The sequence below is a fragment of the Sturnira hondurensis genome, unplaced genomic scaffold (genome assembly GCF_014824575.4).
Source record: "Sturnira hondurensis isolate 20B ecotype Veracruz unplaced genomic scaffold, ASM1482457v3 Scaffold0022179, whole genome shotgun sequence".
NCBI classification, from domain to species: Eukaryota; Metazoa; Chordata; class Mammalia; order Chiroptera; family Phyllostomidae; genus Sturnira; species Sturnira hondurensis.
This window is the reverse complement of record NW_028094810.1, coordinates 2,210,644-2,351,222: the sequence shown is the minus strand read 5'-3', so window position 1 is coordinate 2,351,222 and position 140,579 is coordinate 2,210,644. Positions and strand designations below refer to the sequence as shown.

At 48.3% G+C, this 140,579-nt stretch overlaps 5 protein-coding genes and 1 pseudogene across 15 annotated transcripts; 3 read left to right on the top strand and 3 right to left on the bottom strand.

The window, feature by feature from the left end:
* LOC118978818 (obg-like ATPase 1) overlaps positions 1-479 on the bottom strand; it is a 1,601-nt pseudogene extending 1,122 nt beyond the window's left edge.
* A 40,964-nt stretch (positions 480-41,443) lies between these two features.
* Positions 41,444-91,489, top strand: ABCA3 (ATP binding cassette subfamily A member 3). Of its 3 annotated transcripts, none has more exons than XM_037034372.1 (33): positions 41,444-41,646; positions 49,652-49,859; positions 51,060-51,291; positions 52,209-52,288; positions 52,475-52,739; positions 53,681-53,808; positions 54,562-54,727; positions 57,925-58,184; positions 60,543-60,659; positions 60,945-61,065; positions 64,123-64,296; positions 67,100-67,281; positions 69,211-69,351; positions 69,872-70,001; positions 70,178-70,332; positions 70,616-70,771; positions 71,003-71,213; positions 72,169-72,319; positions 74,515-74,613; positions 75,516-75,702; positions 76,446-76,749; positions 77,992-78,265; positions 82,012-82,216; positions 82,583-82,802; positions 83,159-83,317; positions 84,515-84,687; positions 85,745-85,873; positions 85,976-86,170; positions 87,986-88,173; positions 88,596-88,766; positions 89,046-89,236; positions 89,392-89,465; positions 89,949-91,489. In XM_037034372.1, exons 4-33 carry the CDS (start codon positions 52,235-52,237, stop codon positions 90,078-90,080), a joined length of 5,112 nt encoding a protein of 1,703 aa, XP_036890267.1. In that variant the 5' UTR covers positions 41,444-41,646; positions 49,652-49,859; positions 51,060-51,291; positions 52,209-52,234; the 3' UTR covers positions 90,081-91,489. The 3 variants fall into 3 exon arrangements, with proteins under 3 accessions (XP_036890267.1, XP_036890266.1, XP_036890269.1); XM_037034371.1 differs by having other exon boundaries at positions 49,640-49,859; XM_037034374.1 differs by lacking the exon at positions 41,444-41,646 and adding an exon at positions 43,483-43,646.
* Positions 91,490-97,975: 6,486 nt separating this feature from the next.
* Positions 97,976-107,711, top strand: RNPS1 (RNA binding protein with serine rich domain 1). Of its 5 annotated transcripts, none has more exons than XM_037034437.1 (8): positions 98,017-98,122; positions 100,941-101,128; positions 101,376-101,531; positions 102,254-102,445; positions 102,742-102,844; positions 103,086-103,239; positions 106,264-106,405; positions 106,858-107,711. In XM_037034437.1, exons 2-8 carry the CDS (start codon positions 101,058-101,060, stop codon positions 106,955-106,957), a joined length of 918 nt encoding a protein of 305 aa, XP_036890332.1. In that variant the 5' UTR covers positions 98,017-98,122; positions 100,941-101,057; the 3' UTR covers positions 106,958-107,711. The 5 variants fall into 5 exon arrangements, with proteins under 5 accessions (XP_036890337.1, XP_036890332.1, XP_036890334.1 ...); XM_037034439.1 differs by lacking the exon at positions 98,017-98,122 and adding an exon at positions 98,129-98,218; XM_037034438.1 differs by lacking the exon at positions 98,017-98,122 and adding an exon at positions 98,369-98,514.
* A 1,325-nt stretch (positions 107,712-109,036) lies between these two features.
* On the top strand, positions 109,037-120,211 carry ECI1 (enoyl-CoA delta isomerase 1). 2 transcript variants are annotated; one of them, XM_037034434.1, is made up of 7 exons: positions 109,037-109,143; positions 109,230-109,343; positions 112,309-112,436; positions 117,574-117,720; positions 118,309-118,430; positions 118,529-118,707; positions 120,009-120,211. In XM_037034434.1, the coding sequence occupies exons 1-7, from the start codon at positions 109,092-109,094 to the stop codon at positions 120,173-120,175; spliced, it is 909 nt and encodes a 302-aa protein (XP_036890329.1). In that variant the 5' UTR covers positions 109,037-109,091; the 3' UTR covers positions 120,176-120,211. The 2 variants fall into 2 exon arrangements, with proteins under 2 accessions (XP_036890329.1, XP_036890331.1); XM_037034436.1 differs by lacking the exons at positions 109,037-109,143; positions 109,230-109,343 and adding an exon at positions 112,025-112,070.
* A 161-nt stretch (positions 120,212-120,372) lies between these two features.
* DNASE1L2 (deoxyribonuclease 1 like 2) lies at positions 120,373-124,315 on the bottom strand. 3 transcript variants are annotated; one of them, XM_037034433.1, is made up of 7 exons: positions 123,330-124,315; positions 123,151-123,239; positions 122,973-123,056; positions 122,799-122,899; positions 122,592-122,704; positions 122,226-122,477; positions 120,373-121,833 (listed from the first exon to the last, which is right to left on the bottom strand). In XM_037034433.1, the coding sequence occupies exons 1-7, from the start codon at positions 123,471-123,473 to the stop codon at positions 121,780-121,782; spliced, it is 837 nt and encodes a 278-aa protein (XP_036890328.1). In that variant the 5' UTR covers positions 123,474-124,315; the 3' UTR covers positions 120,373-121,779. The 3 variants fall into 3 exon arrangements, with proteins under 3 accessions (XP_036890328.1, XP_036890326.1, XP_036890327.1); XM_037034431.1 differs by having other exon boundaries at positions 122,226-122,707; positions 123,330-123,490; positions 123,751-124,315; XM_037034432.1 differs by having other exon boundaries at positions 122,226-122,704.
* Positions 124,316-125,338: 1,023 nt separating this feature from the next.
* On the bottom strand, positions 125,339-135,489 carry E4F1 (E4F transcription factor 1). Of its 2 annotated transcripts, none has more exons than XM_037034474.1 (14): positions 135,236-135,489; positions 132,639-132,790; positions 131,570-131,675; positions 128,745-128,938; positions 128,534-128,654; positions 128,281-128,433; positions 128,022-128,191; positions 127,478-127,687; positions 127,115-127,220; positions 126,755-126,972; positions 126,303-126,501; positions 126,078-126,220; positions 125,937-125,999; positions 125,339-125,864 (listed from the first exon to the last, which is right to left on the bottom strand). In XM_037034474.1, exons 1-14 carry the CDS (start codon positions 135,390-135,392, stop codon positions 125,508-125,510), a joined length of 2,349 nt encoding a protein of 782 aa, XP_036890369.1. In that variant the 5' UTR covers positions 135,393-135,489; the 3' UTR covers positions 125,339-125,507. The 2 variants fall into 2 exon arrangements, with proteins under 2 accessions (XP_036890369.1, XP_036890368.1); XM_037034473.1 differs by having other exon boundaries at positions 127,115-127,223; positions 135,236-135,488.
* Between the last annotated feature and the right edge of the window lie 5,090 nt (positions 135,490-140,579).

Below are 140,579 nucleotides of genomic sequence, written 5' to 3'. Positions count from 1 at the left end.
GCCAGTTCCCAGCAGGGGACTCAAGGGGAGGCAACCATACATTGATATTTCTCTCCTTCTCTCCTTCCTTTCCTCTCTAAAGATAAATAAATAAAATCTTTTTAAAAAATGTCCTTAGGTAAAGATTAAATATTTTTACCAAAAAATAAGAGGCATTTACTAGACATTGTCCATTGTATGCCCTTTTACCAAGACCAGCAATATTCACCACATTTAGAAGGGCAGGAACTTCCCTTGCTGGTTTGTGGTATTGGCAAAGAAAAGCAACCCTTTCTTTTGGCACAGGTACTCTGTTCTCATCAGGATCAGTAGTGCAGAATGGGAAGTTTTCTACTGAAGCCTGTCTATTGGCTGATACCCTGAAGAAGATAGACTTCCCAACATTTGGCAATCCAACAATAACAATTTTCAAGGAGGTTCCAAATCTTCCAATGATTGGGGAGTAGTTTAATTTCATCACCTCCTTTTTTGGGGTTCATGGTGTTGGGCCAGGTGATGGCACAGTGGCAGCAACAGACACATCCTACTCAGAGTGGGATACAGAGAGAAAGGAAGAGAGAGAGAGCAAGCCCAACATATTTCTTCTTACGACTTCCAGTACCTGTCTAGTGTCTTTTCATTTCAGCCTGAAGAGCTCCCTTTAGCATTTCTTGTAGGGCAGGCATACTGATAATAAACTCAGCTTTTATCCAAAAATGTCTTAATTTCTCCTTCACGTTTCAAAAATATTTTTTATTTGTTTTTAGAGAGAGGAGACAGGAAGGAAGAAGAGAGGGAGAGAAACATCCATGTGTGGTTGCCTCTCATACATCCTCCACTGGGGACCTGGCCTGCAACCCAGGCATGTGTCCTGACTGGGGATTGAACCAGCAACCCTTTGCTTCACAGGCCCATGCTCAATCCACTGAGCTACACCAGCCAGGGCTCTCCTTCATTTTTGAGGGATAGTTTTGCCAGATACGAAAATCAGTTCTTAATCTTACTGAAATCACATAAGGAGTCTCTTCTTTCTTGCTGCTTTCAAAATGCTCTCTGTCTTTGGATTATGACAATTTGTATAATCCTTACTATGGATCTCTTTAAGTTTATCCTTCTGAGCTTCTTGGGTTTATAAACTAATGTCTTTTATTAAATCTGAGGAGTTTTTAGCCATTCTTCAATTTTTTTAATGATTATTTTCTCTCTCTTCTCATTCTGGGCCTCCCATGATGTACATGTTATTACATTTGATGGTGTCTTACAGACCCCTCAGGTTCTGTTTCAACAAAGAAAAGCCCAGGGCTAGATGGCTTTACTGATGAATTTTATCCAACATTTAAAGAAGAATTAACACCAATCTGTCTCAAACTCTAGACATAAAGACCAATGTAATATAATAGAGATCCCAGAAATAAACCCTGATAAATGTGGTCAGTTAATTTTTAACAAGGGTGCCAAGGCTATTATTCAGTGGAGGTAAGGGTAATCTTTCAGCAAACAGTGCTGAGAAAACTGTATACGTGCATGCAAAAGAATGAAGTTGGACCCTTGTTTTACACCACATATAAAAATTGACTCAAAGTGGATCAAAGATCTAAATTGTAAGAGCTAAAACTATAAAACTCTTAGAAAAAAACTTGGGGGAAACTTTTCACAACCTTGGATTTGGTTAGGGTCTCTTAAGTACAACAACGAAAGTATAGACAACAAAAGAAAAAATAGATAAATTGGGCTTCAACAAAATTTAAAACTTTTATGCATCTTAAGGACACTATCAAGACAGTAAAAAGACAACCCACAGAACAGGAGGAAATATTTGCAAATCATATATTTGATATGGAATGAATAAACAAAATACAAACAGAATTCCTACAAACGTAACATCAACAAAACAAACAAGGCAACTAAAAAACAGGCAAAGGACTTCATAGACATCTCTTCAAATAAATTAGAACCCTGTAAGCCAATGATGAGAACATAAGATGATGCAACTGCTATGGAAAAAAATTTGCTGGTTCCTCAACATGTTGAATAGAACTGCCAGCAATTACACTCCTAGGTGTATACCCAAAGGAATCGAAAACAGGGACTGAAACAGATACCTGTACATGAATTTTCACAGTAACATTATTCACAATGGCCCAAAGTTGGAAACACCTCAGTGTTCATCAGTGGATGAATGGATAAACAAAATGTGTCATATCCATAAAATGGAATATTATTCAATCATTATAAAGGATAAAAAGAGATAGGAGTCCAAGTGGTTACCCAGCTGTCCCAGCACCTTTTGTTGAAGAATTATTCTTTCCCCCATGGAAAGAATGATCTTGGCACCCGTGTCAAAAATCAACTGGACATTACTTCTGGCCAAGATGGAGGCATAGGTAGATATACTTTGCCTCCTTGCACAACCAAAAGAAGTATAACAACAAATTTAAAAACAAAAAAAAACCAGAATTGCCAGAAAATCGAACTGAATGGAAGTCTGACAACCAAGGAGTTAAAGAAGAAACATTCACTTAGACTGGTAGGAGGGGAGGAGAGGACATGTGGCAAGGCAGTGGCTAGAGGACCTGGAGGGTGAAGTGGTGGCTGGTGGACTGGTGGTCCCGCATTTGTGTGCAGATAAACCAGAAGGAAAAACTGGGGAGCAAGAAAGACCTCGCAACCCAGAGTTCCAGTGAGGAGAAATAAAGCCTCATAACCTTTGGCTATAAAAACTGATGGGGGTTGTGTTTGCGGGAGAAATTCCCAGCCTCACAGGAGAGTTCGTTGAAGGACTCTAGATGTACACAAACCCACCACCCACGAGGTCCTAGATGTACACAAACCCACCACCCATGAATCAGAACCGTAAGGGACCAAATTGTTTGTGGGTAGTGGGGGAAGTGACTGAAAGCCTGCTGAGTGCTGAGCAAGTGGCATTGTTCCCTCTCAGACCCCTCCCCCACATACAGCACCACAGCATAGTAAAGTGGGTTGCCCCAACCTGGCGAATACCTAAGGCTGCCCACCCCCTTGAAACTTAACAGGTGTGCCAAGACAAAGAAATACGGCCCAAATGAAAGAACAGATCAAAACCCCTAAAACAGAACTAAGCAATGAAGAGATAGCCAACCTTTCACATGCAGAGTTCAAAATACTGATAATCAGAATGCTCACAGAATTGGTTGAGTATGGTCACAAAACAGAGGAAAAAGTGAAGGCTATTCAAAGTGAAATAAAGAAAAATATACAGGGAACCAACAATGATGGGAAGGAATACTCAGTTCCAGCAGGTCTGGGTTAGCTGTTACTGAAACTCCAGCAGGGGTCATATGTGTGTCCTGGGGAGAGGTGGCTAGTGGGGATAATGGAGACTGAGTAAGCTGGAAAGAGACCTACAAATGAGGGAGTAGTATTTATCTGGTTCAGGTGTGGTAGAGATAAGCCTTATGTTAAAATTATTCTTCTTTTGCGATGGCAAGTATAGTGTTAGTTCACTCATTTATTACATGCCTACTGTAAGGGAATGGCTCCTGTGGTCCTGGCTCCTGTGGTCCTCCATTCTGAGGACAGAATCTGACAGCTGTGGTCACACAAAACTTCCTATAATTCACTGACCATGCTGGACACACTATGTCTTTAAAACTTTTTTTTCTCACATGTGTTGTTCTGACTTATTTTTCTCTTGTCCTCTCTTTACCTAGCAATATCCTATTTCATTTTCAAAACCTAGTTCAAGAGTTACCTGCCTTGTTGGGCTTTCTCTGGTCAGCTTGCCCGTCCTCTACATAGCCATAACACTCACAAGTCACCTTAACATTTGGGGTTCTTTTTAACATCTGGCTTTATCACCATGAATTGCCTATGGGAAAGAACTAGAACTGTCTTTTTTATGTTTCTCTAATGCCTGTGTCCAGCAAATGTAAGCCACTCAATAAATGTTTGATCAATGAATAAATGCAAAGTACTGTGCTAGGTACCACACAGGAAGAGTGAAAAATGTAAAAGGCAGAACTACTGCTTTCCAAAATTTCAAAATCTAGCTCTGGAGATACAGCCATGATAATAACCCTGTGTGCTCCACACTCTAAGTACAGAAAAGATCTTTTTATCTTTTAATATTGGAACAAGTAGTGGGTCAATGACTCAGAAACAAGTTGGTTAAAACAGAAAATCATAAAAATGATACACACATAACTTCACATTTTATTTTCACTTATAGCATATAAATATATAATAAATACATAGTGCATAAAATGCACATAAATAAAATATATTGTATAATATATAAATAAATAGTATATAAAATATATAGCATATAAGTATATAATATAGTATTCTAAAATCAGAACACAAACTCTTCTTTTGAAACACAGGCCTGCTTATTGGAGCACTAACATAGCAACCCCATAAAGCTTACTCCGGGATCACAATCTTAAAAATAAACTAAGGACACGAATACAGGTGTGAAGCAACCTCATATAGACTCTGCCAAGGCTTTTATACTTTTCTCCCTCAAAATTTACTAATATGTTTTTAGAAAGCTATCTTATAGAATCTCTCCAAAACATTCAAATACATTTTATTTTTAAAAATTTTTATTGATTTTTAGAAAGGGAGAGGAGTAAAGAGAGAGCAAGAGAGAGAAACATAAATTTGTTTTCCACTAAGTTATGCATTCGTGGTTGTTTCTTGCATGTGCCCTGATGGGCTTCGAACCTGCAACATCACTATATCTGGGCAATGCTCTAACAAACTGAGCTACTTGGCCAGGGCTCAGCTAAACTTTCAAAGATAACTTCAATCCATTCCATCCCATTATATAATATTTTATTAAATCACAAATTACTAGAACAAGCAAAGTAGAAGAGATTTAGGAACAAGCCTTGATAAGCATATGACTCCGCAGGTGAGAGGTAATGAGCCCATGCGTACTAGGGAGAAGCATACCAGCTGCCATGAACTGGAGCTACAATCAGAAAGCTTTACTGAGGTGATGGAGTGTCAGTTAACGTGGAAACTGATTACGGACAGGAACCTGGCCCTGAGTGGACGTACCTCAGCTGGCTTGTAGCATGTGGGTTCCTGATTTCNCCTCTAAAGATAAATAAATAAATAAATAAAACTTAGATGAAGGCTCCAGAACAGTGGCCATCATCCCTTTAAAAAAAAAAAAAAGAAAGAAACACAGGCCTGCTTATTGGAGCACTAACATAGCAACCCCATAAAGCTCACTCCGGGATCACAATCTTAAAAATAAACTGAGGACACGAATACAGGTGTGAAGCAACCTCATACAGACTCTGCCAAGGCTTTTATACTTTTCTCCCTCAAAATTTACTAATATGTTTTTAGAAAGCTATCTTACAGAATCTTTCCAAAACATTCAAATACATTTTCTTTTTAAAATTTTTTATTGATTTTTAGAAAGAGAGAGGAGTAAAGAGAGAGCGAGAGAGAGAAACATAAATTTGTTTTTCACTAAGTTACGCATTCATGGTTGTTTCTTGCATGTGCCCTGATGGGTTTCGAACCTGCAACATCACTATATCTGGGCAATGCTCTAACAAACTGAGCTACTTGGCCAGGGCTCAGCTAAACTTTCAAAGATAACTTCAATCCATTCCATCCCACTATATAATATTTTATTAAATCACAAATTACTAGAACAAGCAAAGTAGAAGAGATTTAGGAACAAGCCTTGATAAGCATACGACTCCGCAGGTGAGAGGTAATGAGCCCATGCGTACTAGGGAGAAGCATACCAGCTGCCATGAACTGGAGCTACAATCAGAAAGCTTTACTGAGGTGATGGAGTGTCAGTTAACGTGGAAACTGATTACGGACAGGAACCTGGCCCTGAGTGGACGTACCTCAGCTGGCTTGTAGCATGTGGGTTCCTGATTTCATGTGGGAAAGGTTTCACAACACGGGTCCAGGTAATTTTAAGAGTACATTTATTAAAGCTGAGGACAGTAAAATAAGGAAGGACTTAGGGTAGCAGAAGCAACAGGACAGTGACTAGGTGGGGCTGCTTCGGATCACTGGGAGGTCAGGGAAAGCAGGGCCTTGGAGACAGGTTCAGTGCGGGGCAAGCTGATGCTGCCCATGGCTGCCCTGATTGCAAGTCCCATGGGGTCCCTTAGAGTTTAGGGATGCCAGCCAGAGAGGGAAGAAGAGGGCTAGGGGAAAGGTGCGGGTGTGCTCCCAGGAGGGAGAGCATGCGCAGGGAGGGTTTTTAAAGGCTGTGAGTTTAGGGTAGGTCTTGGGGGAGGATCTCAATGGAATATTTGTCAGTGTTATACTGATACACAAATTGAGAGTTACTCATTTAACTTCATCTGTCCTTGGGTGTGGCTGGCAAATGGCACTAATGGGATTTCTGCTGCCCATCACTCTGAGTGGGGTGAGTTCAGCTCTTTGCCCTTTGGTTGGGGAGAAGAAGGGTACACCATTTGGTTAAGGAACATAGGAGGATTTTGTGATTTACTAGATGGCTAAAACTGTGTGACCATGTAACGATCTGCCTCAGTTTCCCTAGTGCACTTGTCCTGGCTCACTAGCCTGTCTAATTTATGTGGCTATCCATTAAGAAAGCTCCATCTATGGTATAACGGAGGGAAACACCTTGGAAGAATGAAGTGAAAGACTGATGAAATTTAGAAAGGCTTCCTAAAGGAGACGGACTGCAATGTGAATTTGGAAGTAGGGCACTCCAACCAGAGGGCCCACCTGTGGTGGGAACAGCACAGCTGTCATCTATTTGAGGAAAGGAAAGGGACCTACTCAACTGAAGCAAATGGCTTATGCCAAGGTGGGACCTTGGGCCAGGTGGCTTCTAAGGAAAGACAATTCATTTTAATCTTCCTTAAGCCATTCACCTAGACCATTTTTAAAACTAGATCAACATGAGCTAGTCCACGAAGGTGCTAGCTGTCAGAATACTGGTTGTGTTCTGTGTTCAAAGAAGAAACCGACACCAGTTGCCCCCCCCCCCCNCCCCCCCCCCCCCCCCCCCCGTTCTCTCATGTTGGTCCCAGAGACAACACGGTCAGGGCAGTTGCCCTCAAGGAACAGATTCCGTATTAATGGCTTTTCCTGGAACATACTTACCAACTCCTGGGTTTTTACCAAAGAAGAGTGAAAAGGGTTTGGAATGAGCCTCAGGCTATCATCTGAATAGACAGGTGGTGCCAACCCCATCGATCCTATCCAGGCAGGAGCCAGCATGGGAAGAACTCAGAGACTGCAACACTGTCGCTGGCCAGCGTTTAGCACCCTGGTTGCCAGGAAACTCCTTTGACCAATTAGGTAGATTAAATAGTAAACTGAGGCGGGGAGGAGGAAGGAGACAAGTCTCACATGCTAACCCAGCAGTCCTGAGCTGGGTCTGATAATGTTGCCAGGTTTCCCAACATCACAAGAAACACCATGTTAGCAAGAAAGAAGGGAAGTCCTTGAAATTCTATGTAGCATTTCCACTGTCTGGGAAAGAAAGCCTTGAAACTGTGCTTTCAGCCCAAGGCCTGAGTGTGGGAGAGGGTCCTTGGTGCCCAAAGAGGAAGCCCATAAAACAACTTTGGTTAATTGCCTACCCCTGGTCACTACCTGTTTTACGGGGGAGTCCCTGATGTTTACAGAAAGAGCCCATAAATAACTTTAGAAAGTGCCCCAATTCTAATTAACTGCCTCCTGTCACATATTTGTTTTACAACAAGACGAACAAATGGGATCTGGAGCAAGATAAGGATTCGGGCTGACAGACCCCCACACATACCTATGTTTGGGTAGTCACCTTCCCCCAGGAAAGCTGGCATCACATTTACCCATTAATCAATATGTAACTTTTTTTCTCCTATCCCACCTACTACATAAGTCCTCAGAACAAAGGACACACTCTCTCTCTCTCTCTGCCAGGGTCTTGGGGCACGCTTGATGCTCCTGGCTGTAGGGCCACTGGGCCTCTGGCCACCCGGCTTCAGGTTGTCCAGGGGCTTGCCACCCTGGTTTTCAGCTGCTCTTACTTTTACTGCCCTGCTTTTCCCTGAAACTTTGTCTTTCACCCCCGACTCTACCCAGTCCTGTTCTCTTCCATGGGAACGGGCCACTAATAAACTGATTATATGCTAATAAATTTGCTGATCCATAATTCTTTCTTTTAAAATATATTTTATTGATTATGCCATTACAGTTGTCCTATTCCCCCTCTTCATTCCCCTCTACCCTGCACACCCCCTCCTTGGCCATCCCCTCCTTTTAGTTTATGTCCACATGTCTCACATTCTTTAGATTCTATATTTCCCATACTATTCTTGCCCTCCCCCCTATTTTCTACCTACCGTCTATGCTACTTATTCTCTGTACCTTTTCCCCTCTTCTCCTCCTCCCACTCCCCTGTTGCTAACCCTCCATGTGATCTCCATTTCTATGGTTCCGCTCCTGATCTAGCTGTCCTCTTGGTTTGCTTTTGTTTTAGGTGTGGTTGTTAATAACTGTGAGTCTGCTGTCCTTTCACTGTTCATATTTTTTATCTTCTTTTTCCTAGATAAGTCCCTTTAACATTTCCTATAATAAGGGCTTGGTGATGATGAACTCCTTGAATTTGACCTTATCTGAGAAGCACTTTATCTGTCCTTCCATTCTAAATGAAAGCTTTGCAGGATAGAGTAATCTTGGTGGTAGGTCTTTAGATTTCATGACTTGGAATACTTCTTTCCAGCCCCTTGTTGCCTGGAAGGTCTCTTTTGAGAAATCCACTGACAGTCTGATGGGCACTCCTTTGTAGGTGACTGTCCCCTTATCTCTTGCTGCTTCTAGGATTCTCTCCTTCATTTTAATCTTGGCTAATGTAATGATGATGTGCCTTGGTGTGTTCCTTCTTGGGTCCAACTTCTTTGGGACTCTCTGAGCTTCCTGGATTTCCTGGAAGTCTATTTCCTTTGCCAGGTTGGGGAAGTTCTCCTTTATTATTTGTTCAAATAAGTTTTCACTTGCTCTTTCTCTTCCCTTTCTGGTACCCCTATAATTCAGATGTTGGAGCGTTTAAAGATGCCCTGGAGGTTCCTAAGCCTCTCCTCATTTTTTTTGAATTCTTATTTCTTCATATTTTTCTGTTTGGTCATTTTTTTCTTCCTTCTGGTCCACTCCCTTGATTTGAGTCCCAGTTTCCTTTCCATCACTATTGGTTTTCTATGCATTTCCCTTTATTTCAATTAGTTTAGCCTTCATTTGTTCCTCTAATTTGGGACTAAAATCGACCAGTTCTGTGAGCATCCTGATCACCAGTATCTTGAACTGTGTATCTGATAGGTTGGCTATTTCTTGGTTGCTTAGAGTTATCGGCTCTGGGACTTTGAGTTCTTCTTGAGCCATGTTTTGGTCTGTTCGTACCTGTTACATATGAAGAGTGGAGCCCTAGGTGTTCACCAGGGCAGGGCAACTCAGTTGCTGGGTTGTGATGCTGTATGCGGGGGCGGGGTCAGAGAGGGGCAATGGCAGTTCCCTCTGCTGCTTCCCGCCACTGGGGTCTGCACAGTCTGTCTCACTGCTCGCTCCTTCGCTGGTTTATCGGTCAGGTTGAATGGTTTGTTGTTGTCGTCGGACTTCCGTATAGTTCAATTTTCTGTGTCTTGGCTGCGTTTTTGTTACTGAAACTTTGTTGACTTTAAACTTGTTTGTGATAGGAGGCACAGTGTTTCCACCTACGCCTCCATCTTGGCAGAAGTCCCCGTAATTCTTTATATGAGTCTGCAAGAAGAAGCAGGTCTCTCCCGTCAACACTATCAGCTTCCAAGGCCATAGGCCTTTATAGAACTCCTGAGTGGACAATCCTTGATAATAGAGGAAGTCAAGAGTCAAATATTTTAGTTTCAGTCACAGTGGGTAGACTTAGGGGTGTCAAACTCATTTTCACTGAGGGCCACATCAGCCTCACAGTTGCCTTCAAAGGGCCGAATGTAGTTTTAGGGCTGTATAAGTGTAACTACTGCCTAACTAGGGGCAAGGAGCTCGGTGCTGCTATCAGGTAGAAACAAGGTGTCGGGCTGATAAAACAAGGTGGAGGGCCGGATTCGGCCTGTGGGCCTTATGTTTCCCACCTGTGACTTAAGCGATTGACACATGTGGAAAACTGTTATTTTAAGCACTGGAATGCATGACCTACTTCAGGGGTCACCGCGATTGACACATGTGGAAAACTGTTATTTTAAGCACTGGAATGCATGACCTACTTCAGGGGTCACCAGCCCCTGGGCTATGGACTGGTACAATCCTTGGCCTGTTAGAAACCAGCCCCGAAAGAAGCTCGCCTGAGTTCCACCTCCTATCTCAACCCCATCCATAGCAGGTGAGTGAGGTTCACCTGAGCTCCACCTGCATCTCCCCCTTCATCTTCCATGAAACAGGTCCCTGGTGACAAAAAGGTTGGGGACTGCTGACCTATAGGACTTCACCAGGTTTACAAACAATTCAACCTTTGTGCCCCAGGGGGTCTGCAAACAATGGAGATGGTGCCTGAGCCCTGGTGTTTGAGGGAGTACATGTCAGTGACACAGATAAAGAATTATTGACCTATAGGTCAAGAAGTATAACAGGGTGAGCCAGGGGCCCCCCAAAGAAGGGTTTGTAATGCAATCCAGAACTCAGGGTATTGTCCAGGAAATATTAAAAATATAGGGTGTCCTCACCCCCCACTGGGGGATGGGACATACAGAGCAGGGTCATTGAGAGTTGTTTTGCATAGCAACAGTTTTGTAAATAAACTCCAGAATGGTCATTCAACGTATCTATAGCCTTTAACTGGCTTCATAGATATGTAAATAGCTATGGCCTCTCCTTGAGCCAAGGAGATGGGAATGACTTCCATCCAGGATGTAACTGGGAGGCAACGCCCTCTGGTTACAGAGCCTGCGTAAGAGCTTGGAGATGATTGGCTCCATGGCATGGGGCCACACCTTCCCAGAATTACCATGGCAGCCCAGAAAAGCTGGAAAAATATGGGAATGCTGGCAAGTATAGCCAATTGTGGGAGGAGTTGGAAATGGGGCTGCAGAGGAAGATTGGCACTGGGATTTAAACCCAGATGCGGCAGCTATGACAAGAAGGACCACAAAGCTTTGGAATAAGAGCAGAACCATGTGGCTTTGGGGCTCCCTTTGCTGCACAGCTTAGGAAGCTGGAAAGTAAGATGTAGCAGCGATGCAGAGCTCTCTCTTAGCCATTTGGAAGAATGCAGACCCCGGTGACGCGGCTGATGGTGCTAGGAACCAAGGGAGGCCTACCAGCTGATCGGATTACTGGGAAGAACCAGGAGCTACCTGAGCCACAGATTTCTATTTCTTATCCTGATACAGTACCTCGGATCAGGCAAAGGGGAGAAGGAAGGCCTGTGTGTGTTTGTGGGTGTTTTGAAGGAGTCTGGAATTTTAATGAAGACATTACATCATTACTCTTAAGTCTGTATAATTTTTGAATAAGTAATTCCTTTCATTTTAACCAATCTCTGACATCGAGAGCTATAATTACCTGGCAATGGGCACAGCAAGCCTAGTACAGGGGGACCCCAGGAGAAGGGGAGGGTCCATTTGGTAACATTGTGTGATCCCTTCTCCAATGGTCAATCAAGGAAAATCATGAGAGATCACATGCACAGTAGCTTTAAAGTAGTACAACTATTTGTATACATGCAACAGAAGCCCACCAAAATGAGCCAGGAAGGATCCACCCTATAAGAATAGAATCCCTCCAGCCCGTGAGGTCAATCTCTGCCTGGAGTTGGCCTGCTCCCATGTTCTCTGCTACATACTCTGTGTGTTTGGTTCAATTCTTTGTCCCGATCACCAAGAACCAGTTTACCTGTGCCCCCCTGTGACAGAAGTACTAAGGATATCTCTCTGGACTGCAGTTTAAATGTTAAGATGGGGTTTGACAAGCAAGCAAAATATGACTGAAGACACTGAAATACAGAATAGGCTGACAGGGACCAGAGGGGAGAGGGGAGAGAATTTCAGGGGAAAAGGGGAAAGATTCACAGGAACAAGTGTGAAGGACACAAGGACATATAGAAACATGGGCGGGGGGAAATGGGAGGGAGGTAGGGAGCACTGAGGGGGTGGGCTGGTATGGGAGTATAAGACAGAAAACTGTACTTGAACAATAATTAAATAAATTTTTAAAAAGCTGGGGTTTGAGGGTACATAACCCACCATCTTCTCAGATCACTGGCATCTAAGTAAAGCACCCATGAAGATTCAATCCTTTTCTCTACTTATTGGTTCTGGCAGCATGAGAGCCAATTTTTCTGGTTTAATATTCTGGCAATGATGGTAGGACACTTTTAAGACTCTCCAGTTAGTCTGGGTATTTGGTGGGAGTCCCATTGGCTGCCTAGACTGGGAGGTCCTGGAGGCCAGATTTGGAGGCTCCTGATCAGCTGCCGAGTGATTGCAGTTGAGGACTCTCTCCAATTCTCAGCACTCCCCATTGCCTTCACTTTCAATTGAATTGCTGTGCTTTCTGATAGAATTGCAGTCCCAAGTTAGGGCGTAGAATGGTCATCAAGAATTAAGGTGCCTTCATTTTAATTAAAGTTTATTTCATGTACAATTTTAGATATGAAGCCACAAAAATTTATAAAACATTTTTATATGCCAATGACCAATATGTGAGAAGTGGGAAAGAAAAAATTATAGATACATTTAAAAGCTAAATAAAAATATTTCATATAAAAAAGAATTAAGGTGCCTTTTGGTTTGTGTGATATTATAGAGCTCTGCCTGGTAGAATGGTGGGGAGGGAGCCATCAATTCAGGAAACAGTCCTTTGGGGTGAATTTCTTCTGGTTTGTGTGATGATTAACAGAAGAGTCAGACCAGACTATCTTGAGAAGGCAGGGGGCAGAGAGAAAACCCGAAGGCAGAAGAGAAGGTTAAGAGCTGCCGGCTCTCCCTGCAAGGGGAGGAGAGGCTGCCAGAGCAGGGAGGTTGCCTGAGGTAACTGCGCAGATCATGACTCAGCAAAAGGGAGCTTATACAGAGCACGTGTGGTTCAGACTTCCGTCCCCTGGAATGATTACCCTATAGTCACCTTGAGCCATCTGGTGTCTTGTGGCTATAAAGTAGCACACGGAAGGCATAGATTTGTCAACAAGCAGTAAAGTTTCTTAGGTTTGTGCTTGAATCTGGCAAAAGAAATCTTATTGTACTTGTCAAAGAAACTAAATCACACTGTCCAGGGTGGCCAGCTTGTTTGAGAGCCGTGGCAGCCACCTGTGAGTTTTTATAGGAAGCTGAAAAGTTTTCCTTGGGACAGCCTATTACCATTTATGCACCCTGTTAGGGTGGGCAGGGATAGGAGGAAGCTAAGGATGGACTTTGCCAAGATGGACATCCTCACAGTAACCTGAGTCCAAGCAAGAGACCACCAATGCTGTATTGCTTCTTTGTTCAGAGGGCACCAATCCCCAGCTCCCACGGGGAGCCAAAGAAAATAAAACCCCACTACATTCCCTGCTTGGGTGTGACTTCTCCTGGCCTCATCCTGCAGACGGGGAGAACTTCAACTTCACCCGGGTGCACAAACCCCAATAAAGCTCTTTATTGCCTATTTTATGGCTGATTGGCATTTCTTTCTCGGTGGAGCCTAAGAAAACCTCTCATTTGGTGCCAAAACCTGGGAGGGGTTGTTGTCTGCTGAAGACCACTCCTCTCCCTACTCCCCGAGAAAGCCTCATGGCCACTCCACCAGTCCGGAGTAAGAACCAGGGTAAGTGCTGCTGCTCTTAAGTTTCTGGTCCCCGAACACTGATTCCGCCCCCCCCCACACCCCCCACCCCCCCACCCCCGTCTGCTGGAGAGACTGCTCTCTACCAAATCGCAGCGCTGCCTCGGGGTGACCCTTCTGGGAGGGACTGCCCTCTGCTGAGAGGCTATAGGGACTGGAGGAGACGTCCCTGGGCCTAGATCCTCATTTTTACCGACCAGATCAGCAGATTGGGTTGAGGGACACTGATTCCCTTCTGCTGCTCCTCGTGGGACCAGGAATGGAGGGGCAGTAGTCCAAGCCAGATCCTAAATCACCTCTAGGGTGCCTTCTGAAAAATTTGAAAGTAATTGATCTTGGCCTCAAGCAAAAACGACTGATTTTTCTATCCACTACCGCCTGTACGTTTATCAGCTCAATAATCGTGAAATCTGGCCCTGTAAAGGCACTTTTAATTTCGTTACCCTTACTGACCTAAATAATTTTTGCAGATGGACTGGCAAATGGTCTGAGGTCCCCTACATTCAGAGCTTTTGGGTCTTGCGCTCCCACCCAGCTCCCTGGCAAGCTCTCCTTGCCCGAGGGAAACCTGACCCCGTCCAGCCTCCTAAGCCTGCTGCCCCAGAGCCTTCCTCCTCCTCCTTATCAGCTCTCTGCTAGCAGCCACTGCAGGCCCTGGCCCTCTCTTCTCAACCAGATTCTCCCCTCCCCCTGAAGAACCTGCTACCCCTCGTCCTCCTCCTCCTTATCAGCTCCCGCCAATGGGCTACTCCAGCCCTCCCCTCCCCTCTCAGCCGGATTCTCCCCCTCCCTCTGAAGACCTTTCTTTCCCGGTCAACTCACAAACTTGCTCTGACCTGAATCTAGAGCCCCTAGACTGCCGCATTTGCCCCCTCCAGGAAGTGACAGGAGCAGAAGGTGCAGTTTGGGTCCATGTTCCTTTTTCACTAGCTGACCTCTCTTCAATTGAAAAACGCCTAGGCTCATTCTCCACTAACCCTACCAATTTTATCAAGGAATTCCAATACCTAGTCCAGGCTTATGACCTCACATGGCATGACCTGCACATCATTTTAACTTCCACTATGACCCTGGAAGAGCGCAACTGCGTCCGGACTGCAGATAGGGCTCATGCAGACCAAACCCACACCACCAATCCTCTCATGCCAGTACAGGCTGAAGCCGTGCCAGAGGCAGAACCAGGCTGAGGCTACCACATAGGACAGGTGGGTTGGAGACGCTGCGACCAAATGGTCGAGTGCCTGATAGCAGGTATGTACCAATCTGCCCAGAAAGCAGTCAATTACGATAAGCTCAGAGAGGTCACACCCATGGCCCCTGAAAAATCCAGCACTGTTTCTCAACAGATTAAATGAGGCAATGGTGCTCCATACCTGCCTTGACCTGGCTTCTAATGTTGGGGCCACTGTCTTGGCTACTCACTTTATCTCCCAGTCCACCCCAGATATTAGAAGGAAACTGAAAAAGGCCGAGGATGGCCCCCAAACCCCCATCCGAGATCTGGTAAATATGGCATTTAAGGTTTTCAATAACCGGGAAGCAGAGGCTGAGGCTGCCCACCAGGCTCACCTACAGCAAAAAGGTAGCCCTACAAACCTAGGCCATACTAGCAGCCCTGTGGCCGGCGACAAACACCAGCGCAGGGATGAAGCCTAAGTCCCGGCCAAAGAACACCCCACTGGGGGGCCTGTTTCAAGTGTGGCAAAAAAGGGCACTGGGCTCACCAGTGTCCTCAACCACAGCCACCAAGGAAGCCTTGCCCCAATTGCAGCTTGGCCACTGGAGGGATGCCTGTCCCCTTAGAGGCTCGTCCCCAGTGTCTCCACACAGGGGACCAGCTGATCAAGGTGTGGACTCTTCCCTGGTCGCTCCGGGACTTCTCAGACTCCTAGGTGACTGAAGTGGCCCTGACTTGAAGACCCCTATCACCCTCGCTGAGCTCAGGGTAACGCTACAGGTAGCAGGTAAGTCCATCTCTTTGCTAGTAGACACTGGGGCTACCTTCTCTGTTTTACCATCTTTTTCAGGACCTCTTACTCCTTCCCAGATCTCGATTATGGGGGTTGACAGGACCCTGTCTAGCCCATGGTGAACCCCCCTACTTAGCTGCAGTCTGGACGGCTTTCTCTTTTCCCATTCATTCCTCGTCATACCCTCCTGCCCTATTCTGCTCCTAGGATGGGATGTTCTGCAATTATTAGGCACCACTCTTCAGATCATGCAAACCTAACCCCTATAATACTCTCTCTCACATTCCTCCTAATACAACCCACTTCTCAGTTCTAGATCTCAAAGACGCCTTCTTCACTATCCCACTACACCCAGAGTCCCAGTTTCTTTTCGCCTTCACATGGACAGACCCTGACACTGCTCTATCACAACAGCTCATGTGGACAGTCTTGCCACAAGGGTTTAGAGATAGCCCCCATTTATTTGGTCAGGCTTTAGATCCTGTGACCTAGGTTCCAGCAAAGTCCTCCAATGTGTAGATGACCTCCTTCTCTGCAGCCCCACTTTGCAAGATTCCAGACAACATACTGCAGATCTCCTTAACTTCCTTGCCCAAAAAGGATACCGAGTCTCCCCTGACAAGGCTCAGTTGTCAAGCCAACAAGTCACCTTCTTAGGTCTCACCCTTTCGCCTACCTCACGTAGTCTCACAGTGGACCACACTCAGGTCCTCCACAATCTCCAACCACCTACGACAGGAGATCAAATTCTATCTTTCTTGGGGCTAGTTGGATTTTTCAGACACTGGGTCCCCAACTTTGCCCTACTTGCCAAGCCACTGTATGAAGCAGCCAAAGACACTCCTACTGGCCCCCTCACATCCCCCAAGCTAGTGCAAAAAGCCTTTACTGTCCTGTGGGACACGCTGTTACAGGCCCCCTCTCTGAGTCTTCCCAATCCCTCCCATCCTTTCCATCTGTTTACAGACGAGAGACAGAGAATTGCGGTTAGAGTCTTAGCTCAATCAGCAGGCCCAATATACTGCCCAGTTGCCTACTTATCAAAACAGCTTGACCCTACCCTACGTGGATGGCAGCCGTGCCTCTGGGCATTAGGGATCATGGAAAGGAAGCCCTCAAACTCACTCTATGCCAACCTGTTACTGTATTTTCCTCTCATTGCCTTACAGACCTGCTATCCCACCAAGCTCTCTCTCTTTTGAGCCCTTCCCGTCTATAGGAATTCCACCTCCTGTTCGTTCAGGAGACAGCCCTGTCTCTCCAGCTCTCACCACACCTCAACCCAGCTATGCTCCTTCCAACCCCCACTACACGTTTTCAGGTTGGATTGAGGCCTAAGTACAAACTCTGGCCAGACACATATGGAGGCTGCCCCTTCCACTATTGCAGATACCATACATGGAATACTCTCCAGCCGTGGCGCTTTACCATTTATAATCCACCGGACTCCATATGGGAACAGGGAGTGAAGGGAAAACTATGCCACAGCCTCTCATATTTGTATCTCCAGAGTTCCATCAAAATATACCGAACTCTTGTTCCAGAACCACGGAATACAACCCTATTAACTGATACCATATTTAACACATGAACAATCTTTGCAAACACAGATCCAACAAAGTAAACAGAGTGCCCCTTTTTCTTGGCTAAGCCTCATACACCAAGGAATTCAGCTCTTTAATATCACTGACAGAGGAAACGTCACCGACTGTTTCCTATGTGCTTTTCTTGACCGCTCCCGTATTGCGGCAGTTCCCATTCCCTCTCCCCTCAAGGTCACAAACTCCCCAACACCTTTTTCCTAAAGGATGTACCTCTCTTTCAAAATATAATGAATGGTCCCAAAGTGTGTTACACTACTGCAGGCGCTTCCTCATGCAACCAGACCATGCAGATATCGGGAACCACTACCAGCCCCCCAGGTATGTTTTTCTGGTGCAATGGAACACTGCTGCGGACCATTAACTCCTCCTCAGCCTTCCCCTGCTTCCCGACTCTGCTGACTCCACAGCTTACGCCAAGACCCCACCACTCTTGAAATAACCCCGTGGTGATGTTCCCTATTTTTTAACACCCTGGCCCCAGTCCTGGAACCAGTCATAATAATCTGCATATTATTAATGCTTGGCCCCTGTTTCCTGAGATTCCTCCAGGAATTCTGGAGGCTTCCAGAATTACTTTTAACCAGATGTTGCTGCAGACATAAACCTACTTGTCCCTCCCTGGCGAACTAGAAACAGCTGACCTCTAGACCCTCCTGTCTACATCCATCTGACTGCAGGAAGTAGCCAGATGAACACAATGCCCCTTATCCTATCAAAGAGGTCAGAATGTTAGGGTGGGCAGGGATAGGAGGAAGCTCCAGATGGACTTCGCCAAGACGGACATCCTCACAGTAACCTGAGTCCAAGCAAGAGACCACCAATGCTGTATTGCTTCTTTGTTCAGAGGGCACCAATCCCCAGCTCCCACGGGGAGCCAAAGAAAATAAAACCCCACTATATTCCCTGCTTGGGTGTGACTTCTCCTGGCCTCATCCTGCAGAACGGGAGAACTTCACCCAGGTGCACAAACCCCAATAAAGCTCTTTATTGCCTGTTTTATGGCTGATTGGCATTTCTTTCTCGGTGGAGCCTAAGAAAACCTCTCACACCCCACCAACTATTAAGGCGGCTAAGCCAAAAAAAAAACAAACAAACTTTTTTTTGTGACTCACTGCTGGAAGAATGGGCAGGAACCAAGCAATTAAAAATTCTAAGTTAAATCCTGTTTCCCTTCTGGAGCCTGACTCAGCTGTGCTAATACATGGCTGTACTGAAATAATTGATGAAGTTTATTCTAGCAGAATGGATTTAAAAGAGAGTGAATGTGTATCTGCAAGGAAAGAGACCTCTTCAACTCCAATAAAAAGGAAATTAAGCACTCAACAGAAATTTTAAATTATTAGAAGCTGTTCAGGTACCTTCAGAGGTGGCAGTTATGCACCACCCCAGCCATCAGAAAGAAGACACTGAAGTTGCTAAAGGAAACAATCTGGCTGAGCAAGCAGCAAATGAAGCTGCTAAAGGAACGTTTGTAATACCTTTGGTACCTGTTCTGGATGTGTCGCCATTCGACCCTGAATATTCAACTACAGACTTAGAGAAAGCTAAGAGCTGAGGTTGTGGACCATCTGCATTAAACCATGGCTCACAGGTCTTGGAATGCCTAAAGCCATATATTCCAGAAGAACAGTTCTAAGACAGATCCCCAACAAAAAACAAAGGAAAACAATACCAAGGGCAGTATCTATTTGAGGACTGGCAAATAGACTTTANTCGGTGGAGCCTAAGAAAACCTCTCACACCCCACCAACTATTAAGGCGGCTAAGCCAAAAAACAAACAAACAAACTTTTTTTGTGACTCACTGCTGGAAGAATGGGCAAGAACCAAGCAATTAAAAATTCTAAGTTAAATCCTGTTTCCCTTCTGGAGCCTGACTCAGCTGTGCTAATACATGGCTGTACTGAAGTAATTGATGAAGTTTATTCTAGCAGAATGGATTTAAAAGAGTGAATGTGTATCTGCAAGGAAAGAGACCTCTTCAACTCCAATAAAAAGGAAATAAAGCACTCAACAGAAATTTTAAATTATTAGAAGCTGTTCAGGTCCCTTCATAGGTGGCAGTTATGCACCACCCCAGCCATCAGAAAGAAGACACTGAAGTTGCTAAAGGAAACAATCTGGCTGAGCAAGCAGCAAATGAAGCTGCTAAAGGAACGTTTGTAATACCTTTGGTACCTGTTCTGGATGTGTCGCCATTCGACCCTGAATATTCAACTACAGACTTAGAGAAAGCTAAGAGCTGAGGTTGTGGACCATCTGCATTAAACCATGGCTCACAGGTCTTGGAATGCCTAAAGCCATATATTCCAGAAGAACAGTTCTAAGACAGATCCCCAACAAAAAACAAAGGAAAACAATACCAAGGGCAGTATCTATTTGAGGACTGGCAAATAGACTTTACCCAGATGCTGCAGGCCCAAGGATGGATATATTTGTTAGTCTTGTTGAATTTTTAAGGATAGGTGGAGGCCTATTCTACTAGAAGTGAGAGATTCTCAGAAGTAGTGAAAGCTCCACTGAAGGAAATAATACCTCACTTTGGCCCACCCGACAGCATCCAGAACAATAATGGACATGCTTTTGTTTTAGAAATTACACAGAAGGTTAGTAAATTTTTAGGAATCAAGTGGAGACTCCACATAACATAGAAATCTCAGACTTTTTGGAAGGTAGAGAAAAGGAATCACACTTTGAAGAAAAATGTAGCCAAACTGCATCAAGTAATTTATCTCCTCTGGGATCAAGTTTTACTTATTGCCCTGCTCAGGATAATGATGGCTCCTTGAAATGGGATTCAATTGAGTCCTTATGAAATTGTGTACAGGCAACCATTTCAGGCTATGATTGAGGTGGGAGATAGGTATGTATATCAAGAAGTGAAGGTAAAGGACTTCTGGCCAAGATGGAGGCCTAGGTAGATAGACATTACTTACCACTTTCCATAATCAAGAGATGAACAACAACAAATTTAAAAACAAAAAATAACCAGAACTGCCAGAAAATCCAACAGTGTGGAAGTCCAACAACCAAGGAGTTTAAGAAGACAATTTCATTCGTACTGGTAGGAAGGTAGAGACAGGCAGCTGAGGCTGAGAGGATATGTGGCAAGGTAGCAGCTGGTAGATGGAGGTGGTTAAGGCAACTGCTAGAGAACCAGGGGTTCTCACATTTGTGTGCAGATAAACCAGGAGGATCCCCTGGGAGGCAACACAGACCATACTACCCAGGGTTCTAGCAAAGGGAAATAAAACCTCAAAACCTCTGGCTATAAAAACCTGTGGGGGTTATGCCAGTGGGAGACTCTCAGGCTCACAGGAGAGTTCACTGGAGAGAACCACCGGGTCCTAGAATGTACACAAACCCACCCATGGGAATCAGCACCAGAAGGTTCAATTTGTTTGTGGATAGCAGAGAGGTGAGCAAGCAGCATTGTTCCCTTTCTGACCCCTCCCCCACATACAAAGTCACAACACAGTGACGTGGGTTGCCCTGCTCTGGGGAATACCTAAGGCTCCATCCCTCACTATGTAACAGGCATGTCAAGACAAAAAAATATGGCCCAAATGAAAGAACAGATCAAAGCCCCCCAAATGGAACTAAACAATGAAGAGATAGCTAACCTATCACATGCAGAGTTCAAAACACTGGTAATGAGAATGCTCACAGAATTGGTTAAATTTGGTCGCAGATCAGATGAAAAAATGAGGGCTATGCTAAGGGAAATAAAGGAAAATGTACAGGGAACCAATAGTGATGGGAAGAAACTGGGACTCAAATCAATGGTGTGCACCAGAAGGAAGGAAAGAAGAAACATCCAATCAAAAAAGAATGAAGAAACAAGAATTTTAAAAAATGAGGAGAGGCTTAGGAACCTCCAGGACATCTTTAAACATTCCAACATCTGAATCATAGGGGTACCAGAAGGAGAGGAAGAGCAAGAAACTGAAAACTCTTTTCGAAAAAGTAACAAAGGAGAACTTCCCCAATCTGGGAAAGGAAATGGACTTCCAGGAAGTCCAGGAAGTTCAGAGAGTCTCAAAGAAGTGGGACCCAAGGAGGAACACAGCAAGGCACATCATCATTACATTATCCAAGATGAAAATTAAGGCGAGAATCCTAGAAGCAGCCAGAGGAAAGGAAAGAGTTATCTACAAAGAAGTTCCCTGATTTCAGGGACTGTCAGCTGATTTCTCAAAAGAGAACTTACAGGCAAGAAGAGGCTGGAAAGAAGTATTCCAAATCATGAAATCCAAAGACCTACATCCAAGAGTGCTCTATTCAGCAAAGCTTTCATTTGGAATGGAAGGGCAGATAAAATGCTTCTCAGATAAGGTCAAGTTAAAGGAGTTCATCATCACCAAGCTCTTATTATATGAAATGTTAAAGGGATTTATCTGAGAAAAAGAAGATAAAAAATATGAACAGTAAAATGACAGCAAACTCACAGTTATTAATAACCACACCTAAAACAAAAACAAACTAAGCAAACAACTAGAACAGGAACAGAATCACAGAAATGAAGATCACATGGAGGGTTATCAGCAGGGAGGGGGAAGGGGGAGAATGGGGGGAAAGTTACAGGGATTAAGAAGCATAAATGGTAGGTACAAAATAGACAAGGAGAGGTTAAGAATAGTATAGGAAATGGAGAAGCAAAAGGTGTATGTATGACCTGTGGACATAAACTAAAGGTTGGGGGGAATGCTGGAGGGAGGCAGGGTGCAGGGAAGAGGGGAATAAAGGGGAGAAAAAATGGGACAACTATAATAGCATAATCAATAAAATGTATTCTAAAAAAAAGAAGTGAAGGTAAAGAACTATGTAGAACATTTAAGTCAGACCTTAGCTGTGATTAATGAATTTAGCTGTATTAGAGATCTCTCCCTCATAGGTTTGCTATATTTCTTTGAGCCTGGAAATAAGGTGCAATGCAGGATATGGAAGACAGGATCCCCAGAAAGCCCACTAGGAGAAAAGTGGACTGGAACCTACATTGAACAAACTTTTATTTCATGTCTTATAGGCAATGTCTTGTACTCTCCTGGAAACATAATTGAGGACATATGATAACTCTAAAGGACAGAAACATTTTTCTTTAAAAAACTCTAATGTAGCCCTGGCTGGTGTGGTTCTGTGGATTGAACATTGGCCTGTGGAATGAAAGGTTGCTGGTTTGATTCCCAGTCAGGGCACATGCCTGGATTTCGGGCCAGGTCCCCACTGAGGGTGTGTGAGAGGCAACTGATCAATATTTCTCTCCCTCTCTTTCTCTCCCTCTTTAAAAACAAATAAAATCTTCCAAAAAAAGTTTAAAAGAAAACACCAAGTAGTCACAGTTGGAAAATGTGCAACTTTTGTCAATTGCACTAAAAACTGCTTTAGATGAACTGCAACACCAGCACTAATGTATCTTATGCATTTAGACACATCCAGTTGCCTGCAGGATGGTTTTTAATATGTGGAAGAACTATTGATTCAAACCAAATGATTTTTAAATAATCTTATGTGCTTTTATGTTGTTTTAGTTTGTATTTCTTTAATTAAACTGATCTTATTAAAATAAGATAAGTAAAAACTAGCAGAATAATAGGGAAACTCAAGAGTTAAAGATGTTCGCTTCAGTCATAGTTGGTTGGCTTAAGCAGTTAATGCACATGGAAAGCTGTTACTCTAGGAACTGAAATGCAGGACATATGCGACTTCAGACATAAACAAACATTTCAACCTTTCTGCCTCAGGGGGTCTACAAGCAATGGAGATGCTGTCTGAGCCCTGGTGATCCAGGAAGTGAATGTCAGTGATACAGGTAAAGAATTATTGATCCATAGGTAAAGAAGTACTAGGAAAATCACCTCTGGACCACAACTCTTATCTGATTAACCTTTTCTCCAACCCCCTTAAATACCCTTTATTCTCCTTATAAAAAGATTGACTTGAGATGAGATGTTAAGGTGGATTTTGAGGGTACATAACCCACCATCTTCTCAGACCACTGGTATCTGACTAAAGCACCTATAAAGATTCAATTCTGACTTCCGCCAAGATGGAGGCATAGGTAGAAATACTGTGCCTTCTCCCACAACCAAGTTTGAATACAACAAAGGTTTGGAGAACAAAGACACAGCCAAAGAACAGAAAATTGAACTATACGGAAGTCCGACAACAACAAACCGTTCAACCAGGACTGGTAAGAGGGGCGGAGCCCGCAGCAGAGCAGGGTTGGGCAGGAAAGATCCCCCAACCCAGGCACGCAGGCAGCTGGGGTAGCAGCGTGGACCCAGTGAGGGTTCAGGGTAGGCTGACCATGGTCACACATTCACGCACAGATAAACCAACAGAGTGAGCAATGAGATGGACTGTGCAGGCCCCAGTGGGCGAACCTAATGGTGGAGGGTTGACCACGGTCGCACATTTGCGTGCAGTGGGATGGAAGGCGCAGGCCCTGGCGATGGTGGCAATGGTGGTGGTGGAAGGTGGCAGACGGAACCACCATTGCTTTCCTTTGACCCTGCCCCCACATACAGCGTCGCAACCCAGCAACTGAGTTGCCCCGCCCTGGTGAACCCCTAGGGCTCCGCTTCTCCTACATAACAGGCACGAACAGTCCAAAATATGGCTCAAGAAGAACTCAAAGTCCCAGAGCCGATAACTCTAAGCGAAAAAGAAATAGCAAACCTCTCAGATGCACAGTTCAAAATACTGGTGATCGAGATGCTCACAGAACTGGTTGATTTTAGTCACAAATTAGAGAAACATATGAAGGCTAAACTAATTGAAATGAAGGGAAATGCACAGGAAACCAATAGTGATGGAAAGGAAACTGGGACTCAAATCAAGGGAGTGGACCAGAAGGAAGAAAAAAATGACCAAACAGAAAAATATGAAGAAACATGAATTCAAAAAAATGAGGAGAGACTTGGGAACCTCCAGGACATCTTTAAACGCTCCAACATCCGAATTATAGGGGTACCAGAAGGGGAAGAGGAACAGCTATGAGTGGAAACTTATTTGAACAAATAATAAAGGAGAACTTCCTCAGTCTGGCAAAGGAAATAGACTTCCAGGAAGTCCAGGAAGCTCAGAGGGTCCCAAAGAAGTTGGACCCAAGAAGAATACACCAAGGCACATCATCATTACATTAGCCAAGATTAAAATGAAGGAGAGAATCCTAGAAGCAGCAAGAGATAAGGGGACAGTCATCTACAAAGGAGTTCCCATCAGGTTGTCAGTGGATTTCTCAAAAGAGACCTTACAGGCAAGAAGGGGCTGGAAGGAAGTATTCCAAATACTTCCTTGGGGTGTGCAGGGTGGAGGGGAATGAATGGGGAATAGAACAACTGAAATGGTATAATCAATAAAATATATATTGAAATTAAAAAATAAATAAATAAAAGTCACTTTCTCAATAAGGTCTTCTTAATCAACTAACAAAATTTCAAAAACACTAAATAATTTGTATCAATCTTCCCTGTTTGTTTTTTCTTCTTAGCACTTTTAAATTATTTAGCATCCTGCTTATTTACTTATCTTATTTAATCTGATTTCCCTACTAGAATGTATGCTCCCTGAAGGAGGGGTTATTGGTCTGTTTTTATTTCACCACTGAATCCCCAAACACAAGAGCAGGGCCAGCACATGGTAGTCACTCAGTAGATTTTGGATGAATAAAATAATTAGAGGGTAAAAATATCTTGTTAGGTGTGGTTGGAGCAGACATTGTTGTGAGAAAAGAAAAATACTTTTGATAGCAGCAAGTTCCTTCTCTTTTCACTCTTTGTTTCTCAAGTGTAAAACATGCTTTAATTTTTAGATACTACTACAAAGAGATTTTAGTTTCCAGAAAAACATTTTCTTCTCAGGTCAAAGCATAGCTGACATTATACATAGAAACCAAGCACTGACCTGTGAACTGAAAGGTTACCAGTTCAATTTCTGGTGAGGGCACAGGCCTGGGTTGTGAACCACATCCCCAGTTGGGGGCAGTGTGGGAGGCAACCAACCGATGTTTTTCTCCTTCTCTTTTTCCCTCCCTTCTTCTCTCTCTAAAAATGAATAAAAAGAAAATATTTTAAAAAGAAAAGAGAAACCAAAGAAAAAGCATGTTGAATACATGAAATACCACTGAATTATACACTTTAAAATGGATAATTGTATGTTATGTGAATTTCCCTTCTTTCCTTATCTATGCTGCTGGCCTAGTCCAAGTCATGGAGTTAAATAGATATATCAGATAAGAATTCTTTCAAGTAACAGAAGTCCAACGCAACCTAGCTTAAGCCAAGAAATAAAATAAAGGAAGACTTTTTGCTCACATAACTGCAAATCCAATGTGGATTAAGCTACAGGAACAACTGTCCACAAGATCCAAGAGAGCAGAGGAGTTAATGGAGGCTACACTAACCCTCCAAGACCAATCTGGAATCACAACTAAATTGTGCAAAAATCATCCTGAATAACCCACTGAAAAGAAGACTTCTACTAGCTTGAAAGATGCCTTATACCCCGGGAAAGACAGAAGAAACCACTTCACCACAACAAGACTGGTGTGGAGTGCAAAGGAGGTACACGAGGGCTGGCTGTGTTCCCGTGGGGAGAAGCTGAAGTTCTGGAGGGATATGTCAGTGGCCAGGGGGTTCCCTCTGAAGTTTGAGGTCTAAACCCAAAGCTGGGTTCCCCAGCCTACAGCCCCAGAACCAGAAAGGAACCCAGATAACATCCAGCTGTGAAAACCAACAGGGTTTCTGTCTGCCAGGGAGAGACCACAGGAGATGCAGAGAGTCTTTCACAGGGCCAATGTACAAAAATTCATTTGCAGCCATGGACAATGGGCTCTGGTAGAAGAACAGAGTGGACTAGAAATGCTTGAGAAGCATCTAGGCTTGATGGCTCTGGGGAGACAACTAAAGGAACAGCTGCCTAGATCCCTGTGCTGAGTCATTTCCCATACTGCAAAGCACTCCCCCCCAAGTGGCACCAGCCTCAGGGGAAGCAGTAGCCCCTCCCTGCAGAAATTACTCTGCCTCACCTTGTGGAGCTTAAGCCAAGGGCTGCTCATTACAGTTCAATTAGCTTAACAGCTAAGGTGGAAAATACAAAGCAGCAGACAAAGTGAAAAGACAAAGAAACAGACCCCAAATGAAAGAACAAGATATTTCTTCAGAAGAACTAGATGAAATGGAGGCAAGTAATTTATCAGGTAGAGAGTTTAGAGTAATGATTATAAGGATACACACACAACAGCATGAAAAAAGCCACAGAAACCATAAAAAAGGACCAGTCAGAAATAAAGAATGCAATATCTAAAATAAATAATACACTGGAAGGAACAAACAATAGGTTAGATGAAGCAGAGGATCAAATTAGTGATTTGGAAGACAGGGTAGAAAAAACACCCAGGCAGTGCAGCAAAAATAAATTTTTTAAAGGTTTTATTTATTTATCTTTAGAGGGGAAGGGAAGGAGATAGGGAGAGAAATATCAATGTATGGGTGCCTCTCGTGGGTCCCCTGCTGGGAACTGGCCTGCAACCCAGGCATGTGCCCTAACTGGGAATTGAACTGCGATACTCTGGTTCACAGGCCTGCACTCAATTCACTGAGCTACACCGGCCAGGGCAGCAAAAACAATTTTACAAAAATGAGGAGAGTTTATGAAATGTTTTGGACAACACAAAGCATAACAACATCCATATCATGAGAATACCAGAAGGAGAAGAGAGCAAGCAAGAGATCAAGAACCTATTTGAAGAAATAATGACCACAAACTTCATTAATGTGGTGAAGGAAACAGACACACAAGTCCAGAAAACTCAGAGAATCCCAAACAAGTTGGACCCAAAGAGACCTACACTGAGACACGTTATAATTAAAGTGACAAGGCTTAAAGACAAGAAGAGAATCCTAAAAGCCTCAAGAGAAAGGCAGGTATTTACCTATAAGGGAGCACCAATTAAACTGTCATCTGATTACTCAACAGAAGCATTTTAGGCCAGAAGGGAGTGGCATGAAATACTCAAGGTGATGAAAAGCAAGGACTTACAACCAAGGCTACCTTACCGAGCAAGGTTATCATCCAAAATTGAAGGAGAAATAAGGAACTTCCCAGACAACAAGAAGAACAACAACAACAACAGAGGGAAACAGTCTAATAATAAAATGGCATTACACACGTATCTATCAATAATCACTTTAAATGTAAACAGCTTAAATGCTCCAACCATAAACCATAAGGCCTGAATGGATTTAAAAAAAAACAAAAAACAAGACCCATATATGTGCTGGCTCCAAAAGACATATCCCAGATCCAAAGATACACACAGACTAAAAGTAAAGGGATGGAAAAAGATGTTTCATGAAAATCAAAAAGGAAAAGCACAGTTGGGGTAGCAGTACTTATATCCAACAAAATAGACTTTAAAGCAAAGGCTATATATAGTAAGAGACAAAGAAGGGACACTACATAATGATAAAGGGAACAATCCAACAGGAGGCTATAATCCTAGTAAACACTGATACACCCAACATAGGAGTACCTAAATATGTGAGGCAAATCTTGATGGACATAAAGGGAGAGGTCAGCAAAAATACAGTCATAGTCGGTGATTTTAACATCCCATTGACTTCAATGGATAGCTCTTCCAGACAGAAAATCAACAAGGAGACAGTGGCCTTCAATGACGCATTAGGTCAAATGAATTTAATTGATATATTCAGAGTGTTTCACCCCCAAGCAGCAGAATATACATACTCTTCTAGTGCACATGGAATGTTTTCTAGGACAGATCACATGTTAGGACACAAAACAAGTCTCAATAAACTTAAGAAGATACCAAATCACATCAAACATCTTCTCTGACTTCAATGCTATGAAACTAGAAATCAATCACAAGAAAAACACTGAAAAACATGCAAACACATGGAAACTAAATAACATGTTATTAAACAACAAGGGGGTCAACAACAAGATCAAGGAAGAAATCAAAAGATACCTTGAAACGAATGAAAATGAGACCAAACAATCCAAAATCTGTGGGACACTGAGAATGCAATCCTAAGAGGGATATTTATAGTTTTACGGGCCTATCTCAGAAAAACAAGAAAAAGCTCAAATGAATCATTTAATTTTACATTTAAAGGAACTTGAACAAGAACAACATACAAAGTCTAAAGGAGTATAAGGGAGGAAATAATAAAGATCAGAGAAGAAATAAATGAAATGAGTCTAAAAAAGATACAAAAGAGTATGAGTCCAAGAGCTGATTCTTTGAAAAGATAAGCAAGATTGATAAAACTTTAACCAGACTCATTAAGAAAGGGAAAGGACCCAAATAAATAAAATCAGAAATGAAAGAGGAGAGTTCTAGCCAAGATTGGAGGCGTAGGTAGAAGAAACCCTTTGCTTCCTCGCACAACCAAAAGGAGGATAACAACCAATCTAAAAATCAATAAACAACCAAAGTGCCAGAAAATCAAACTGCATGGAGCTCCAACAACCAAGGAATTAAAGAAAAAATCAACTGAACAACCAAACCCGTAGGGCAATGGACCACACAGACCAACTCAGAAAAACTACACTGAGGCAGCAGACCAAGCAGGTGGGATAGGATGAAAGCAAAACTGAGTCTCAGAGTTGACTGTGGAATATGGCAGTTGCTGTGGTGGGAGAAACTCCCAGTCTCACACTAGAGTCTGTTGGAAAGTGTGCTTGAGACGAGCAGGTGAGCTGCACTGTTCCCTCTCTGGCCCCTGCCCCACAGGCATCCCCACAGCACAACAAAGAGGGTTGCCCTGACCTGGTGAATATCTAAGGCCCCACCCCCTTACAACTTATCAGGTGTACCAAGACAAAGAAATAGGGTCCAAATGAAAGAACACAGCAAAACTTCAGAAAGAGAACTAAGCAATGAGGAGATAGCCAACCTATCTGGTGGAGAATTTAAAACTCTGGTAATAAAAATACTCACAGAACTCACTGAACTTGGTTGAAAAATGAAAAAACAAATGAAGGATACCCAAAGTGAAATAAAGCAAAATATTCAGGGAACCAACAGTGACAGGAAGGAAACCAAGACTTAAAGCAACGATTTGGAACAAAATGAAAAAATAAACATCCAACCAGAACAAAATGAAGAAATAAGAATTAAAAAAAGTGAAGAGAGACTTACATACCTCTGGGACAATCTGAAATGTTCCAATAATCAAACCATAGGGGTGCCAGAAGGAGAAAAACAACAGCAAGAAATTGAAAACTTATTTGAATAAATAATGAAGGAAAACTTCCCCAATCTGGCAAAGGAAATAGACTTCCAAGAAGTCCAGGAAGCCCAGAGAGTCCCAAAGAAGTTGGACCCAAAGAGAAACACACCAAGGCACATCGTCATTAACTTACCCAAGATTAAAGATAAAGAGAGAATCTTAAAAGCAGTAAGAGGAAAGGAGACAGTTACCTACAAAGGAGTGCCCATAAGACTGTCAGCTGATTTCAAAAAAGAAACCTTACAGGCAAGAAGGTGCTGGAAAGAAGTATTCCAAGTCATGAAAGGTAAGGACCTACATCCAAGATTACTCTAACCAGCAAAGCTTTCACTTACAGTGGAAGGGCAGATAAAGTGCTTCGCAGACAAGATCAAGTTAAAGGAGTTCATCATCACCAAGCCATTATTATGTGAAATGTTAAAGGGACTTAGAAAAAAACTAAAAATATGAATATCAAAATGAAAACAAACTCACAACTATCAACAAATAAGCCTAAAAGAAAAGAAAAATAATGAAAACAAAAGCTAAGCAAACAACAAGAACAGGAACAAAATCAGAGAAATGAACATCACATGGAGGGATTTCAGAGAGGAGGGAGAAGGGAGGAAAAGGGAAGAAAAGGTACAGGCTGCGAACCAAACAACCATGGTTCGATTCCCAGTCAGGGCACATGCCCGGGTTGCAGGCCAGTTCCCAGCAGAGGAAGCACAAGAGGCAACCGTACATTGATATTTCTCTCCCTCTCTCCTTCCCTTTCCCTCTATAAATAAATAAATAAATAAATAAATAAATAAATAAATAAATGAGATCTTTTTAAAAAAGAGAAAAGGTACAGGGGAGAAGAAGCATAATTAGTAGGCATAAAATAGATGGGGAGAGATAAAAAATGGTATAGGAAACAGAGGACTCAAAGAACTTATATGTACAACCCATGGACATGAACTAAGGGGGGGATGCTGGAGGGTTGGGGGGCAGGGCAGAAGGGGGATATGGAGGGAAAATTGGGAAACTGTAATAGCATAATCAATAAAAATACTTAAAATTTTTTAAATAAAAAGAAATAAAAGAGGAGAAATAACAACTGACACCGAAGGATTGTAAGAAAATATTAAGAAGAATTATATGCCAACAAACTGGACCCCTGCACGTAATGGGTAAATTCCTAGAAACATACAATCTTCCAAAACTAAAATCAGGAAGAATCAGAGAATCTGAATACACAGATTACACCTAGTGAAATTAAAACAGTGATCAAAAACTCCCAACAAACAAAAGCCCTATATTGGATGGCTTCACAGGTGAATTTTACCAAAAATTCCAAGAACTAACATTGCTCCTTCTCAAACTTTTTCATAAAATTCAAGAGAATAGAAGGCTTCCTAACTCGTTTTATGAGGCCAGCATCATCCCAATTCCAAAACCAGATAAAGAAAGAAAAAAATACAAAGAAATAAAATAGAATACAAGAAAGAAATACAAATACAAAGAAAACTATAGGCCAATATCCCTGATGAATGTAAATATTAAAATCCTCAACAAAATATTAGCAAACCAAATACAGCAATGCATCAGAAAGATCATACACTATGATCAAGTGAGATTTATCCCAGGAATGCAAGGTGGGTACAACATTTGCAAATCAATAAATAAAATTCACCACATAAACAAAATGAAGGATAAAATCCATATGATTGTATTAATAGTTGCAGAAAAAGCATACAATAAAATCTAGCAATCATTTATGATAAAAACTCTCAGCAAAGTTGGATTAGAGGAAACATACCTAAACATAATAAAAGTCATATATGACAAGCCCATTGCCAACATCATATTCAATGATGTTGAATATGGCAAAAACTATAAGTGTTCCCATTAAGATCAGGAGCAAGGCAGGGATGTCCTCTTTCACCTCTCTTATTCATCATAGTACTGGAAGTCCTAGCCATCGGACAAGATCAGACAGCAGGCAGACAAGAAAAAGAAATAAAAGGCATCCAAATTGGAAAGGAATAAGTAAAACTGTCCTTATTTGGAGATGACATGATACTGTACATGGAAAACCCTAAAGACTCCACCAAGAAACTACATAAACTGACAAATAAATTCAGCAAAGTAGCAGGAAACAAAATTAATATCCAGAAATCAGTAGCATTTTATATGCCGATAACAAACTAACAGAAAGGAAAATTAAGAAAACCATTCCATTCACCATTGCTACAAAAAGCAAAAAATATCTAGGAATAAACCTAACCAAGGATGTAAAAGACCAGTACTTGGAAAATTATAAGACATAGAAGAAAGAAGTAGAAAATAAGAGTAAGTGGGAGCACATTCCATGTTCATGAATAGGAAGAATTAACATCATTAAAATGTCCATACTACCTAAATGGATTCAATGCAATTGCTATGAAGATTCAAATGATGTATTTCACAGAAATAGAACAAATGTTTCAAAAATTTATGTGGAGCTACAAAAGGCCCCACATAGCAACAGCGATCCTGAGAAAGAATAAAGTTGGAGGAATCATCCTACCTCATATGAAACTATACTATAAGGCTATGGTAACCAAAACAGCACGGTACCAGCATAAAAATAGGCACATTGCTCAATGGAATAAAATAGAGCCTAGAAATAAACCCACACCTTTATAGTCAAGTAATATTTGGCCCTGGCTGGTGTAGCTCAGTGGATTGAGCGTGGGCCTGTGAACCAGATGATCGTGGTTTGATTCCCAATCAGGGCACACGCCTGGGTTGCAGGCCAGTTCCCAGCAGGGGACACACCAGAGGCAACCATACATTGATATTTCTCTCCCTCTCTCCTTCCCTTTCCCTCTAAAAGATAAATAAATAAAATCTTAAAAAATTTTGACAGAGGAAGCAAGCACATATAATGGGCTAAAGATAGTTTATTCAATAAATGGTGTTGGGAAAACTGGACAGATACTTGCAGAAAAATGAAACTAGACTACCTTCTTACACACTCATAAGAATAAAGTCAAAATGGATCAAATATTTAAATGTTAGACCTGAAACCATAAAAATCATAGAAAAAATCATAGGCAGTAAAATATTGGACATTGCTCATAGCAATATTTTATCAAATATATCTCCCCAGGCAAGGGAAACAAAAGAAAAAATAATCAAATGGGACTATATCAGACTAAAAAGTTTTTGCATAGCAAAGGAATTCACCAACAAATAAAAAGATAATACACAGAATGGAAGAACATATTCGTGGCTACACCTGATAAAGGGTTAATATCCCAAATTTATAAAGAACTTACAAAACTCAACACCCCCAAATAACAATCCATTAAAAAATGAGCAAAGGACCTGAATAGACACTTCTCCAAAGAGGACAAACATATGGCCAATAGACATACATGAAAAGGTGCTCAACATCACTAATTATCAGAGCAATGCAAATTAAAACCAAAATGAAGTACACCTCACACCTGTTGGAATGGCTGTCATCAATAAATCAACAAACAATAAGTGCTGGTAAGGATGTGGAGAAAAGGATAACTCTTTTGTACTGTTGGTGGGAATGTAGATTGGTGTAGCCAGTGCAGAAAGCAGTATGGAAATACCTCAAAAAAATTAAAAATGGAATTGCCTTTTGACCCAGCAATCTCACTTCTAGGAATATGTCTGAAGGAGCCCAAAATACTAATTTGAAAATACATAAACACCCCTACATTCATTGCAGCATTATTTATAATTACCAAGATATAGAAGCAGCCCAAGTATCCATCAATAGATGAGTAGATAAAACAACTATGGGACATTTACACAATGGAATACTACTTGGCCATAAAATTTTTTTAACTCTTTGTGACAGTATGGATAGACCTGGAGAACATTATGCTAAGCAAAATAAGCCAGACAGAGAAAGACAAATACCATATGATTTCACTCATATGTAGAATGTAATGAACAAACTGAACTAACAAGGAAAATTGGAATAGATTCATAGATAGAGAGTAGGATGACAGCTAATTGGGTGGGGAGAAGAGAGGGGATTGAACAAAAAGGAAAAAGGACTCATGGACATGGACAACACTGTGGTGATTGCTGGGGGGAAGATGCATTGCTGTATTTGGTTTGCTAATATTTTGTTGAAGATTTTAATATCTACATTTGTCAGGGATATTGGCCTATAATTTTCTTTGTATTTGTATTTCTTTCTTTGTATTGTATTTTATTTCTTTGCATTTTCTTTCTTTCTTTATCTGGTTTTGGAATTGGGATGATGCTGGCCTCATAAAATGAGTTAGGAAGCCTTCTATCCTCTTAAATTTTATGAAAGAGTTTGACTAAGGTATAAGGGGACTAAATGGTAACGGAAAAAAATACAATAAAGATTACATTTAAAAAAAATAAACTCCACCCTGGCGGGTGTAGCTCAGTGGATTGAGCGCAGGCCTGCGAACCACACAATCGCGGTTTGATTCCCAGTCAGGGCACATGCCTGGGTTGCAGGCCAGTTCCCAGCAAGGGACTCATGAGAGACAATCATACATCGATATTTCTCTCCATCTCTCCTTCCCTTCCTCTATAAAGATAAATAAATAAAATCTTAAAAAAAAGAAATTCCATTAACATTTCTTATAATACTGGTTTAGTGATGATGAACTACAACTTTTTCTTGTCTGGGAAACTCTTTATCTCTCCTTTGATTCTAAATGATGTTCTTGTTGGGTAAAGTAATCTTCATTGTAGGTCTTTATTTTTCATCACATTAGATATTTCATGCCACTACCTTCTGGCCAGCAATGTTTCTGTTGAAAAATCATCTGATAGTGTTATGGGAACTCCCTTTTACATAACTACCTGCTTTTCTCTTCCTGCTTTTAAGAGTCTTTCTTTGTGTTGAACCTTTGGTAATTTAATTATGATGTGTCTTGGGATGGGCCTCTTTAGGTTCATTTTGTTTGGGACTCTCTGTGCTTCCTGAACTTGCATGTCTATTTCCTTGACCAGGTTAATGAATTTTTCAGTCATGATTTCTTCAAACATATTTTCAATCCCTTGCTCTCTCTGTTTTTCTGGTACTCCTATAATGTGAATGCTGGTCCACTCAGTGTTGTCCCAGAGGTCTCTTAAACTATCTTCATTTTTTCTACATTCTTTTTTCTTTTTGCTGTTCCCATTGGGTATTTTCTGCTACCTCGTTTTCCAGATTGCTGATCAAATCCTCTGCTTCATCTAGTCTGCTGTTGAATCCCTCTAATGTATTCTTTATTTCAGTCATTACATTCTTCATTTCTATTTTATGGTATCTATCTTTTTGATGAAGTTCTCACTGAGTTAATCCATTCCCTAAGTCCTTAGAGCATTATTACAACCAGTATTTTGAACTCTGTATGTAGCAGATCGTTTGTCTCCATTTTGTGTAGTCTTTTTTTCTGGAGTTTTGTCCTGTTTTCATTTGGGACATGTTTCTTTGTCTCATTTTATCTCAGTCCCTGTGTTTGTTTCTGTGTATTAGGTAGGACTGCTATGACTCCCAGTGTTGGCAGAGTGGCCTTATGTAGTAGAGAGGCCCATTGGTGCAGTCTCCTTGGTCACCTGAGCCAGGTGCTCCAGGGGTGTCCTTTGTGTGGGTCGTGTATTCTCTCCTATTGTAGTTGAGCCTTGATTGCTGTTGGCACATCAGTTGGTGGGACTGGCTGTGAGGCTGACTGTGAGGACTGGCCATAACTACAGTGGACAAATTATTGAACATAGGCTGACCCCATGGAGTAGGAGTCACTTTAGCAGGGCTTGAGTGCCAGACAAGTCTGCCCTTCAGGTATGTCATTTGTGGAGCTGGTTGGGTGGTACTTTGATGTGGACTGAATTCAGCCACCAGATGCATTGGTTCTGAAGCCTCTTGGGAAGCACTCTGGTAGAGACCAAGTTCAGTTGCCATTCGTGCCTGGCTTGGGGTGCGCTGGTAGGAGCTACAAAATTATCTGTGATTTGTTTCCACTTGTGCTGGGCTTGGAGGTGCTTGGGAGAAATTATGTGGTGAACTGAGCATAGCTGCCACTCCTAGTGCTTGGCTTGGAAACTTTTGGTGGTCACCATGATGTGAGCTGAGTCCAGATGCCACTTGTGCCAGGCTTGTGGTCATTTAGCTGTAGCTGTATGCCAAGCCAACCCTGGCTGGAGCTCATGCCAGGCTTGGGGCTACCTGGTGAAAATTACAATGCAGGTTGAGACCAGTTTTCACTTGTGCTGATATTGGGACTTCTTAGCAAGAGATAGAGGGCACAACAAGGCAGATGCTGCTTGTCTGGAGTTTGTGGACCTTTGAGAGATTTTGGGCAAGTCTGTAGCTCTGCAGCTTAAGCTGAGGCAGGCCACTTATATGGAAAAACCACTGGGAGAAGCTCAGGCAGGGCATATGAGTTGGGTGGGGGTAAGGTCTCAGAAACTCACCAGGGTGAGCCAAACAGTATTAGCGAGATTAATGGAGAACTCATATTTGATGTCTGCCTGCAGCTGTAAGCTGGGTGGGAAGAGGGCTCAACAAAGCAGCAATGGCATCTGCCAGGGCTTCCATCCCCTGAGAGAACTGTCCTGATCCCTGTCTTCCAGCCCTTGCCCTGAAGCTAATCAACTTAGTTTTCTACTGTTTATCTCTGACACTTTCAAGCTGCTACCCCTTCCCTGGAGCTTGGAGAGAGTAAGTTTGTGAGTGAGTGAGTCCCTGTGTGGACCTCAAGAGGAGTGCCTGGGACTCCAACAGCCCCCCCATATCACTCAGATGCAATTCCTGCACTTCTCCCAGCCAAATATTATGGGGGCTCCTCTTCCTGGCCCTACGGCCCTGGGGTAGGGAGCTGGGATCCCTCATTCCAGAGGTGTCGGGGGGACCTCTGCAGCCAAGATATTCCTCCTGATTCTTATTCACCAAACCTGCATGTGGGACCTGACTAATCTATGTCTCTGTCCCTCTTATCAGTCTCCTCACGGCTTCTTCTTTATATTCTTGGTTGTGGACTTCTGTTCGGCTACTCCTCAGGTGGTTCTCAATGATAGTTGCTCTACAATTTAGTTGTAACTTTGAGGTGATCGTGGGAGAAGGTGACCACAGCATTTACCTATCTTGCACCTTGACTGGTAGCTCTGCAGTATGTATCTTTTTTTCCTTCACCCAAGAACTTTTTTTTTCATTGCTTTGAAAGAGAGAGAGGGAAACATCAATTTGTTGCCTTCTTGTATGCATCCCAACCTGGAATTAAACCCTCAGCCTCTGCAGTCTCTTTTGTAAGTATCAACAAGCTGACACTAAAATCCATATGAAATGGCAAAGGAACTAGAATATTCTAAATTATTTGGAAAAGAAACAGAACTGGAGGACTCCTACCACCTTGTTTCAAGAGTTACTAAAGACACTAACCAAGACAAAATGGTATGGCTGAAGCATAAGCAGACAAGCTGGCTCATGTATCAAATTTACTACCCAATTTTCTATAGCCTTTAAACTAAGAATGGTTCTGACAAATCTTAACGGTTGAAAGAACTACCCATAACCACCATTACTGAATATTGAATAGCTTTTGAAGTTAGTTTTACAGTACTGATAAGTGAAACATACTGCGATGTAGTCATTTTGATGACAACCAGTGTTGTTTGAATCACAAGCAATGGCAAGCTGCTTTAAGCACTTCCCACATCGTCAGAAGATAAAACAAGGAATGAAATGTCCATCCCCACACAAACTTGCAGCAAAGATATATTCCAAGTTCAAACTATTGTTCCAGCAGCATTTTTTCAGATTGATTTAAGTGCAAAGAAAATTTTTACATTTCAAATTCCATTTAACTGTGTAATTGAGGAGCTTCCACATAACTTTCAACTGGATGTGATTAATTTGTAATGTAATGACCTGTTTCAAAGGCAGAAACCAGGAGAAGAATCTCATAGAATTCTGTCAATGCTTTTCAAGCCATAAATGCACTCAATCAATAGCATAGCTTCATGGTGAAATACACAAAATCTCATTACAGAGCAGCATTAACAGCTGAACATTTACAATCAATTTCGATGATAGGGAACACCTTGAACCCCAGCTAAGCAATATGCTATCCCATAAAAAAGAACTCAATTTCTCTCTTTAGTAAACATATATTACAGCCCTGGCTGGTGTGGCTCAGTGGATTGAGAGCTGGCCTGCTAACCAAAAGATTGCCAGTTCGATCCCTGGTCAGGGCACTAGCCTGGGTTATGGGCCTTATCCCCATTTGGGCATGTGATGTTTCTCTCACGCACTGAAGCTTCTTTCTCCCTCCCTTCCCCTCTTTTAAAAAATAAATCAATAAAATATTTTTTAAAAAAGAAAGCAACCCAATTTTGTTAATGCAAAAGACACCTGAAGATGCTTCACCAAAAAGGACATATGATTGGCAAATATGACTATGAAAACATGCTCAACATTGTTCATTATTAGGGAAATGCAAATTTAAACCACAATACAATACTACTACATAGCTAATAGAATGGCTAATTTTTTTAAGTATTGACAAAGATATACAGCAACTGGAATTGTTGTATATTGCCATTGACAATGCAAAATGGTACAGTCACTTGGGAAAATATTTTGTCAGTTTCTTCTACACCTAAACATACACTTCCATATGATCCAACAACCCCATTCCTAAGTGTTTACCCAAGAAAAATGAAAACTCTTATTTTCAAATGTAAAATTTTTATTTTTACTCAAGAACATATACACAAGTAGTTACAGAAGGCTTTAATTATAATCTCCCCAAAACTGGAAACTGGGCCCTTACTAAGTAACTGGGCCCTTTCTAAGTAATTTGTTCTGATGCATCAAATTCTCACAACAATCCTATGAACTGGTTACGATATGATCCACACTTTACACAAGAAAACGAAAGCACAGAATGGTTAAATAAAACATTAAGATCTGAGATTCAATTTGAGGCTGTGTGGTCAGATTCAATATCAGGCTTTAACCACTACAATATAATATCTCTCAATCACTGAATGAAGGGGTTAGTGTACAGTCATTGGTCTAGAATTTATCCCCAATTCTAACATTGTTCCTATGGAAACAGTCAGAGAAGTCCTATTTTAAAATTCTGCATTGAATACCAGCAACTTGGATACTGCTAAACAAACAACAACAACAACAAATATATATATGGATAGATAGGAAGAAAGAATTTGTGTTGGTTTCACTTTTAAAAGACATATGGTATAAGTGTGTATATATCTATATATGTCAGCCCACTATTGTAATGACTAGGTTTATGGCTTTTTGTAAATCCATAAGAATTTTTCGAGTGCCATCATCCACGTTAATTTCTGCCATCAATCTTGAGAAATGTCTTAGCCTTTGGTAACCCAAAGGAGTATGCTATGTAATTTCTCAGCACATATTCACAGTATATGAATGTAATCCCCATACCAGAATGTTAACGAGCCCAGGAATCTGAACATCTGGTTTCCAGTCTCAGCTCTAATGTATGACTTTGAACAAATTATGACCCTTATCTGGGCCTCCAGGTAAAGGGAATACACTAGATGGAGCAGCTAGGTTTGGCTTCTTTTTTCAATAGTGGCCCTGAGCAGAAATTTGATGAATTTTTCAGCAATTGCTCAGGAGCACCAGAAGTGTCTAGTACCTTGTAGGCAGTTCTTTTTGAGGAGTCCAAGAACATGACCTCTTAGCACATAATCTTCCTTTGCCAGTGACCTTCATACCCTCCTGATCATAATTACAACAATTATTTACAATAGCAGGCACCCTGACACGGTTAAGAACAAAGATTTACAATGACTACTCTTCGTGAGTGTGTCTTGATCTGTGCGGTCCTTATGCCTCCAGTACCTGAACCCTCGTCTTCCATCTGCAGGAAATCCTGAGTCAGCCAGCTCTGGATTGGGTTATGCAGACCCAGGATCAGATTTGGAAAGAGCTGGAAGATAAGTGCAATGTGTAACCAATCTAAGTTGGAAATAGCAAGGATTGGTTCTTGAAGGAAAAAATACTGAGTGAGGAAGAGGCAGAATGAAGAAAAGTACCAGTCGGCCAGGTTCATAGAGTTTTCTGTTAGACTATATGATTGGGAGAAAGGGATGCAGTCTGGGAGGACTCATGGGGGAAAGTAGTTTGTAAGATATTTGCAACACACATATAATCCACTCTCTATCCAACCTGTAATTGTATTCAACTACTTTTTTTCTTTTCTGTATATGCCTTAAAAGACCAGGCTATGTAAGTCTCCAGATGTGCTCACATTGTACCACCACTTACTTGGCACTTATGTGCCGGGCATTGTAATAAGCACTTATGCATTTTCTCATTTAACCCTAAAAATACCTTTTAGTTTGGTATTTAGTATTATTATTTTAATTTTTAGGGTTAGAAAATTGAGATTCAGAAAGATAAAATGATATACCTACTTGTTAAGGAGCCAGGTTAAGATTTAAAACCAAGTTTTGGTGACTTTTTCATTCAACAATATTTACCAAGTGCCTTCTCTGTGCTGGGCATTTTAGCACCCTGGGATGCAGTCATAAACTAAACAAAATGCATTTCCTGTCCATGGCCATACCACTCTGAACCCGCGGATCTCGTCTGATCTCAGAAGCTAAGCAGGGTTGGGCCTGGTTAGTACTTGGATGGGAGACAAATGCCTTTCCTCACTCAGACCACCTTGTGGTGAAGGAGACAGATTTTAGAAAGGCAAACAAATACGTGAATACAACTTCCGATAATAAAAGGTGCTATGAAGAAAATCAAATGGGACATTGAGAAGCCCCATCACTAATCAATATTCAGGTAGCAGGAGAATAAACCTCCTGATTTGGGTCATTACTTTACAATTCAATCAGTCGCATGCTAATCCCGGAGGCAGGAGCCAGGCTGGTCAGCAGGCGGCGCCACAGGTGCTGGCCCGCCTGCTGTGGCCCTGAAACCGCTGTTCCTGCCAGAAGCTGGCCGAGTGGCCCCCCTGCGGGTGTGCCTCTGGCCGCTGGGGGATCCTCAGTGTCCCTGAGTTTTTTGAGACAGAGAGTCTAGTGGTACAGGCTGAGATGACTGTTGGCCCTGTGCAGTCAACACTCTGGCCCAGGCTACCCTTACCCGACCCGACCCATGCCAAGAGACCCTCCTCCAGCCCCAGGTGTGCTCAACCAGGCCTCAGAACCCTCTCAGCGGCAGGTGACCTTGCCCCTGTCCTTCGACCCCTTCCCTCATAGGTGATCCCTGCCCCTCCCTTGGGACCCTGTCATTCCCAAGGGACACCGAGCTGACGTCGCCACCCTTCAGTCTAACCCAACTTGGACCTTCCTGCCCAAGGTGCCCCCAACTTGGCCTTGGAATCCTCTGGTCCGAGGTGGCCCCAGCCATAACCTGAGACTCTCCTGCCTGAAGTGACTTCCACCGGATCTCAGAACCGCCTGGCTTCCCCGCCCTTGTGAACTGCACCTGATTACCGTGGTCACGTCCTGGAATGCCCAGGCATACTGCCCACCCCTACAGCCGTTTCCAGACAGTTTCTCACCCTCCCAGGGTCAACACAAGAGACTGACTGCCCACCAGCGGTGAGGCCCGCCCCTTCTCTGTAAGGATACGGGGCCACCGTACCCAACAATTGACAGTGCTGAAAAGGAAATGGAAGGAGGCCTGAGAAGGTCCAGGTTCCGGGGAGGACTGCGGCAGTGGCTTCACAACACCTATTAAAAACACGATTATCCTGTGTCCCAACCCTCGATTGCCCCAGGTGTCCAGCGCCACCTGCAGCCTTGGCTCTTGTGCTGGGCATTGCGCAGGCGCGAGCGGGGTTGGGACGACCAGAGGATGGGTGGCACCCGCAGGGGCAGCCCACTACGCATGCGCAGTCGGACTGCTCGCCCCCTGCAGGATTCTGGAGCCGCCAGGTGTGTTCGCTTGTCACTGGTTGCAGGCGCCCCCTCCCCGCGGTGGCGGCGGCCTAGCATCTGTCAGCACAGGCGGCTTCCGTGAGGCGGGAGCTGATCCGGGAGCTGTAGGAGTGGACCCTGCGAGAAGGCAGCGCGCTATCCGCCCCTGCCCCGATGCCGAGGGTCGGTGAGTTCAGTCGGGACCCACCGCCTGCGGGTCGCGCAGCTGCGGGGCCGCTTCCCTGCTTCGGTGGCCCCCAGCCCAGCCAACTTGCCCCGGACCCCCGCCAACCAACACTGTCCCCCGCTTAGCCCGCGCCCATCCTTGGGGGCCCAGCAGGTGCATCGGGAGGGGCCTCCCTAAGGCTTCTCCATAGCTCCAACCTCTGGGCGTGTCCCCATCCCTGTAAGCAGGTCGCTGAAGCTGGCCACCCTCAGAGAAACGTAAACCTTCCCGGAGGTAGAATTACTATGGAATCCTTTGTGCAAAGCCAAGATAAGACCCGCCGGCATTCATCCAGCGGGCACTCTGAGCATCTTCTGAGTCCCAGGCTGGGCAGCCAAGGCAGGGCCCGGAAGAATGTTGCTGGCTCACTCGGTGCAGAGTCGCAGTGTGTGTGGGAACCCTTCCCCACACCAGAGTCCGCCTTGCTCCCACCTTCTCAGTCCCAGAATGAGGGCCCAGTGGGGGTCCAGGGGTGGGAGTAGTGTAGGGCATAGGAGGAAGAGAACTCCTGGTCTAGGCAGAGGGGCCTGCAACAACCCTATGTACAACCTCTGGTGTCCATGGTCACTCTGAATTTGGTATGAATTTGTGTTTACACGGATATCTGCCCTCACAGAGTACACTATACGCTATATGAGGGCAGGTGCTGTCTCCTGCAGGAGAGCTTAGGGCAAGTGTACATCTGGTGCATTTTTGGTTCATGAATGCATGCCCTCTCCTCACAGCCTTGGACCTGGTTTAATTAAAGCTGTTGCCTTATAGGATTATTTCTGTTTGTTTGCCCCTTTGCCTCCTGAATTGTGAGTTCCCTGAGGTACAGAGTGGATCTTGGCAGGGCTTGCACTCCCAGCACACAGCCAGTGCCTGCCAGTGACAGGCACTTAGAAAGAGTTGTTAAATGAGTAGCTGAGACCCTGTAACAGAGTGGAGACCCAGGCAAGGTGCAAGTGAAAGACTTGTGCTCTTTTCTCTGGAGCAGGTGTGTCATTTGATTCAGTACATTTTGAAGCCACCTTTTGTAAACTGGAAAAGATGAAAGCTGTTTTCCTTTAGGAAGTTTGCATCATGGGAAATGGGAGAGAAAGGGAAGATAGGTAAAAATGGATGCCCTGAGAATGTCTACCTGCCTTTTGCCTTTTTTAAACTTCTTAGAAAAAATTTTTTTAATTGAGCACTTACTATATTTGGCCATCAAGATGGCATCATTTGCTTTCTAAGGTCACCATGCTGACGAGAAAGCCATTTGGAACAAGAGAGGGTAGCTCAAGTTTTTGTTTTGTTTTTAATAAAGATGCGAGCTCTCCATGGTGCGAGTGCCAGGCAGTCTCATAGGAACCTGTTTTGACTTAGTATAAACTGGCAAGGCCCAGGTAATACTCCCTGGTTAATAGTTTCTTCTCCACACCAGCTTCCTGAGACAGCAGTAGACTCTCTGTTATTGAGTCTCTTGAGGGGAAAAATTCTAGAATTTGGGGGAGAATGATGGGCAAGGCTCTGTGAGTGTTTGAAAGACTTACTGGACATGGCTCCTGATCTTGGGGACCTTAGGGTGGAGTTAAAGAGGTGCTTTATTCACAAGTAACTGAGACATAACATAGACTAAGAAAAGCCACTGAAGGTGTCCAGAGGTGGAGGAGGGATGGTTTTCAACAGGAGGAGAAGGTCTCAACTCTGGCTTTACATTAGACTCACTTGGGAAAGAGTCTCATGCCCAGAGCAGAGCCCAGAACCCCAGAGATGGGCCCCAAAGGTCAGCTTCTGCCTTAAAGCACCCCCAGAATATTCTGCTGTGCAGCCAGGAGGAAGAATCTCTCAACCAGCATTATCAGTGGCTGCTTCACAGAGGTGCTGGGACTGGGCTGAGAAAGTGTGGGATTTCAGAAGGTGAAGACAGATATGGTGGCTGATATTCCAAACCAGCAAACCCACAGAAGGCCCCGACACCCGTGGAAAAGTATAAGGTGTGTCACTCCCATTCTGGGGGGACTTGGGGGCAGTGTATGAATGATACAGAGTTATTTGCACATTTGAAGAGATTTGGAGTCAACAGGCAGGTAGGAACCTTTGCAGCAGCTGAGTAATGAGTCCGTTGCCTTGCTCCTTACAGAAGACCTGTGGTTACCTCTCCCTGGAGCTTCTCTGTTGCCCCATTACCTCATTTTCTATACCCAGAGAGGCAGATGGGCTAGCAAGACTGGGAATGGCACTGAGGGCACAGCAGGCAGAGACAGATTTTATAGAACTCTCTTCCAATCATCTTTTTTGGGCCACATCTTTGGCAAAAATATACCCTACCAACTCCCACCAGGAGCTTTAGTGTAAACTCAGAGCCCTATAATCCTGAGGAGATGGACGCTGCTGACCCTGAACAGAGCTGGTGGTGGTGCTGAATGTGAGACCAGCACACTAGGTCTCTACCGGAGCCTTTCAGTGCAGGTGGCCACAGCCTCAAGCCCAGCCTGGGCGGCCGGAGCCGGGTGCTCTAGGACAATGACTGAGCCTCCAGGATTTCTTCCCACTTCAACCACGCCAGGACCACTTGTGTAAATAAGTTATGTAAAAACTTTGTTCTTGTACCTTCTTATGTAAAAGAATTTGAGCATATACCCCTGTATATTATATTATTTATAAATTATAGACATATACTATTGGCCTGAGTGATATGGACATAGAAGTACAGGGTGAGACAAAAGTAGGTTTATAGTTGTTCATATGGAAAATAATATGACAGTTAATGAATAATAATAATACAAGATTAACACAGCAAATATAAATGCTGTGTTTCACATACACACTTATAAACCTACTTTTGCCCCATCCTGTAAACACAAGTAGAGAGCTTTAAAAGGGATGAGAGGAAAAGTGAACATGATTAACTTTTGTCAGTGTACTAATGGTACAGAATCTATCATACCAACATACGCTGTCTTTACAACAAAGCCACACGATCAAGTGAGATCATGCTCTTTATTTGAGCTAGTGGATCCTTCATTTCTGGCTGGATCTTTTTATGCTGCTGAGGTCCTCAATAAGTTGCTTGAGCATCCTTATAATTAGTGTTTTGAAATCTGCATCTGATAGATTGCTTATCTCCATTTTGTTTAGCTCTTTTTCTGGAGTTTTGATCTGTTCTTTCATTTGGGCCATGTTTTTTTTGTCCCCTCATTTTGGCAGCCTCCCTGTGTTTGTTCCTATGTATTAGGTGGAGCTGCTATGACTCCGAGTCTTGGGAGTGTGGCCTAATGTAGTTGGTGTGCTGTGGGATCCACAGGCTTCCTTATCATCCAGGCTGGGTACCCGAGTGCACCCTCTGTGTGGGCTGAATACACCTTCCTCTTGTAGCTGAACCTTGGTAGCTGTTGGTAGATCAACGGGAGGGATTTATTCAGGCCAGTCAGTTGCAAGGACTGGGTGTGACCACTCACCACCAACCTCCAGCCTCAGTGGAGGCTCAGTTGTGCAGTTCTACCCACCTACTTCTGAGGTAGTCTGTAGCACACCACTGGGTGTGCTGGCTCTGGGATTTCCCGTGTGGTGCAGGCCAAGGTCAGCTCCCACTGGTGTCTTACTTGGGGCCACCCTGCCTGAGTTATAAAGCAATCTGAGATGGCTGCTACTTGTGCTGGGTTTGGAGATTCCCAGGCGAAGCCAAGCTGTGATTCTAATCTGACTACTGCAGTGTGGAGCCTGGAGCTCACTGAAGCCAGCTGTTGCTTGTTTGATAGGATTTAGGAAGTTGTGAAGCATGATCCAAGACCAACCATTCATACAAAAAAGCAGTTTGGGTGAGTTGGGTGGGGCAGAGTCTCTGGGGATCTCCAAGGTGGATCAAACAGTGTTGGCTCAGATATGGCACCAGCCTACCAGCTCTGTGGGGAGAGGGTTTAGCAAAGAGACAATGGCCTTTGCTCACCCTGATGCCAGACACTTCATTCTCTCCCTGTATACCACTGGTGCCTTTCAAGCTGCTACCCTGGTCCTGGAGTTCAGAGGAAGTGAGTCTAAACAGGTGAGTCCGTGTGTGGGTTCTTGAAGAGGAACTGCTCGGAACTCCAGAAATTTCTTCCACTGACTCAATCCCTGTTGGTTTTGCAGCCAGAAGTTGTGGTGACTTAACTCCTGACACAGGAACCCTGGGCTGGGGGGCCTGGTGTGGGTCTGGGACTCTTCAGTCCTGAGATAGTCCTCCCAAATTTTTATCTACCAAAAGTGGGTGTGAGACCAGCCTGTTCAGCATTTGCACCCCTCTTACCAGCCTGGATGAATCTGTTTTCTTTAGTTTCGTAGTTGTCAGACTTCTATTCAACTCTATTTCTTTTCTTTTTTTTAAAGATTTTACTTATTTATTTATCTTTAGAGGGGAAGGAGAGGGAGAGAAACATCAATGTATGGTTGCCTTTCATGCATTCCCTGCTGGGAGTTGGCCTGCAGGGAACCTGCCTGCAACCCAGGCATGTGCCCTAGACTGGCAATCGAACCTCGATCCTCTAGGTTTGCAGGCCTGCGCTCAATCCACTGAGCTACACCAGCCAGGGTTTATTCAACTCTATTTCTGATGGTTCTAAGTGGTGGTGGTTCTATATTTTAGTCGTAATTTTAATGTGGTTGTGAGAAGAGGCGAGCCATGTCTGCCTATGCCGCCATCTTGACCAGAAGTCCTCTTTGAGTTCTTAATCACAAGATAACCAGTGAACCTCTGTGTCACAAAAGATCTTCACAGTTATTCCTGAGTCACTACAAAATATTGTGTTACTTTGGCTGTTTGAGTGTCTTGATTTTGCTTTTGTTTTTGTTTTTAACTGACCACAACCATAATATCTTGAAACATGTAAGCTCCGACATGTCTGAGAGATTTAATGTAAACTAGTGCCCCATGTCACGGAACATGTTCTCCCCTGTCAGGATGCCATGGCTCTGCCACACAGGCCGACAAGGGTCCCCAGGTCTTCCCTTGTATTAAATATTAGTAAAATCAATTTTCTCATTTTTAAAGAAAAATATAAGTAAAATTTCTCACCATTCTATCACTCCAGCAGATCATCTTGCTCACCCCACTTGGAGTCCAGTAGTGGGGTTCCCTGGCAGGAACCGTACTCTATAAATGTACCTGCTAGTTTCAGCCTGTACTTACAGTGTTTATTGGTATTTGGACATTTCATCTTCAGAATCCACTGAATTTGATATTTTCACATATTTACTGTGCACTCAGCCCCCAGAAAAAGGTCAGGTACTGGGTAGAAGATTAAGTGAAACAAAACACCCTGAAGCAGCATTACCGCACATTTGGACACCCTCTTCCTCCACGCCCCACCCCTGCTCCCTTCTTGGCACAGCGTCCAAGCCCTTGTTGGCCTCCCTTTCTGGTTCACTCCCTGCTGCTCCTTCCCCACCACTCCAAACTGCTTGCTCTTCCCCCCACATGCTCTCACTTCCATACAATCTGTAATGCCCTTCCACCCCAACTAACAAGAAACTTGAGACCAGTCTGTCATGTAACCTCCTCCTGGGAGCCTTCCTAGAGTTCTCTTATACACACACACCCCCCAAATTTGGTCTTCTCTGGAATCTCATGATGCTTTTATTTGGCTTCAGTTTTAGTGATTACGGTACATGCAACATTCACAGACTGTGAACTCCTTGGATCAAGAGCACTGGGATTTTTATTTCTAAATCCTTAGTACCTGGTACAATTGCCCATTGCACGGTGAGCACTTACCAAATGTTCATTGAATAAATAAATGCTTTTTTGTCCTGAAAGGCCACAGATTCTACCAGCATAAATTAAGTATTTGCCACGCCTTCTTCAGTGTGCACACATGCAGACCCTCAGCACTGCTGACTGTTGTGGACTCCCCGTGTTGAAAAGGAAGTGCTTTCCCAGCTGCGATGGGTCCTCACCCACCTCGGTCCTCAGGAAAGGTGCCCAGTCCTGACCAGGACCATGGACAACCACTGTGGTTGTCTGTTCTCTGCCTGACATTGGGAGGCACGAATGTGGCCTTACCGAAACCCCTTCCTTCTCCCCCTGCCTCCCTCTACGCCGGTGCAGACTGAGACTCCCATGGAAGGAGATGTACTGAGCCTGGCATGTGACAGGAACATGTGACGTTAACAGGGTGTGTGCCTTGTCCACTTCTGCTCACTGGTCTTGAGGCCGGCTCAGCAGTGACCTCTCTAGAATAATTAACACCATTCCATTCCGTATATGCAGAAATAAAACTTTTTTTTTTGGCACAGGCATATAGAAATCAGAGGACATATTTAAGCCCACAATTTAGAGAACCCACAGATTTTAGAGTGGATGAGCCTGGACTCCTCAACATACACTCAAGAGTGCTGCTGAGCAGGGGGCCCCGAACACCGGGCGCCCGTGAACTAGCTCGGCCCCTAGCTCTAAACTAATGAAAGCTACTGGAAAGACCATTTTTATTTTTAAGTTTATCTTTTTTAAAAAAGATTTTATTTATTTACTTTTAGAGAGAGGGGAAGGGAGGGAGAAAGAGATGGAGAGAAACATCAGTGTGTGAGAAATACATGGATCAGTTGCCACTTGCCTACTGCCAACTGGGGATCCAGCCTGAAACCCAGGCATGTGCCCTGACTGGGAATCGAACCAGTGATTTTTCGGTCCACAGGCTGCTGTTCAATCCACTGAGCCACGCCAGCCAGGGCAAAATTTTATCTTTATTATATATTTGTTCCATTACCATTTAGTCTTCTTATACCCTCCTGCTCCAAGCAGTCCCCACACTGTTGTCCATGTCCATGAGTCCTTTTTTCTTTTTGCTCAATCCCTCCACCCCCTAACCTCCCCCCCCCCCAACTAGCTGTCATCTGTCCTCCATCTATGAGTCTGTCTCTGGGAACAAACATTTTTAGAGGAATTCTATGTGCCATCAAGAGACTTCTCAGAAATTAGCAGCCCACAGTAATGCACTCACTCTGGACCAATGAAGTTAGTCACCTAAAAAGCAAATATTGAAATACTCAACAATTTATGTAATGTTTAATATTTTAACAGTAAGCAAACAAGCCTTTTAGTGGGGGATGTGGGGGGAAGCTTCCCTTCCCTTCCTGGCTCTGACCCTAGAAGAGCGAAGTGAGCCTCAGCAGGGGGAAGTCCTCAGACTTGCTCTTCTGGGGCGGAGGTGGCAGCTTTGCAAGTGGCCAAGTGTTTGCCTTAGAGTAGAGCCTGCCTGGGCTAGTTCTGGATCAAGGTCATTTCCACTTCTGGGGACTCTTGGTGCCACCAGGGTTAAGTGTTTTAAGGGACTTGAGCTCCTTTCCTCGTGTACATTTGCTTTTGTAACCAGAAAGCCTTCCCGATTTTGTAATTCCAGGAATCTCCTCCTTTAAATTCTTTGTTACTCAAAAAGGACAGATGCAAGTATAGTGTTTGGTGAGACTGGATGGTGTCCCACATGGACAAAGCAACAAACTGGGTGCTATGGGAAGACAGAAATAAAACAAATACTTACTAAAGTGGTGGGGTCAAGGGACATATTTTCTTTTCATTTCTAAAGTTAGGTTCTGGGAGCAATATTCACAAATTTTATATAAAGATGTTTACTGCTTTTAGGATACACAAGGATGCAGCAGTTTAGCAGTTAAAAACACAGCCTGCGAGGTTTAGATCCTGGTCTTCAGCTTTTTTGCTGTGCGATCCTGGGCCAGACTTTTCCTCCTGGTTTCTTTGTCTGTAAAAGGGTGTTGATATCAGAGGCCAGAGCTGGCTTAGGAGGCTGTAAGTACAAAAGTAAATGTGATATAAAAGCTTCTTCTCTTTTAATGTGGCCGGAGCGAGCAAACAGCCACCCTGGCAGTCTGGTCCCCGGTTTCCTAAACCCATATTTCTTTGTTATAGGGTCTGTTCTGTTCTAAGTAACGTACTTACAATCTATGTTGCTCTTTGGTCTTCTAACTTGGTGAGGGGTGCTTCATGATTATTTTCCAGACTATGCTTTAGCACCCTTCATTTGCCTGACGGTGCCAGAGAGTCATGCCAGCGAGCAGTGAGCCCCTCCTGATGTCCCAAGAGGCGTCAGTGTGCCAGATCTCCAAGGTCACCCTGCCGGCCCCACACCACAGCCCTCTGCGCAGGGCTGCCTCCTTTCGGCCAGTCCTCCAGTAGCACCGGAGGAAGACTGCAGCCAGGAGCCTCTCCCAGGACTCAGGTCAGTTCCCAGATTCTGCCGTACAGCCTCATAAAAAGGTGGAGGATCGACTCTGCTCCACCACCTCCTCCTCCCCCCAGGCCTAGAGAGAGGGTTAAGCACGGTGATGTGATTTTCCTTGGTCAGATTTTTCTGTAGAAGGAAGTCGTAAACTTCTCTGACCAGAAGACTTCTGTAAACTGTGATCCTTTGTACATTCTTCTCTTGAGATAGAGGAACAAAGTTCATCTTGGCCAGCCCAGATGACCAGGAAATGGCCAGTCCTACTGGAGGCCCTGTCTTCCCCTCTTAGCCTAACTCTCTTACAGAAACCTTCCAGAAACCACAGGCCTCCATGGGTGTCATTTAAGTCACGGCTCTCTTATTACCTGTCTACAAATGATTTTTAAAACACTTTTCCACCTTGCTAATTTTAAAAGAATGGATTGTTTATTATGTTGCCACATAATAGCACTTTATACTACATTTTAGCTTTAATTTCTTCACATTTTAACCATGTGGTTAACTGAAAGCCATATTTTAAATTAACTAATAACTTTTTGCAATTGTGTTGTCTACAAATATTTGACTATCCTTTATAGCATAAATTTTGAGTAACTATTGTTACACTGATATCAAACACAGCTTTTTAAAAAGATTTTTTAAAAAATATATTTATTTTTGGAGAGAGGGGAAGGGAGGGAGAAAGAGAGGAAGAGAAACATCTATGTGCAAGAGAAACATCAATTGGTTGCCTCTCACACGCCCCCAACTGGTAATCTGGCCTGCAACCCAGGCATGTGCCCTGACTGGGAATTGAACCAGTGACCTTTCAGGTCACAGGCTGGCACTCAATCTGCCGAGCCACACCAGCCAGGGCTGAACAAATCTTTTCCAAAAAAAAAAAGCAAGAGCTTAGTTTTAGAAAGGGGCTTTAATGGAAATTATTTTCAACTGACTGAAGCCAAAAGTGAAACTAGCCATTTTTAAAAAGAAATAAGCTCTCGCTGTGCATGGCTGGGTCTCAAGGCAGGTCCTTTGGGTAGTAGTGTCAGCTTGCGTTCACTGCTGGGTGACTGACTAGCTGTCTGTCTGAGTCTTCTGTGTGATCTTTACGTACTTAATAGATGGCATTAGGTTAGTATCAGCCTGAACGTGGGCCAATTCACTGAACTCAGAACTCTGCCCCTGTGAGTCACAGAAGTTTCTCCCCACTTAAAGGACCGTGAGCCGTGAAGTGTTCTTGCTCCACCTGCATCCTCAGTGTGCGGACGGTGACCAGGAGCTCTCTGGGGCCTCCCCTCCTCTGCCACCCTTGCTGCCCACCTTAGGTCTGAGCAGCCTGGTCCACGCTTCAGCCCCCATGCCTGCAGCTTCTGGAACGTGGTGCCTCTGTGTTCTGGGCATTTCGGGGTCTTCCTGAGCTACTTCAGACCACCCCCTTCTCTAGCAGGTAAGCATCTAGTGAACTCCGGGCTGTCTCTTCTTCTCACACCTGAAATCTAGGGGAATAGGTTTCCCTAAATTGAGAGAGGCCTTTCTAAACCTCCACTCTGGTTTCTGCTGTCTCTTGCATGTAATAATCTCTCAGCAGACTTCCCCAGAGTATGTGCCGGATTTAAATATGACATTCATAGAAACACAGGGTAGATTTTCTCTGGAGGAAAATGACCGCTCATGTGGAGGCTTGGTTGCAATGCTCAGAGTTAAAGCAGAAAAAACTGCTCCTCGGGTTTACGGCAGGAAAGCACACACTGCCGTCCCACCGTGTGTGCTCGCCTGCATCCTGCTCCTGGGTCTGCAAAGCCAGTGAGGGCCCCCATCCCAGGTGCCCCGCCTTCTCTATAGCCCTCTCCAAGCTTAGAAATCAACCCCCCACCCCCGGGATAAGTTGAGTTTCCTTTTACTGGTTTTGTGTTGAGAGGAGAGCTAGTCAGGGAGAGGAATTCCATCAACCTGAATATTTTGCTAAGAAACGGGACATTCATATAAACTAAAGGAACATGTGAATAGCATTTATCAAACGATAAATACCACTCTAGCAGTCACATTGCATATAAAAGCCTGTTGTTGATCTTAAGTTTCAGGAAGAAACAAGGTCAGTTTCCTAAAAGAGTGCATGTTTTTTTTTTTAAACATAAAGAGTAGAACTGTTATCTCTCTCTCTCTCTCTCTCTCTCTCTCTCTCTCTCTCTCTCTCTCTCGTGCGCTAGTTTGAGTTAAGGCAGTACAAAAGAAGGCCAAGAGAAACATGGAGGGAAGGGAGTATCCTAAGACTCACTCTGCACCCCTTCCCCCTGGGCTCTCCGAAACACAAAGCATGTTCTCACAGCACACCCTAACTTTTTGTTCTCTGTGGTCTGTAACTAGCGTTAAGCGTCCCCCCCAGAGGGAAGATGGCAGTGCTCCAGCAGCTGGCACTCCTGCTCTGGAAGAACTACACTTTGCAGGTCAGTCCCACTCCTGACGGCAGGGCAGGAAGAAGCGTGCACCAGCTGCGTGGGCGTCTTGGGAGGCGGGGGCTCAGGGCGTGAGTGAAGCTTTGAGGATAGGGTGTCCCCAGGGGACGGGGCCCTGCGAGCCCGCTCTAGTGCCTCTCAATCCATCAGCGTGTGAGTTCATTCCTCTTCTTCCAGAAGCGGAAGGTCCTGGTGACGGTCTTGGAACTCCTCCTGCCCTTGCTGTTTTCTGGCATCCTGATTTGGCTTCGCTTGAAGATCCAGTCGGAGAATGTGCCCAAGGCCACCATATACCCCAGCCAGCCAATCCAGGAGCTGCCCCTGTTCTTCACCTTCCCTCTTCCGGGAGACCCCTGGGAGCTCGCCTACATCCCGTCCCAGAGCGATGCTGCGAAGACCATCACAGAGATGGCCAAAAGGGCATTGGTGATCAACATGAGAGGTGAGGTGTCCTGTGAGATCCTCTTCTCTGTGGGGCTCATGGCCATTCTCCAGACCTAGCATCTCCTCTCAGCTGTGTCACCAAGGCGAATCCCTCAACTCTGTCACGTCTTATTATAAAATGGGGATGAGGGTTGTGAGGGCCAAGTGATGTGACATGTGACAGCTTGAGCAGCACCCAATCACCCACAGTGGGAATGGGTGGCCACTTACTCAGAGAAAGCTCTTCAATTATGTACAAGGGTAAGATGTACATTGAGAACGCGGTGCGGAGAACCCTTCCGGGTGCGGTTTGGGGACGACAGCTCTAAAAATGAGTCACTAGAAAGCCTCCCCCCACCACCCCCCTGCCCAGGGACGCTCCTGGTAGACACACTCTAGTCTCCCCTCCTAGCTCTCTGCTTTCAGGATAAGAAGAATTATTCCTTTTTTTCTCCTCTTGATTTTGGCAAAGACCTCCTGTGGCTCCTTTGATTTAGTGTAGCAATCACTTACAGGAAGGTTCTGTGTCCCTCACTGAGTGATCACACTGAGACCCTCTGTATGAAAAGGGGTCTGGATGACAGAGAAACATTTAATAGGCTATATGTTAGTATCTACTAGAAATTTTAAAGCGCACCACTATGGCTAGAAGAGAAGCTAACCCTGGCAGTGGATCCCAGCGCAGGGCAGCCGCCCGCATGAAGGAGGTCATGCACTTGGCCAGCCCTTCCTCCGGTCTCACCAGAAACCCGGGGCCGGCTGTGATTGCGAGGTTCTGCTCCTCTTCACAGCAGCCCGCCTCTCCACCAAACACAAAAACCTCCTCGAGTCTCAGAAAAGGTTTACACAACTCTAGAGAAACCTGTAAGTTTTCAGCCTTTTATCTGCAAATAAATGAACTGTCCAGATTTTTCAAGTGGGGCAGGCGACCGGGCAACTCAACTCCAATGCTCCTCACAGTCCGCGGCTTCCCCTCGGAGGAGGACTTTGAGGACTACATCAGGTACGACAACCGCTCCTCCAACGTGCTGGCCGCCGTGGTGTTCGAGCACACCTTCAACCACAGCAAGGACCCGCTGCCCCTGGCGGTGAGGACTCAGCCCCACAAAGCCAGGTCCTTCCCCCGCTTTCCCACCTCCCAGCTAATTCAGCCCACAGGAACACTCTACCCACCTAGGAGTAAATGTCTGACGTTCCCTTCGGGGCCAGTATTACCATCACGTTCCCCACTGAGGGAGTCCTGGGGACGTTTCAGCCCATCAGGCCAGAGCCATTCAGAAACCTTGCCTGCTTGAAGAAAGCAGCCTGTAAGCCGTCACTGTAGGCCCCTTTGTGTCCTCCCATTTCATAAAAGGTGTTACTGGTCTCCAGGCCGCTTTGGGTAGAGTCAAATAGGATAGACCAGAAAGTAGCAGATACTCGAGACTGAAATATGATGTGGCATTAGCATTTCAGTTATATATTTTAAACAAACCAAAAAAAAAATAATCTCTGCTTGCCCAATGGCATTAAGACTGGGAAGCCATCAAATATCTCTCTAGCATTATTTTGAGAGCCCTCACTCACGTGTAGAGTTTATGTGGGTAGACAGCAAAAGAGGACTGGCAAAGAGCACCCAGCGTGCTCCTGCGGGGGTCCCTGTTCCCCCAGCCTGCCCCGGGCCAGGGCCACTCACACTGACATTCAGAGACCACGTGGAATTGTCGGGGCGGGAGTGGGCTGGGCGAGTGGCGAGTTCACAGGATAACAGAGTTCCCTTACCTCTTTCATTTGGTACAGCTATTTGCTCCTCTGTCTGGATCCCTCAGAGCAACTAACTGGTTTTCTCTTTGTTTCCACAGGTGAAGTATCACTTACGGTTCAGTTACACACGAAGAAATTACATGTGGACCCAGACAGGCTCCTTTTTCTTGAAAGAGACAGAGGGATGGCATACCAGTTCCCTTTTTCCACTTTTCCCAAACCCAGGACCAAGGGAACCTACGTCCCCTGATGGTGGAGAACCTGGTGAGAAGCACCTTTCAGGTCGTGTTACCCACCCAAGGTGCTGACTGGTGATAATCACCTGAGGAAAGCCACTTTGCCTGTCTCTGTGGAAATACTTTTTAGTAATATTTGATCTTTGTAGGAGGAGAAGGAAAACATCCAGTAAAACTGTCTTCTGTAAGGCTAAAATCATCTTTGCAAACAGCAAAGGCTCTCTTCCTGTTTCTCAGAAGACACATACTCTTTTTCTAAAATATTTTATTTATTTATTTTTAGAGAGAGGGAAAGGGAGGGAGAAAGAGAGGGAGAGAAACACCACTGTGAGGTTACCTATCATGCACCTCCCCCACCAGGGACCTAGCCTGCTACCCAGACACGTGTCCTGACTGGGAATCGAACTGGCGACCCCTTCATTCACAGGCCGGCATTCAATCCACTGCACCACACCAGCTAGGGCCATACTCTTGAATGAAACACGTATTTCGGTTTTTAGGGACCTTCAGTTTGCACTGAATATTTTGGGCTTGATTTTACATTTTCCTTCTCTTCCTTGCTGCCGCCTTTCTATGCAGTTTTATATGCTTTTAAAACTCCGTGGTTGTGTAATTGATCTGTGCTTTAACTGAATCGGTGGGACGGTGGTAGAAGTTGGATCTTGGGTAGCTATAGCCTGTCAGCGCGTGTGTTGCTCTGTTCCGCGTGACTTGAGCAGGTAGTCGGCATGTTTGTTGCCTCTGAATCATGGTCACATCTTGGAACGAGCTGGAAAGCCAAGAAGTAACAGGACTAGACGGCACCTTCAGGCTGAGACCCAAGTACAGGTTCCATAACCTCCAGAGTGTTGGAGAGAACACAGGATTCCACAGGTCGGCAGGAGGCAAAGCTTGCCAGAGGTTTTGATGGAAAGACCCAGGAATGTCCTTAAATGGAGAACCAGGCAGGCAGGAGGGTGGAAGAAGGCAGTGTGTGTGCAGCCAGAGTTTATGGGCAGGCTAGTATCAGGGCCCGTCCCCAGGCTAACGTTCCAGGGCAAGATTTTAAATCCAAAAAAGGGACTAAGATGAGCAAGGCAAGGTGAGGTGCGAGAGGCCCCAGAATGAGATTCTGGCTAGGTCGCCAACCCTGGAGACAGGAGAAACACATTGACGGCAGGAGAGAATGGTTGTTGAGACCCGGGCCTGGGCTACAGCTCCTGCTTGTGTGGATGATTTCCTTAAGCTTGGAAACAACAATAAAAAGTTCTCAGATGAAAGGCTGGACACTGACAGATTTCAAGGACATAATATGGATATTAAAAGCAAATAGAAGACTGGAGAAAACATTTTCAGCAAATGACATAGGGTGAATATCTTTTGTTGTAGAAAGGACTCACAGGGAGCAGTTAGAAAAACACGAAGGCCCTAAGCAGTGTCGAAAGGATGGGAACCCTGCAGGCAGCAGGCCCTGAGTCACTGTAGTTCAGTGTTTTCTCCCCCCACCCAGCCCCACAGGTCCATGCCTTAGATGCACCGATTCCCTGTTAAGAATTTAACCCTGGAATAGTAAAGGAAGGAGAAAATCCACATGCACAAATGTGTTCACCATAGCTTTACTTATGATCACAAAAGTTTCAGCAAGGGGCCCTGGCTGGTGTAGCTCAATGGATTGAGCGCGGGCCTGTGAACCACACAATCGCAGTTCGATTCCCAGTCAGGGCACATGCCCAGGTTGCAGGCCGGTTCCCGACAGGGGACTCACGAGAGGCAACCATACATTGATATTTCTCTCCTTCTCTCCTTCCCTTCCCCTCTAAAGATAAATAAATAAAATCTTGAAAAAAAAGTTTCAGCAATGGGAAAGGACTGATTAGAGAGTGACAGCTTCGTTCTGCAGAGTGTCATTGAGCAGCCACACAGGTCATGATGATGAGGAAGACATCATCATGGTAACACGGCGAGGCCTCGGGAGAGTACGGTGTGTGAGCAGGCAAGCAAGATGCTTCATAGGGTGATGTTGTGAAAAGATACTGGTTTTGAAGCCAAAGATGCCAGGGTCACCCCTCAGCTTTGCCCCACCTCCCATTGTGTGGCTCAGCTGCCTGGGTCTCAGTGGTTCCTCCTGTTCGGCAGGGACACTGTTAGTTCCTCTGCAGGTGTGTTGTAAAGGTGAGAACCAGACCCCCCCCAGCACAACAATGGGTGGCCTTAACTGAGCACCTACAATTATCACAGCCATAAAAAGACTTATAAACCTAAGGGAAATGGTGGAAACACACAGGTGTGATAACCCCATGTAGGGGTACGGTTGGCATATTGCTTCTTCTCTAGAGGCTGGAACCCAGGCTGGTCTGTGTTAGAGAGCGTCAGATGTTCTGTAAGTCACTGTGTTTTATCAGTGAGTTTTATCAGCACTGTTTTATCAGTGCTGTGGGCACCCAGACCTGCACCGTGCCCCCTCTGTTTCCTGGGCTCAGGCCTCAGGAGATCAGGCTGCCTTGTTCTCTCCTGAAGCCACTCTGACTCCTTCCTGGGGCTCACTCCCTCCCAAGTCTATCTCTGGACTGGAACACTGTATCCCCAGTTTATCACTCCTCCCAGGCCCTTCTCATTTTCAGAAATTTAGTACAAACCACTTTGGGGAGTCAAAAAGGGCCAGCATGGAGAAACCACGAGACCTAAAAGGCTCTTTACAGCCGTGGTGTCTGCCTCCCTTTGAGATGGTAACTCAGCAGCAGAGCTCTGGTTGGCGGAGTTACGGCCCTCCAAAGATGTCCACATCCGAGTCCCCAGAACCTGTGACTATGTCAGGACACATGGCAAAGGGGAATTAGGGTGGCCGATGGAATTAAAGTTGCTAATTGGCCAGCCTTGAGGCAGCCAGACTATTGTCAGCTATCCCAGTGGATGCACCTGCAATTACTAGGTCCTTAGAAATGGGGGAGGAAGGCAGAAGAGAGGGTCGGAGGACGGTGTGATGGCAGCAGTGAGGTCAAAGAGATGCTGCCCAGCTGGCTTGGAAGTAGGAGGTAGGGTCACGAGCCAGGGAACTCTGGAGGACCCTCCAAACTAGAGGAGTGAAGGAGACCTTAGGGCGCTAGGTGGTATCACTCTGTGGCTTCAGCAGGGAGACCCTCGTACAGCTCAGGGCACGCAGCTCTCTGAGATGGGAGCACCCCTTGCTGCAGCTTTTCCAGCACACGTTGACCTCCCGTGCTAGAATATCTGTGCTTTTACCCTCAGGCTACATCCGAGAAGGCTTCCTGACTGTGCAGCATGCCGTGGACAGAGCCATTATGCAGTACCACAGCAACGCCTCCACACACCAGCTGTTCGAGAAGCTCACGGTGATCGCGAAGAGGTTCCCGTACCCGCCCTTCATTTCGGACCCTTTTCTGGTCGCTATCCAGTACCAGCTCCCTCTGCTGCTCATGCTGAGTTTCACTTACACCTCACTCACCATCATCAGGGCTGTCGTGCAGGAAAAGGAAAAGAAACTGAAGGTAACCAACCCTCTTTGCGTTTGGCTTGAAAACATGTCTCAAGTTGATTCTAGGCAGTGCCCCTCCAGGGCCATGGCGCTTGTGTCCCAGGCCCTGTCATCAGGCAGGGGCAGCTCCTGGGCGCTGGAGCCAGAGACCAGTCTGGATTGAGGCAGTGGCCCATGGTGGCTCTAGCCTACTTTAGGGTTTCTTTGAAACCAGCCCTGGTGTATCCAAAATTTTAAAACCATAAGAAACTACTGTATTTTGTACGCAGTATACCAAGAACTCAACGTGGCTCTGGAGCTGCCTTGTCCAACATGGGACCCCAGGCCCTCGGGTTTCCAGCATTTGCAGTGGCTCTGGTCTGAACTAGGTCCTGCTGAGAGTGTAAAACACACACTGGATTTTTTTTTAAGCCTCAATATGAAGAAAAGAATGTAAGCTATCTTAATAGCACTTTCTACGTTGATTATATGTTGAAAAGACAGTATTTTGGACACATTGGTTTAAGTAAAATACATTGTCAAACTTAATTTTACTTGTTTCTTTTCACTTTTTCTTTGTGGCCACTATAAAATTCTAAATTACACCTGTGGCTTGTAGTTTCTGCTGGACAGAACTGCCCTAGTGATTAGATTAACAGAGAGCCAAAATGTTTACACATGTGGCTGAGCAGAAGGCTCATTCGTTCTGCACCTAATCAAGGACGCCTGCAGTTGTAGACGGCCAGCACAGTGTGATGGGAGGTCCAGACGCGTGTGAAGTGTCACGCTAAAAGAATGTTATGGACGTAATTGAGTGTACCCGAAGGAATAGTGTCACCTGTAAATCCATACCCATGACACTGCTAGAATTATCCAGAATTAATTTGAAGTTCCTTTTTGGGTGATATTTGCAGTGCCAGTGAGCTGACATTTAGAGTTTTCTCAGAGGCACCAGAGAGAACTGATGAGGCGGGTGCTGTCTGCTCGGGCGTCTGAAATAGCTTTGATAAAATGGTGCAATGTTCAGTTTAAATAGTGTGCAGTGGACAGTAAGATGGTTCAGAAAGTAATGTTCATACCTGTGCACACCTACAGATATGCAGGTAAAACCAGTGTGGCAGAATGTTGAGTGATTATCTAACTGGTGGGTACGTGAGTGACTACTGTACCAATCTTCACATTTTTCTGAGGGCATGAAATTGTGCTTGAGAAGAAGCTGGAAAATCAACAGCCTGGCATGGTGCCTGGCTTGAAGGAGACAGTCAGTGCTGGTCCCTTGCTCCAGGCCAGCACTATCCAGTGGAACACTCCACTATGATGGATGGACATGTTGTGTCTGTCGTCCACTGTTGGCACCACTGGGCACTTGTGCCTAGCACAGCTAAGGAGCTGAATTTTTAATTTTATTAATTTCAATTGAAATAGCCTCATGTGGCCACTGGCCGCTGTATGGAACAGCACAGTCTCATGTGTCCTGGTCAGTTTGGTGGGCGGAATGGCAAGGTTTCCTCGCCACACCTCCTAAAGCCCGCCTAGGATCCTTGAGGAAGGCCTGCCTCCAGCATCAGTGTGCTTCTGTCCTTCCTATAGGGGCCTCCACTCCTCACACAATAGTCTGGAACCCTCATTTTAGAATAGCAGGATGGGAGGCAGTGCCTCTTCCTTCTGAAGCATTCCTGTTGCCATTGTTGATCCCAGAACAGCCCTGGGCCACACTTGGCAGCAAGGGTGTTAGTGTGGTTGGTACTAGACAGTGGAGGGGCCAGGCTCTGCTCTTCCGACTCAGCTCCCCCGCACCAGCTGCCCCACCACACAGCTTCTTGGAGGGGCAGTCAGGGGCACCCAGAGAAGACTGGAAAGCACAGGCCAGGAGTTTGGGGTTGCTGCAAGGAATAAAGGGCTGCCGAGGGGGTTCGTTAGCTTAGTCAACACGGTGCATGCCCACCTCAGGCCCTAACCGAAGCATGGGGTCCTGAGGCAGTGCAGGGGGTGAGGTGTGTAATGCTGAATAGAGAGCAAGGTTGCTGACCGGGGTGAGGGAGAAGATGTCTAGTCCTGGCTGGGAAGCAGAGAGGGTGTCCCAGGTAGGTAGCACTTCAGAAGGCAAAATTCCTCATGCCCCAAGGCCACGGGCTGACAGGACCATGGGACCCATGTCTTCTGCCTGTGACCAGTGTGTATGTCACTTTTGCTGCCCCTGGCCCAGGTGTCCCAGATCCTCTTTTGGCTCATGTATCACCCCACATCTCTGCCTCACGCTTGCACACACAGAGGCTCTAGGGAAAGTCAGTGTGAGGAAGGCACTAGGGCCTGGTGTGGCAGGCAGTGGGAACAGGGGTGTCAGCGGAGGGTGCGTCAGGGCATGTGGAAGTGCTTGCTGCTGTTCCCCCAGGAGTACATGCGCATGATGGGACTCAGCAGCTGGCTGCACTGGACCGCATGGTTCCTGCTCTTCTTCCTCTTCCTCCTTGTCACTGTCTCCTTCATGACTCTGCTCTTCTGTGTCAAGGTAAATGTGGCTTCAGGGGGGTGTCTGATGTCCTGAGCATGGCATTCAAGTTGACGGGAGAGCCAGAGGTAGCCGTGGTACCACCACAGAGCCCCCCAGGTTCCACGTTTGCAGATTTCGAGGGAGTCCACCTGGCTCAGTAGAGAGGAGTAGTGCTTTCTCTGTCGTGCAATCGACGTAGACCTTTGCCAATCCCCCCCTGTTTCATTTACGGCCAGAACGTTTACTGTCCCCACCTTCCCTGCCGCACCCATGTGTGCTGACACTTGGGGCGCACACACACAGGTGAAGAAGGACGTGGCGGTCCTCACACACAGCGACCCCTCCCTGGTGCTGGTCTTCCTGGCCTGCTTCGCCATCTCCTCCATCTCCTTCAGCTTCATGGTCAGCACCTTCTTCAGCAAAGGTGAGTCTTCCTGCCCCCAGGGAAGAGAGGGCTGAGGGGTGACGAAACCTCAGAAAATGGGCAGTTTCATGTGGGACGAATAGAAATAACCCAGAGACTGAAGGATTTTTTGTACTCTGCACCTTCCTTTGGACTCAATTTTCTGCATGTTGAAGTACATCCCTGAATAATTATTTTTTAGATTTATTTTTAATCATAATTGGCATACATAAGTATATTAGTTTCAGGTGTACAACATAAAGATTCAACATTTATGTACCTCACAGAGTGATCAGTAAGTCTGATAATGAGCCCTGGCTGGTGTAGCTCAGTGGATTGAGCATGGGCCTGCCAACCAGACGATCGCGGTTTGATTCCCAGTCAGGGCACATGCCTGGGTTGCAGGCCACTTCCCAGCAGGGGATTCACGAGAGGCAACCACACATTGATATTTCTCTCCTTCTCTCCTTCCTTTCCCTGCTGAAGATAAATAAATAAAAAATGTTTAAAAAATAAGTCTGATAATGATCTGCCACCATACGTAGTTGAAATGATGTCATTGGCTCTGTTCCCACGTCGTACATCACATCCTCATGACTTGCTTTACAATGGGAAGTTTGTGCTTCTTAATCCCCTTTCCCTTTGCCCCCTCTCCCCACACCCCTCGGGCAACCATTAGTTTGTTCTCCATATCTGAGTTTGTTTCTGTCTTATTTTGTTTGTTGGTTTTGTTGTGTTTTTTAGATTCCACATATAAAGGGGATTATATAGTATCTGTCTTTCTGTCCAACTTGTTTCACATAATACAATACTCTCTAGGTCCATCCATGTTGTCGCAAATGGCAAGATTTCATTCCTTTTTGTGGCTGAGTAATATTCCATTGTGTATATGTACCACTTCTTTTTTTTTTTAGAAGATTTTATTTATTTATTTTTAGAAAAAAGGGAAGGGAGGGAGAAAGAGTGGGAGAGAAACATCAATGTGTGGTTGCCTCTCACATGTCCCCTACTGGGGACCCGGCTCACAACCCAGGCAGGTGCCCTGATTGGAAATCAAACTAGTGACTTTTCAGTTCGCAGGCCAGTATTCAATTCATGGAGCCACACCAGCCAGTGCTCATATACCACATCTGTATCCATTTGTCTGCGATAAGCACTTAGGGTGCTTCCATATCTTTGCTATGATAAACAATGCTGCAGTGAACATAAGGGTGCGTGTATCTTTTCAAATAATCGGTTTTGTTTTTTTCAAGTATACACCTAGGAATGGAATTGCTGGGTCATATGTAGTTTTATTGTTCACTTTTTGAGGATTCTCCATACTGTTTTCCCTGGTGGCTGTACCAGTTAACACTCCCACCAGCAGTGCACAGGGTTCCCTTTTCTGCACATTATCGCTAATGCGTTTTTGTTGTCTTTGACGAGATACCCATTCTGCCAGGCGTGAGGTGTATCTCGCTGTGGTTTTGGTTTGCGTTTCCCTGATGATCAGGGAGGCTGGGCATCTTCTCACATGTTGGCCAATTCTATGTCTTTTTTGAAGACATGTCTAATTAGGTCCTCTGTTGTATAATAAAACGTGTGAATATTTAGGTCTGCATAACTCAGCAAGCAGTATTTTCCAAATGACCGGTGTGTCATGTTACAAAATGATGCAAGAAGGTTAATCTATTCAAAGTACAAGTTAGACCAATGGATTTAATGTAACACTAGGAAAGTGCATTGGTTAGTTTCACTCTACATGGCACCTAACCTTTAAGAAACTGCCTCTTGTGGACCAGTGTAGTGTCAAAAAGGAGTCTCCACAAATATCTAAAAGGCTACTAAACACCCCTCCCTTTTCCAACCACTCGCCTGTGTGAGGCTGATTTCTTTATTCACTTCACCTGAAACAATGTAACACAGCAGAGTGGATGCAAAAGCAGATGTGACAAGCCAGCTGTAGTCGAAGTCGGGTATGCAGAGGTGTGCAAAAATGTAACACAATGCCCTTGTCTCACGAAATTATGGGAAAAACAGTGGTTTTTCATAAAAACATTATGTTCATTTATAATGGGTTTATTATATCTAGTCTTAAATATCTCTAAATTTTCTTAGTATTAATTTCCAACAGTCAACATTGTTGTATACACGTGACCCACATAAAGAAAAGGTTTTTGACATCTGTAGTAATTTCTAAGGGAGTAAAAGAGTCTCAAGGTCAAAGTGAGAGCTGCCAATAGGGACGAGAGCCACGCTGTCTTCCCCACACCGCCACAGCCCAGTCCTTACCCCTCTCAGGCCTCTCCCATGTGTCACCTTCTCATCAAAGCTTTCATGGGCTCCCTTGTCAGAGCCTCTGGTCTGAAGACTATCTTGTCCCCATTCTGTGCCTTGTTGCTTATTCATTGACTCTCTGCATCCCCACAGGGTTATAAACTTGGGTAGGGTGGGGCTTTGCCTGGAACAGGCCTGGCCCAGAGTAGGCACCCAAAGAGTACCTATGGGATGAATGAGTGATGAGAAGGGAAAGATCAGGCCCTGAGGGTGGCTAAGTTGGTTAGAGCATCATCCTGATATGTCAAGGTTGTGGGTTTGATCCCCAGTCAGGGCACATACAAAAATCAACCAATGAATGTATAAATAAGTAGAATAACAAATCGATCTCTCTCTCTCTCTCTCTCTTTCTCTCCCTCCCCTCACTGACCCCACTCCCCTAAAATCAATACATTTTTTTAAAAAGAAGAAAGGGAAGACCATGCAAGAAGCAAGGCTGGGGTTGGGGGTTCAGTATTAGTCATGTCAGGTGAGCAATGTCAAGGCCACTGGAGGTAAGGTCTGTAGGAGAGGAGAGGGCTAGAAAAACCAACATGTGGTCCTGGGATGAGGAGGATGCCTGCCACCCTGGGCAGGGTTTCATTCCCTGGGGCACAGGCACCCCACCAAGAGAAAAGACAGCAGGCTGAGCCTGGAGTTCCCCAGCACCAGGACCTCTGTCGCAGGGAGGGGGTCTAGCAGCTCACAGGCTTCTTTCTGGCACAGTCGTGCAAATTCTCTTGGATGATTTTGTCACATTTACCTTCCTCTCTCCATCTGTAGCCAACATGGCAGCAGCTGTCGGGGGCTGCCTGTACTTCTTTACATACATTCCCTACTTCTTCGTTGCTCCTCGATACAACTGGATGACGCTTAGCCAGAAGCTGTTCTCCTGTATCCTGTCCAATGTCGCCATGGCAATGGGAGCCCAGCTCATCGGAAAATTTGAAGCAAAAGGTGAGTATTTTTCTTTTCGCAAACTGCCCTTGCTGATTCAGTTTCACCCAGAGAGAATCTAAGCAGAGGCACCTTCAGCTCCAGTAACAGACACATCAGAACATCTAAGGGAGTGATGCATTTGGAAGACAGGTCGTCGGCATCCACCACTGGCTGGCATGGTGCTGGCTTTGAGCTCCCTCAAGGCCCCGCCTGCAAACAGCTGTTACTGCAGGAAAACCCTGGCTGTGAGCCTCTGCACCTGCCGGCACGAGACTCCACCCTCCGAGTCTCTTCCTGCACCTGGAGGCATTCAGAACAATTACACCCAAGGTCTCAACGCCTGTTATTTTTTTAAATAATTTTTTATTTTTTAATATCAGTTGATGTACAGTATTTTAGTAGTTTCAGGTATACAACCTGGTGATTAGACATTTATGTAACTTATGAAGTGATCACCAGGATAAATCTAGTACCCATCTGACACCATCCATAGTTATTACAGTATTATTGCCTGTGTTGTATTTTATATCCCCATGACAGTTGCAAAACTACCAATGTGTGCTTTTTAATTGCTTCACCTTTTCCACCCAAGCCCTGCTCCCATCTGGCAACTGTCAAAATGGTTTCTGTATCTATGAGTCTTTCTGTTCTGCTTGCTCCTTTACCTTGTGTTTTAGATTCCACATTTAAGTGAAATCACATGGGCATTTGTCTTTCTCTCTCTGTCAAAGCCCATGGGTTTTGATCTACCCTTAGATTTCTGTAAAGTAGAATAATTAGCATCTCCTCCCTCTCTGGTCCCCTGAAACCTACAATGATTGACAATGAGGATGAGGAGACCCAAGAAAAAAACAAGAGACAGACCAGAACATTGTTTTCTTGATTATTGTGAAATTTCCTGACTTTTTAAATATCGTGGGGACCAAATAAAACGCTTTTTTTTTTTTTTTTTGCTAACTTTGGCCGTGTGGGCTCCCGCTTTGCAAACCTGCAGTAGCCGCTCAGATTTCAACTGGTGGACTCGAGCCTGCTCCTCTAAAGCGATGAGAGAATGCCTAGTGTGACCCTTAACCCCTCCCATGCTGGGCAGTCTCCAGAGATGGAGAGCTCACCTCTTAGGAGAAGGCCCTTTCATTTCTGGATCACTCAAACCCCTTTCCCAGAAGGGCCTGGGAGAGGTGGATGGGCTCAGACTGGCCCACCTCTCTTGCTTGCTCTGGTTCCAAGAGGAGGATCAGGGGGTGCCCGTGAGTTTCTGCAAGGCTGGCGCTGTGCTGGTATCATGTCCCTGCTGTTCTGGCTCCACTAGCAGGAGGTGAAATGCAATCTCCCTTCCACGCCACCGACCTGTGTGCATTTTAAGATCAGCTGGGCCCTGCCCTGTCCTGCCCAGATGTTCTCTCTCTCAGGCTGAGTGCTCTTTTTTTCTTCCAACCATGCAATCACTAGTTGTTTTAGCTTCTATTTTGGGTGGGGGATGGGTCTATGTAAGGAGGCAGGTGGGTAGCCACAGGAACCTTCAGTGTAGCTTTAAAAAAAAATGTCCTCATCCAAGGATGCTTATTGATTGTAGGGAGAAAGAGAAACATCAATGTCAGAGAGAAACATTGATCGGTTGCCTCCCATATGCTCCCCAACAGAGGATTGCACCTAGGTATACGCCCTGACCACGGATCGAACTCCCACCCTTTCTGGTGTATGGGATGATGCTCCAACCACTGAGAAACCCTGCCAGGGCCCGTGTAACTTTATCTTATTTTTTTTCAGTGTGACTTTATATTTACTCAGAACTTTTTTTCTTCAGATGACAATGTCTTCTAGCACTTTAGTTTTTTTTTTAAAGAACCCATCTTTATTTATTTATTTTTAGAGAAAGGGGAAGGCACAGGGAAAGAGAGGGAGAGAAACATCAACGTGTGTTTGCCTCTACTGTGCCCCTCTGGGGACGTGGCCCGCAACCCAGGCGTGTGCCCTGACTGGGAATGGAATCAGTGACCCCTTGGTTTACAGGCCGGCACTCAATCCACTGAGCCCCACCAGCCAGGGCTGTGCACTTTAGTTTTAAATGTATATGTTCACATGTCTAGTAGTGTGCAACACAATGTGGATTGTTTAATGCAGAGCTACTTCCAGGGTTCAAATACTTTTTTAAAAAGCCACTTACAAAAAAGAATCTAACTATATAATACATCTTATTTATCAAAGTTCTGTATTGAATTTTTTTAAAGCAGACGAATTTTTGCTTATTTCAAAGTAAACATCGATCAAGGCCAGAGAGCATCCATTTTCATCAGGGATCTCAAGGCAACAGAAGGTCATCCGACCACAAGAATCCCCAAGAGTCATTTGGACTGTGCTATTGCGAAACAAAGAGAAGACAAAACACTATGAGCACTACTAAATAGATCTTTCTATGTGTCCAAAGTATTTTTCCACTTTTAAAAAGATTTACATGAAATACACACTCTCCCATTGTTCGGCTTACCCCAAATCACATGTGTGCGCGCACATGCACATGTCTGTGTGCCGTGCACATGTGTGTGTGTGTTGTGTACATGGATATGTGCTTATGTATATATGTGTCACAAATCAAACATGAGTCCATCTAGTCCGTTAATGAGCTTTTGCTGATTCTATAACATCGATTTTGTAACCTATTCTTATCTTCAAGACCTGGAGAGCGGCATCAGATTCTCTACAGAAACTGGAAGGGCAAGGTCTCGCTGACTTCGCAGTGATGCAGCACGTGTGCCGCTGTGGGGGAGGGCGGGTCAGCATGCTGCTGGTCCATTTCAGGCCCATTTCCTGGTGTGTCCTCCAGGCACGGGTGTCCAATGGCAAGACCTCCTGAGTCCCGTAAACGTGGATGATGATTTCTCCTTTGGGCAAGTGCTGGGCATGCTGCTGCTGGACTCCGTCCTCTATGGCCTGGTGACCTGGTATGTAGAGGCCATCTTCCCAGGGCAGTTCGGTGTGCCCCAGCCCTGGTACTTCTTCATCACGGTGAGTCAGGATGCCCCGGTGCCTCACACAGGCCATCCTTGGGTCGGGGGCAGCAGGGCGGGGGTGGTGCCTTTGGAGGTTGGGGCTTGTGCAGGTTTCCCCAAGCACTCCCTCTGGGCCTTCTTTAGTCCCTAACACTCAACGCCTAGTCAGGCCGGGATACAGGACCTTACCCTGTTCTCAGCTGGCGAGCAGTGCATCCTTAAGGGCCCGGAGACCATCCCCCAACCTGACCTGAGATGGCCCCCCGCTCTCCAGGGTCCAAGAGAAGGGGCTCATGCTGGCCCCCCATCCACTGTACCAGCACTCCCTCACCCTCGGCCTCTCTTCCTTGCCATTTGTTGGGTTTTCTGTATACAAAGTGATATGGTTTCTTGTAAAAATAATTGCTTTGCTGGAATATGCAGTGCAGGCCCACTACCCAGAGAGGAACACTGCTGACATTTTGATGTGTAGTTCTTTTGACTTTTTTCTACACATAGACTATCCTCTAGCATATGTGGATGTGTAAATGATACATGTTTGGTTTTAGAAAAAAGGATCGTATTGTAAAAATACTTTTAGATTTTTATCTATATATATTTATAAACTTTTATTTTAAATGTATCTATATTTAATGTTTTTAATTTTTATAATTGCTATGAGAGAAAGAGAGCAAAAAAGCATCAGCTTGTTTTTCCATTGATTTATGCATTCATTGGTTGATTCTTGTGTGTGCCCTGACCGGGGATCAAACCGGCAACCTCGTTGTGTCGGGACGACACTCTAACCAAGTGAGCGACCCAGCCAGGGCTAAATATACCTACATTTAAATACAGGTATATTTATGAATCCATTTCATTTTGAATGACTGCCCAGCATTTCATGGGTGTCCCACTATGTGTTTAACTCATCCCCTGTTGATGGTTAGTTAGGTTGCCACTTCAACATTCCTTATTTGACTAAACAAGAATGTATCAAGTGTCCATTACATATTGATCAAATCTAAAATGCCACTGATTCTTCAAGGCACCATTACTGTATCACTAAGAAAGAAAAACACGGTTAAACCATGGCATTCCGTGACTTCTAAGGCACAGTCTGATTTCATAATTGCTCAAAATGTGCAAAAATGTGGCTTAAAATCATACATTGCATGGTGGGCCAGAACTATTCCAGACACTGGAAATGCACTGGGAGCATAGTTACGGGTTAACCAAATTCTCCCCTCAGAGGGTTACCTCTGCGGGAATTCTCCCAGGGCCCTGCCCACACACCCCCTCCCCCCGTGTTACCTGTGCCCATGGGCCACCTCTCAGGGTAGGAGGTGTGTACGGTTTGTGTTTACAGTCTTTCCCTTGGTGCAGCCTGTCCCTGTGATGACTAGACAGAGGGTAGAGGGCCATCGTCCCCTAGACAGGGCAGGGGATTGGACAGTCGTCCTCTGGACAGGGCGGTGCGAGGCTCCCTCGTAGCAGAGGGAGGCCTGGTCCTTCGGCTCCTCCTGCACGGAGAGTTCACAGTCTCCGTGTATGTGAGTATGGGTGTAGCTGGGGTGTGCCGACACAGCCTCCTTCATTTCCTACCCTGACATCACTCAGGACTGGAACATTTAATAACCTGTCTGTATTAAATGTCCGTGTTTGCCTTTCCTTTGGGTCACCTGTGAGTGGATGGGATACGACAATAAGCCCGTGAGTTGCCCTCATGCCGTAGGGCAGACCGGGAGGCTGAGACTGAGTGCTTCCCTGGGAGTAGAGGGTGAGGGGCGGGTCCTGACCGGCCCTGGGGCTCAAGCAGTGCCTCCTCCACAGCGGCCCTGTGTGGGGGTGGACCGCGGGCTGGGAGCTGTGTATGTTTAGCACGTCGGTTAGTTGTTGCTCTATTTGTCACAAACACGATGACCTGATATGAATGAGCCATCTGAGACCTCTGTGGTTTCCATCCCAGCCCTCTTATTGGTGCGTACGCCCAAGGACAGTTTTAGGGAAAGAAGAAGATGATGACCCTGAGAAAGCCCTCAGGACAGAGTACTTCGAAGCTGAGCCGGAGGACCTGGTGGCCGGGATCAAGATCAAGCACATATCCAAGGTGTCACAGTCTGCGGGGACAGGCAGGGAAGGGGGACTTCGGAATACAGGTGACAAGACCTGCTGCCTTGCCGTGGCTCTCTCCAAACTGGTGACTGTCCCCTGACCAGCTCTCCCAAGCCCCGGCCGCCACTTGGACTCTGCTCCCAGGGCCCAGTGTGGAGACTCCGGGTTGAGACAGTGACACGTGCCGCTGCCCAGCCCTAACCTCTCAGCAGCTTTGCCGTGAACGCTTGCCATGCTGGTGGCACAGTGATGCCTCAGCCTCACAGGCCTGTGATGCCAGAACCAGGGATGTTGGGGACCTGCTGGGGCTGGAGGGGGCAGAGAACAACGACAGGCCACATGATCTTTAGTCAGCACTCGGTCTGAAGCTTCCCACCTCTCTACCTGCTGACTAGTGATGCTGGGCGTGGTGCCCTCTGAAACCCTCAGTGGTTATTCCAGAAGAGAGTGGGAGGGACCCGTAGAAAAAGTTCCTGAAGGCCTGAAGTCCAAGGTGGCCTCTGCCTTTCCTACAGGTGTTCAGAGTGGGGAACAAGGAGAGGGCAGCTGTCAGAGACCTGAACCTGAACCTGTATGAGGGGCAGATTACTGTCCTACTCGGCCACAATGGTGCGGGAAAGACCACCACCCTCTCCATGCTCACAGGTGAGGGGCCACATGGCCACCACGACAGGAGTGGGGTGAGTGGCAAATCCACTCACAGGCGGGTCCTCGGGGAAATCGAAGCCAAACTGCGTGGATGTGGCAAGGCCATCACACCTTGTGCTGACTGGTAGGATGTTCAGCTGAACCTAAGCCTTTGGTCTTCTCCTTGGCCGTAGGTCTTTTTCCCCCGACCAGCGGGCGGGCATATATCAATGGGTACGAAATTTCACAAGATATGGTTCAGATCCGTAGGAGCCTGGGCCTGTGCCCGCAGCACGACATCCTGTTTGACAACCTGACAGTTACAGAGCACCTGTATTTCTATGCTCAGGTGAGCTGGCAGGGGGTGGGATTCAGGGCTTGTCTTTGTCATGTTTGCTTCTTAGCCGGAGTGCTTGGGTTCCTGAGGCAGCCAGCTGAGGCCTTCGCCTCCCAGCAAACCAAAACTTGCTCCTAGGACCCCTCCCATATACCTGGAGTGGGGAAAGTGGGAGGGAAGTCAAGACTTGGAGGCCAGCACATGAAAGGATAAGACAATGCCAAGACTAAGTGGCTCACTGGATGGCCCCACTGGAAGCCCCCCCACCAGATCTCTGTGCCCCCTGCTATTTCAGCTGAAAGGCCTGTCCCACCAGAAGTGCCCTGAAGAAGTCAAACAGATGCTACACATCCTCGGTCTGGAGGACAAGCGGGACTCCCGGTGCAGGTTCCTGAGCGGGGGCATGAAGCGCAAGCTGTCCATCGGCATCGCCCTCATAGCGGGCTCCAAGGTACAGGGCACAGGGTCCAGAGGTGTTGCCCTCTAACGCCCACTTGGCTTGGGATGGCTGCTGATGCTGCAGCCATGGAAGTTGGCCCTGGGCACCCTGGACAGGCCGTCTGGTGAGGACAGTACTGCTGCTTCTCTGTGGGACTCAAGCCACACAGGGCCAATGGTGCAGCCAGCCCGGGCCAGGAATGCGCCTCTGCTGTTTTCACGAGGCTGTGCCTCTGCCCTGCAGGTGCTGATGCTGGATGAGCCCACTTCGGGCATGGACGCCATCTCCAGGAGGGCCATCTGGGACCTTCTTCAGCAGCAGAAAAGTGACCGTACCATACTGCTGACCACCCACTTCATGGACGAGGCCGACCTGCTTGGGGACCGCATTGCCATCATGGCCAAGGGGGAGCTCCAGTGCTGTGGGTCTTCACTGTTCCTCAAACAGAAATACGGTGAGTGGCCAAGGGTAGGAAGTGGGGTGAGCAGCCCAACCTCCATTCCATGTGGGGCCAGTGTCACTGATGCAGGTGCTGAAGAGAGTGCCCACTGTTAACTTTCACAAAGGGCCCTGAGATCAGGCAGGAAGGGGCCTTCCCTAGACTTCCTGTCTGCTACCTCTGGATGGAGACCCAAGGCCCCAGGCAGAGGAGATTGGAATAATGAAGAGGGAGGGGAGTGGGAGGGAAGAGTCTTCATTTGATTAGAATGACAGTCGGCCACGGCCAATGGAAGAGCAGTTGAGAACCAGGGCTGCCAAGAGCAGGGGTGCCGTGGGAGAGGCCAGGCCCGGTTGCCAGTGTTACAGCTCTCAGACCAGCAAGTGGCCTGTAACAAGGCCCAGGGCTGATGGGTCACATGTGGAATCAGGACCTCTTTGCTATGTGGGCATGGCTCCCTTTCTCAAGGGCAGCTCATGGTCCTGTATGCCAGGTCCCATCCATGTTCTGTCAGTGGGAAGGACAAGATACCATGGAAGTTGCATACCTGCCTTCTATGGCTTCCCCTGGCCAGCATACAGCCCTGTCAAGTAGATGGTGACCCAATGTAGTCACCTTCAGGCTGGTGAGGGCAAGACAGGGCAGCCTTCATCACGGGGTTCCATTACTGAGGAAGCAAGAAGAACAGGCCTTGGCACAGTACCTACCACAGCCTGTGAGCCTTGAAGTCTGAAGTGGCTTGGGTTTTACCTCCATATCATGCTCAGCACCCAAGTTTTCCAGCAGCTCTCCCCAGCTAGGGAGCAGGAGGCAAGACCCTCAGGACAGCTCCGAGGGGCTCTGAGATGCATTCATTCTGGTTCAGCTGCCCCCTGCTCTCCAGCCCCTTTCCATGAGTCTGCCATCGTCATGCATCTCCCAGGCCAGCAGTCAGGGAGACAGCCCCGTGTGGGGCTCTGCTGTGTTCCAGGTGCAGGCTACCACATGACGCTGGTGAAGGAGCCTCACTGCAACCCTGAGGGCATCTCCCGGCTGGTGCAGCACCACATCCCCAACGCCTCCCTGGAGAGCAGCGCCGGAGCAGAGCTGTCATTCATTCTTCCCAAGGAGAGCACGCACAGGTATGTGTCCCAGAGAGAAAACACAGCTACAGACCCGAGAATGGGCCTCAGTGGGCCTTAAGGGCTCCTCGCTTAGAGCCACCCACCCGGTACCTGTGAAGCCTGGCCAGTAGGCATCTCCCAGGACCTGGGCCGGTGACAGTCAGCACGTGGTGAATCTACTTGTTAAGTCTAGGATGCTTGGCCTCCCTGTGCAATGGAGCCGGGAGACACATCGCTTGCACCTGAGAAGCCGAAAGTGTCTGACTCATCAAAGGGGAACTCAGTGCATTGGTCACGCGGAGTGAGGCACACACAGTGACCCACCCAGAGTTCTCTGTGGAATTCCACAATTCTGTGGGATCGTGATGTGCACGTCTTCTTGGTCTTAGAATTGGGCCATGGACACACGCCTCATAAACACAGTAGGCTGCCAGTATGGGGAGGCGAAGAAACAAACCTGATTCACATTCTGTAACTTTGGGACGTAAATCTTAAAAGTACATTTAGTCTTCCTACAAGCCCAATTGAGTATGTATTTTGCCGTGTATAATGTGCACATTTTTACCCAAATTTTTGAGGGAAAAATAAGGATGCACATTATACATGGGTAGTACCTGAAATACCTTGTATCTGTTCTTGTGTTTTGTAATTATTTATTACATAACATTTCTTATACCATAATACATTAAAAAATAAAGGCTGAAATTTCTTCATAATACAAAAACAGTAACTACATATAAATAGGTAAGTAAATCATTGAATTTAAAAATTAAAATGAAAGATTTTTCCCATGAAAGTTTGGTCCAAAACCATGGGCGTGCATTATACACGGCAAAATACAATAATTTGGTTTTAGTAACTGTGTAGTGCTCCCCGACACAAATATACTGCACACATAAAATCTATCCTGTTATCACATGCTCATGGTTTTCAAAAAAACTGTGCTAATGAACATTCTTCTAGAAAACCCTTTGTCCAGATTTCCAGTGATCCCCTTAGAATAGATTCCCCCAAATGGGGTAAATAGGACGAAGTCACCTTCTAGGAAGATGGTGTGTCTAGGAAGATGGCTTCCTCAGCAGCGGGATAAGAGAGAGTCCATTTTACTCCATGGTTGCCAGGTCTGAGTAAATTTTTTTTAATATTTGTGTATTTGATGGATAAAAAATAGCATGTACTCACTTATTTGGCATTTTGAATTTCTTCCATTCCTGCTAGCAGCAGGCTGAACACACTCACTTCTTACTGGTCTTTACGCCTTGCTTCTTCTGGCTGTTGTGTCTTCATATCTCTTACTCATTTATCAGTCAGAGTGTAATATTACACATAGTTGACCCTTGAACAATGCAGGGGTTAGGGGCACCAACCTCCTCTGCCCCCTTGCCAACAAGGGCAAAAATCCATGTATAAATTTCAACTCCCAAAAACTTAACTAATAGCCTATTGTTTACCAAAATCCTTACTAATCATATAAACAGTCAATTAACCCATATTTTATGTTATATGTATTATATGCATATACTGTATTTATACAATAAAATAAGCTAGAGAAAAGAAAATCATAAGGTAGACAAAATACATTTATAGTACTGTATGTTGCAACTTTCCCCAACTTGTTGCCTAATTTTCTGGGATTTTTTTTTCCATGCAGATACTTTACATTGAATGGGTCTTTTCCTTTTTTTTTTTTTTAAAGATTTTATTTATTTATCTTTAGAGGGGAAGGGAAGGAGAGAGGGAGAGAAATATCAATGTGTGGTTACCTCTCGTGCATCCCCTTCTGGGAACTGGGCTGCAACCCAGGCATGTGCTCTGACTGGGAATCGAACCTCGATCCTTTGGTTCACAGGCCCGCACTCAATCCACTGAGCTACATCAGTCAGGGCTGAATGAGTCTTATTTTTTTCCTTGTGACTTCTTTTTAGAAATTTTTTCCTGCCCAGCAATCAAATGAATATTCACCAATTGCTTTTGGCTGGTTTCATGATCTCATGTAGGGGTATATTATCAAAGAATGCCTTTGCACTCGCAAGATGTTACGTGGGGAAAAGAAAGGCAGGGAACAAGGCCTGACTTTTTTTTTTTTTGAAATGGCGTTTCAAGGAGCTCATTTCCTTTGCCTCTCCCCCATACTACACGGAAGTGATTATTTAGGAATGAATTATCTGGAAGGTCACTGAGAAGGGACTCATCACTCGGGGCCTTTTTTTCAGGTTTGAAAGTCTTTTTGCTAAACTGGAGAAGAAGCAGAAGGAGCTGGGCATCGCCAGCTTTGGGGCCTCTGTCACCACCATGGAGGAGGTCTTCTTACGGTCAGTAAATGTGCTTCCTTCAGTCTAGGACTGGCAATGTGGATGGTTCCTTAAAAGTGTGATGATAAAGCAGCCCCCCTCAACTGTCATCTCTGACACCCTCTGCCAGTGGACATGTGCCTAGCAAGGAAGCAGTGCAGTGGGCCCAACTTCGAATCCTCACTCTTACTAACGCCTGCACGAACCTATGGAGGTTCCTGATATGCACAGTAGTTTAGAAAGCAGCGAGCAGCTATGCTCTGACCGTATCGTGAGTGCGTGCTCTTCTCCTCGGGGTCCCTCACAGCAGCAACAGGCTCCTCCCAGGTGTAGGCGGTAGTCCAGAGCTTGCCTTCGTCCATAATGAAGATGTGAAATTTAGCATTCAGACCCTCAGAACTGCCAGGTGAGCTCGATACAACTGAAGCTTTTATTAGAGACATTTGTGGAATGCTTATTTGGCAGATACAGTGCTAAGAACTAGAAATGGAAAAACAGAATGTGAGGTAGCTGTTTTTCCTTGAGGACCCATGGCCTAGAGCAGGCAACAGAATAAGTGAACGTAAACACAGTGTAGCTATCCTGCCCCAAGCCTCCACCTGCCCCTCTGGAAAGGCCTCATTATAAACACTGACCTGGGTCAGTCTCCCCCTGAGACTAAGACCCCCATGGGCAGGGTTCCTGTCTGTCTGTCTGTCTGTCTGTCTCTCTCTCTCGGGCTTTCCTTGGCTGTGATAGCTTGTGATCCATATGTATTGATGAATGAGCGAAAGAACAAGCCAGCCAGCGAAGCTGATAGCATTCCACTTGAATACCTCTGACAATTGCCCTCTTTCTCCCTCTGCTTCCTTTCTCTGAGGAGCAATAGCTTCCCCCTCCCTGGGGAGCCCAGTTATGACCAGGCCTTGCATGTTTTCGTGCAGGGTCGGTAAGCTGGTAGACACCAGCATGGACATCCAGGCCATCCAGCTGCCTGCCCTGCAGTACCAGCACGAGAGGCGGGCAAGTGACTGGGCAGTGGACAGCAACCTGTGTGGAACGATGGACCCCACTGACGGCATCGGTGCCCTGATCGAGGAGGAATGCACGGCCATCAAGCTCAATACCGGGGTGAGCGCTGGGGCTGGAGTTGGACAGCACAGGAGGACTGAGGGACCTCTGAGCACCATGCATTAAGGGTCCGTGAGGGCAGCTGTGGACTTCAGAGGGATCAGTGTGCCGGGAAGCGTGCAGATTACAGCTCACACTTCCATGGGTTGGCAGGAAGAACTCAAAGCATTTTTACTGAGCAATTGTAATTTCTCAATGTTCTACCATAGCCACTCAGGAATAAGAGCAAATCTTTGCTTATGATGTTAACAGTGCTCCCTTCACCAAGATCTTGGCGCATGCTGGCATTTGATGAGGTAGGGGCAGCACTGGTCCCATTTTACAGACAGAAAACAGAGCCTGGGCCAAGGTTGGTCCCATGGCCAGCATGTGGCACTCCCTGCACTTAACAAGACAGTGAAGGGCTGAGGTCGGGGAATATGGGCGGCTGAGGGGCGTTTGTCTGTCTGCAAGCACAGCTGGGGTCCTCGTACCAGCAGTAGTCAGAAGCCTGGGCAGGGGAGCTATGGGATCGCAGCCAATGTCCCGTGACAGGCCAACAGTGCCTGCCCTGCCTCCATGGCTGCTGCAAGACCCCCTGAGGCCCACGTCAGGACTTGCAGGGATGTGCACACATGTGTCCTGCATGTCACTGACCGAGCCCTGTGAGAAGCCCAGGGGCCAGGCTCACATGGGAACCATGCCTGCTGGTCAGATGCTGGCTCCTGAGTGGCAGCCGTGTCACCTTGTCCTCCCTGCTGCAGCTCACCCTCCACTGCCAGCAGTTCCTGGCCATGTTCCTGAAGAAGGCCTCGTACAGTTGGCGGGAGTGGAAGATGTTGGCAGCCCAGGTCCTGGTCCCTGTGATGTGCATCACCCTGGCCCTCCTGTCCATCAACTATTCCTCCGAGATCTTTGACGACCCCATCCTCAAGCTGACCTTGGGCGAGTATGGCCGAACTGTTGTGCCTTTCTCAGTTCCTGGGACCTCTCGTCTGGATCAACAGCTGTCTGAGCATTTGAAGGACATGCTGCAGGCTGAGGGCCAGGAGCCTCGTGAAGTGTTGGGTAAGGGGCATGCCTGGTCTCAGGACCCGAGCTGTGCGGTCTGAGCCCGCTTTTCAACCAGGGCACTGCACACATTTGGGGTGGTTAGTTCTTCACTTCCCTGTGCACTATAGGGCCCCTGCTCTCCCACCCCCACCCCATCATGACAACGAAAAATGCCTCCAGAGGAAATTATAGCACTGAGTGAGAAGAAGACACGGAAAAGCATCCCTAGGGCTAAACTCTGACCAAGTGGTCATTTCCTGAAGTTTTGTATTTAGAACCACTCATATGACATATGGAACTTCTGTGATCTTTATATTGCCTTTTCTTTGTTTACTAGGCTGGTCACAGTAGGCATTAACGTGACACGGTGTTTCCCTCTGTCACCCTAGAACCAAGACTATCTCGCATCCCCCACTGCGGCAGTCAGACGCTGCCCTGGTTTCAGAGCTGGCATCACGCCACTTGCGTGGACTGTGTTCACAGGTTTTCTCCTTTCATTGCTCCCCTCCCACTCCGCTTCCTGGGCAGCTACTCTGAGGTTCAGCATACTGAATGGTCGCAAAACTTGGCAGGAATCGAGTTCCTCTTTAGCGGAATGTATAGGTAGCCTAGAATGGCCTGGCATGGCGATGGGTACTGCGCTGGGGTGGAGCTCCCTCAGTCTAGGTTCCCTGCTCAGCTCTGCCAGTGATTGTGACCTCGAATAGTCCTATGAAATACTGGTGAGTGCCCCTCTTTGTCGCCCCAAGTGGCCTCCAGCCTGGTCCAAAGACTGTGAGGCTTTCATGGTGCACCGTGGGTCTGGGAGATTCAGGACGCTGTCCAGACGCCCTGAGCCAAGTGCATCTGAAAGGTTAAATTCCAGCTCCTTCATCGAGTGCGGGGCCTGTCGTTTCTGACCACCTCACTACATGGTTTTATGACACTGCATTTAAAGACATCTGACCTTTTTCTTTAGGTAATGACAAAAGGCCTGTATGCCATTGTAAATATCAATACTAAGGGTCACTGATGTGTCCCTGTCCCCTCACTGACCCTTGGGTCCTGCGATGTGGGTGTCGTCACTGTACCCATTTTACAGCTGAGTAAGAGGCAAGGCCAGAGCAGTGAGCCTGAGTGCAGGGTGGGACGGCCCATGGACAGTGTCTGTGTGTGTGCTGTGTTCTTCCCATGGCTCCTCCAGTCCTTCAGAGCTCCCCAGAGTGTGGGCCGTGGGGGTCAGTCATCCACCCTGCTGACTCTGCCATTGCTCCCCAGGTGACCTGGAGGAGTTCCTGATTTTCAGGGCCTCAGTGGAGGGGGGAGGCTTTAACGAGAGGTGCCTGGTGGCAGCGTCCTTCAGAGATGTCGGTGAGCAGACAGTTGTCACCGCCTTATTCAACAACCAGGCATACCACTCCCCGGCCACGGCGCTGGCCATTGTGGACAACCTTCTCTTCAAGCTCCTGTGTGGCCCGAGGGCCTCCATCACAGTCTCCAACTACCCCCAGCCCCGGAGCTCGCTGCAGGCCGCCAAGGACCAGTTCAATGAGTACGTGCACTGCCCTGCCGTCCGGTCCCCTGAGGACTCCGTCCTCACCCAATCAGGCAGGCCCTGCCCTCTCCTGTCAGGGCCATTCATCAGAAGTAACCGCCTCAACACAGCTGGGGGCTGCCCAGAGCCATGAAGGTGGAGAAAGCATAATTTCTGCCCTCAGGAAGCTTCCGGTTCTTGGCTGAGGAATCCTCACCTCACACTTTTCTCAGCCTTCATACTCATCCCTTTCTTAGATAGCGGGTAAGCTGGTGAGACTCCATCCCATACACACTGAGGTCCCTGCAGGGAGCTCCTGAAGATTAGAGGATGGCTATGCCCTCTTCCCAAATCTGCACCCAGCTCCAGCTAGCTACTGTGCGCAGGGAATCCCAGCACAGGCTCGTTCTCAGGGCAGTGCCCGGCTGTGTGTGCAAGTGAGGACGGTGGAATGCGGAAAGATCAAGGGTTCTAGCCCTTTGACAGCCTTGCATCAGGGTGACCAGGAGCTCTCTCCTTAGGACTTGTCATGCCATCATGTGTGCAGGACCCTCCCTCATCCCTGCCAGAGAGCCCCCCAAACTCTGGGGCCATCCAGAGAAAGCGAAGAAAATCAATTAATTTCAGAGTGATCACTCCAGGGCAACTAATTAATGGGGGAGGGGTTCATCTCCATCTATCCCACATTCCAGACTGTGCTCTGAACCTTACTCTGTCCTCTCCCTCGGCACCCCCATTTCTACCCCCAAAGAAGAGACACAGTGGCAGTCATTGCTCTCCTTGGTATACCAGAAACAGACAAACACAAAGATGAATACCCGTAAGGGAGCCCATGGCAGGGCTTTGAAATGATATACAAAGTGCTGGGGAGGGGCTTCCCCTTGACTGAGACATTGCAGACAGACAGGCTTATTGGAGGGGCCTTCAAACCCGGGCAGGGTTGTCAGCAGCTATGGGCAAGAGCTGTGCCGGGGACATCAAGAGGTGGCAGCTGCCTCCTGGTGGGCCCCAGACTGGGACACCCAGAGGTCAGGCTGAGCAGGTTCAAGAGTGGACCAGGCAGCAGGGATTTTTGTTTTAACAGCTTAGCAGACATAATTCAGCTACCATACAATACCCCTGTTTGTAGTATATAATTGTATGACTGTTAGCATATTCACAGAATCATGGAGCCATCATTACCATATAATTTTTAAGGTAATTAACGTATAACATTGTATTAGTTTCAGGTCTACAACATTGTGATTTGATGGGTGTATTAGGAAATTAATTCCACAATAAGTGTGGTTAACATCTGTCACCATTTGTAGTTACAATTTTTTTATTATGATAAGAGCTTTTAATATTTCTTAGAATCTTTACAATGCACAATAGAGCCCTGGCCGGGTTGCTCAGTCCGTTGAAGCATCATCCCATGCACCAAAGGGGTGCAGGTTCAGTCCCTGGTCGGGGCATGTGCAGAAGGCAACCAATGGATGTTTCTTTCCCCCTCTCCCTTCCTCTCTCTTTAAAATCAATAAAAGTATATCCTCAGCTGAGGGTTCAAAAATATAGCAACAAATAGCCCTGGCTAGTGTGGCTCAGTGGCTTGAGCACCACCTGTGAACCAAAGTGTTACCAGTTCGATTCCCAGTCAGGGCGCATGCCTGGGTTGCGGGCCAGGTCCCCTGTATGTGGCACACAAGAGGCAACCACACAATGGTGTTTCACCCCCTCTTTCTCCAAAAATAAATAAGTAAAATCTTTAAAAATATATATAGCAGGAAATACATATACCACAGTATTATTAACTGTGGTCACCATGCAGTACATTACATCTTCATAACTTCCAAATTTTGTAACTGGAAATTTGTACCTATTGACCCCCTTCCCCCATTTTGCCCATGCCTCACCTCTGGCAACCACCAATCTGTTCTTTGTATCTATGAGTTCTGTTCATTTTTTAAAAAGACTTTATTTATTTAATTTTTTAGAGAGAGGGGAGGGAGAGAAACATTGATTGGTTGCCTCTCACACATCCCCGACTAGGGACCTGGCCCACAACCTAGGCACGTGCCCTCTCTGGGAATCAAGCCAGCGACCCTTTGGTTTGCAGGATGATGCCCAATCTGCTGAGCCACACTAGCCAGTGCTAATGTTTTTTAAACATGAGAATCCTCATGTAAGTGAGATCATAGGGTATCTGTCGTTCTCCATCTGACTTATTTCACTTAGCATAATCCCTCAAGGTCTGTTCTTGTTGTCACAAATGGCAAGATTTTTTTTGTTATGGCCGAATAATATTCTGATATGTATATTACATTTTCTTTACCCATTGCCCCGTTGTTGGATACTTGGTTGTCTCCATGCCTTGGCTGTTGTAAATAATGCCGCTGCGAACATGGGGATTCAGGCCTCTTTTTGAATGAGTGCTTTTGTTTCTTTCATATAAATACTCAGGAGTTGCTGGATCATATGGCAGTTCTTTTCTTTCTTTTTAATCATCACCTGAAGATATGTTTATTGATTTTAGAGAGTAAGGGGGAGAGAGAGAAGCATCGATGTGAGAGAGAAACATCAATTAGTTGCCTCCTGTACACTCCCCCAACCAGGGACCGAATCCCGCACCCTAGGTATGTGCCCTGACACGGGATTGAACCTGCAACCTCTTTGTATATGGGACAGTGCTCCAACCAACTGAGCCACCTGGCCAGGGCGCTAGTTCTGTTTTTAATTTTTTAATGAAACTTCACACTGTTTTGCACAGTAGCTGCACTAATTTACATTTCCATCAACATTTCCCCCTTCCATTAAAGGGGACAGTGCACAAATGTCCCCTTTAATGCACGCTCTCACCAACAGTTATTTTTTGTCTTTTCCATAATGGGCATTCTAATGAGAGGGAGGTGATATCTCATTGTGGCTTTGATTTGCATTTCCCTGATGATCAGGGATGCTGAGCATCTTTTCATATATCCGTTAGACTATAATATAATTTTATTGAATGTTTTGTCGCCCCACAAAGATGCCCTGTGACCACTGGCAGTCTCTCCCCGTCCCTCCCTCCTCCGTCTCCCAGCAGCCCCCGGGCTCTTTTCTGCCCTCATGGACCGCCTCTTCTGCACACCTCATATAAACAGAGTCGTATAATGCGTGGTCTTTCACGACCAGCTTCGTTCACTTTCAGGGTTCATCCATGTGGTAGCAGGTGTCAGTACTACATTCCCTTTTTGGGTCAATTAATACCCAGTTGTCCCAGTATTACTTATTGGAATGGTCAGGAGGTTTTTAAGCAACAGAACAATGCTGTCAAAGCCAGTTTGTAGAAGATACTGCTGGCAACCGAATGCAGAATGCACTTGGCGGGGGTGGTGGTGGGGAATCTGTATCACTGCTGCAGTGACACTGGCACCCAAAGAGGGCGGTCTGACAAAGGCAGAGCAGAGAGAGCCAGGCAGAGGATTCTCAGATGTGGGAGAGGCAGAGTGAAACCTGAGTGTCTGTGGGGAGTGGGTGGCACCGGGGACAGATTGAAGGCAACTGGGAGAGTGGCACTGCCATCATTGGGGACAGGAAATCCAGAGGAAGAGCTATTCTTGGGGGGAGGATTTTCCTGGTGCCGAGAGGCCCCCCTCCAGCTCTGGCATTCTCTCTTAACCCCCTTTAGTGGCCGGGCCACTGCCTCGCATGCTTTGAACGGTAGTGACCAAGGACCCAATCCCCCAGCTGCCCAGATGCTCCATGTTCTATTCCTGACCTTCCCTGTCTCCCCCAACCTCCCACAGGGGCCGGAAGGGATTTGACATCGCCCTCAACTTGCTCTTCGCCATGGCATTCTTGGCCAGCACATTTTCCATCCTGGCGGTCAGTGAGAGGGCTGTCCAGGCCAAGCATGTCCAGTTTGTGAGCGGAGTCCATATGGCCACTTTCTGGCTCTCAGCTCTGCTGTGGGACCTTCTCTCCTTTCTCATCCCCACTCTGCTGCTGCTGGTGAGGGCTGCAGCTGGTGCTGGGACCCCCCCTCCCCCGCACGTCCTAGGACCCCTGCACAGACCAAAACCAGCCTGAGTTTCCCACTGGTAGCTCAGCCCTGATTCCAGGACAGTTGGGAATGCCAGGCAGCCCTCTTCATTGGTCTTCATGCCCCCAACTTCCAGCCCCCTTTAGCAGCCAGGGGCCTGGAGCCAGGTACCCTGGTGACAACTCTGTCAGTAAGAGGGAAAAGGGGGAACCTCATTAGGGAAGATCCCAGGGTTGAAAGCCACCATGGGAGCTAACTTGGCTTGTGGGGCTGATTGGCCGAGCTCCTGCGTTGCTCTGCATATCAAGCCGCCCACTCACTCCGTGCTGCTGCAGGTGGTGTTCAAAGCCTTTGATGTGCATGCCTTCACACGGGATGGCCACGTGGCTGACATGCTGCTGCTGCTCATGCTCTATGGCTGGGCCATCATACCCCTCATGTATCTGATGACCTTCTTTTTCTCGGGGGCGGCCACTGCCTACACGAGGCTCACCATATTCAACGTCCTGTCGGGCATCGCCACCTTCCTCATGGTTACCATCATGCGCATCCCAGGTGGGACCCTGGAGACCACCCCCTACTCCCCACATCCTGGGCACCCATGGAGCTCTCCGCACCAGTGTGGAGGTGTGGGAGGGTGGGGGTGTGATACCAGTGCAGACACAGGCCAGATCATGCTCTTGCACTCCCTCCCTCTTGTATTTTCAGCAGAGCTGCTGGGGCCACCCCCTGGGAGGTGGTGTCCCAGGAAGGCCTGGGCCTCATCTGTGGTGGATGCCCAGCTGGACACCCTGGCCTCCACACACTATGTAGGGAATATCGGGAACCTTCTTTCCCTCATTGGATCTGTCCTTGAGGGCAGCTGTGGTGTGTCCTCCCTGTACTCACTGGCCTGTGCCTTCTTCCCACAGCGGTAAAATTAGAAGAACTTTCTAGAACCCTGGACCACATATTTCTAGTGCTGCCCAACCATTGCCTGGGGATGGCAGTCAGCAGCTTCTATGAGAACTACGAGACCAGGAGGTACTGCACCTCCTCCGAGGTGGCCGCCCACTACTGCAAAAAATACAGTGAGTGACAGGCTCCTACCCGGCAGCCTATTTTATTGACTCTCTCCCCAGGGCCAACCAGGGCATCCCCAGGAGACTTGTTCATGCGAAAGGGCTCCTCTGGAGAGGCTCGGGGCCTTGGTGTGGCAAGGCGGGTCCCTGGTCCCAGAACTGAGATACCCCAGGTATAAGCATGCAAACGGTCTTCAGAAGTTATGTGCTCACTATCCCTCCCCCAGAATGATGTGTGCTTCCGCCTCCCCACCTGGCCGACCCTCTAGTCTCTACAAGATCAGCCTAGGTGTCCCCTCTCCCAAGGGAACTCTCCCACCCCAGCCCAACCATCACCTGGGCTGGCCACCCCTCACTGCTTCTACAGCACTCAGACGTGCAGGGCAGCCCCCTGCCTCCTTGATCAGCTCCCACCTGATCCCTCCCATTCCCACCACCCTTCCAGCTTTCACTGGCTCCTGGTGGTTCTTTGGTTCACGAAGCAGCATCACTCCAGTCTCCACCTCTGTCTTTACGTGGTCTTCTCCATGTGGCTTTGTATCTCAAACCTGCCCCTCCTTCCTTTTGTAAAAACATTTGTCATTGGATTTCAGGCTCCCCCTAAATCCAGGATCTTAACCTTAAGACACTTAGCTAATTACATCTGGAAAAACCCTATTTCTAAGTAAGATCATTCACAGGTTTGGGGAGCTGAGACATGACGTCTGTCTGGGAGCCAGAGTCCATCCCACCACACACCCTTTCTGTGCTTGGAACGGTCTTTTGCAGGCAGCCTAGTGGTCACGTTGGCAGAGCCCTGTGCAGCCCCCTGGCAGGCCCAGCTTTTGCTCTGTTCCTGCCACTTACTTCATTGGACTGACTGGTGGGGAGGGAGGCCTTACCTCTCTTTGTGTCCCAGTGCAGTCCCCAAGTGACGAAGTGAATGTGTGTGTGAGTGAGTGAGGACATGACTCGGTAACTTATCATAGTCATCCCTTGCAAGGTGAGACTTTGCAGGATATAGGAAGTGTCTGGGACCCTTGTGTGGCAGTGATGACCGTGGGAGGTGCCCTCGGAAAATAAATGAGCTCTGAACTTTCACAGCCTCCATGTAGAGGGCTGGGGTGCAGAAGCTGAGTGGGCCTAGAGAGGGACTCGGGCTGGCTCCCTGGACGAGGAGGGGCGGTAGGGGACACAGGTGCAGCAGCTTCTCCCTTGCCCACACAGACATCCAGTACCAGGAGAACTTCTATGCATGGAGTGCGCCAGGGGTCGGCAGGTTCGTGACCTCCTTAGCTGCCTCAGGGTTTGCCTACCTCACCCTGCTCTTCCTCATTGAGACAGACCTGCTGTGGAGGCTGAAGACCTGCATCTGTGCCTTCTGGAGGAGGCGGCAGCTGGTGAGTGGCTCCTGCATTCTGTACTGGGCAGGTCTCCCACTAAAGCCAGGCTTCCTCAGGTCAGCACACAGGGAGGGCTTAGCACCCAGCTATGGCCAGAGTGTATGTGCAGCACAGGACTCGCAGCCTGGGAGGGGGTTGTAGTCCTCCTGGGGCCTTGCGGTGCTTGGTCTCAGCAGAGGCAGTGCTGCCCGGCATCGTCGTGTTTGTCACGTACATCCCATTCCACAAACAAAAACTGCTGAGACCAGTCCTGGCTTCTGTGACTCAGTGGACTGAGTGCCGGCATGTGAACCCAAAAGTCACCAGTTGATTCCCAGTCAGGGCACAGGGCTGGTTTGCGGGCCAGGTCCCCAGTGGGGGGCGCGAGAGAGGCAGCCACAAGTTGATGTTTCTCTCCCTCTCTTTCTCCCTCCCTTCCCCTCTCTCTGAAAATAATATTTCAAAAATTAATATTTCAAAAATGAAATATTTCAAAAATTAAAAAACCCTGCTGAGACCACATTGGATGTACAGATTAACCCAGGGCAAATTGTCTTCTCTAAAATAGTAAGACTTCTCTAAGAACAGGAGTTTCTACCCACATATTAAAATCTCACATCCCCTTAAGAAGTACAAATTGGTAGTTACGGAATAGTAACAGGGATGTAAAGTACAGCATAGAACATCTGTGCATGACCCATGGACATGAACAAGGGTGTGGGGACTGCCTGAGGGAGTAGGGGTGTGGAGTGGATGGGGCGAAGGGGGAAAAACTGGGACAACTGTAATAGCATAAACAATAAAATGTAATTAAAATCTCATATCCCTCAGTGGAGTTTCTTGATTTTCTCCATGAGCCTTGCGCTATCCTGGTTCCTCAGACAATTTGTGTCTGTTTGGTGCTAATTTCAATCCTTATGGCGCCCCCTCCCCCAGCGCTCCCTGTGAAAGGCCTGAGCCAGCACACGTGGGCTAGACTGGGTGAGCTGTCTTGGAGACCTCAGCCCCTTCTTCCAGAGTAAAGGACCCCTTGGACTGGAGCTCACCCTTTTTGGGCTTTTTCTGGAACAATTAGATGGAAATTTACACCCGGCCGTCAGCACTTCCTGAGGACCAGGACGTGGCAGACGAGAGGAACCGAATCCTGGCCCCCAGCCTGGACTCCCCACTGGACACACCTCTGGTCATCAAGGAGCTCTGCAAGGTAAGGCTCCACTCCACGGGTCCCAGGTCTGCCCCCAACGCCTGGTTGCTCAGAGACTGGCTCCCCGACTCCCCACTGTGATTCTTCCCTGGAACCTTGCAGGTGTATGAGCAGCGGGCACCTCTCTTTGCCGTGGACAAGATCTCCCTTGCAGTCCAAAAAGGGGAATGCTTCGGGCTACTGGGTTTCAATGGAGCCGGGAAAACGACCACTTTCAAAATGCTGACCGGGGAGGAGACCATCACTTCTGGGGATGCCTTTGTCGGGGGCTACAGCATCAGCTCAGACATCGGGAAGGTGGGTGCTGCCAGGAAGGAGAGAAGAGGGGGCGCCCTGAAGGCAGGGGTGCAGCTCATCTCTGAATCGGGAAGTAGACAGCAGGATGAGGCAGTAACCTTGGGCAGAGCTAAGCCAGCGATGGGGAGGAGAGAAAGGACAGGTTATAAGGACTCCCTTGGCGGGAAGGGCCCAGGCCTGGCCGGAGGGCTGAGACTGGGCCCCTCCCAGAGAAGCCCTTTCTCCGGACCCCGTGCGGTGTGGCGCTCACAGCACGCTGCTCTGCTCAGAAGAAAAGGCTCTCTCCAGTCTGTGCATGGATGTGCACGAATGACCTCTGGCTGTTCAGACCAGCCATCCCACCAAGCACCAAAAGCCAGATAAAACATCAATGACAAACCATGTTGGTAAAGACACTGAAGAGCACACAGACAGTGCGGAACTCAGGCTGAAATCTGTGAGTCCTGAGAGACACAAAAGGCCACTGTGTTCTAGGTAATGGGTGTGGCTTTAGGGGCCTTGCTAAGTGAAGAGGGCGGAAACAAAGGTCTAGGGCCCCCATGGTAGAGGTATAATAGGAGACTTTCCCCACATGGGGTTGAACCCCAAAGGCTGCCCCCTCAGGGTAAGGATGAGCCAGGCCAGCCTCCTGCTGCCATACCCCTGGAGGTTGCCTGCACGGTTCCCTGTGTGCTGAGCAGAGCAGGAAAAGGAGTGAAGAAGAGCCTGTGCCGGGAATGACCTCGTCTCCGGAACTGGCAGCAGGGGCCCGACCACAGCACAGAACCTCTCTGGAGGGAAGGCCTCCATCCCGGGCCTGGAAGAACACCCTGAATGGTGCCGCAGGCCCCTGAGCAGTGCATGCCTGAGCAAACAAACAGGGTGGTCCCTGCACCTGGAACCCACAGGCCTGAGGCCCTGCAGGGGAAACAAGCCCACGACCACCTGGCATTCACCATCACCAGACCCAGACTATAAAACAGCTGTGTTTACCGCGTGGACCGAAGTAAACGAGACTGAAAATATATGTAGGGAAAGGACGATTATATCTATGATTTAGAAAATGGAGGGAAGGATGAGAAATCCTAACTACATTTAATCTGGGTTGCAGGAGGAAAGGTCAGACATGAGGGAAAGATAATCACTGACAAGGTACTAGCTAAGAATTTTCCCAGATCAAGTGAACACAAATGCTGGAAGTCTAAGAACCCCACGGAGGGTAAGGAAAAGAAACCCCATCTTTGGAACCCATAGACTTTTTAGGCTCACCTGTCCCTAGCCAGCTGCTGAAAGTAAGGGGAGATGACAGTGGCCCCACAGCGCCCTGGCTCTGATGGTGTGGCTGTCCAACCAGCGGATGTCTGATGGCGCGGTGCCCTGGCTGTCTGACGGTGTGCCCCATCCCGAAAGTGTTGCCACTAAGCCTCTCTGTCACTGAAGGGAGGAGAAAGAAAAGTCCTAGCACACACTAGGTCTTTGTTAAACGTCTGATGAACAAATGAGCGGATGACACACCAGAAGATATTTGCATGTAGTGGTCGCTTTGTATAATCAATATATTCTTATACCAACCTGCCCCCACACTGCCCAGAGTGGACAAGGCTCTGGCCCATCTCTGACCCCTCATTATGGGGCAGTGTGGCAGGGTGGCCAGCCTCCCTGAACTGGCCACCCACCTCCTGTGTCCCCACTGACGTGCTACTTAGCAAGCTTCAGCTGCAGCCAGCGCCGGGGCCTGTGCACTGGCTGATGGGCCACCCTGGACAGATGGGCTGAGAGAAACCCAGAGGAGCCTCCCTCTTACCTGTTACTTCCCTGGTTGTGTTCCAACCCCAGGTGCGACAGCGGATTGGCTACTGCCCCCAGTTTGATGCCCTGCTGGACCACATGACGGGCAGGGAAACGCTGGTCATGTACGCCCGGCTTCGAGGCATCCCCGAGCGCCATATCAGTGCCTGTGTGGAGAACACGCTCCGGGGCCTGCTTCTGGAGCCACATGCCAACAAGCTTGTCAGGACTTACAGGTGCACCTGTGCCTCGGCCCCTCCCCCACCCGGTGACTTGACTCACGGGTCTTCCCAAGATGGAATCAGGGTCTCCCTTACCATAGACAACCACACAGGTTGGGAGCCAGAGCTCCCAGTTGAGAGGGGCTGACTCGTCAGTTCCTACCTCCTAGAGGTAAGGCCAAACCTCGGGTGATGTCAGGAACCCCCCTTAGGTGCAGACAAATGGCGTTACTGCCCCATGTGGAGGCAGGGACTGACCCCGTGGGTCCTGCAGGCTCTGGGGCCTCCAGCTCTCTGAGGTGGAGGGTTCCAGGCACACCTCCTCATTCTTCTTCACCTGGGGTGCTCTACAGTCACTGGGCCCTGTCATCTGTTGGGACCTGGGTATGTCATGCTAATAATCAGCTTTGCCCCGTCCTGCCCCTTCTCTGCCCCAGTGGTGGCAACAAGCGGAAGCTAAGCACTGGCATTGCCCTGCTTGGAGAGCCTACGGTCATCTTCCTGGATGAACCATCGACAGGCATGGACCCTGTGGCCCGGCGCCTGCTCTGGGACACTGTGGCGAGGGCACGTGAATCTGGCAAGGCCATTGTCATCACCTCTCATAGGTAGAGCCAGCGTCTTTTGAGGTCAATAGATGAGCCTGGATGGGGATGGTGGAAGGGATGGGCTGAGAGGGGCTCGGTGGAGACAGACCTGATATCAGCTGGTACAGAATCTATGAGGAGAATCCCCAGGCTGTAGCACATGGGCCATATTCTGTTCATGGGAATCAGGAACAGTCCGATTTGGGCGTTGACACCTTATCACCTGCACATGGAAGGTGGTGGGTGACAGCATACCCCAGCCCTCCAGCCCTGTGTTAGGCCTGCACCCTCTCTCCCCAGCATGGAGGAATGTGAGGCCTTGTGCACCCGGCTGGCCATCATGGTGCAGGGTCAGTTCAAGTGCCTGGGCAGCCCACAGCACCTCAAGAGCAAGTTTGGCAGCGGCTACTCCCTGCGGGCCAAGGTCAGGAGTGACGGGCAGCAGGAGGTGCTGCAGGAATTCAAGGCATTTGTGGACCTCACCTTCCCAGGTGTGTGACACCTCACACAGGGCATCTGAGCCTTGCCCCTACCCAGTCCCACATTCCTGACCCCTATGAAGAGGACTGCAGTTCTGTGGGCCCAGGCTGTCCTCCCCTGCCCTTCAGCCCGGTTCTCACAAGGACATGGTCTCTCCTTTGTTCAGGCAGCATCCTGGAAGATGAGCACCAAGGGATGGTCCATTACCACCTGCCTGGTGATGACCTTAGTTGGGCCAAGGTGAGCACGGGCCCCACAGGGCCTCAGCTGGGGTTGAAGAAGTCCCCTCCAGTGATCACTCCTTCTGTGATGATTCCAGGCTCTTCCCAAGGAGGAATCATTTGTAGTTTATGTTCTAACACTGGCCCTAATACCTACTAGGTTTGAGGGTTTTATACCTGAAATACCTGAGTTGGAAAAGAATTGTTGCAAAGGAGGAAACTGGCTCAGAGAGGGAGCGCAGCTTGACTAAGGTCATACTCTGAGTTAAGAGTCAGGAGGAAGCCCAGTCCCCTGCATGCTCACAGAGCACAACCCCTCTCCTCCCTCTGAGATGTCAGCTCACCCTGTAAGGCCAGCTCCCTGTGTGTACCCGAGGGACTGGGCTGGTCAGGGGTAGGGGCATTGGGGCTATACCACCCCTTTGATACACCCAGAGGACTCCCAGCCAGCCAAGAAGCTGCGCCCTGGTCTTGATAACAGCAGCTTGTCTGCTTCCCAAAGGTCTTTGGTATCCTGGAGAAGGCCAAGGAGAAGTATGGAGTAGACGACTACTCTGTGAGCCAGATCTCGCTGGAGCAAGTCTTCCTGAGCTTTGCCCACCTGCAGCCACCTGCCGAGGATGAGGGGCCGTGAGGAGCCTGGCAGAGGTGGGATGCGTGGGAGCACAGGTGGACGTCCTCTTCCTCCGAGTTCATCTTATCCCACACCTTTATTTCTAATCACTGTTTTCTATGATGGATATGAAATTCAAGGCACAATGTGGACTGTGGGTATTGGTGCCTTCACGTCAGGAATCAGCATGTGAACATCTGTGTAAGGCGGTTGCCGAACCCCACTCCGAGAGCACAAGATCCCGGCCAAGAGTGGGTCCAGCAGTTTGTTTAGGCAAGCTGCAGGGCCTTTGGGGAGAGCTGTCCAGGAAGAAGCCACTGCTGACCCAAGAAGTGACTTTCCCTACAAGCTTATGAGGAGAGTACTCAGTGACCTCTTTGTGTTGGCACATGGCATGGAGCTTCTCTGGGCGAGGAATGGGAAGCTGGCAGGACATCTGGCGGCAGGGCCCACCAGGCTGCCCAGAATGGACAGAAAGGTCACCTGTTGCCATCCATGAGGGAGATGCCAGCTGTGATTAGGCACTGAAGTCTTGGCTTCCAATATAGTCAGGGGCACCCTGAGCGTCCATGTTCCTCAGAGTGTGGACACTGTGCCAGGCAGAGCTGACCCGTCGCCCGGTGCCATCCCACCAGCATCTTCCAGAGTCAGCCAGTGCGGGGAGGGAAAGCAGTCCTCCATTCCTGACTCTGGCCTCTGACAAGCCACCAGCCAGGAGGCCAGATGGGGACTGAGCGGCCATCTGTGGAAGATGCACTGAACACATGGTGACCCAGTGTACCGAAAATACAGGCTAGAAGGGAACGTGACCACGGTCTGTAAGTCACACACCAGTTGGGGTCCCGAGCCCAGTGACTGCCCCCCAGCCCCAACACAAGGCTTCTGTGTCAAGTTTCAGAAAAACAAAAGCAAGAGCTCGTTTTTTCTAGTATGTAGCAAACTTACAGAACTCACTGTCATGAGGTGCAAGAATCAGCCCAAAACACAAGTGCAAAATCAGGTTATGTGAACAGCCAAGAGATACTTGTCTACAATGAGGAGGGAGAGGTGTAGGGTTAGTGTAGGAGGGTGAAGACCTGCGTGGGGAGGGCCACTCATGGGCTTTAAAGCCATTTTCCAGAAGATTCATCTTCAGCATCAGCTCCCTTTTTATTTATGTACTATTTATTTCTTAGTTTTCTAAATTTCCATGATTTGAATCTCTGTGCCTTTTACATTCCCTTAGAATTTATAGTTTTAGAAAAGACTTGCTTTCATCACTTTGGTTCACTTGGGTCAGTTTCAAATTTGCATTTTTGTCAGTTTCTCAAAGTTTATAAACACTGCAAATAGTTGCCAGTAGCTCTTTTATTCCCTTTAAAATTCTTCAAACTAGCATCATTTAGTTCCATGTTACACAAAATAAACTTAGGGATGGTTGTGGTCCTAAATGTTGCCCGACAGAGAACACCTTCCTAGAGATGGGCCTGGGGTTTGCTGCCAGGCTCTCTGGTCCCTGCGCTGCGATGGGGCATTGGGTTGTGGCAGGAGGGCAGAGGCCGGCACCACCACCTGGCAGTGTGGCCATGCTTGACAGCCCTACTGCAGGGCTTCCTGGGCTGTTTTTAAGCCCTCATGTTAGAAATTTGTCATTTTTCTCTTTCGCTGCCACAGAAAAAGAGTGTGAGGAAATGTGTTTTAGGACTGAAGCAACAGCGTACCTGAGGTACACATATGAAATCAGATTGCATCAGTACAGGGAGAGGTGGGCTTGTTGATGGGAGGTGAGGTGGAGATTAGCGTGAAGGAGACTGGCGGGATGAAAGTGGGGGCTGTCATGCGCAGAGGTCCTTCTCAGGAAGAAGACCGGGCTGCTGTGGAGAGGATGACGCAGGCTCGGCCCACGCTGCAGCAGTGGGAAGCAGGAGGAGAGGGGCACAGCACGGTAGAGGAGAGCCCAGGAGACCATGTCAGTGAGAGGAGCTCAGGTTTGCACCCAAGCGTGGAGCTCAGGCAACTGCAGGAGGGACATTTAGAAGGGACCGCAGGAGCAGCAGAAGGGGGCACTGCTGTTAGAGTTCAGTGTGTCCCCAAATCATCTGCAAGGCTGCTGAAAACCCAGCATGAAGCCGACTGTCCTAGAGAAGCAGGAGTGGGATCTGAAAAACCATATGCACATCCTGCCTTAGCTGGTTTGAGCTGTGGCTGCCCTGAGCCCAGTGGAGGGGTGTGGAAAGGGGCTGTGGACCGTGACCACCACCCCCACCCAGCCTAAGAATCAGCCTGTGTCATACAGCCCCCCACTCCTACCTCATTCTCCTCTAGACCTTCAGGCCCAGGTGGTCCCTAGGGAAGCTGATTTCAAACAACTGTCACATCTGACAGGCGCAGCCCTCCCTGGGGAGTCCACTCTTGCCCTGCCCCCAGCAGCAGTTAGGAGACCGAGGAGACAAGGTCGTGCCTGCCCTGCCCTGCATGGCCTGGTCAAGGGCTCCCCAGGGGCTGACACTCTGTCAGGGCTGAGAGCAAGGCCTAGGAAAGTCCTGCCCAGTGCAATGGTGTGGCTCAACTAAAATAGTGGACATTGGAATTGTCCTTCAGCCTAAGCTGCACCCGGGACTTAGGGGCTCCAACAAGGGAGAAGAGCAGCCATGTGGGGAGGGCGGGGGGACCCTACTTGGGGGCAGCACTGAGGCCAAGCCTCTCCACTGCCTTCAGTGTGGGGCAGGGCTGCCAGGCAGTAGGTCACAGGTCAAGGGGATCCCACCCCCCAGGCCACAAGAACAGCTCCTGCAGAGTGAAGGCTGCAGCAGGTTTGCTGAGCACATCAGAAAACTCCAGATTGCAGTGGTTTAGAAAAGACAGGTGTTTATTGCTCTGCCAAGTACCAAGTTTGGAGAAGGCAGTCCAGACATTCTATCACCATCAAGGTCTCAGGGAGTCATACCCCATCTGCCTGCTCCATCCAGGTGCAGGCTTCCCTCCTCAAGGTCACCTCTCAGAGTCCAAGGGCTGCTGAGGCTTCCAGATGGCATCATCAGAAAGCAGGAGAGGAGCAAGACAGCACAGTTCTTGGGGCTGTGAGCCACTTCTGCATCCACATCACTGCCCAGGTTGCAGGCACACGGCGGCATGAGATACAAGGAGCTGGGGCACACAGATAAAACCCAGACACCAGGACACAGTCGCAGTCTCTGCCACGACTGCAGCAGGCAGGCTGGCATCCTCAAGGTGATCCCTCTGTTTGCCTTTGTTGTCCACCTGAGATGGCGAGATCTCACCTCATCCAGCAAGCCCCAGAGATCCCCACGGACCCACATAAGTGGCCATACCCCAGGATCTGTCCCCAACCCCCATCCCCCACAGAGGGCCCTGGCCCTCTGGTTGCAGGGACTCAGAAAAGCAAAACAAACTAGAGAGTTTCTTTTTTGTCTTTTTCTTTCTTTCTTTTTTCTTATTATAGAGAGGGGAGAAGGAGGGAGAGAGAGAAAAAGAGAAAAGCATTGATGTGAGAAAAATATTGATGGGTTGCCTCTCATACATGCCCCAGATGGGGACCCAACCCCCAACCTAGGCATGTGCCCTGACCTGGAGTCAAACCCAAGACCTTTCAGTCTGGACAGGGCTGGCCAGTTTCTTGCTGAGCAAATTCAAACCCCAGATCTCTAGTCCAGAACACCAAGGGAAGTCAAGGTCACCTGAGTCGCAGGGACTTCTGGCCTGGTCTCACAAAGCAGCAGACAAGACTGAGTGAGCCAAGGCCAGCACCTGGAGGGAAGGGGAGACTGAGAGGCAAGTCCAAGGGTGGCCACAAGATGTCTGGGATGAGGGAGAGAGTTTCCAAAAGGATGCCTAAGGCCAAACCACCAATGGGGGCAGCTGATTCCTACTGCTCCCTCTGAGTGACACCCCATTCCAGCTGCTGTTCAGCTGACTTCTGGGGACCAGCACAACACTTGCAGCATAAGCTGAACAGGCCCTCTGGGACCCCACTCCCATACAGATGAGTCAGTGTGAAGGCAAGTGCCACCTACACTCATCCAGAGCCTTCCCGCTGCACTGAGAGACAGAGCTTCACCTGCGGACACAGGGACAGACGTTCCTAGGTAGATAACCTTGGTCCTACCTGGACCCAGATGGAGGGGCTGCATCCACTCCTGCATTGTGAAGGCAGTCCACAGGTACTGAGAGGTACCCCCAACATCAAAGTTAGACTGCTCAGCCCACCCCACCCCACAGCTGAGACCAGCAGGCCGAGTGTGTGATGTTCCACCCTCCAGACACAAGGCTCCATTCCCTGAACCCTGGCTCAGGCCTGACCCCAAACTCCAGAATGTTCAAGCTCATGAAGCCCATTTCCCTTCCCCGATGGAGGGCAGGGCACTCTGGAGACCCTGTATGAGAGGGGGCTCAGGCTGGATGGGCCTGGAAGCTGCCACAGAAGCAGCCATAAGGTGGAGATCCAGGCCCCCACCCCCCAGGAGAGTCAGGCAGCCAGGAGGCAGGACAATGTTGGGCCCTGGACAATGGGGATCACATTCTGTTGATCCCCACCAGATGGGCCAACATGGTCTGAGCGTCAAGCAGGCAGGGGAAGAGGCTGAAGCTGCGGGGTCAGGCTTTCCTTCTGCAACACACATTGCTCCCCAGGCCCCACTCCTGGGGCCTGGCCCACAACCCATAGGTGCTGGCTTAAGATGCCTCCAAGGTTAGAGAAGCTCCAAGTTGACTGGCTATATAAGGCACAAAGGAATAGGCCACAACAGCTCCGCCCCAGTCAACAGCTCTGCACGACCTGAGGCTTTCCCAGTGCTGCAGCACACTATTCACCTGCTCTGCATCCAGCTCTCGCCAGGTCCCATCCTGTTGCCTGTGGCCACCCAAACGTAGACAGCTCAGGAGTCACTATCTTTGAGCTTCCTTTGAAAGCTCCTAGGGCAGAAACAAACAGGGGCTTTGGGCACTAAAATTAGCACAGACACCCAAACCCACTGCTGAGCAGACCTGGCCCTGAAGCCCCTCCAGAGGGTAGCCTGCCATACCTCCTGGGAGAGTCCAGAGGTGCCTGCTGCAGGCATAGATGGGAGGGGGTCACCTAGGAGATGGCCCAGGACTTGACGCCCCACACCTTAGAGACACTAAATGGAGAGGCCTCACTACAACTCCAGATCCTCATTGGCCAGCCGACCCTTTCTGACCCAGCCTGGCCACCCACTTCCAGCCAGCACCAGCTGGGCTCCTTCATGGGCTGCAGGCGCCCACCCCCACAGACAGGAGCCAGGCTTTGGTGACCTGCCTCTTCTAAGGTCTCCCCCAAAGTCACTAAGTTATCACAACCTCCTGACCCTACCCGAACCCCTCTTCCACCTGGCTGGGCCACATGAGCACTAAGCACAGAGACTGCTAGCAGTGAGTAGAAGTGCTTCCTGACATGGCTTACAAGGAGTCAAAATGCCCACTCAAAGCTCCTGGGTAGCCCACATGACCTCCAGCGCAACCCTAGCTATCTCTGACCCCTCTGGTGCGCGGGATCACCAGCCTCCAAGGGCACTGCGGAGGTGAACAGGCCCACAGAGGAAGAAGGCATAGGGAATGTTCTACTCTGACATGAGTATGCCCTCAAAGTGAGAGCAGCCCCACACTGTCAACAGGTAGCCCTCAGCACTGGGAGGAAAGGGAGGGGGGCTCAGGACACTGGCCAGAGCCCACAGGATACCTATAGGTGCTGCCAAAAGTCCTGTCCACAGGAGCCCTGCCCCCCCCCCATCAAATCTGGACCAAAGACCTCCTGAGGTCTCCAAAAGCCCCTGCTCCTACCCCTCAGTCCCCATGGCCGCAGCAGGTTTGCCTTGGGAGCTGGGAAGGGGAGAAGGCCAGGAGCCTCCAGAGTTTTATTTTCTCATGTTTCTTCCAAACACATTCTGTTGATCCCCAAAATGGCAAAAGCCAAGAGGCTTAAATGTTGCTCACAGCTGATAACCAAACTCAATAATATTTAGAAACAAATTTGATTAAATTCATAAATGAATAAATCAGCTTTCAGATTTTACATAAAATGTTAGATAATATAACATATAGATGATGTATTACAGAATTATACAGCTGAAGCCTATATAATTTTATTAACCAATGTCATCCCAATAAATTCAATAAAAGGTACTAATTTTTTGTAAAAAAAATATATTATATTATTTTAGAGCATTAAAAAAGCAGAGGGGACCATCAGTCCAGCTGCTTATTTCTCTACCCTCCTCTCTTCATGGTAAGGACACTGGCCTGCCCCCTCCCAACAAGGGTGTGAGTGCTGCCCTGGGCAAATGCTTTGGATTCGGGGCCCTTTGGGAGCCCACTGATAGTTGGCCCAGGATGTATGGGTCTCCAACATGCTGCCAGAGCCTTCTCACAGATATCCATGTGCTGTGGGCCTGGACCACCAAAGCCACACCATTCCCAATGCCAACCCTCTCAGCCTTTTCACTGCTGCAGAACCAAGGCTGCCCTTCTGTTCCACTTACTCCTCCATGCTTGGCCTTGGAGGATGTGACAGTGATACAGAGATTTAACTTGCTCTAAAAGTCCCACAATGCCTGCCATCAAATCTAAATCCAAATGGAGGACCAAAACCCAGTGTGACTTAGCCTGCTGACCTTCACTCTGCCTGCAACAAGGTGGTGCCTCAGTGGGACAACCAGGAGGCAGGCTACTCTTCCCATGCCTCAATTGTCCCAGACTCCTCAGATACCCTTCAGCACAGGGTGAGGTGTTAGGGACACATTTGACATCGCTGGATAGGCCGAAGAGACTGGAGGAGGGAAAGGAGTTACCATCATGGGCTGGGAACACCAAATGGAACAGAGATTAATGACTTGCCGAGCACACCCACAGCACCCCCAGTCACCAAGCCTGTCCTTTCCACTGACATCTGTCTTCAAATCACATTGGTTCCTTCCCCCAAATATAGCACCTTGGATCTCTCTTCTTCTGGTCCTTTGCTGCACCTACTTGTACAGACAATGTCTGGGGTTGGGTGTACATTCCTTACTAACACTATAATCACGGAGCAAGGGCTGCTTGCCTGACATGGGGTGGGGTTTGGGGAATGGAAGGAAGGGGATGGAAGGGAGGGTATGCAGTATAGGCCCAGAGGTGAACACAACCCAAAAGCCTGTCCCTCTCAGCGCTGAGTCTTACTCTGACAGCCTGCTGGCTGGGTAGGAGCCTCTACACTCTCACACCTGCCTTTTCCAGAAGGCTCTGACAGTGCCTCTCAGCCTACACCATCCACTGAGGGCGGGGGAGGAATGAAGCCTCGGTCTGTATGTTGTACTTCTTCTATGACCCCCGCCACTCCCCAGCACCGCTGAACTCCACCTTCCTAGCCCCAGCCTGCAAGCCTCCCTTCGCTTCTTCCAAGAAGCCTCCATTTCCCTGTTCCCTCGGCCAGCAGGCCCTTCCACTCGGTTCTCAACTGCAGTCACCTCCTCAGAAACGCCTTTTCTTCTGCACCTGTCTTCTACTTTGCCTTTAGCTCTCCTCTCTGGACGCAATGCCTCCTGTCTTGTCCACTCGGCCGAGTCCCACAAGTGCAGGAGTCGCATCTACACGGTCAACCCCCACACCACGCGCTATTTTTTTAAATGCTCACCGGAGCATAAATTCATTGATTCTAGTGAGAGGAAAGGAGGAAGGAAGGAGATGGGAGGGAGGGAGAGGGAGGAGAAAGAAGAGGGAGAGGGAGAGGCCGAGGCCCTGGGCTGCGTTAACCCCATCGGCGCCGGCCCATCATCTGCCCCTGCGGCGGCCTTCTGACCCTAACAAGCATCTTATTGGTAGCCCCATGAAGGTGTCCGGGGCAGCCCAAGACACCACTCCAGAGAGGGTGACAGAGTAAATACCCGCCACCAAGGCTCTCCACAAACGGCCCTGGCCCTTTAACACTCTGAGAGCTCGCGCTCATTGGCTGAGGCGTTACGTCATCGCTGCTCGCCGAACGGCGGCGTCTTCCCGCCTCCTAACCTGACGACTGAGCGGCGCCGACCTCAGCGGCTGAGGAAAGTGGGAGGAGGTCGCGGTGGCGGGAAGATGTAAGTGGGGGAAATCCGACCCCATCCGAGCTTCGGGGTGCGCACTTTGGAATCGGCTGGGCGCATCGCAGGGCTGGCGCGCTCTCCGGCCCCGCGGTGAGGACGGCGGCCTGGTGGCGCAGCGCGGGAACTAAGAAGAAAGAGTGTGGCCCGGGGTGGGCAGAGAGGGAGGATCCGAGGCCGCGGCCCGGAAGTAGTCGGGGCTGCGGCGGGCGGAAGGGCGGCCTCGCTTCGTCCGCTCTGCGGCTGGCCCAGCTAGGCCCGCGGAACTTGCAACAGCCGTGAGCGCGGCCTCTTCCTTCAGGACCTTCTCGCCGGGCTGGAGACCCAGGCCTGCATCCCTGGGCCCTGCTCTGGAAGGGTTCGCGGTCCGGCGCCTGGACTGGGGAGTTGTGAGTGGACGGGGACGGCGAGGTTGCGTGTGCGGGGCCTGTGACCCTGTGGGTGCAGAGTTGCTTTGTGGGATACCCTGGAAGACTGACTAATCCTCCCCTCGGGGCCAGTAATTCAACATATTAACTTCACGAACGTCTACCGGGCACCTGTGTGCCGTTCTCGGTGCTAGCTAGCCCTTGGGTGTACGACCACTGAGAGATCAAGGAGCTCAGTTTGACGGGTTACTCCAGGAGGGAAGGGTAAAGGCGAGGAAAGACGTGGCTTTTTCTGTCTGTTATTTTTGCATGAATTGTTCCTAAAATGTACTTTTAAATGGGGAAGATGCTCTGAAGCTTTGAACTAAACGCCATCTACTCGAGATTTAACCAAATGTTTTCTCCTCTCTCTGGCTGTTGGACGCGCACTTTCCGGAGGATGGGGGAGGTAACCAAGGCCCTGTGATGTTACCTGAACTTGAGTGAGCAGAGAACCACAACCTTTGCTTTTTAGCATTCGGCCACACCCAACAAAGCGTTTGTTTACTCTCTGTTTTTTAATTTTTAGTGTTGAAGAATAAGTGGTGGTGCTTCTTTTAACAAAGTACACTCAGGTAGATCTTTAGAACTGGGATGGGGTCCAGGAATCTGCACTCTAGGTCAATGCTGTTCAATAAGGTAACCATTGGCCACATAGGGCTATTTAACACTTGAAATACACCTAGCCCAAATTGAGGTGTTTTAAAGACTTAGTAGTGGGGAGGTAAATATTTTACTAATAAGTTTTATACTGAATGTTGAAAAGGTAATACTTGGGATGTAATGTGTTTAATACGTTACTAAAAGTTAACTTTACTGTTAACTTCTACTTTCTGTAATGTGGCTACTAGAAAATTTTAGGGTATGTTTGGAGCTCGAATTCTTAATTGGACGGTGTTGCTCCTGGTGATCCTGATGGGGGCTGTCCAGAGACCTGTTGTTGAGCATTCCGGGATATATGACTGGGTACAAGAGTATATGGGGAAAGACCTCTAAACATGGAGAAACAGCCTTTTCTTGTAACATGAGCACACATTTATTGGGCCTTAACTAGATGCCAAGTCTTTAATGGATCAATTTGATTGTTGTCTTTGATAACCTTGAGGTTATAATTGTCACCATAATACTGGTGAGAATTTGAGGTTCAGAAAGGTTAAGTGGCTTATCCAAGGTCACACAGCAAAGCTAACTTGGGCACACTGACTCCAGAGTCTTAACCATAATCAGTGGTCGTCCAAGGATGCTAACCTTATCCAGTATTGCCAGCTTGGTGTCTATAGTACCTTGTTTTAAGGCAAAACATCTTAAAGGTTTTACAGCCCTAGAAAACAGGAGCAAGGGTGATGTTCTGCTCTCTTCTGCTCTGATTTGATTGTCCAGGGCCAAGCAGTCTGCCTTGAACTGGGACATTATTTGCATTTCGCGCACCTCCACACACATGGAAACAGAATCCTAATTGGTGTGTTGTGTCCAGGTTACTTACAGGCTATCAAAAAAGGTGGGACAGAAGTAGTTATGACTAACATCTTGAGATCTTTGCTTACAATTCAAGCAAATTGTTACAAACCTCACTGAAATTACTGAGGCAGCAGTCCCCAGGAAACAGGGCACATAATGAATTAATAGTTTGTTCTTGAGTAATATTTTCTAATGACTACTTAATTGAGCACATGCTGCAGTCCAAGCACTTTTTATAAGTCACATTTCTGCTTTGTCTTGTATGTAGTCCCACCCATTAATCTTATTTTTTTCTTGTATTTCAAAGTAATTTGAGTGTTTTGGTATACTTTCCCCATAACACTTCCATATGCATATCACTAACTAAAGTCCAGTATTTAAGGAAATAACTACTTTTTAATATATTTTGCTGATTTTACAATGTTCATATGAGATATTTTTTTCCATTTATGGTTGGGTAGTAAACATTTGGTGCTGATACCAGTCACTTTTGAAGTAGTTTTTGCTTCTTGTCATATATCATCAAAGTATCCTACAAGGAAATTACAGCAATAAGACAAGAGCTAAACCTGTCAGGATAACCACATTTATTTTGGTTTTTCTCTGTTCTGCATGCACGTGCTGTAGTATTTCTAAGGGACCATAGAGGGCTCAGCATCAAATTGATAAATGAAAAGTGGGTACTGTACCACCTGTAAAATAACAATGACAAACACCACCATCATTTCCTTAAGAAAGACAAGCTGAGGTGACAAGTCTACTGTGTGTCCTGTGGAGACAGTATCCTCCCTGAGGAAATGGTGAAGATTCCTGCGTGTTCCTGGCTTTGTGGACGCTGGCTCGCTGCTCTGACCTTTGTCGCCATGTCATATGCTCAGCTTTTGCCTATAAAGTAGCTTTGTTGCCTTGCCAATTTGTTCATTCTGTAAATCTTTTTATCTTGTTATTAGGCTGCACTTTGGCGTAAATTGCAATCGATTAGGGATCGTTTCTCAGACTGAAGTTAGAAGTGAGAGTTCAGATAAGTGAGGCCACCATTGCTGCTTTGAACACCTCAGAAGGGGAGAATGGATTTATCAGGAGTGAAAAAGAAGAGCTTACTAGGAGTCAAAGAAAATAATAAAAAGTCCAGCACTAGGTAATACTTCTGTCAGATTCTTCTAGTGCTACTTTGGGGGTGCTTGTTGCTAGGGACCCTCAGAAAAGGGAAGATTGGAAATGTCTTACATTCTACAGTGAAAGTGTCCCAAGCCATAGATCACAGATCATTTTGCTCTGTGATGGCCTGGGATCTATTTAGCTGCTTGAATCCCTTTTTTGTGGTTGTGCTGTTTCAGGGTTCAGTCAAAGGGGCATGTGATCTCATACTCTTCCTTACCGTCCAGGGCTCCTTCTCCTACCAAACGCAAAGACCGCTCTGATGAGAAGTCCAAGGATCGCTCTAAAGATAAAGGGGTCACCAAGGAGTCAAGCGAGAAGGATCGTGGCAGGGATAAAACTCGCAAGAGGCGCAGCGCTTCCAGTGGTAGCAGCAGCACCAGGTGGGGCTGGCAGGATAGAGTGTTGAGAGGCCTCACGTCCCTCTTGCAGAGCCCAGAGAGTGCTAAGAAGAAAGAGTGTGGCCCAGGGTGGGCAGAGTGGGAGGATCCAAGGCCGCGGCCCGGAAGTAGTCGGGGCTGCGGCGGGCAGAAGGGCGGCCTCACTTCATACATTTCTTCTTAATGTATGAAGAAAACGCTGTCAGATTGTTAATTAGGATTCTAATTGTGGCAGACTGGCTTGGGGTTTGCTGTGGAGATATATATATATCCATATATAGATATATATATATATGGATATATATATGCTGGTGTTTGTGTTGTTTCTTGAAATGTTGAGGAATGGGACATCTTGGGGTGTATTTTTCTCTAAAATACTTTTTATTCAGAATTGTATTTGGATTGCCCTAGCCCAGAACTTGTTTGTTCTTCCATTGAAAACCAGTCTCAGTCAGTCAGTAGTCACCTTTCAAGCTGAGTTGGTGGCTCTGACTTGTCAGGCTCCTCTCTACCTTTCAGTAGGCAATGCTTCTGTGTCAGTAGGAAGCAGCTTCTTCTTCTTTCCCATCACTGCATGATGTGACTGTGGTTTCTTTCCCCACCAAAGCATGTAGTGCCACTCGGAATTATGTTTTCTCTTGGGAGCATGTGCAGGCTTGTCTGTGATGTGAAGAAATGCTGCTCCCACCTGTTGTTGTCTGTGACCCCTTCCATCTCACCCCCAGGTCTCGGTCCAGCTCTACCTCCAGCTCGGGCTCCAGCACCAGCACTGGCTCAAGCAGCGGCTCTAGCTCCTCGTCTGCATCAAGCCGCTCTGGAAGTTCAAGCACATCCCGCAGCTCCAGCTCCAGCAGCTCCTCCGGCTCGCCGAGTCCTTCACGGCGCAGACATGACAACAGGCGGCGTTCCCGCTCCAAGTGAGTTTCCTCTCCAGCACTGCTTCTCACCAAAACTTGTGAATTACCTGTGAACTTCAGTTTACAAACTGGCGTCTGTAAAGTTGCTGTAGTTATTATAAAACTAGGCCAGAAAAGGAATCTCTCTGTCCTGATACTATTTCTGAGTCAGGGCTGATATGCATGAACCAGTAGGAAAGGCTTCCTTAAAGAAAACTCATACTAGCAGTTAATATCCCCACTTAAAAAAAAACCTAAATTGACAGAAATCAATTTTTTTTGGCATTTATGTGTTTTGTTTTGTTTTCATCTTTCAGATCCAAACCACCCAAAAGAGATGAAAAGGAAAGGAAAAGGCGGAGCCCTTCCCCTAAACCCACCAAAGTACACATCGGGAGACTTACCAGGAATGTGACCAAGGTGAGGAGTCCCATATCTCTCCAGTGGACCAGGGGATGGTGTCTTTGGATGTAGCTTTTTGGACTTAATCTGATGATACATAATTCGAGTAGTACACTGATCGATTCATTTTAATGGAGTACATGTGTGTCTAGGAGATTTACCCCCAGATGCCAAAGCTGTAGTTACGTGGTGAATTCTCTTTGACTCTTACACAAGTGACTGGTGCTTAAGCATTAAAGTGACCGTTCTTTCTCTTTAGGATCACATCATGGAGATATTCTCCACCTATGGGAAAATTAAAATGATCGACATGCCTGTAGAAAGGATGCACCCCCATCTATCTAAAGGCTATGCATATGTGGAGTTTGAGAATCCAGATGAAGCCGAGAAGGCGCTGAAGCACATGGATGGAGGTGGGTGGCCCTGCCAGCACTCCTCTATACTCCCTTTGTTCTCTATCCAAGACCAGGTACCAACCACATGTCAGGACCCTTTTTAAAAAGATTTTATTTCTTTTTATTTTTAAAGGAGAAAGGATAAAGGGAAAGAAACATCAATGTGTGGTTGCCTCTCATGCGCCCCCTACTGGGGACATAGCCGGCACACAGGCATGTGCCCTGACTTGGAATTGAACCAGTTATCTCTTGCTTCTCAGGCCAGAACTCAATCCACTGAGTCATACCAGCCAGACATGTAGCAACCTTTAGAATGTATTTCCAACCTGGCTACACAATAAATCTCCTTGAGGCTGCCCTGGCTGGTGTGACTCAGTGGGTTGAGCATGGGCCTGCGAAGCAAGAGATCACTGGCTCAATTCCCAGTCAGGGCACATGCCTGTGTACAGGCTAGGTCCCCTGCAGGGGATGCACAAGAGACAACTGTACATTGATATTTCTCTCCCTCTCTCCTTCCCTTCCCCTCTAAAGATAAATAAATAAAATCTTTAAAAAAAAATCTCCTTGAGGCTCATTCAGGATTGTAATTATTCAGTGGGTGTGTGTTTACCAAAAACATGCTTTATGGAACATTATTCTTTAAAAAAAATTTTTTTTTGAGCCTTGGCTGGGGTGGCTTGGGGGATTGAGTGCCAGCCTGTGAACCAATTGGTCACCAGTTCGATTCCTGGTTGGGATACATGCCTGGGTTGCAGGCCAGGTCCCTAGTTGGGGGCGTGCAGGAGTCGATTGCACCTTGATGTTTCTCTCCCTTTTCCTCCTTTCCTTCCCCTCTCTCTAAAAATAAATAAATAAAATCTTTGTCTTTTTTTTTTTTAAAGAGTTTTCAGTCTGTTAAAAGTTTAAGGATTGAATTTTTTTAACAAAGGATATTATGAAAATAATGGAGCCATTTGGCTTTTATATGGGAATGTTTCCTTTAATCTTTTCTGGGAGTCATTATCTGTTTTTGCTGACATTTTAGCATTTTTAGGATTACTTTGCTAGATTCACAAATTTCACCCATTTCCTAAAACCTGGGTATGGTGACATGTGTAACTGTTTAGTATTGGGCAGAATAGTTTGAATGTTTATGAATAGTTTCAGGTGGTGATTTTTTTTCATATTGTAAGCAGTATTTTACATTCATAGTTATTCTTTTGATTTTTTTAAAATTTTTATTTAACTCTTGTTCAAGTACAGTTTTCTGTCTTGTATTCCCAGCCCTGCCCCCCCCCATATTCTTTTAATTTTTGTTGATTGTTTTAGGGAGAAACATTGCTTATACATTCATTGGGGTTTTTTTAAATGATTTGAAGGAACATCAGTTTATTCTATTTATGCATTCATTGGTCACTTCTTGTAGTCTTTTAATCTTTATTCTTTGTTATTTTAATTTTATTATTTTAGAGAGAGAAACATTACTTATTCATTGGTTTGGGGTTTTTTAAATTGATTTGCAAGAAACATCTATTTATTCTCCTTATTTATGCATACATTGGTTGTGGGGATCAAACCCACAACCTCAGCAAATCAGGACAATGCTCTAATCTACTGAATCCGGCCAGGGCCAGATGGCCAATATTTGTTTTGTCTTTAAGTCAGCACTTGAAGGAATGTGTACATTGTTCTTGCTCCACCTCATTGCTGTTGTAATACAGGCACCTGGGGCCAAGAGCCAGGACTGCCCATAGCACTGTGTGGACAGCCAGACTGAGTAGGGAGGAAAATTTGAGCACCCCAGAACCTCAGCATCCTTAAAGGCCTCAATATACACTTAATAGATAGCCTAACAGTACATAGTTGTCCTTGAGCCTTGGTAGCGTTTAAATACTAGAAAATTTTCCTTAATATTTAGCTAGCTCTGTTTCAATCTATTAATATCCATCTGAACTGTTTTAGGAAGTTTAGGATAAACTCCAGTTCATCACTATGAAACACATCAGCTTTTGGCTTTGTGAGTGACATTTTTGTATTAGGAGTAGAGATTGTCAATCATGTTGGAAAGAGTCCAAGCACTTACTAAAAATTTAGAAGACTCAGACACATTCCAGGTGTGCCCAATTATAAACATTCCACATTTTCTTGAGATTCTGATGGGTTTGTGTTTGTCCCCATATTGTGCTATGCACCATCAAATGGAGCAAATCCACATTGTCTTCAGAGGGAAAGTGAAAAGGCCTGACCTTTACTGGCAGCTGGCCAGAAGGTGGATCCATCTCTATTGTTTTATAACTGGTGCCATGAGTCCCCTAACTGGGGTGGGCTTTGGCAGTGATCCAGGGCCAACTGAGGCTGCAGATACTTAGGCCTTTTGAGTTTCTTCTGAATACGTGCCCTCATGCCACAGTTATCCCTTCAGTACCTTTGAAATTTCCTTGAACAAAGGAGCTGAGAAGATCAAGGAGCCCTCTACCTTTGGGGACACACAGGGGGCTGTGCTTGGTCCCCAGAACAGTCCGTAGGCTGAAGTTGGGATGTATGCTTCCCTGTGGTTCCTGGGTCTGTGTCTCAGTTTTCTTTGGTCTTTTTTCACTGAAGCCCTGCAGGCTTCTCAGGCCTTCTTCCTGAGCTGCCTCTCTGGGGCACTTTTCCAAACTCATAAAACAAACTTGATATCTCATGAACCTCATCTCATTTTGTCTGCCTGCCTTTGAGGTGTTCTTTCTCCTGGTGTTGATGATCTTCCCTTCCCCAGTTCCCCATCTGATCCACCACCTAGTTTCAGTGATTTGACATCCTATCCCTTGAGATGGGTTTACCCTATCTCAGTTCTTGTGAACCCCTTTAATGAGTCTCCCTGCTCTTACCTGTCCCCTTCCCATTGTTCTTGAGAAGGAAGCTCAAGTGTTAGTGCCACAGTCCAGCTCGGGGCAAGGGCACAAATCTTCCCCTCACTTTAGCAGATACCAACACGTTTTTGGATGTTGACTTGGATGGCACTTTCTCTGAGAGGCAATCCCAGTGCATCAAGGTTGAGGCAACTTGATCTTTTTTCAACAGGACAAATTGATGGCCAGGAAATCACTGCCACCGCTGTGCTGGCCCCCTGGCCTAGGCCACCCCCCAGGCGATTCAGCCCTCCCAGGAGAATGCTGCCACCACCTCCCATGTGGCGCCGGTCTCCCCCACGGATGAGGAGACGGTGAGTCAGTTGGAATCTCACAGGGGACCTGCTAGTTGGGGCCCGTTTGGGTTTGTTTTATTTACAACACAATATGACAGTGATGGCTTTGGGATCTTAATTCAGCCCCACGTGCTCTCATGTGTGCACACGTCATAATGGCAGTGTTGACATGGGGAGGACTTCAGAGCTCATGTTCATTGCAGCTGGGGAAAGGAAGAGAAGGGCAACTGCTGGAGTGTCGGGGACCAGCAGAAGGTGTGGCCATACTGGTGATACCAGAACTCCAGAACACCTGTTTCTTTTCCAAGGGTTCTATGTCAGTGCCATCCAAAGGGAGCTATCCTGACAGAGTGCTGAACCAGGAAACTACAGAATTGTTCCAGGAAGAAGCCATCCTTAACCCTGAAATCCATGATGTAGAGCTGCTTCCATAGCATTCAGTGTGTGATGTGTTTTTCCTCTTCCCACAGGTCACGTTCCCCACGCCGCAGGTCCCCTGTGCGTCGGCGATCCCGCTCCCCTGGCCGCCGCCGCCACCGGAGCCGTTCCAGCTCCAATTCCTCCCGATAAACAAGCCACCGAAGCTCTGCCCCATAACTTATATCCCATCCAACTCAGTTCTGTCACTTTTCTAGCCGAAGGAGAGTCAGTAGGAAACAGATCCTCACTCGGGCAGGCTTCAAAGGCAGCATTGAGACGTTTTCCTCTTGAAGGCCAAGTTCAGCTGCAGAACTGTTGTTGGATTGGGGTTGTGCCTATGAAGATGCCCTCCAGTTTCCTGGCTAGAAAGTTCCCATGTTTCCAGGCCCTAAGAGTCAGTTCAGTGGCTAAGCGGGCAGGAACAGGCAGGGTTCCAGCTGGCAGTATCACCCCAGCTTGGGAGCACAATTTTCCTTTCCGCTAATGACCTAGGGTCAGTCTAGTAGCCTGAGGGTCCTTCAGGAAAGGGCATGCTTTTGTGCAGCTGCCATTCCTATCAACCTGGCCCTGCTCGAGTCCTGACCTCTACGGTCAAATGCCCCATTAGTTGCTGTAAATGGTTTTGTTCTCATACACTCATGTAGTCATACACTCACCCCCCAATTCTCCTTTCTCTGAAATTGGTGAGCAAGTTGAGAGCTGACTCTGCAGGGTCATCATACTCCACCTCCACCCTCTTCATGGTGGTCTTTGGAGTTACCTTGGGAACATGTACATTGCTTTTTTGGCTTTTATTGTACAGTCAGTACTATAAATTTTCTGTTTTGAGGTTTTTTGTAACTTTGTAGCATTTTGTTGTGTAGAGTAAAAGGATTGTGTTGAATAAACCTAGGAGTAGAATGCAGATTGAGTGTTGGGTTCACTGCCTCCTTCCTGTCCATTGCCCTCAAGATGGCTATCGTGTGGGAACTAACATGGCTGCCTAAGAGCTGAGTTTTTGTTTCATTTTCAGTCACACCTCCAATATCAACCAAGAGACTACTGGTCAGTATAACCAAATGTTGGGTTCCTCCTGCATGTAGACAAATAGAAGAAAGATGTTTTATCACCTTTATTTTTCCTCCTTAAAAATTGGTTTGTGTCATGAGGAAGACTTAAGGAAACATTTAAGGTTGTTAAAAGTTTAAATCATCTAACATTGTGCTTGGTGGTTACTGTGCCCATTGTTCAAAACAGCAGAGACCAGGTACACCCTGGCTGGTGTGGCTCAGTGGATTGAGTGCTGGCCTGCAAACCAAGGGTTGCTGGTTCAATTCCCAGTCAGGGCACATACATATCTGGGTTGTAGGCCAGGTCCCCAGTAGGGGACATGAAGAGACAACCATACATTGATCTTTCTCCCTTCCCCTCTCTCTAAAAATAAAATCTTTAAAACAGAAAGACTGCCCTTTCAGGCAGTACAAAGGCTTACTACCTATGCCTCCACCTCATTCCCCCTGCCTGGGTCTGTGACTACCTTTATTTCTTGGGTGTCAGTGTTTCTCCCTTTGAGGAGGTAGCAGCTGTGGTTGTGTCCTAGTGACTGCCTTTTGCCATCTGCAGTAAGTGTGCTGACGTGCGGGACTTTAAGGGAAGGCTGATGTCATGTTTATAGTCACCTGGCTATGCCGAGTCCCGTACCTGTCCTTAAATTACCAGCCTCAATTTCTTTTCCCACCACAGGCAGGAGGAAGGGCTCACACAGCACCTATCCGCATCTGCATTTCCTCTATAGCATCCTTTTCATCGAGGATGGCAGAATTTGAGAAATAGCCCAGGTGTGAGTTTGTCACGGTTTCCAAGTCACATATTAGCCCTTAAATTCAAATTTGTCCAGGACTTGCTCCATGACCTCTGTGATTTACAGTGTGCAGTCACCCTGTTTCAACACTATCTACACTGGTTGGAAAAGCATGGGAAGCTTGCCAACCTTCTATGGGCACAGCTATGAGTGAAGGGATGAAGTGCGAGTCTGTCCGGGGCAGGCTGCCCACTGCCACGCTCTACTACCCTTCACCTCGCAGCCCCAGTGTCCTCCGTGAAGCCCACCACACTTGATAAACTCCGTCCTTCAGGAGGAGTGGCTTGAGAATTTGCGTCCGGGTTGACCTCGCGGAAGGCGGGGCGGACCTTGGAGGGCAGGCAGCTCATACTGAGGCGGGGGCGTGACCAGTCTCCGGCTCCCTCCCCTCCCCGTGCAAGGAGGTCACACTCTGGCGCCGAGACCTGAACTGGTGCAGTCAAGATGGCGCTGGCGGCTGGAGTGGGCCTTAGGGCGCGAGCTCTGTTCCGCCCTTGTGCGTGACCTCAGGCGGGCTGACTGGGTGCGGGCACCCTGGGGACAGGGTAGCGAACTAACGGACCCCACTCCACTGTTTCTCAGGGGCCTGGCTCCCGGGTGCGGCGTTCGGGCGGCCGGAGTCCACGGCCAGACATGGCGTAGGCGCACGAAGCTTCGGAAGTCAGCGGGTGCTGGTGGAGCCCGACCGAGCCACGGGTAAGCATACCCTCTGCCCTTGAGCTCTGGAGCATCGGCCTCCCACACACCGGGCCTCGCCCCCTGCCTGAATCTGCTAGGGATTCAGAGGTTCAGCGAAGGTGCTGGTGCCTGGCTAGGCAGTTACCAAACCTCCTGAGCTCACCTGTGCTCGCTGGCTTGCGAAAAGAAAGGCGAAATAATGCCTTGGGGTACTGGCAACAGAGCGTGCTCTATAATGCAGTAAGTTGTATTATTTATTCTTCTCTAGACCTGGAATCCATACTCATGTGAAAGCTATTGCATTTCCAAAGACCGCGGGAAAAAGCCCAGTTTTAAAGTCAGTTTCTGTTGCTTTGACCAGAAAGGTGTGGCTCAGGTGGTTGGGCTTGCAAAGCGAAAGGTCTCTGGTACTATTCCCGATCAGGTCACAAGCCGAGGTTGCCAGTTAGGTCCCTGGCCCGGGGCGCGTGGGGGAGTCAACTGATCTCTCGCCTTCCCTTCCTCCTTCCCTTCCCATATCTCTAAAAAAATAAATAAATAAAATCTTACACAGTTCAGAGTCGTCTTATACTATCCTCAGGGTTTTGGGTTTTTTTTTTTTGAATTCTTGTTTCTTCTTTCTGTTCTGGTTGAGTATTTATTTCTTCCTTATGTTCCAAATCATTAATTTGAATCCTGGCTTCCTTCCCCTTCACTCTTGGTTCCCTGTAGATTTTTCTTTATTTCACTTCGTGTAACTAAACTTCATGTCTTCCTTTACATTGTTGCTGTACTCAGTGAGTTCTTTGAGCACCCTAATCAGCAGTGTTTTGAACTCAGCATCTGACAGGTTGCTTATCTCTCTTTCACTTAGTTCTTCTTCTGGAGTTTTGTTCTTTCATTTGGGCCATATTTGTCTCCTCAATTTGTCGGCATCCCTGTGTTTGTTTCTGTGTATTAGGCAGAGTTGCTTTGACTACATGTAAATTGTGTGGTGGAGCCTTAGGTAATCGCCAGGGTACGGCAACCACTCCACTACTTTTTGGTTCTGTAGGGAGAAAACTCAGAAAGGGGACTGTGCCTGGCTTCTGGGGGTTTGCCCGGCACTCGCCATTCCCAGTCACTTCACCACTCTCTGTATGTAACTGACACTTTTCCATCTGTTGCCTTTTCCATCTGTGTTAAATCCCAGAGTGTGTGGGTTTGCGACCATGTGGGTCCTTTAAGTGGAGTTTCCTGAAAATCCAGCAGTTTCTTCTGCCAGGCCACCCCCCACTGGTTTTTACAGCCAGAAGTTCTGGGGATTTATCTTTCAGGCACTGGAACCCTGCAGTGTGTGGTCTAGCCTGGGGCTGGGATTGCTGGCTTCCGTGGAATCCTTCCTGATTTTTATCCACCACACATGAATGTGGGACCACCTGTGCCTGTTCTGCCACTGTTGCTGCCGCCTCTCCACATCTCTTCCTCTCCTACCCGTGTGGATGACTGTGGCTTCTTTAAATCCTTGGTTGTCAGACTTCCATACAGTTGGGTTTTCTGACAGTTCTGGGTGTTATTTGTTTTGAGATTTAGTTGTAATTCTTTTTGTGGTTGCAAAAGGAGGCGAAGCGTGTCTACCTACGCCTCCATCTTGGCCATAATTCTTTCTTAGAAAATGGTTTGTGTTGACAGTCCAGAGATTTCCAAGGTCTTGACCAGGGAAATGCACCCTAAGTGCATGGTGGCTTATCTGGAGTCCCTGGGTTCTGCCCTTGACCAAACCAAGAAACATCTTGAGAAACAAGATGGCAGCTGGCCCAGGCCAGCAGCTTCACTGTCCACAAGAGCAGGCCCTGTCCCTCCTGCTTTCCCTGCTGCTGGCATAACAAATGGGTGGGAACATCCGACACCCCTCTCCCAATATTTTTCACCTCGATCTTTCTTTTTTTCATTTTCACCTGAGGACATTTTCATTGCTTTTTATAGAGGAAGGGAGAGAGAGAAACATTGATCTTTTGCCTCCCAAACATGCCCCAGCCAGGGACCAAATCCACAACCTAGGTGTGTGCCCTGACTGGGAATCAAACCCAAAACCTTTCAGCTCAAACAACAACTGAGCCACACTGGCCAGGACCCCCTCAATCCTTAAACAAGCATGAACTAGAGTACCTCACTGGGCCCTGCCTTGCAGGAATCTCAGAGTTGGCTTGCTTACTCCTCAAGAAACTAAGGCCATTTCTTACTGCCATGAGGATGGTGGGCTTGTGTCTGAGAGAAAAAGATCAACAAAAATTTGCACATAAATGTTCAGAGCATTATTCACAATAGCCAAGAGGTGCAACCAACGCCAGTGTTCAGCAGCACGTGGATGCGCAGACAAAACGCAGTGTACAGAAGAGTATTATTCTACCTCGAGCAGTGAGACAGCCCTGGCCAGCGTGGCTTGGTAAGGTGTCACCCCACAAAGCCAAAGGTCACTGGTTCGATTCCTGGTCAGGGCACATGCCTGGGTTGTGAGTTTGCTCTCTAATTGGAACATGTGCGAGAGGAAGCCAGTCAATGTTTCATACATCAATGCCCCCCAATTCCTCTCTCTCTAAAAATAAGTAAATAAAATTTTTAAAAAAGGTAACAAGGTATTGATATATGTTACAACATGGGTGGACTTTTTTAAAATTCCCACCAGAGGATATATTCATTGATTCTAGAAAGAGGAAGGGAAAGAGAGAAACATTGATTGGTTGCCTCCCGTCCATACTCTGACCAGAGATCAAACCCATATCCTAGGTATCTGCCTTGACTGGGAATCGAACCACAACTTTTTGATGTATAGGGCAGTGCTCCAACCAACTGAACCACTCAGCCAGTGCCTGAGTTGTTCACTTTTAAATGGTTAATTTATGTTATGCGAATCTCACCTCGGTTGAAAAAACCATGTAACTTCCCGTGGCCAAATTGAGAATACAGAGTGCCTGGGGACATTTTTCCAATCCTGGCATGAGCTTTCTCTTCGTTTTCCCCCTAGGGATCGCAGTGATGAAGTTGAAGAACCCCACAGTGAACTGCCTCAGCCTAGAGTTGCTGACGGAGTTCGTCATCAGCCTGGAGAAGCTGGAGAATGACAAGACCTTCCGAGGCATCATCATAACTTCAGTGAGTGCTTATTAGCTCCCCAAGGCCCTGAGTTCCCTGATCACAGTATGAGCCTGTGACCAGATCAGAGCCTACACTTGGAGATCATGTGCCTGTCACATGGGGTGGAATAACTATGATGTCCGCCAGAGACTTTTAGGGATTGTGGTCCTGGGCAGGTGACATTTTTGCAGGGGCAGCCTTGATTCATGAAGGACAGACTTAGTACAGACTGGGCAGTAGGTTCCTAGGGTGCCTTCCTTGGGTGGTCCTCAGAGCCTGGGCTGGTTTTAAAACCCAGACCCTCAGGACTGAGGGCTTCATGTGTTCCCATCCCCTTCAGTGGGCATCAGGCCCACCTGCTCTGCCAGGCACCACAGGCACCAAGAGAGGGCACAGATAAGACCAAGCTGGGGAGATAAGTGTGGACCCAACATAATAGGCCTTTTGTTGCATTAGGAAGAGCATTAGAGTCACCTTTCAATTTAGGAGCCACAGACAGCATGAGTGTCCCCCAAAGCTAAATGCCACCACATTACAGAGACCAATGGGGATGTCATCCTGCCATCAATAAAAGTGCAGGAAGCAGATCACCAGCCTCTTTCAGCCAATGTTTAGAGCATCCACTGTGGGCATGAATCTGTTTTCTCATCCCTCAGGTTGTCTCAGGGGTGGCCTGGCATCATCACAGCTCTGAATAGCCTGGCTGCTTCTGACTTGAGGCAACGCAGCACTGTGCCAGAGACAAAGAGCAGCAGGGAACTTGTAGGCACGGGTGTGATGTATATGCCTGGTAGGTCCGGTATGAGAGAGATTATATTTTTTTAATATATATTTTATTGATTATACCATTACAGTTCTTCTATTCCCCCCCTTCATTCCCCTCCATCCGCACACTCCCTCCCCCACCATTCTTCCCCCCTTAGTTTATAACCACGTATCTCAAGTTCTTTAGATTCTATATTTTCTCTACTATTCTTGCCCTCCCCCCTATCTATTTTCTACCTACTGTCTATGATATTTTCTGTACCTTCTCCCCCCTTCTCCTCCTCCCACTCCCCTGTTGCTAACCCTCCATGTGTTCTTCATTTCTATGGTTCCACTCCTGATCTAGCTGTCCTCTTGTTTGCTTTTGTTTTAGGTGTGGTTGTTAATAACTGTGAGTTTGCTGACCTTTCACTGTTCATATTTTTATCTTCTTTTTCTCAGATAAGTCCCTTTGGCATTTCATATAATAAGGGCTTGGTGATGATGAACTCCTTGAATTTGACCTTATCTGAGAAGCACTTTATCTGCCCTTCCATTCTAAATGAAAACTTTGCAGGATAGAGCAATCTTGGCTGTAGGTCTTTGGATTTCATGACTTGGAATACTTCTTTCCAGCCCCTTCTTGCCCGTAAGGTCTCTTTTGAGAAATCCGCTGACAGTCTGATGGGTACTCTTTTGTAGGTGACTGTCCCCTTATCTCTTGCTGCTTCTAGGATTCTCTCCTTCATTTTAATCTTGGCTAATGTAATGATGATGTGCCTTGGTGTGTTCCTTCTTGGGTCCAACTTCTTTGGCACTCTCTGAGCTTCCTGGATTTCCTGGAAATCTATTTCCTTTGCCAGACTGGGGAAGTTCTCCTTTATTATTTGTTCAAATAAGTTTTCCACTCGTGGCTGTTCCTTTCCCCCTTCTGGTACCCCTATAATCTGGATGTTGGAACGTTTAAAGATGTCCTAGAGGTTCCTAAGCCTCTCCTCATTTTTTTGAATTCTCGTTTCTTCATTCCTTTCTGATTGGATGTTTCTTTCTTCCTTCTGGTCCATTCCATTGATTTGAGTCCCAGTTTCCTTTCCATCACTATTGGTTTCCTGTGCATCTCCCTTCATTTCAATTATTTTAACCTTCGTATGTTCCTCTAATTTGTGACTATAATCAACCAGTTCTGTGAGCATCCTGATGACCAGTGTTTCGAACTGTGCATCTGAGAGGCTGGCAATCTCTTGGTCGCTTAGAGTTATCGGCTCTGGGACTTTGAGTTCTTCTTGAGCCATCTTTTGGACTGTTCGTGCCTGTTACGGAGCAGGATCGGAGCCCTAGGTGTTCACCAGAGCAGGGCAACTCAGTTGCTGGGTTGTGACGCTGTATGTGGGGGCGGGGTCAAAGAGGAGCAATGGTGTCCCATCTGCCGCCTCCTGCCGCTGCTGCCACCATAGGTGCTGCAGCTGCCACAGTCACTGGGGCCCGCGCGTTTCGTCCCACTGCACACGAGTGTGCCGCCGCCGTCAGCCCTCCACCACTGGGTTTGCCCCCTGGGGCCTGTGTGGTCCGTCTCACTGTGCGCAAATGTGCGACCACGGTCAGTCTGCCCCGCACCCCGACTGGGTCCCAGCCACTTGCGCGCCTAGGTCAGGGGATCTTTCCTGCCCGACCCTGCTCCGCTGCTGGCTCCGCCCCTCTTACCATCCCGGTTGAACGGTTCGTTGTTGTCGAACTTCCATATAATTCAATTTTCTGTTCTTTGGCTGTGTCTTTGTTCTCTAAACCTTTGTTGTATTCAAACTTGGTTGTGGGAGAAGGCACAGTGTTTCCACCTATGCCTCCATCTTGGCAGAAATCCCGAGAAATTATTCCATGTGTCTCCAAGGGTGGGACTGATACTCATGGGTATAGATTATTGAGGGCCTGGGGAAAGAACCCCAGGGAACTTTTTGGCAATCATAGCAACACTTCTGGAGATGCTAAAATTGCCTTGTGGCCTAGGTGCTTGTGGGCACTGGGTGCTGCACAGTGAAGGTCCCTGCTGCCTCCAGGCCTCAAAGTCACACTGACCTGGAAGAAGGAAGCCAGGATGTGCTCCTCCAAAGCCCATGTTCTCCCCACTGCAGTGTGGTCTCCCCCCAAATGTATCAGTGTCTTGTTCTGTACTGAGTGCCTACTGCCGAGGGGCAGGTGAGTGTGGAAAGATACCATTAGCATTATGTGACCACCGTCACAAAGCACACAGATGGGGTGGTGTAAAACGACAAGAACATACTCTTGTAGTTCTGGAGGCCACAAGGTCAAACCAAGGTCTCAGCAGGGCTGGCTCCTTCTGCCGGCCCTGGAGGAGAATCCTCCTGGCCTCCTCCAGCTTGGGGCGCTTGTGGTGCTCCAGGCTTGTCTCCAGCACTCTGGCCTCCTTTATTGTCACAAACATCTGCCCTGGGTCTCTGTGTCCAAATTTCCTTCTCCTTAGAATGACACCAGTCCCGGGATTTAGGGATCCTCTACCACCGTATGACTTTATCTTGATCACATCTACAAAGACCCTATTCTGAACAGGTCACATTCACAGATCCTGGGAGTGAGGACTTGACCTTGTCTTTTTCAGGGACACAATTTTGCCTACTAAAAACGTGTTGCTAGATCACAGAAACAGGCCACTCCACACCCCCTTCTAGTTTGTCTCAGAGATTGTCCCAGTTAGGACCGAGCCATTTATTTTCTCACATCCCGAATATAATGCTTTGCCTTTGATTTCCTGAAGCAGAACTACAGGCAAGTGCTGATCAAATGTATTGGATTTTGGGGGTGGGATGGGGCAGGGGAAGGGGATTATGGTAGGAAAAGGCTAAGGAGTTAAATGTCAAGTCCTGCCCTGTCCCTAAAGCAAGAGCAACTCTGTGCCCTGCTGCCATCCCTCTGCCACAGTCGGGCTGGTTTCCAGGTCCCTATATCTGGCCCATGAGGAGTGGCGGACTGGGTGTAACAATCGCACGTCTTTCTCTGTTGAGTCTTTTTTAAGTTACAGGAGTGGAGCATATTCCATGGAAACGAGAGGTCGTCCTCCAAGCACTGCGCACACAAGCGTGTGTGGGGCTCCTTGCACGCAACTGCTTTCATAGCTTATATAAAGATATAGGGGCCCTGGCTGGTGTAGCTCAGTGGATTGAGCACGGGCTGCGAACCAAAGGGTTGCCAGTTCGATTCCCAATTAGGGCACATGCCTGGGTTGTGGGCCAAGTACCCAGTGGGGGCCACATGAGAGGCAACCACACACTGATGTTTCTCTCTCTCTTTCTCCCTCCCTTCCCTTCTCTCTAAAAACAAATAAATAAAATCTTTTTTAAGAAAAAAAGACATAGGGGACATGGAGTATGACTGTCCCATACTTTATTTATCTGTCTGCTTCTCACAGATACCGGGTGGTTGTCATTCTCACAAGCAGTGTGGTACCATTGTCAGTTCTAGCTAGTGAAAGAGTGATCATGCCAGCCTTAGGTGCCCCAGCCCCCAGCCATGGGGGGCTCCTTTGTTCAGAGGTGCTGTGACCACATGGGAACCCCAGGGGTGAGTGTTCTCAAGTGAAGGCTGCTGAGCTGTCCCTCCCTGTCTGTGTTCTTATCCAACAGTCCTTTGAACACCCAGAACTAAGTGCCTACTGCTAAAAAGCACCACCGTGCTGGCAGCCCCTTAGCCCAGCCTGTGGCTCCTCTTCCGTGTTTGCTCCCCTACCCCGACCTTGGCAGCTGTCTCCGGGCCTGGGGCATCTGCACGGGGCACACGTGCCTTCGGGATCATTCCCAGGCTTCTCTCTCACACTTACAGCTCAGAGGAGAGGTTTTGCTTCTCTCTCTCTTTTTCTTTTTCTTTTTTTTAGATTTTATTTCTTTTTAGAGAGAGGTAAAGGGAGGAAGAAATACAGGGAGAGAAACATTAATGTGAGAGAAGAACATCAGTAGCTTCTTTTATACACGCTGCCTGGGGATTGAACCAGTGACTTTTTGCTTTGTGGGATGACGCCCAACTGAGCCGCACCAGTCAGGGTGAGGTCTGTCTTGACTGGTCATTGCCCCTTTCCTGATCAGACAGAAGCATCTCCATGTCTGTACCTGAGTTTCCTGCCTGAGATACCACATAGGTGTGCACAGAGCCCACAGGAGCACCTGATCCTGCCTGCCTGTTTTGCCTGTTTCAGTCTGAACTTGAAAAAGCAAGAGCACCCCAGGACATAGAAGGAACTGAGCCTGAGGGAGGTTGATGCCAAGTCCTGGAGCCCCAGCTCTGTGCTCTTGGGGGCAGCATCCCGAGTACGAACTCAGCCTTGCTGCCCCTTGACCACCTCTGTCTTAAGGGCATGTTGCCCTGGAAGGTGGAATCTGATGGGGCCCTGGCTCCCTCACTCACCCAGGACTGTCCCAGGATCTTCTCATCTGGCCTGGACCTGACCGAAATGTGCGGAAAGAACCCAGCACACTACGCTGAGTACTGGAAGGCCGTGCAGGAGCTGTGGTTGCGGCTCTACCTGTCAAACCTGGTACTGATTGCTGCCATCAATGTGAGTGTCTCCACTCCTGAGTGGTCATGCTGACCATTTAGAAGCTGTGGGGGAGGGGAGTTCAGATGTGGCCCTGCCCTCAGGAAGCCCTCAGAGGGAAAGGGTGCCTGGGGGGAGACCCTCACACATGCACAGGTGAGCATGCCATTACAGATCACTGTGACATGATGATAGGTCAGCTCGCTCACAGGTGGGGGCAGGGCCCAGGATCCAGGGGCCCATAGTTGAGGGCTCTTGGTCCTCATGATCCTGGCCCAGTGAGAGGGCTGTACAGGGAGCAAGAATGGGGAATTGGATCCACATTTTAAAATCATCACTTTGGCCTGACCTGGGGAAGGCAGGGACAGATTGCCGAGGTAAGGCACTGGAGCTAAGGCTCCAGAACTGGTGTGCTCTGAAGAGATGCAGTGACAACCTGAGTAAGGTGTGAGGAGGGCCTGAACCTGTTGGAAGGGAGGGGTAGTGGGGCTAGGTCACTCAGAGCTCACCCCTGCCATCAGGCCACTCCTCGGAACCCTGGCTTTCTGGAATACTATCGGGACCAGCAATAGCAGCACCCAGAGGCTAGTGGTCTTACTGTCCCTGCAGGGAGCCTGCCCTGCCGGAGGCTGCCTGATCTCCCTCACCTGTGACTACCGGGTCCTGGCTGACAACCCCAAATACACCATTGGGCTGAATGAGACCCTGCTGGGCATCATTGCCCCTTTCTGGTAAGGTCAGGGACTGCACCCATATTCCACTTGGCCCAGGGATCAGCCAACCCACCTGGGAGCCCCCAGTCCCAGGTGAGTGGATGTTTGCATTCCAGGTTCAAAGACACCCTTGTGAACACCATTGGGCACCGTGCCTCAGAGCGCGCTCTGCAGCTGGGAATTCTCTTCCGGCCAGAAGAGGCCCTTCAGGTGGGCATGGTGGACAAGGTGGTGCCTGAGGACCAGGTGCAGAGCACAGCGCTGTCGGTGATGGCCCAGTGGTTGTCCATTCCAGGTGAGGAGCACAGGGAGGGACAGCCACTCTGGGTACTGATGGCCTCCTTTCCTCCCCTGGGACCAGAAAGTTCTCATGTAAAAATGTACTGTACAAGCAGAGAACGTGCACACTGAGTGTCCTGGGGATACTATAACAAATCACCGTGAAGGGAGTCGGGCACTGCTTGAAACAACAGAAATGCATTCTCACAGCGTGGAGACCAGAAGTCCAAACTCAAGTTGTAGGTACGGCCAGGCTCACTCCAGAGACTCTGGAGGAGGCTCATTTCTGCCTCTCCCAACTGCTAGTGGCCCTGGCATCCTTCGGCTTGTGGTCATCACTCCAATCTCTGATTTCATTTCATACAGTCTGCTTTATCTCAAATCTCCTTTGTCTTACAACGACACTTGTCGTTAGATTTGGGGCCCATCCTGAATCCAAGATGACCTCATCTTAATTATTTATCTGCTGAGACCCTCTTCCAAATAAGGCTACATGCACTGTTTCTAGAGTGGGGGTTAAGACTCACATACCTTTTTGGGATACACTGTTCAACCCACTACACAGACCATTGGAAACAGCCTACACGTCTGTGTGTAGGAATAGGGGTGACTATACAGGGACATGGATCAGCAGAGCATCTATGAAAAGCCAGGTGGATTTCTGGCTTTGTAGGTTACGAGGTCTCTGCCACAACCATGGCAAGAAAGGCGGCCACAGAGAGCACGTGAAACGAGCATGTCGGTGTTCTGATAAAGCATCGCACGTCACAACACTGTCCTTTTCAGTTTTTTATTCAACTAAACTATAAAAATGTAAAAAGCATTTTTAGCTCATGGACCATGGAATGATCAAATACTGTGTAGCCATTTATTATAAGAGAATATTGAGTGACTTAAAAATATTCTCAATAATACAGTTGAGTGAAAATAACAGGTGAAAAAAAGGGAGTCCATACAGTATTAATTTGAAAGAAATCAGTAGGGACCATGGCTGGTGTGGCTCAGTGGATTGAGCACAGGCCTGTGAACCAAAGGGTCACTGGTTTGATTCCCAGTCAGGGCACATGCCTGGGTTATGGGTCAGATCAGGCCCCCAGTCGGTGGCCCATGAGAGGTAACCATACATTGAGGTTTCTCCCTCTCCCCTCTGAAAATAAATTTTAAAAATATAAAAGAAATCAGAAGTAGGTGATTTTCATTTTCTTTTTGCTTATTTGTATCTTTTAAGTTTTCTACTAGCATTTCTGTTTGGGAAGGTTGAGGATGATACACTGTCTCAGAGTGTGGGTTTTCACACGTGGGCCCCTTTTTCTTTAGACCACGCTCGACAGCTGACCAAGAACATGATGCGAAAGCCCACAGCAGACCGCTTGGTGAAACAGCGTGATGCAGACATCCAGGCCTTTGTCAGCTTTATCTCCAGAGACTCCATCCAGAAGTCCCTGCAGGCATACTTAGGAAAGCTCAGACAAAAGAAAGGCTAACAGCCCTGGCTGGTGTAGCTCAGTGGATTGAGCTCTGGCTGTGAACCAAAAGGTTGTAGGTTCGATTCCCAGTTAGAGCTCATGCCTTGGTTTTGGGCCAGGTCTTCAGTGGGGGCGTGTGAGAGGCAACCACACACTGATGTTTTTCTTCCCCTCCCCCCCTAAAAATGAATGAATGAATAAATAAATAGTCTTTTTAAAAAGAAAGGCCGACAGCTAGGCTATTCACACAGGGTTTAGCCATCTGTACCCTTCTGATCCCAAAAGGTTTTACTTTAAACAATTTAAAAGTCCTTTCAGCTCTTTGTTCTGCTGGTCTTACCAGGAGGCCCTGTTTCTTGTACCGGGGTCCCCAGGAGCCCGCCACATGTGAGTGCCTTTACTGTCTGGCAAGTGGGTGGGATGGGGTTGGCGGGCAGTTTCTGGATTTGGGAATTATGAACCGGCAGGTGGACCCAATCTGAACCTTGGGAGGGTTACCGCTGAGTGTCTCCTTTCCCAAAGAACTGTGGGAAGCTTTATTCCCACAGGAACAGTCCGTGGGTCACCCCATACCTGGTCCCATGCTGCCTAGTTGTTGACAGTCATGGGCCCTGCTGGTTCACACAAGACCACTCTGTGCCCGTCCCCATTAGGGAGAAACCCTTTGGCCCCCACATCTGTTCATTCAGGTGGAGGGAGTTGTGACAATTCAGAGAAATCTGGGGGACTTGAGAGAAGAGGGAGGCATTACTTGAGAAGGACTCTTTTGGGTGGGAAAACTTGTTCACACTTTTGATACAAAGGCTTCTCCCATACAATTCAAGACAGTTATCAGATCCTGCCAAGATGTTTCAAAAACCGGAAGCCTCATCAGGCCTCTGTCAGTTATGCTATGTACCCTACCTCTGCTTGTTCCTGATCCTCAGATCATGGGTTTCCCGGGACTCAGGCCACTGTCCTACGGGACAAACCCTTCCCAGCCCAGGGCTCCTGAGGAGGAGCCTACCCAGGAAGGCACCAGTGAAAGGCCATACCACAAGCAGGTGTGCAGGTCCCGTGGGCAGGACCCTAACCTGACACCGTGCAGTGATGGACAGGATACCTGACACAGACCCGGTACCTGAGGAGGACTGTGGAAGGGAGGTGGTTCTTTGAAGACACTATTCCTGTGTGAGTGCTGATCCCCACTCATTCAGTACAAGTTCTTGGAAGTATTAACAACAGCCTGGGGGTGGTAGTTCCCAGCGGGACATGAAAGGTACAGGCTGGGCTATTAGGACCAAAGTTTGTGTCACAGGAAAATAGTCGTAAGAAAGGACATGGAGGCCTCTAAACCAGCCTGTTTGTGGTCCTAGCTGGGTACTCATTTATTGAGCAGAGCCATGCCCAGTGCTTCGGGTACTCCTCACACCCCTGTTGAGGTAGGTGGTGGTAGGCCATTTTACAGATGGGTGCACAGGCTCAGGGTGGTCCTGTAACATGTCAATGGCCACCTGTCCAGGCCCAGTTGGCCCTGCCCTGCAGGCTTGCTGGGGGCAGGCCAGCCACCCCGAAGGGGCCTTGTGGGGCTGTTCCTCATGGTCAGTCTGCAGGCAGCATGCCCTGGCCAGTTGTCAGAACTGTCAGTGGCATTTGAGAGTCACCTCCACAGGAAAATGGTCACTGATGGCAAGGGCCTAGAAGGAAAGAGGGCCCAATCTCAGAGGCCCTGCTGGGCAGCCTGTCCTTGAGGCATCACCTCAAGAGAACAGCCCACTGGGTTTCTACAAACCAAGATCTGGAGAAGCGGCCAATGAGGCCTGAGATGTCCACCCCTGCTGCTGCCTACAGGAGGGGTAGGAGCACAGATTTAGGAAAGGCAAAGAACATACTCTCCTGCCATCCCAGACTTGTACCATTCAGCTAAAACAGACTTGAGAGGCCTTTTCTAAAATGGGGGCAGGGAGGGGAATGCCAGGTGCACTGAAGCTGAGCCTGGCCCTGGGCAGGAAGCGGTAGGCTCCTCCCATCCGCCAGCGCAGAGCGGCCTGGGGACCCCCGCCCCTGTGGGGCTCAGCTCAGCACTCACCTGAGTCTGGTCCAGGCCGAATACCTCCTGGAAATCGTGCACAGCGGCTGACTGCGGCTTCAGGCTCTTGCGCAGGCGGGCGCCGCAGACGACAATGCGGTCATACGCACAGTCTGAGTTGCCCACCGTGGTGTCAGCAGTGTCCGGAATGAGCCACTTGAAGACCTCGCTGCTACGCAGACGAATGGCCGCCCAGTCCTGTTTCCGAACGTAGCTGCAGTCAGCGTTGAAGTCACCCAGGAACAGCATATCCTGCGGAGTAGCCAGGTCTGAGCCAGGTCTGAGCCAGCCCAGCAAGCCCACACCTCTCCGGCAACCCCCAGGGCGCGTCTGCGGGGCCCAGGACTGTGTGAGCGCAGGGCTTACGTCGGTGCCCCACTTGTTGATCACGTCCAGGTACACATCGTAGAGAGCGTCGATCTCTGCTACTGCGTGGTGTGGCGCAGCGTGCAGTGGAACCAGCACCAGTTCCTTGGCAGCTGCTGGAGGACTTAGGTGTCAGAGGCAGGGTGGGGCCTGAAGGAGGGGCGGAGTCTGCGAGGGAGGTGAGAGCGGAGTGGAGGGGAGTCTCACCAGAGCCAGGGACTGAGAATTTGACCACGAAAGGTTCGCGACTGAAGGTGTCCTCTGGGTCCGGGTACTGGTACGTGTCTACGATCGACACCGCATCCTTTCTGGAGGCAGAGGGCGGGTGGGTGCGCTGAGCCGGCCACCTCCTACCCAGCACGCGGCATCCCCTCCCCTCACCTATAAACGAACAGGTACATTTCCTTGTACTGGTCCCGTCCCAGGGGCTCACTGCTCACAAAGCTGTACTCGTGACTGGACACACTGCGGAGATACGGGCCAAGCCCTGGGTCAAGGCACCGCGCAGAGGCCTGGGATACCAGCCGGAGCTCCAGACACTGGGCCCTGCCCGCCACACCTGTTAATCTGCTCCATGAGCGCAGAGACTGCGCTTAGGTCCGGGTCTCGTACCTCCTGCACAAGCATGATGTCATAGCCAGCCAGGATCTGGGGAGGGGGACCAGAGGAGGGGGGTCACGCACGGCAAGTTCCCAGGCGGAGCCCAGTGGCAGCCCTGGCCTCGGCCCCCGGCCTCACTTGCGCGATGATGCTGCCACAAGCAGAATCTGACACTTTGTTGTCCCCGAAACACTGGATGTTAAAGGCTCCAATGCGCAGCGCCACTGCCGTGGTGGCCCCCAGAGCCCAGAGCACGAATAGTAGGGCCCAGGGCCGGTCCATTTCATGGAGCAGGTAGGCTGGGAAGGGCAAACAAGAGCATGGACCTGGAGTCAGACACACGCAGCCACCTCTCCCTTTCCCCTACACCAGGGCCTGGTAGGGTATGCTGCCCAGTGATGGCTGGTGCCAAGACGTAACCTCCCCCCTGCGTTCTCCAGGTATCCTCAGGGCTGTGTGCTGGGCTCACAGACCTCCTCCTACACTGTCAGGAAACTGAAGTCCAAATAGACAGACCCCATTGATCCAGCCCCAGGCTTGGCCCAGCTCCCAGACTCACCTGAGATGTGGATGACGTTGTGTCAGAGGCTCAGGATCTGGGCCCAGGTAGGGTTCTGAGGTCCAGGATGGGAGCGTGTCTGTGGTTCCAGGCAGACCTCAAGGACTCTGTCTAACAACAGCTCTGGTGCCTGTGCACAGGCGGGTATTTGAGGGCCTGGTCCAGGGAGGGGCCAGACTGCATTGGGTCCCGCCCCCTCCAGAGTTGGTGCCAGAACTCCTGGCTCCCATTTCCATGGTGCCCCAGAGCAAGGGAACAGGTGATCCACCCTGAAGACTGCTCCAGCTCCCAAGTCTGTCAGAATTGGGACTCTGAGGCCCTTGACAGCACTCCAAGAGCTGTGTGAGGGATAGGGAAGACACAGCCATGCCTGTGGTCCAGGCCTTGTTCTTGTCCCCACTCCTCAGAAACTAGGTCACCTAGAACCTCCCTCCTGGAGTTGCATCCCCTCAGGGAAACTGAGACAGCCCAATCAAGAAAGACCAGCCCCCTGGAGAGAAGTGTTTCAAGTCATGAAAGGCAAGGACCCACATCCAAGATTGCTCTATCCAGCAAAGCTTTCATTTAGAATGGAAGGGCAGATAAAGTGCTTCCCAGATAAGGTCAAGTTAAAGGAGTTCATCATCACCAAGCCCTTATTATATGAAATGTTAAAGGGACTTATCTAAGAAAAAGAAGATGAAAAACATTATAGTAAAATGACAGCAAAACCACAGTTATTAACCACACCTAAAACAAAAACAAAGTGAACAACTAGAACAGGAACAGAACCACAGAAATGGACATCACATAGGTTAGCAATAGGGGAGTGGAGGAGGAGAGAGGGGGAAAGGGTACAAAGAATTAGCATAGATGGTAGGTAGAAAATAGGGGGAGGTAAGAATAGTATAGGAAATGTGGAAGCTAAAGAACTTGTGACACATGGACATGAACTAAAGGGGGGGAAAGGCGGGAGGGGTGTGCAGTGTAGAGGGGAGTGAAGGGGAAAATGGGACAACTGTAATAGCATAACCAATAAAACACATTTAGCCCTAGCTGGTGTAGCTCAGTGGATTGAGCACAGGCCTGCCAACCACACGATCGCGGTTCGATTCCCAGTCAGGGCACATGCCTGGGTTGCAGGCCAGTTCCCAGCAAGGGACTCACGAGAAGCAACCATATATTGATATTTCTCTCCTCCTCTCCTTCCCTTCCCCTCTAAAGATAAATAAATTAAAAATCTTTATAAATAAATAAATAAAACACATTAAAAAAAATAAAAGAACAGCCCCCTTCCCCCTTCCTCACCCATCTGGCTGCTGCTTGCACACATCGTAAGAGGCTCCTAGTCTCTGGGCCTCAGTCCCCTGCCCCAGGGCACCACATCAGGCCTCAGGAAACTGGGGCACAGATCCAGTGGGCAGGGCAGCAGCAGGGGCTGCCTGTCCACATGCCAGTGACACCCACGTGCTGCCAAGGTGTCACCAGCCCCATCAGGAGCACTGGACAGGGTGGCCAGGCATGGGAGTGGCCTGGGCAGGCAGGTGCTGCCAGGGGGGAGCAGCCAGGGCAAGTGGCACCGTGCTGAAGGATTGCTACTGCATCACAGTGGGTTTTCATGTTTTATTGTAAAGCGACAAAAAAATATATTTACACTCCCACATATCTGAATTCTGTGCCACGTGTTTTCCATACTAGGCCAGGCAAAAGTGGGTAGGGCACTCAGGGTCCTTGCCCCTGACCCGTCCTAGTCCAGCAGGACCCCATAGTCGCCCCTGTTAAACAATGACGGTCTGCACCTCGAGCTGGCCCTCTGGTGAGGCAATGACCAGCTCGCCCGCGTGCTCCAGGATCTCAATGTCCTCTGACGAAACCATGGTCACAGTAGCCTGCTCCGCGCCATCTGTCCCTGCGCGGGCAGTAAGCACAGTGCCCTCGCTGATGGCTGAGGCCAGTGTCATGGCCACCTGCTCAGTCAGGCTTTCCGGGGTGGCGATGGTAATGGTGTCAGCAGCAGCCACATCTGGACCCAGCCCCGCCTCCTGGTCCATGGTCACATTCTGCACGATGATTTGGTGCCCCGCGCTGGCCTGGTGCACGATCTGCTGCACCACCTTCATGATGTGGCTGTCCACCTGTGGGTGGCTCACAGCTCAGCCCACGAGTCTCGGCAAGGGCACCAGGCCACCCCTCCCCCAGTCCCTCACCTCTGTCTGGGCACCCTCGATGATCTCTGTGGCTTCACTGGTCTCCGCATCATCCGAGGTGGCCTGTACAGAGAGTCAGAGGTCAACCTTGCCTGCCCCTGGGCCCCAGTCCAGCCCAGCCCAGCCCAGCCCAACACCCACCTCAATGATGTACTCCTGGGTGTCAGCCACCACGGATGAGAACTCGACCAACACAGTGTGCGGGTCCTCGCCAAGGACAGTGGCAGCTGAGGTGGGGCTCTCCTCAGACACCAGCAGCTCCTCCACCTCCAGAAGGCAGCCACCTGAGATTGGAACTCAGTCAGGGCTGAGCAGGACTGGCCAGGGCTGCCCTCCTGCTGTCCCTCACCCCCTCCAGCCCCCAACCTTTTGTGCGCAGGTGCCGGTTCAGCGTGCCATGTTCAGCAAAGCCACGGCCACACTTGTAGCACTTGAAGGGCTTCTCGCCTGTGTGGTGCCTAACGTGCCGCACCAACGAGCCCTTCTCCCGGAAGCCTCGGCTGCAAAATGGGCACACATGCGGCTTCTCCTCCAGGTGTGTCCGAAAGTGCACCTGCTGGGCATTCTGAGGAGACCCACTGTTAGGACTGACCTGGCCTCAGCCATGGCTCAGGCTGAGGCTTTCCCCACTGACCTTTAGGGTCAAGAAAGGGATGGGAATCAGGCCAGTGGGGAGAGGCCAGGCCAACACTGAGCAGGCTGGGGGGAAAAGTGAGACAATGGAGAGCTGGGGAAGGAACAAGGACTGGATCTGGCCCAGGGAGTGGAGAGCTCATGGGTGGGAGCAAAAAGTCAAAGGTCAGGGCTAGAAGGTCCACCTTGGTCTTGTAGCGCTTGCCACACTCAGGACAAGGATAGGGTCGCTCGTCTGAATGAACACGCCGGTGGCCCCGAACATGAGCAATGGTCTTGTAGAGTTTCCCGCAGTCCCCACAGCGGAAGCGGCGCTCATGCACGTGCACCTCCTGGTGCTTCTTGAGCAGGTAGGCCTTGAGGAAGACCTTGCCACACTGCACACATGTGAACAGCTTCGGCCCTGGGGCCACATGCAATGTCAGACCTAGTCCAACCCCTGAGGGCCCCACCCTGTCTGCTACCTGCCCACCCACTGCCCAAGGGGCCATCCTGGTCACTCACAGGCCAGCCATTGCCCGGTACCCCACCCTCCTGCCACCCACCTTCATGGTCCCTTTTGTGGGCCTCTAGGGTGGCCGCTGTTGGGAAGGTTTCACTGCACTGAGGGCACAGATGGGTCCTGGGTACAGCTGAGGCCTCATTGGCCACCTGCTGGGGGACCACAGCACGCCTTCAGCACCCACTGCAGGCTGGGCCCCAGCAGTACCAAGGGCAGACCCATAGCATCCTCACCCTGATGGGCTCCAGCACGTGCCCAGGGGTAAACAGATCAGGGGACCAAGTCACTGCAGAAAGTGACAGCAGGGAGAACAGCAGGGAGACTAGCAGCCAGGCCAGTGTGATAAAACAGCTTCCTCTAAGGTACGGCCCCCAGGAACAAGCTCAATGGCAGCACAGGTACCTACTGTCTCCACCTGCTCCACCTCCAGCAGCGGCAGTTCTGGGGGACCATCTCCCAGGGGCTGGGGACTGGACATGGTGGGAGGGACTGGCTCCAGGGACCCCTCCTCCCCAGTGACCCGCTCAAGAACGATGCCAGAGTTCTGCATGGCCTGGTGCAGCAGGTTCTCCTGACTGTTGTCGCTGGAACAGGGAAGCTCCTTGGGAGCTGGGGGCTGCAGGGGAGGCGGAGGGAAGGAAGTTGGCCAGGAGGTTTGGCACATGGCACCCACCCAAACCCACCACACAGGGTAGACCCAAGGGGCTGAGGGACCCCTGTGCACAACCAATATATTCTCAGGAATACCCCTGAGAACTCCACAGCCCACCCACTTGACCACCCCATCTTGCCCCTCCCTGCCCTTTGGCAGCCATTAGTCTCCCATCACCCATGCAACCAGTCAAAGCCAGGAAGGCAGGCCCAGGTCAGTCCTATTCCCACTGGAACCAGTGCTCAGAGCAAAGCTTGGCACTGAGAAGACAGTGGCCATCATCTCAGAAGACCCCCACCTCTGGGGTCAGGGCTTTCACACCCAGAGGAAGCTCTTGCATCTGGACATGGACTTCATGGATAACAGTGCCCTTGGCATCTGTCACCAAATGAATCACAGGCGACGTCTCCATGGTTTCACCTATCACCGACGATGACGTAATGGTCTCCACGGTGGAGGCATCAGACCCTTTAAGGCAGAACCACAAAAACCCTTGAAGAAACCCCCCCTAACAGGGCAGCTCCAGGGCAGGGACACAGAGCCCTCACCATGCTGACCTGCAGGTACGTCCTCTTTGCCAACAACTACATCCTTGCTCATGCTGAATCGGATTTTTTCCGTGCACGGGGTGAGAGACTTGAGGTGCCGGGTCAGTGCACCTGACTCCCGGAAGCTCTTTCCACACTTGGCACATTTATAGGGGCGTTCATCTGTGGAATGGAGTCAGCTCTGGGTGGGGAAAGCAGGCCTGGAGCCACAGCCCCACCCCCACCTGGATGCAGGGGTGCCCGATGCATCAGGCTAGCTCACCTGTGTGCCGCCGGTGATGCCGAATGAGTGAGCCCTTGGTCCGGAAGGAGGCCCCACATAGCTTACACTCATGGTCCTTACGGCTGCTGTGGGTGACCATGTGGGCCTTGAGGATGCTACCCTGGGGGGAAGGGACAGCGAGGCTCAGGCACCTCCCTGAGCAGGAGGCCTGGCCCCCACTAGCTGGCACTGCCCTAGACCCGGGGCTCACCGTCTTGAAGGTCTTGTGACATAGTGCACAGACGTAGCGGCCGTCCTCATTCACCAGCAGCTTGACCTGGGTCTGCTCACCCTGCCCAGCCAGTTTGGGCCCCTGATGGTCAGGGCTGCCTGAGGCCTCTGCCATCTCGCTGTCACCCGGATCTGCCTCAGCAGCTACAATGACCTCTTTGATGTGACCACTGCCTGAAGAGAAGTGGGTTGGTCTGAGCCTCGGGATGCCATGGACCATATCACCTCCTGGGATCCTGGCCCAGAAGCACTGCTGGGATACATCGAAGCTGCCTGCAGAAGCTCCAGGCCCCGGCAATGTGTCCAGCAGGAAGACCATGGTAGGCAGATACCCCTCCCTTAAGCCAAGAGGAGCACAGCGCTAGATGTGCACAGGTGTCCTGCCACCTCTAAGGGCAATGGAGTGCCCAGTATAGAGACAGTGGACAGGCCAACCCAGCTCACTTGTTGCTTGCCGACACAACTCCCATTAACATTAAGAAAATGCCTCCGGAGTTGCCCACTGGCATCTGTTTTGCAGCAGGCAGACGAGGGACCAGGCTGGAGTGAGTGCTCATGAGACACCTGGGACAGCCTGAGGTGTTTGCACCTCTTGCAAGTGTTGAAGAAATCTGACAATGTGTAAAGCTAAGCTGTAAACATTTCACAGCGTCTGTTCATAAAAATGATCGTGGGAAATGGTTGTGAAACCGCTTCTTTGAAGCCTTCTCAATCAGGCTGGCTGTGTGTTTTGACAAGCCATTCTCTCCAAACAGAAGGGAAGCAGATGACTCGGGGCAAAAAAACAAGGATGTCTCATCTGTGCGCTGGCTGGAATGCCTGACACTTTATTTTTCCTTCACCCCAGAAAGAAACTTCCAACAGGACAGGGATTTGAATTTAGGTGTGGTACAGTGGACTGAAGGGTCACAGAAGGGGGAACAAAAATTCAAGATTGTTTTTCAGAAAGAGGCAGGACTGGGTACGCAACCCCCACACAGCCCCGGCTGACCATGCGTGTGGCCCAGCAAGGACAGAGAAGCCAGCCATGGATGCCAGCAGCTGGTGCTCTAGAACTCTGGCCAACCCTGAGCAGCTAATACCAAGGGGAGGTTTGGGACACCCAGGATGCCTGCAAAGAGAGAAACTCCCAAGTGTGCAGGAGAGGAAGGGTATACCCAGTGAGGAGCCGCCAGAACTGCCAGGCTGCAGGCAATGGGCAGGGTGGTGGGAAGGGGCCTGACTGCAGGGGCATCTAGATTGTAGATGCTGCTACCCACACTCAAGGAACTTCTTTTTCTTTTTCTTTCTTTGTTTTTAATGTTGACACTATTACAGCTGTCCCCCATTTCCCCCCTTCTGCCCCCTCCACCCAGCTCCCACCACACCCCTGGCCTCCTCCACATTGTTACCTGTATCCATGGGCTATACATGTATGCATGCATGTCCTTTGGCTCATCTCTTCCAGCACCCCCCATCTGAGATCTGTCAGTCCAGTAACTTGTTTTTCTATGTGACACCACACACCCCAGAAACCAAACCTGACACCAAGCCAGAGCATGGCCCCACCTCCCACATGACAACATTCCTACCCCAGAGTAGCACCAGGTGCATATCCTTGTCCACAGGAATGTCAAGGGAAAAAACAGCAGGGAGACAAGGACAGGTGTTCCATTACCTCCCTGAGGCGGGCCTTGACTGAACAACCTGCTCTGAGGTTCCCCTCCCCCAGGTCTCCTCCACCACACCTTCCTCCTGCCCCATATGGTTGCAAGGGCTTCCCAAGGTCAAGTTCCACCTGTTTCCCAAACCTGATTCCTGTCTAGCTGCTCACCCACTCATGCATCTGCCAAGGTTACTGCCTAGAACCAGACAACCACCATTTCCTTCCCAACTTCCCAAGGTGTCAGACCCAACCCAGCCTCCTTCTGCTGCTGTGCACACGCCCAGTTCCCAGCTCCCTCCACCTTCCCCAGCCCTGGGCTGCCCTTTGAATGGTTCCCCCTGTGTGCTGGCCTGTCTCCAATTAATGAGGGTGTGAGCCAACCCAGACCTCTCAACAAGCCCTCCCCTATTGCATATTGGGAAGCAGTTTAACTTAAAATAAGTCATCAAAGAGAATAACTTGGGCCCTGGCTGGTGTAGCTCAGTGGATTGAGCACAGGCCTGTGAACCAGAGGATCGTGGTTCGATTCCCAGTCAGGGCACATGCCTGGGTTACAGGTCGGTTCCCTGCAGGCCAACTCCCAACAGGGGATGCATGAAAGGCAACCATACATTGATGTTTCTCTTCCTCTCTCCTTCCCATCTAAAGATAAATAAATAAATAAATAAATAAAATCTCAAAAAAAAAAAAAAAATCCCCAGTCAGGGAAAATACAAGAATCAGCCAAATTAATGCATAAATAAGTGGAATAACAAATCAATGTTTCTGTCTTTGCCTTTAAAACCTATAAAATAAAATTAAAACTAAAAAAAGAGAGAGAGACTGACTTGGCATTGTATGCTCATAAATGCTCATAAAAGCTTTGTGAGAATCAGGGCAGGAATCGCTACGCCACGCAGGAGAGTGAGCACTAGGGAGGTGAAGGCCAGGGTCAGACAGCAGGCCAGGGCCAAGCTGGAGCAGCAAGTGCATCCCATGCACACCCCACCCCGGACCTCCAGCGCCAACTGTGGAGGGGAAGCAGGAACCAGGGGGTGGCAGAAAAGTGGGGAAGATTCTGGAAGGACCAGGGCAGAAAGAGTTTAGAAAAACAGCCAGAGAACAGTCACATTTCAGGGCTGAAAGCCATGAGCAGACAGCCTGGGTGGGGCCACACTTACCAACAATATCAGGCGCATGGCTGATGTCCGCTGTCAGAGCAGCTGCCTCCACAACAATGTGAGCCAAAGTGATGGGTTCCTCTGGGCTTGCAGCTGCTGGGACCACCTACCAACAGGGGACACAGGGGACTCATCTGCAGGGCTCCAGAGCTCCCTTGGTGCGTAAGAGCTTGGGTTTATGTCCATGTGGGATGTCTAGGTGGAGGCTTTCACCTACTGCAAGAGGACTACTGCTCTCAGCCCAATTCCCCCTGGCCCAGGGTGTCAGCCCCAGCCCCAGGAGTGGCCTAACTCCTCTGGCCACTGAGCACCAAGGACCCTCAGGGAGGACTCCAGAAGGAAGTGATCACAGTTCCAGCTCAAGCTCAGCTGGCTGTGCGGGAATGAAGGGGATGAAGGTAAGCACCTACACCCACCAGCCCAGCCCCCATCATGGGTCAAAGGGCAGGTAAAGAGCACAGGATCAGAGTGAGACAACTCTGAGCCTACTGTCCTCTAGGCTACTCCCCATGGTGATCTGAGGCAAATGACTTCTCTTGGAGCCTCCTTTCCCACCTCCCTATGAGGATGACAACAGTGCCCACTGTGCAGGGGCGCTATGGACCTTAACTGTGTGTGTACAGCCCCATGGGGCGCAAAGCAGTGGGCCATTTTTGTGATGAGGTGGCGAAATCCACCAAACCACGCTTCATTTGTAGGATCCCCAAGAACTATGTGTACAGGACAGCAGACTGACCAAAAGTACAAAAGCCACCATGATACCCCGAGGCCAAGACAGACCCTTGGGCTACAAGAAAGGAGGGACCACAGGCCCCGACTGTCCATGCTTCAGCCAGAGGTGGCTGGGCCACCCAAGAAGCCCCAGAGCACCACCAGGCTCTTGGTGGTAAGGTCTGGACCCTTCCTCACCCAAAATCAAATGCCTGCCCACCCCAGTTTTATCGGGAACCAGATGCAAAGGTCTGTCTCAGCACACCACCTCCTCCTCCTCCTCCTCTTGCTGCTGCTGCCAGGGGAGCCCAAAGAGGAGGGGAGCACACCCATGCATGTACATGGGTGTTGGGCTTACCTCCTGGTCCAACAGTGCAGCGGCCACAGGGGTGGCAGGCAGGGCCTCCTGGGAAGCCCGCTGGCAGACCTTCTGGAGCTTGTGCTGAACAAATTCCTCCAGGGCGGTGAACTCCGCCTGGCAGCGGCCACATCTGTGCACATCATCCTCATCTGTAAAAAGCCTGAGGTCAGTGGGGCTGGGGACGGCCTCCAGCCCCAGGCCAAATACACCCAAGGGTAGCATCAGAACCAGAGGCACCTGCCCTGGCCCTCCTAGAAGTGCTGAGAACACCCTCAGGGGCCCAAAGTGCAAGCCCCCACCCCCTGGAGGTTTGCACAAGCAGCACCTACCAAGGGAGCAGCACTGAATAGGGGTGAGTCCCAACTGTACACTTAGGCTGCAGGGATCAACTGAGGCTGTTGTGCCCGAAGGCCCCACCTCAGAGATGAGGTGGGGGAGGCCAAAAGAGTAGTTAGAAGGTAGCCCTCTAACTACTTGTCCAATACAGTTTGGGGACAGTGGTTTACAAGGTTTGCATGTGCCCTTGGGCACCTCAGTGACTGTATCTGTAAAATGGGCAAATTCATTTCTTATCTGTAAAATGGGCAAACCCAATGCGGGGTACAGTGGAGGGGGAAGAGGTGCTGATGCCCACAGAGCCCTGGCTAAGAGGCAGACCCTTGGGAAATGCAGAAGAGAGAGTGCCCTGGCCCGTAACCACTCTCCTCTCACTCTGACTTGGTGCTTCCTTGGTTCCAACAGAGAGTACCTCCCTACTCTGGTAAAGATGCCCATGGTGGACCTTCTCAGAGGGGGCTCCATGCTTTAGGGTCATAGTAACTGAGCCCTTCACCATCTGGGCTGACCAGCCAGGGCCTGCCCCTGCTTCTTATTGAGTCCCTACCATGCTCCAGGCACTTCACTGGGGATGTCACCAAATCCAGACAGCACTCTGGGGAAATGGAGATGACTATTTCCACTCTAAGAAAACAACTTGAGAGGTTCAAGGCCACTTGGGGCAAGAACCTGAACCTGAGGGTCTACTTCAGACACCCAGTTACTGTTTATTCAAAGGGATGGGGAGGTGTTCCTTCTGCTTCTATAAAGTCCGCCAGTTTCCACCACCTCACATGCAGTCCCACATTAAGATCAAAACCAGGCTTGGCTCACAGGAGAGCAGTCAATGTCTGTTGAATTAATGGGCAAACAAAGGGCCAAACCACAGCCATGACTCGCCTACAGGCCCCCGGATAAGAAGGGCAGTCCCATCCAGATGGCTCACAGTCACAAGTCAAGCACTGAAGTGACTGACACCCTTTTAACCTTCCCGGCCCACTCACTGAGTCTGACTCAGCATCAGGGTGTTGCTGTTGAAGGAACTCCTGCCACAGAAGGGAACATACCCAGCTGCTACACTGAGACAAGGCCATGGGCAAGCCCGGCACGGCACGGCAACCTCCAAAGAGATCCCCCTTAAAGCCCAGCCTATCCCCTGTGGTACTGCTCCTCCCCAAGCTGGGATAAGGAGTAAGAAAACTGTATGGAGAATATGAGCACTGTATGTATTTGGGGACTAAGACCACCAACCCAGTATCACTAGCTAACTGCCTCCTGTCTGGCCCAGTCTACAGTCTCACCGGTCAAGCTCAGAGGGCAGAGACCGTAGTTCTATTTCCAAAAGTTACATCCCTGTGAATGAGCCCTCAGTGTGACCCAGCACTGTTCGCAGTGATTTACATGCTCTATTTATTCTCACCACTGTCCTATGAGAAGACAGGACACAGAGGTTAAGGGAGCATGTTGAGCTGTCACACAGTCCTAGCATTCAATCCAGTCCTTGCTACTTACTAGATGGGCACCTGGACACACTTTCCCATTTTTGAACCTTGCTATTCCTCACCCACAAAATGGGAATAGTAACAGTAACAGTGTCCAGGTTTGGTTTGAGAATGAAAAAAACTGATTCAGGTTAAGCGCTTGATACAATTTATCAGCAGCAGCATCTCCATTTTTTTTAAACAGGAAATAGAGGCTCAGAGAGGTTTGCGGTCACCTGCCCAGGATCAAATAGCTAGAAAGTGGCAGGTCTGGGACTGTGCCCGCATGCTGGCTGCAGTGCGCCGGCTCTCCTCCCCCGCAGCCTGGACAGAACCCAAACCCTAGAGAAACCCGAGGCCCTGTCCTCCTGGAGGCCCCAGCCACACTCTAGCCGGGGCCCTAGCAGCCCACCAGGTGCCTTAGGAGTGGGCCCCCAGAGGAAAGCACAGCCATGCCTAGACAGCAAGACGGAGAGGGGCCGGGCTGGCAGTGGAGGCGTTCGTGGAGCTCTACACACACGGACAGCCCCAGAGGCTTGGGCAACTGAGTGTCCACGAGTGAGCACCAACTGGGGCCCATGGGGCTAACTGGAGCCCCGCAGGTGAGGCCTGAGAGTGTGAGGAGACCCGAGGCTCGTGCAGGGCTCTGAAGGGTCCCATAAAGACCCGGGAGGTCCGCAAGAAATCCGGGTCTGGTAAAGTCAATAGCGTCCGCAGCCCAGGTCATCGGAGCCTCCGCCAGCCCCGGGAGTAGCAGCCACCATCCCGGCCGCGCCCCGCCCCATCCGGACCTATTACCTTCTTCGTTAAACGGAGCCGGGAGGCCAAGGAAGCCGGCAGGGGCCAAGGCCGCCGACGCCGCTGCGACCCCGCCCTCGCCAGCTTCCCGCCTGCCTTCGGCCGGAGCTTCTGCCGTATGGGCGGCCGTCACCCGCACTGCCATCGCGCCCTCCATGTCGCAACGCGCCACAGGAAGATGGCGGATTTACGACCGTGTCGTCATAACAACGGGCCGCGCCGGAGAGAGCAGGGGAGAACGAAGTAGGATAGCGAGGTGGGGCCGGGGTGAGTTTGATGGACAGGTGGTGGGGCGGAACTTACACCCAAAGTTGATGGGCGAAGCTTCTTACAGGGGCGTGGTTACGGTGGAGCGGACTGACAAGTCACTGACAAGTGGCGGGGCGGGTCCAGAAGAAGGCCCTCGGAGCTCGGCTTGGGTGGGCGGTGCAAGAGAAACGGAAGGCTGGGGCGAGGCCGGGAGAGGCTGGGCTGGGTTCCGGAAGTTGCATCAAGGCGTGAGAGCTGGGGGATAGGACTAAGGCGGGACGGTGGCGCCATCCGGCCATCTTTGACAGGGCGCTTCGGACCCAGTCCTACCGCCGGGTTCCGAGCATGAGAAGGCCGCTGCCGCGACACCGCTTCAGGTCGGACCGGTAGTGTGGTGCCCTCTGTCCATCGACCCCCTCAGGTGTCAGAACCTCCCGTGGTGGTTTCCCGGGTCATGCAAGAAAAATCGAGTTTGGGATGGCTCATGCATAGGTAGCTTCACTAAACCTTTTATTCTTCTGTATATTTTCAAAGTTCTGGTAATTACACATAAACTTTATCATTAGTGACATTTAGAACATTCACAATGTTGTGCAACCATCACCACCATCGAGTTTAAGAACTTTGTGGTCATTTCCAAAGAAAACCTGTACCCATTAGCAGTCACTCCCCATTCTCCCCTCACCCCAGCCCCTGGTAACCATTTTCTGGATTTACTATGTTTTTACTATAATCCATTTTACTATGGATTTACTGTGTCTGGACATTTCTTTCTTTTTTTTTGTAAGATTTTATTTATTTATCTTTAGAGGGGAAGGGAAGGAGAGAAGGAGAGAAATATCAATGTATGGTTGCCTCTCATGAGTCCCCTGTTGGGAACTGGCCTGCAACCCAGGCATGTGCCCTGACTGGGAATTGAACCGCGATCAGATCAGGTGGTTCTCAGGCCCGCGCTCAATCCACTGAGTTATGCCAGCCAGGGCTGGACATTTCATATAAACAGAATTACTCGTGGTCTTTTGCGTCAGGGTTCTTTTGCTTAGCATGTCTTCGAGGTTCATCTAGGTTTTAGCACGTATCAGTACTTCATTCCTGAGTCAGGATAGTAAAAAGCTAGGAAAATTCCTTGGTAAGCGGAATGGGGAAACAGCTGAACAGAAGGTCACCTCCCTAGAGATAACGTCTAGGTCTCAGTTGTATTTCAACTCCAGACCCATAAAAGCAACAAAAAGTCTGGCAACTCCAGGCCTAGCTGTAGTAACTAATGACCCCCTACCCTGGTGTTGACTAATCAATGGAGACCACAGTCCTAAAAGGGCACACCTGGAAAAACTGATGAATATTTTATTGAAATAGCTCCTAAACTCTAAAACCCAAGACCCAGCTAACTCTTGTTCTCCCTCTGGGCAACACACCCACACCTTCCTCTTTCCCCTCTACTGCCCCCGTAGGCACGCATCTCCTAAACTCTAAGAGAATCTAGGAGACAGGCAACCAGGAGAGCAAACGGCAGTGGCATCTCATCCTGGGCTAACCCTCTGAACTTGTCTACAGGACCCCTTATTTTCTGACTTCTCATTGAGCCAAAAGTAGCTCTGCCTAGTCTCCTGTTGCTTCTTCCATCCTAGGCCCTTCCTTGTTTCACTGTCCCCAGCTTCAATAAAAGCACTCTCATAGTCACCTGGACTCATGAAATCTTTCCTGCACTTGTGAAGTCATGAATTCACATAATATAGGCTAGCTGTAGGCAGACCAGTCTGGGCCCAGTCCCCTTTCTGATAACAACTCCTTTTTATGGCTAAATAATAATCCATTATATGGATACATCACTTTATTCATTCATTACATTTGGGTTGTTTCCACGTTTTGTACTATGCCAGGGTAACAATGAAATAGCTTTCTGCAAGGATCTTGCTCACCATTGCAGGGTTTTAAGCAGAGGGGGTGACACTAAGCATTTCAGAAGAATCCCGCTGACCGCTGTGCACAAAAAGGACCTTGGGGCCACAACAGACACAGGAAGATTCATGATGGATGGTTTCTGAGAGGAACAAACGGGAGAAGCAGGTGGTGGCTTGTGGAACACATGGGATCTAGGAGGACCAGGAGGGCACCTCACGTGACCATGTGCTGAGAAGTAATAAGGAAGCTAGCATTGGAGAGGCAGGGGAAGCCTGAAACACACCACCCTGACAACTGGTGAGAGGAAGAATTTCAGAGTCAGGACAGCTGTGTGTGGGCGGACACAAGGAAGAACTGGGCCAGGTAGACAGAGCTGGCCCTGCTATGTGCTCCAAAGTCTGTGGAAATGAGTTGTCATGCGGCAGGCCAGAGCCCTGGGCCCTGCCTCAGCTGGAGCCCAGGCAGACCAGCAGACACAGGAATGCATAGGCCTAAGTCCACTGGAAGGCAGCAAACTGGCAATGGAAAAGGTAGGGAAGCCAGAGTTACACTTCCCCCAGATGGCCTGTTTTTCACTCTGCCCTCAGCATGGACTCCTACTACACACTGTGTTTTCCAGTCAATGTTGTGTTGACTATTTGTGGCCAGAGCCTGAGAGGAACGCCATCATCCTTTATGATGGCTGTTCAGTCTCCATTCCCTGAATGTACTTTTTTTTTTTTTTAAAGAAATCCCTGAGCCCTGGCTGGTGTAGCTCAGTGGATTGAGCGCGGGCCTGCAAACCGGAGGATCGCAGTTCAACTCCCAGTCAGGGCACATGCCTGGGTTGTAGGCCAGTTCCTGGCAGGGGAGACACGATACATTGTATGTCCCTGGCAGAGGCAACCATACACTGATATTTCTCTCCCTCTCTCCTTCCCTTCCCCTCTAAAGATAAATAAATAAAATATTTTTTTAAAAAGATAAAATCTTAAAAAAAAAAGAAATCCCTGGATGTACTTTTATTTAACCAGTCCCACATTGAATATTTAGGTTGCATACAATTTTATTTATTTATTTTGCCACTGAGTCTTTTTTCAATTACCTTTTTTGGGGGTTTTTTTTTTTTTGGCTTAGCTCTTCAGAAGTGGTAATTTCTGTGAAAATTCAAATTCAGTAGCTACTTCTATTTTCTAAATCTAGGCCTGGCTGGTGTGGTTCAGTGGATTGAGCACTGGCCTGTGAACCAAAGGGTCACCAGTTCGATTCCCAGTCAGGGCACATGCCTGGGTTGCAGGCCAGGTCCCCAGTAGGGGTCGTGTGAGAGGCAACCACACACTGATGTTTCACTCCCTCTTTATCCCTCCCTTCCCCTCTGTCTAAAAATAAATAAATAATTTTTTTTTTTTAAAGAAAGCTACAAAGATTGTAGAAAGGCCCTTGGAGTTTAGCAGAGAGAGGGCGAGAGCTACTGCCTAGAAAGACAAAAGGAGGAGAGGCATTGGCTGATGGGCTCTAGAAGAAAAGAGCAAACCCTGGAGAAAAGAAGGGGTGGGGAAAGGCAATGGCATACTCCATAAAGAGAGGAGTCAGGGAGAATCTCAACAGAATATTTATTAGCTTTCCTGTTGTGGCTCCTAAGGGTTGTGGTCTGCACTGACTGGCTGGCGCCAGGGAATGGGGTCATTAGTCATTGCAGTGGTCCTTTATCAGCCTTGGCCTCCTTCTGCCTGGATTTACTGCTTTTCTGGGCCTGGAGCTGAAGCACAGTTGAGGCCTAGGTGTCATTTCCAGGAGTTAATGCTTAAGGTAGTGGTCCTGCAATGGCTTATATTGAATACTTTTGCCATTGCCAGGCACCCAGGGCTCTCATCCTGGTGACCCTCTGCATCTGGCAGAGGACCCTCTGGCCCATAGTTCCTGCTCTGCTCATGCCTACCTGTCTACTACAATAAAGAGAAACATACACCTGCCCTGTGAACTAGCAATTCACTCCTAAGTATACAACCAAAGAAGTATCTATGTCCACAAAAACATGTGTAGGAACAAGAACGTTCATAATGGGCATTATTTACAGTAGCACCAAAGTGGACACTACCAGGATGTCCATCAACTGGAGAACAGATCAACAGGAATAGTCTTCCAACGGCCCATGTGGCAATTAAAACGGAACAAAAACACTTAGAAGGAAGCACTTCGCAGACATATTGATTCAAAAAAGCAAGACCCAGAAGAGTATAAGCAGGAAGACCTTGTTTTAAAGATGGTCTAGAACACCCCTGACTGGTGTAGCTCAGTGGATTGAGCGCGGGCTGCGAACCAGACGATCGCGGTTCGATTCTGTCAGGGCACATGCCTGGGTTGCAGGCCAGTTCCTGGCAGGGGCCAGTTCCCAGCAGGGGATGCGCCAAAAGCAACCATACATTGATGTTTCTCTTCCTCTCTCCTTCCCTTCCCCTCTAAAGGTAAATAAATAAATATTAAAAAAAAAAAAGATGGTCTAGAACAGGCAAAAGAATCTATGATAGAAGTAGGAAGAGGCTGGGGGCGGGATATCTGCTGTTGGCTGGATAGGGATATGAGTGGACTTTGTGGAGTGATGGGAATATTCTATATCTTAATTTGGGGTTGTGTTTACACAGGTATACAGGTATGTGAAAATTCCATCAGGCTTCACACTTAAGATTTATGCACTTTGCTGTACATCATAGCTCTATAAAAGATAATAACCTACAATAACTATGGTTGTTGAGACCAATTATTAAGTGCTGTGTTATGGACAGTGTCCTTCTCTTAGTCCCTAATACCAAAACCACCAAGGCAAATGGAAAGCGTTTTTGCAAAGGACTGGAAATAACGCAAACATTGTTTGGAAGGACCCTCGAGCTGGCTCTCAGGACTGGCCATAATCTATCCGCGCGCTGACAGCGTGCCAGCGCGGAGGGCACTGTCCGGCACACCCCAACCAAAGGTGAGGAAGTGACTATCTCCCAAAGGCGAGGCCGCCCAACCCTACAGTGTTCCTGCGGCCAGCCCCGCAATAGGGGAGAAAAACCAGCCAATCAATAGCCTGCCCGGCCCATGGTCACTTGATTAAGGATTTCCGTCACCTAGGCTGACCACGCCTTTCCAATGAGCGAGCTGTCCATTGAGGTGTCCAATAAGCAGCGGCCTCACGTCCTGCGCCGGCTCTGCGACCTCGCAGCGTTTCCGC

Coding starts and splice junctions, on each gene's coding strand:
- ECI1 (XM_037034434.1), top strand. CDS start 109,092: ATGGCGCTGGCGGCTGGAGTGGGCCTTAGGGCGCGAGCTCTGTTCCGC. Junction 109,144..109,229: donor GCGAGCTCTGTTCCGCCCTT/GTGCGTGACCTC, acceptor ACTGTTTCTCAG/GGGCCTGGCTCCCGGGTGCG. Junction 118,708..120,008: donor CCAGTGGTTGTCCATTCCAG/GTGAGGAGCACA, acceptor CTTTTTCTTTAG/ACCACGCTCGACAGCTGACC.
- RNPS1 (XM_037034437.1), top strand. CDS start 101,058: ATGGATTTATCAGGAGTGAAAAAGAAGAGCTTACTAGGAGTCAAAGAA. Junction 102,446..102,741: donor AGGCGGCGTTCCCGCTCCAA/GTGAGTTTCCTC, acceptor TTCATCTTTCAG/ATCCAAACCACCCAAAAGAG. Junction 102,845..103,085: donor TTACCAGGAATGTGACCAAG/GTGAGGAGTCCC, acceptor CTTTCTCTTTAG/GATCACATCATGGAGATATT.
- E4F1 (XM_037034473.1), bottom strand. CDS start 135,392: ATGGAGGGCGCGATGGCAGTGCGGGTGACGGCCGCCCATACGGCAGAA. Junction 127,224..127,477: donor AGGTGGAGCAGGTGGAGACA/GTAGGTACCTGT, acceptor GTGGTCCCCCAG/CAGGTGGCCAATGAGGCCTC. Junction 126,502..126,754: donor GCAAGCGCTACAAGACCAAG/GTGGACCTTCTA, acceptor GGGTCTCCTCAG/AATGCCCAGCAGGTGCACTT.
- DNASE1L2 (XM_037034431.1), bottom strand. CDS start 123,473: ATGGACCGGCCCTGGGCCCTACTATTCGTGCTCTGGGCTCTGGGGGCC. Junction 123,240..123,329: donor GTGGCAGCATCATCGCGCAA/GTGAGGCCGGGG, acceptor CCCCCTCCCCAG/ATCCTGGCTGGCTATGACAT. Junction 122,900..122,972: donor ATGTACCTGTTCGTTTATAG/GTGAGGGGAGGG, acceptor CTCTGCCTCCAG/AAAGGATGCGGTGTCGATCG.
- ABCA3 (XM_037034372.1), top strand. CDS start 52,235: ATGGCAGTGCTCCAGCAGCTGGCACTCCTGCTCTGGAAGAACTACACT. Junction 69,352..69,871: donor AGATCAAGCACATATCCAAG/GTGTCACAGTCT, acceptor CCTTTCCTACAG/GTGTTCAGAGTGGGGAACAA. Junction 85,874..85,975: donor TCATCAAGGAGCTCTGCAAG/GTAAGGCTCCAC, acceptor GGAACCTTGCAG/GTGTATGAGCAGCGGGCACC.